This window comes from Sceloporus occidentalis, unplaced genomic scaffold (genome assembly GCF_023333645.1).
Source record: "Sceloporus occidentalis isolate IW3139 unplaced genomic scaffold, rSceOcc1.0.p SCAF_111, whole genome shotgun sequence".
NCBI lineage: Eukaryota > Metazoa > Chordata > Lepidosauria > Squamata > Phrynosomatidae > Sceloporus > Sceloporus occidentalis.
The window spans coordinates 2,916,745-3,060,923 of NW_028317091.1; the positions used below are offsets into that span (position 1 = coordinate 2,916,745).

The window sequence follows — 144,179 nt, forward strand, 5'->3', positions numbered from 1 at the left end:
TCGCTTCCTGGCTAGTGTCATGCCTCAAATGTCCCTTATGGTAAGGGCAGTTTCTCCCCCCTGGTTGCACTTGCTGCGGTGTGGCAACGCCTGCTACCTCCGCCAATGTAGCCAGCTTACGCTAGGGCCTTGTGTCTGAGCTCTGGAAGTCCGCTCCCAAACGCCAAGGACTGACAGTGTTTGGATGCTTTGCTCTGGGGTGAAACAGGTGAGTGGGTCGCCAATTGCCCACTCATTCGCCTTTCCCAATTCTGCTGCTGCTGCTGGTGGTGGTGCCAGTGTCTCTTCTCTGCCAGTTCGCTTCCTGGCTAGTGTCATGCCTCAAATGTCCCTTATGGTAAGGGCAGTTTCTCCCCCCTGGTTGCACTTGCTGCGGTGTGGCAACGCCTGCTACCTCCGCCAATGTAGCCAGCTTACGCTAGGGCCTTGTGTCTGAGCTCTGGAAGTCCGCTCCCAAACGCCAAGGACTGACAGTGTTTGGATGCTTTGCTCTGGGGTGAAACAGGTGAGTGGGTCGCCAATTGCCCACTCATTCGCCTTTCCCAATTCTGCTGCTGCTGCTGGTGGTGGTGCCAGTGTCTCTTCGATGCCAGTTCGCTTCCTGGCTAGTGTCATGAATCAAATGTCCCTAATGGTAAGGGCAGTTTCTCCCCCCTGGCTGCCTCTGTCTGCGGTGTGGCAACGCCTGCTACCTCCGCCGGAGTGGCCAGCTTACGCTAGGGCCTTGTGTCTGAGCTCTGGAAGTCTGCTGCCAAACGTCTAAGACTGACAGTGTTTGGGTGCTTTGCCCTGGGGTGAAACAGGTGAGCGGGTCGCCAATTGCCCACTCATTTGCCTTTCCCATTTCCTTTTCCATTTCATTATTTTCCTTCTGATACACAACCAACCAAACATAACACACACAATAACACATATAACACATATAACACACAGTGACATCACACATAACACACATACACACACACTTACAATGCACAAAACACAAGGACCTTTTCCTTGTTATTTGCCCTGGCCTTCACTCACTAATAGCATTACATTAACACTATAACTCACACTTCACCCTATAACATTTTTCCATCCACATACCTGCCAACAGACCCAACTTTTTCAGGGACAGTCCTGCTTTTTTCCAGTCCTGTCCCATCTAATTTAGCTAAACTAGGTATGCAAAATGCAAATACACATAGGTAGTTATAGCTCGGTAGGTAACGCTACTATAAACATTTAATAAATATAATCAAGTACTAAATAATAAATCTAACTTTAAAATACATTTAAATAAACCCCTATTTTTTTTTAAAAAAAAACATTAAAATTAAATTATTATTATTTAGACATAATCCATCTTTAACCAAACCAGTGCACTGCTACTAATCTTAAACATAACCGTACATTAACCCTAAGCTATTTTTTAGTTCTTGTCCAACATTTTTCCATCAGCATACCTGCCAACACACCCAAGATTTTGGTGGACAGTCCTGCTATTTTCCAGTCCTGTCCAATAAGTAAGTTGGGTTGTTGCAAAGTATGCCATTGTAAATAGGTAGCAAATGTTAGGCATGTAAAGTGGTCCAAAATCAATTTAAAAATGTAAAATATTCCCTATTCTTTTATTAAACATCTATGGACAGTACACCTCGGTATGTGTGTGCAACTCTATTGGTCGTTTCGGCAGGGGGCTCGCCTGCCATCAACGAATGAAGTGCATTCTGCAGTTCTGCAATTCACTCGTTGATGCCAGACCAGCCCCCTGCCGAAACGACCAATAGAGCTGCACACACGTACCTTCACGGCAGCTGCTGCTGCTGTGATGTGTTATTAACCCCGTATTAACCCCTGCTAGGCAACCAGGAGGAAAACGAAGATTAAACGAGCACGAAGAATGTCCACGAATATTCGCCCGAAGAGAAGACAGGAACGGGCGAATATTCGCGGAATACGAAGATTTTTTTTTCCCCGAAGACGAGCACGAAGACGAACACGAAGACGAACACGAAGAGCCCCCTGGTGCCCAAGTCTAGTAAATAATATGATACAATCAAAACAATGTCATCTAAAGAAAAGCCCTTCTTGTCCTGAAAAAAACAATATCTAATGTGTGTGGGTTCAGTAAACGGGAAAGAAGAAAATTACAACTAAACACGAGCAGCGCAGAAATGTTAAAACGGCCATTGCCATTTAAAAAAAAATTAAAAAAAAATTGTTAGGTACATTTAAAAATCATAATCACAATAAAAACAAGGGTAACCATAGCGACGTTTCAACTTACGGTATTTTTCTCAGTCCTTCAAACTCCCATTCGCTGCATGGGATTCTGCATTATTTCAATAAAAATTCTTTATCAAGGACCCGTCCCAAATAAATAAAAATACAATCCCATTTATAATATCTCGCTGACATGTTACGCGAGGATCGGCGGTGACCAAATATACCTAATATTTTTAACCCTTTTCTTACCCTTGCTTAACTATAATTTTACTATAATTTTCCTTTTTCATATTTAGTAAATGCACACAAATAGTCATTTTTTTATAGACAGATCAAGCGTTCTGCTAATGCCATTTTTATCATGTAGTATTAATAAAATATAAAAAATGTATACAGTATATTTATGGACGACCAACCATGTTTTATTATTATTATTATTATTATTATTATTATTATTATTTCTGAGTCTTTTTGGACAGCTAACTTTTTTTTAAATACAGAATTGGGACACATTTTTACACTTTTCATTTTTTTACATTCTTAACTTTTTTTGGTGGGGGGGGTTACTGGAGATGCCTTTAGGGGTCTTTATAAACCTCATGGATCTGTCTTTCAAATCATTCTGAAAATTATTTATTATATTTTTGTGATAAATCATTTTTACATTTTATAAATTTAATTGTAATTTGTTTTATTATATTTTAAAATATATTTGTGTTTATTTATTTTTCACATTGCTCCCTACTGTGATCAGCCAGCAGGGGGCGTGAGACATCAGCAGAGTCTCTACTCACATCCTCCGTGCTGCTGGTGGGATCAGCGCTGACACCGCTGGAAGATGACGCCCCAGCTGGAGTTCCAATTACATTCCGTTAGAATTTAAATATAATATGGAGGCGCTAAAAATGTAGTATCTACTGTTATGCCCTAGTGGTCATTTAGGTCATTTTTGTTCCAAGCAGATTCAGGACTGTTGGCAGCTATGTAGGCATACTGAATATCCAGTTTTTCTAGATGTTAGGACCCATTAAGACTACGTTTTTTTAAAATTTTCTTTTTTTTTTTATTATCATTATACATACAGTTTACATTTTTTGCATTTTTTCCATAAAAAACGAGCCATGCACATTAGTCCCTCTGTTTTATTGCCCTTAAGTAATAACTTCCTGTGGACGGGTACTCCCAGTGAGACGCGCATGCATCGAAATAGCTAAATATGTGAAGCTGATCATGACACATGAAAGAAAACACTTTCTTCAAGCAGCGGCACAGAAAAAAGGCTGCATCTGTCACAGGAGCCTCCATGACTTTGGGGGCACCTGGAGGCTGCATCTCCCCTTATAGACAGCAGACCCCTGGATTGCGTTACATACTTCCAGCAGGCAATACCTGGTGCCTTTGATTCAATTTATAGTGACGATCGCAGGGTGACAACAGTGAGAGCCCCAGAGCTTTCCACATCCTGGTTTTTACCTTCCTCCTACCGCTCTGACCAATATTATCAGGTCTGATGGCAGGATTGTGTAAATTGGTGTGGCTTTCTGTTATAACTAATTTGCATATGATCTGCATATTGTGTTTTGCATATGGTGTGATACATGCTGGTCATAGCTCACCGCCAGTCCATTGAAAGGGTCTTGGAGGCTGGTGGTGATTGTTTCCTCAACTCAGTCAGTTCCAGGTTTATATCGACGTGAGTCCTGTCTTCTTATTTGCGGCAGAGTTCTTTGATCCGAGATCCAGTGAGTGCTGGTGAAAGAGGGACAACGCGAAGCCTTGTGGATGTTTTGGGTCCTCGGTGTCTGGTCCAGGACTGGGTGCTGTGCACAGGGTGGGCGTGTGAGGTTACACGCATGTCCCTTTTTACGTGTCGTATGTGGATAAGCACCTTTTGCACCTTGGACCCCTCCGTGCACGCTTTATTTTTGTATGTGCTAGCCCCAGCCTTTTGGCTAGGTGTGTGGTGCGTACGGGAAACATTTTTAGCATATCAGCCGTAAGGCTGGGGGGTTTCCTAGGGGGAGCACTCTTGTATGTAGTTCTTGTTTCACACGATAATAATTATAATATCTGTGATAATAGCTTTACAGAGGAGCTGGAGAGAACAGGAAGCGGCTTCCAACTTCCTGCTCGGGCTGACCAATGGGATTCCTACGCCGTCTGCACTCATTGGAAATGGAGAAAAATGAGCATGAAATGCCCCGACTGCCTTCTGTGAGCATCAGTGCTGGGAGAAATAAATCTGAATAACAAAAGCTGAAGATGAAATAAAAAAATATAGATTTTTAATTTTTTTTTTTTAACATGCGTGCTCTGAACCCGGAATAACATGCTTTTCTTTTTTTTTTTAACCTGTGTAATAATACACTAGTGTTTGCGTTCCACACATAATTGCATGGTATCAGTTTCTAAGTGTAACACTTGCAAGGTGGGAGCTCTTCTGGTTGCAGTTCCCTCGTCCTCCTGTAGGTGGCGCACAAACTGTTACAATGTATCTTCACATCACAAGACACTAGAGATTGGAAGGAGGCAGCAGAATAAGGGAGGTGGAGGATGCAGCAGTCACAGCAGCAAAGATGGATGTGATATGGTGGAACCAGAAATCCCTGCAAGGTTGTACGCCGAGAAGGGCTCAGGGGCTGTGATACGTCTTTTTTGGGGGGCTTGGATTTTGTCGAGTGCCTGTGTCTCCCCTACCAGAGGTAACAGAAGCAGATAAGAAAAAAAAAAAGGATTTGCTGAAGACAGCTGGAATCATCTGACAGCTTCCCCCTGCTTCTGCTTTGTGTGAATCCCAGAAAGGTACCGCTATCCTAAATACAGCTCCCTTCCTCAATTCCTTCTCCTAATACGGAGGTGGGTACGAACAAAAAAAATGCTATTTTATTTTTTTTGCTATTTTTTTTTTCTAAACAGCGAAACATTGATCACCACTGTGGCTGAACAAGAAAGCTAGAGCATTCGAGCTAAAAAAATTTTTAAAAAAAAAATGAGCTATGCATTTTCCAAATAATGAATCACATTTTTAAATTTCTTTTCTTTTTTTTATCCAGAGGAAGCATTTTTTGAAAATTTTTTGTATTTTTTTGTACATTTTTTTAAAAACATTTTTCTACACGGTCTCTGCTTGGAATACTTATTAAGAGATATTTATACATATGTGTGATGTGGACACGTGTTGGTTTTTTTTTTTTCATTCGTCCCTTCTGTTGGTTTTTTTTCTTTTTTTTCGCGAGTCGTGCCTGATTGGGGATACAGCATCCAGGCTCTAGGATTACATCCTGTGCTTTGATTAAAAACAACAGATTGCACAAGAAAAACAGAGAGGGGGGAAAAAAAAATCTAAATAATCATATCTTTAACCTGTTGAAAGATTTTCGGAGATAGGCACCTGATACCTCGTATTTAGCGCTGGGGGGGACTCTAAATTTTTATTATATTGCAGAAAAATCCGCACATTCACATACGCATTTTTGCTTGAGAAATTATATTGAGGAGAAAGGGCTTTCGAAGCATCATCCTGGTCAAGAAATGGACTGCCTGCTCTGTGTCACCGACACGTTTCTTTGGGGGGGAAAAAATAAATATATATGGGTAAAAATACCCATAATACATTTCAATTTCAGCCTTAAAAAATAAAAAGATTAGGCGATTGAAACAAGCAATGGAATTTTTGGGGGGGATTCGGCGTCGGTGGATAAAGATAATGCTTCTTCGTCATACGCAAGCCATGTTCTTTTGACTTTGGTGGTGGGCTCCAAAATTTGAGAAGAATTTGAAGACCCGCACCAATCTCTGAATTTTTTGGGCCCTGTTTTCTGATTGGACGGAATATAATCATCCGAGAAAAGCAGAAAGCTTCAGCAGAGATGCCTCGTAACAGGGCCTTTTCGGAGCCGGAGTACTCAGCCGAGTACTCGGCGGACTATTCGGTCAGCCTTCCTTCAGATCCCGAGCATGGGGTCGGTCGGACGCACGAGGTCACGGTGCGGAACTCCGGCTGCTGCCTCTGCTTACCCCGTTTCATGCGGCTCACCTTCGCCCCCGAGTCCTTGGAGAACCTATACCAGACTTATTTCCGTAGGCAACGCCACGAGACGCTGCTGGTTTTGGTGGTCTTCGCCGCCCTCTTCGACTGCTACGTCATTGTCATGTGTGCCGTGGTCTACACCCATGACAAGTTGGCTTCTACCTTGGTGGCCGCGGTAGGCTTGCTGGCCCACCTCTTGCTCTTTGTCCTATGCAAGTTCGGCCTCTTGCCCGACCGCATCTCCCGTAAGTTCGTCCCGTACATCCTGTGGATATTGATCGCCGCTCAGATCTTCTCCTACCTGGGCCTCAACTTTGCCCATTTCCACGAGGCGAGCGACACGGTCGGCTGGCAGGCCTTTTTCGTGTTCTCGTTCTTCATCACCCTACCGTTGCGTCTCACCCCCATCGTCCTGATCACCTCCGTGTCCTGCGGGATTCATACCTTGGTACTCGGGGTAACAATCGCCCAACAGCAGCAGGGTTCCATCAACGGCAACGCTTTACTCCGTCAGGTGAGTTCCCGTGTTACTATGTAACCAAAATCTGCGTTAGTTTTATTGTTAATTTTGTGGATTTCGATTTTATTGCCGTTTTTGTGTTTTCCTGTAACAGCGCTACAGAGCCTGCTGGCGCTCTATTAATATAAAGTAATGTAATGTGACATTGCAATGAAACCTAAAGCAGATCAGTCATTTTATTCGCATAAAACGGACGCAGAAATGTTCAGTTTCTGTGGCAACAACCAATCAAAACCTGCTTCTGCGTCACGTGGGAATTGGATGTTCCCGGACATAATTCTGAACGAGGCAAAATGTTACTGGGTGATTATATAAAAGCCCCATACTTTTGGGCCTACCTGCCGAGTTACCGGAGGAGAGGCCTCTTGTGGCACTCCGGCAATCAAAGGCTGGATAAGGATGATGGGAGTTAAAGGCTCCCCAAGGCCCGATTGTGTATTAAATATATCAGGACACAGCCTGAGACACCGCAGATTGAAAGACCAGCTGCTGGCTGAGGATACTGAGAGTTGCAGCTTCCAGATGGCCTGTGGGGGGGGCCTCACTAAAATAACATCGAAATTCTCCGATAATAAATGAAACGTTTCAATTAACTGGTGATTAACGACCACCGACATTATTATTAATGTTCCCACAACAATTTTGTTGAAAAAAAGGTGGAAACCATGAAGACTTCTCATTGCATTAATTGGGCTGCGGTTTCCATACCTCCCAAGTGTCCCTGTTTAGTTTGTCCCTCTCTCCTCCCCTGATGCCCCTCTCTCTTCCGCCGTTGCCCCTCTTTTCTAGGAGGTCGGAATGTTTGCTGGGTATGAGGGTATCGCAGGGTTCTACAGCCATAAAAGCCCAGATAATGTGTATAGAAACAGTAAGGAATGGGTTAATAAATACCCCAATGGGGCACAAATTCATACAAAAAGTCTGATAACTGATTATCTGGTTACTTCGACCAAAATATCCCGGTTATGAAATGTATGTTTGCGGCCTCTGGTAATTTTCCCGTGTTTGCTGTGAATCATCGGGCCGGTGTGGGAGTCTTGGATGTAATGGAAAGCCATTTTTGATGAGGGCGAGTACCTGGAGCGTACAGATCAGCCGCACTGAATCAGCCATCACAAGGTCTGTTCTGTTGTTTGATCGTCACCATGGCCAGCGGGATAAAAGTTCTTTGGGATGCGGGCCAGGAGCTGTGCTCTGTATCTGACCATGGTAGCCCTCAACTATTAAATGGAGCAGCAACTAAGGCTGGAGAGTAAAGCTTTACATGTAATGTAATGGAGTTTTACTTTACTGAGAGGGTGGTAGATAAATGGAACAGCCTCCCAGCAGAAGTTGTAGAGGGTAATACAGTGAGGGTATTAAACACGCATGGGATAGACATACGACTCCTGAATCTAAGACGAGACCAACGACTGATTAAGGTTTGAGTCTTTACAGCAGGAGAAACGGGTGATGGGGGCCGAATGGGGCTGATTTGCCGGCAGGTTCTATGTATCTATATTACTCGTCTTCTTATGGCTTTTATTGATGTAGTTCAGTGAAGATTTGAGCGCCGCGCATGCCTTGCACCCCCTCCGCAGATAATATTTGGATTTTTTGATCTCGAGTGTTTCCTGTTGGCGGATCTGATCTCCAATATTAGTTTCTGAGACTAAACAAAACTTTTTTACTCTACGTTATTGCAACAGATTTCTGCAGAAACGGTTCCTGACAACGAGGTTCACGATTCGACTTAAACGCACGGAAATTGTAGACAAAATATGACTAATTTTTATGTTATTGGGTTGGCAACAGTTCGAAATACACAGAAAAGTTTTTTTCCCTGTGGTTTGTAAGTTTGGGTTTTATCAGTTAATAAATCTCTCCTGTATGGCAAAGCGGGAACCCTGCAACCCTCCTCCCGGGCAGGTAGACTCTCCTCATACCCCCCAACACCTCCCTCTACTGCAGGCATACTCACTCTACTCCCCACCCCATTATAGGACACAGCCCTAGAATCAGGACTCTCTTATGTGAATCAGGACAGTTGTGAGCCGTGATGTAACATGGGGGGGCTGTCCAGTTGGGGTTTTCAACCTCCGCGGGCCTTGCAAACGGATGACAGCATCCGGTCCTGGCACCAGGATATGATGTCATTTCCCAGCGCTGAGGCAAAACAGGGCGCGAGGACTGCATGGGAGCAGAAAACTGTCACCGGCCTACCCCGTCCTGAGCCAACAAAACTAAGTGTGTGTAAATTAGTATGTGTGTGTGTAAGTATGTGTGTGTAAGGATGTTAGTATGTGTGTGTGTAAGAATGTTAGTATGTGCGTGTGTGTAAGAATGTTAGTATGTGCGCGTATGTTACAATGTGTGTGTGTAAGAATGTTAATATGTATGTGTGTGTAATAATGTAGTATGTGTGTGTGTGTAAGAATGTTAGTGTGTGTGTGTAAGAATGTTAGTATGTATTTGTGTGTAAGAATGTTAGTGTGTGTGTAAGAATGTTAGTGTGTGTGCGCGTATGTTACAATGTGTGTGTAAGAATGTTAGTGTGTATGTATTTTTCCGTACGTATGTGTGTGTAAGTATGTTACTGTATGTGCGTGTAAGGTTTCAGGCGGGGTGGCCTGGGGACAGGAGGGCAATTGCGGCTGCATAAAGGGCTCTGAGTAAGGTAAGGATGTCAGGTGGGAAATGTGATAGGTGTGATGTGTGATGGATAGGTGTGATGATATATGATGTGCGAAGGGACTGATGTGGGATATATGATAGGTGTGTGGTCTGATATGTGATTGATATGAGAGAGTGATGTGTGACGGATGTGAGGCAGTATCGTGATCACCATGATTGTTAGGTGTGATGTGAGTGAGTTTTTGATTTAGACGGGGGCCGAATGGGGCCAATTATTCTTAATACTGTCATTATTTACCTTTCCAGTAAAGTTATGTATTTGACTCGCGATGCTGTCATCACCGTCAGGTTAATGATATTTTGGATCTGTGTTTGTGGCACAATAACAAGTGGTAAATGGCCGTGTTTGATGGTACGGTGTGACTAATTAGCCTGAAGACGCCCCCGAGAGACCACTTAGCGAATCTCCCAGCTGGGGCACATGAAGCCTGCGCGGTCACTATGGTGCGCTCAGTCTGCGAGGCGAAGAAACACGACGGGAATTAATAGAGAAACACGTATGGATATGCAATAGCACGTGTGCGCATACCTCCCAACTGTCCCAATTTTCCCAGGACAGTCCTGATTAGGACGCAGGAAAAGTTGGGAGTGTGTCAGTACCGACACTGCTAGTTTAGGGATAAGAGGATGTCTTCAAAAACTGTCAAGGAATACAGAAAATGGGTACGTTTAGGTGGAATTAGAGTCATTATAGCTCCGAGGTTTCAAGACGTCAGAGGTTATTATTTAGGCCATCTGAACAAGAGACCTCCGAGGTCTTTAACGCTACTTCTACGGTATGAAGGCTGGTCCACTAAAAGGTACCACAGACTTAATAACATTAAAATTGACAGTATACAGTTTGGCAAAGCCCAAATAATCGCACATATATGTTTATTTCAGCGCCATGCCAACGTTTCACCCCAACGGGCTTCATCAGGGTTACAAATCAAAAATGCAAGCAGGAGATATAGAGGCGCTCGTTCTTCCGCACACCTTCAATATGTTATTCGATTATTGCCAACTGTCCTGATTTTAAACCTACCAAAACTAATTGTGGCCATTTTGCATATACAATGTGGGGGTCATGTGAGGTCGCGCATGTCACGCCCCTCCCCCGCTCATAATACCATCACCACATTCCATCCCAATTAACCGCGTCGGAATGTTGACGAATTCTTCTATTCATCTACATTTCATTATATGATATTAAGCTTATTTGAGAATGGCCATCCTTGACCCTTTGTCGTATGTGATGCCCTGTCCACCCGTTGTACAGCGCTGCGGAATAGGATGGTGCTTTATAACCTTTACAGGAGGCAGCGGTAACAATCCAGGGAAAGTCCTGGGAAAGAGGAACGGTCCCTGCCGGCATCTAAACCCATTCATTAAATTCCCTATTGTTAATCAAAAGGGTTGGGATTGGTGGCAGTCCGTGGCAGAGCTAGCATTATCGTATCAATTTTCCGTCCTAAAGTTCTCTCCCTTCTCCTCCCTCCACCCTTTACAAAGGCTGCCTGAACCAATCAGCAGCAGTCAGCAACATGGGAGAGAGAACTTTCATTTGGGGGGGAGGTGGCACAGCGGATTTTGGACGTTAAGTACCATTAAGCCACCAACCTTTTACGATTGAAGCTGCAATTCGATGTTACTATGGTTACGCTGTGTCCGCGGAGTGCGTATACCTACACATGTAGTGTCTGAATTACCTTTTTTTTTGGTGAAAAATTAAAAATTAAATAGGTGCCAGCACTGCAAAGGGTTTTTAACACTTCAGGGGTTAATTGTCTTTTGGGCTTCATACTAGCCAGTTTCTTTCAATCTTCATTGGCGGAAAACACATGAAAAGAATTTTATTGCTCAACTTGCAAAAATGTTGCAAAATGAAACAGTTCAATCTTCATTGGTGAATTCAAATGATTGACAGCAGGAGAAGCCATCCATTCTATAAACGTTATTATTTAAAGCTGAAAGGGGAATACGTTTATGCGACAGAAGCAAAGTATGTGCTTATACATATATATCATTATCATTGAGACGGTGGTAGATAAGTGGAGCAGTCTCCCAGCAGAAGTGGTAGATGGTAATACAATGAGGGTATTAAACATGCATGGGATAGACATACGGCTCCTGAATGTAAGACGAGCCCAACAACTGATTAAGGTTTGAGTCTTTAAGATCTAGACGGGCCGAATAGGGGCCAACAGTAATAAGTAATAAGATGGTCGCACTCACTGGAGCTTAAAGGGTTACTGTCACCTTCACAGCCTTTGGTAAAAATAAATTTTATTAAAAATAACTTTAGATTGTGTTTTTTTTGTTTGTTAAAAGTTTACAAAGAGCCAACTAAGAACTTAACAATGGGGTAGAGGGGGAAACAATTCCATGGGGAGGATTAAAGTCCCATGGAGAAAAAAAATCGCTTTGACAAAAACTTGTTTTTATCTCATTTTACCCCGATAAACCCCCTTTATCTGAAGATCTGGAGCCGCCGTTGCTGTCAGTCATGTGATATTTTGGGTGACTTTCCTGGCTCAAACACCACACCGAGCTGATGCTTTATGGCAATGCTAATGAAGTCCGTTCCTCCATAGACTTATATTAGTCAAAGAGTCCGACTCAGTTATTAAGACTGAGTAATTCTATAGTTTCCCACAGACAGTATGATAAGGAGTTGGGGTGTTTGTCTAGTAGGGGTCAGATAACAGAGCGAGAGCTTGCATATATTGTATTTATACGCATCTATGTATCTATGTGATTATTAGATTTGTTTTATTTGTATACATGTTACTCCCGAGACGGCGTTCCAGCGCTCACGCGGCTTCTCGTTGGCTTTAATAATAATAAATAATAAATACAGTCTCTGCGGGGAAACGGATTGTAATCGCACTGCTTACGTTTACGTTTCACTTTTTCTTCCCATCGTGTCAATATTCCCATAAGCAGCTTGGGACACGCGATTGGTCGGGGATAAGAATAGGGAAGATTACATTTATTTTATATGAAGTCATCCAGCTGCCGGATGACTTACTAAACACTCACTATTGGAAATCCGGTATGGCGGAATTCCCTGGGAGAAGATGCCCCACGATGACAATAAGACTATTTGGGAGGATAATGATGTCATCAATAACTTTTGGGTTTCCTGTCATAATGGGAATTGGGGTTAAAAATGAGATTATATGTAGGGAGTTTAATCCGGATCATTATTCTAAACGTAACTTTTTTTTGGTTTAACAATATTTCTAGGAATTATTTCATTTCGTGGAGATTACTGAATCTTTGTTATTGAAAGTTAACAATTTTGTAACTAAATACAGCATTAGAAACATAATTTAAAATTTTGTGGGGAAACGCTTAATTGCCACGTGACACAAACGGACGCACTGATAGGCTGTTGTCATAAACTTTTCTTCCAGGGATCCCCAAAGCAAACCCAGTGCATGTTTTACCATTTAACAGGTAGGTATGGTCCGGCTGGGTGTGTTGGGAGTTATCTTCTATTTGGCATTAGACACAATGGGCAGCAGGTTTGGAGAAATTCTAGTAGCCCCCTGAGGGCAGGACTGGAAGAACGTAATAATCATGCACACAGAAAAAGAAACCCCAGCACTTCACCAGAAAGAGACTTGTGAGGCTTCAGTTTTGTAATGTTTGTCCTTGGAATTGTCCCTCGATCCCTCTAAGTGTAAATCCAATTAAAAAGAGCTTGACATTTTTACTTTAAATGGCATTAAATGTTAGACATTCAGATTTGTACAAATTTTTATCTCAACATTTTTTTTATTTTAATTTAAAAAAAAATTTATTTTATTAAATCCATTAATTCGAACAAATGTCCAAAAATCAAGAGGCAGCCCCACCCAAAAAAACAAACAAAACAATTTCTGAATTTTCATTTGAAATTATTTTTTATACCTGCTAGAGAGAGAGTGAAAGAGAGAGGGAGGGAGAAAAAAAAGAACAAATTTAATTTCCGAATAAAAAAAATGCTGTCCAAACCCAAAGGGCCAGAAACTTAATTTCTAAAAACAAATGGGCCAAAAATGTTATGGAAAATTCATCCGAATCGGTTATTTTTGTTTTTTTTATTTTTTGAAGCAGCCAGTCAGGACTGTCACGTGAAAACTAGGACTGTTGGGAAGTACAATATTATACCATATCACTGATGAGATTCTCAGACCGGATCAAGCCTATAAAATAATTACTCGAGGGCCACATCACACGCAAAGCCTTCCAGGGGCCGGAAAATGCTCTGGAACGACATGTATTTTGAAACAGGGTGGCCCTGGGAACCACAGAGTGTCAGAGAACCGGGGGTATCTTCCAAGCAGGAGCCTCCCGAGGCCTGCCTTTCATCCTTTCCTTTTTTTCTTATCCAGCACGTTCTGGGTGTCTCTTCACATCATTTTTAGAACATTAGTCGTCATGGAAACATAGTGCAGCCATTAACGAGAGCCTTCAATGAGATTTTCTTTCCCGTCTGGGTTTCAAAATAAATGAAATATTTTATTTGTGAGAATTTTTACATCATTAAAAAAAAAAAAAACACATAATTTTCCCGATTCACAGCAAACGGAATCGGTAACGACAGATTTTGTAGTTTCTGTGCAATAAAAACAGTCCTTTAACCCTTTGAGTTCAGTGTCAACACATCGAAGAGACTCTGCTTTGGTTACCAGGAAATGATCATCTGTTTTTACATTGAACTTGTTCAGCTAGTCCCTCGAGAGGGTGGTAGATAAGTGGAACAGTCTCTCAGCAGAAGTGGTTGAGGCTAAGGCAGCAATTTGTTCTTACAAAAGGGACCAATAAACTTTTGTGATTACAACTGCTTTCAGTCAGGACAGTGAGTTTGGCAGACCTGTGGACATGTATGTATATTTATTATATATATATACATAGTGGCAAGAAAAAGTAGGGGAACCCTTTGGAATTACCAACAGTTATGTATTGTCTCTGTTTTAACGAATAATACACATTATTGTATAGTTTTTGTCCATATTGAATACATCGTTCAACCATTCTCTGTGTGGGTTGGAAAAACGATGTGAACCCCCCGGATTAATGACTTCAACAAAAGCTAATTGGAGTCAGGAGTTGGCAAACCTGGAGTCCAATCAATGAATCGGAGGTGAGTTTTAGAGCTACTTTGACACGAAGAAAAATACTCTGAAGACATACAAGACCTAGAATTGTTGATTTGCATAAAACTGGAAAAAGTTACAAAGTTATCTGCGAGAGTTTCCATATTCATCCGTCCGCAGTTACACAAATTGTGTATAAACGGAGATGATTTAGTATTCTGGCTGCTCTCCCTAGAAGTGGGCGCCCGGCCAAGATGACTCCAAGGGCACAACGAAGAATATGCTTAATGACGTAAAAAAAGAATCCTAGAGTGACAGCTAAAGGCTCGAAGGAATCACTGGATCCGGTTAACATCTCTGTTCATGAATCTACCGTACGCAAAACATTAAACAGGCACGGAGTCCATGGCAGGAACCCATGGGGGAAGCCGCTGCTCTCCAATTTAACAACGCTGTTTGCCTGAAGTTTGCCAGAGAGCACCTTGACTTTCCTCAACGCTATTGGGAAAATGCTTTGTCCGGGAAGAACATGCAGCACTAAGTATGGTGTAAAAAGGCCACCGTATTCCAACATGAAATCATCCTAACAGTGATTCACAGTGAGGGAGCATCATGATTTGGGGATGCTTTTCTGCCTCAGAACCTAGACAGATTCCCATCATCAAGGGGGCAATTAATTCCCAAGTGTATCGAGGTGTCATACAGGATAATGTCAGAGCTGCCGTCCGCCAGCAGCAGGATGATGGGTAATGCAGCAGGATGATGACCCTAAACATCAAAGTAAATCTACTACAGAATGGCTTAGAAAATCCGCCTTTTGGAGTCAGAGCCCAGACCCTGACTCATTAGAGATGCTGTGGAATGACCGTTCCCACCAGACACCCAGCGAACGCGGCTGAGCTTTAACAGATCTGTAAGGAAGAACGGTCTAAAATTCCTCCGAAACGTTTAGCGGGTCTGATCCGGAAACGCTTGTTTGAGGTTATTTTCTATTTTCTATCTGTGTCAGCATATCCGCAGACATAACCTGCGGGAACTTTCCACTTTTCCAAAATGGCGGCGCTTCCGGTGATGTTCACTCCACCGATCATCTAATTGGGGGAGAGGCCGTCACCGGAAACACCACCATTTTGGCGGAAGTTCACACTATCTCCGCAGAGATGCTGACGAAGATAAAAGATAAATGAGAGAGGATAAAAAAGACAGAAGGTAGAAGAGAGAAGACAAAGAACAAGAAGATGCTGAGCCCCTAGCACACAAAGGGTTAAAGACACCTGGCTTTACCGATGTCTGTGTTAAAGTGACCGGTCATTCAGGCTTTGGATGATTCCGTAATCATCCATCTTCACAAGATCTTCCCCTTCATGTTGGTCACCAAACCAGATAATGTGTAGCATAACAGAGCATGAAAAATCGCGAGTCTGTGGAGCTACGCGGCACACCCTGCAGCTTCACGCCCTTAAAACCTCCAGAAATAAGCAGAACAAACGCATTTTCCACAAATCTGTCGAGTTCTTAAAGGGAAGACAGAGGTCATTGTGTCCCGTTTGTTTTATTTAAGCAAAAAGCAGGCGTTAAGATTAATTTTCTGTTCTTGCTGCTGGAATTTAGCAGATAAAGCATCTTCTGTGCTTCTATTTCTGGCATCACGGAGACCTCAGTGTCCCCGGTTAGAAAAATGTAGTCCTAAAATTGTTGAGTTGTACGGTATGGGTCTATCACACCTCTGTGATGCTTCCTGTTGGAAATTATCTCCATGCAAAAGGGAGAGCAGAAATCTTAAACAGAAGAGTGTTTGAGGTCTAGCAGATAACGTTCGGGCCGGGTCAAGTTGGCAGTGAATCCTACTGTTGATGTGACCACATTTCAAGCCAACTGGCTATATCCCAGCTTGAGCGGCAATTCGTGCTGAGCCTCAACAAAGAGAATGACAATCTGTTGGGTCATAGAACATCAAGTTGGGGCCAGTCGGTAGTTGAGTTGTACATGGGTCCAACTGCATAAGATCCTTGGGTCAAATGGTCAATAAATTGGAATGGCTAACACAACATCAACTCAACTATTGAGTGAAACATGGCAGCAACTCAACATAACCATGTGTAGGAATTTCCTAGGATAGGATACCTGGAACTCTCACTGTCACCAAATTCCTTTCCCCTTCCCGGACAAAGTTGAAACTGATCCTGAGACCCAAGGAAAGCACGGAGACTCCAGGTCAAACTCAACTTTTCCAGTAGCACTAGACTCACCATTGTTTCTGACACGACCTTTACCTTTACTTGTTTAGTGGTGGAGCTTGTCTTACAAATCGTACTTTGGGGAGAAGTACTTCCCCTCGATAAACTGTAGTAAGAAGTAAGGCAAAAAACCCATAACATTTCACGAGTGTCTAATGGGCCTCCGGCTTCCTTTTACTCTCCAACCTCTTTAAAATCTCTCCGTCCCTGGCGGACATTAACCATTTTCCCAAAGAGAATTTTTTTCTCACCGTGCAATAAATAAATAAATAATGAAATTAGATGTGACAAATATGAACCGTTAATTCTCATGGGATGGGTCCAATCCAAATGTACGTGTTTTATGAAACAAAACAGACGCGGTATTGTGAGAGCGTTGGCCGGCAGCGGCCGGCGGGATCAGGAGCTCTCTCTCTCTTTCCACTAATCTAAGTGCCTGTTTGAAGTGTTAGAAGGAACAGGTGGACGTTTCCATTAAGATGTCACTGTGAATTCTATTCCCCGGAGGGAAATCATACATTAATCAGTCGTGTGAATAACGTGAATCCTGTATACGGAGCTGCTGCTGAGTAATTCTATATTTATATATGCGGTAACTTTCGAGGATTCGCGTTCTTTCCAGTTTGTGACGGCCAACAACTTGTTGAGCTGTTAAGTGTAACTGACCTTCAATTGATCTGCTGTTATTAATGAGGGTAACTCGGCTCACACGATCCAGGGAAGAATAAGGGATCTTCAGGAAAGACTGAGGGATCTCGATGTGTCCGGCTTGGAGGGAGAGAAGAGAGGGGGGGGGGGAGAGACATTTAAATATAAAGGGATTTAATAAAATACAGGAGGGAAGTTTATTTTTAAAGGAGGAGAAATGTTACAACAAGAGACCAGAATCTGAAAGTCAGAGGCTTAGGTGGAATGGAATGAAGTTTTACTTTACTGAGAGGGTGGTAGATACAAGGAACAGCTTCCCAGTAGAAGTGGTAGAGGCTAATCCAGTGAGGGTATTAAACATGCATGGGATAGGCATACGGCTCCTAAATCTAAGACGAGACCAACGACTGATTAAGGTTTGAGTCTTTACAGCAGGAGAAATGGGCGACTAGACAGGGGCCGGATGGGGCCGATCTGCCGGCAGATTCTGAGCTTCTATATCTCGTGCCGGGCGAGTATTTTATTAGCTATTTTGGTCCCATCAGACCTTGACTCTGGTTTTTGGCACTGTGCATTTCACGTGTAAAAATAGAGCGCTATTTTTGGATCCTTAGTGTTACATACACATCCAAATACTTTCTTCGCTAACGCGTGTGATGTGGAAAAACTTATTATGGAAAAAAACAATATTTTGTAACAGATGTGTTCCAGAATAATATCGAAATCTTTTTGTTTTGGCTTTCCACTTCCTACATGACTTGTTCTGCAGTGTAATGCGTGTTTGTATCTGTAATGTAAATATTTAAGAAATAAGGACAATCTTTTTTGCGGGTTGGGGAGGTTGGACCGTTTCCATTTGGCTAAATACGTCTCCTATCCAAACCTAAAGATAACTGCTGCGGTCTGCGGAACGTCCTACACAAATATTTCATGGAGCATTTTAGTGCCCAATATTTTAAGGCTGGTGGCCCCCGGAGGCCGGGCTAATTTTTTTTTATAGTTATATTTAGGTCACAAGCTTATAACATATTACCTTAACCTCTTCACGACCAAAGACGTAGGGGATACGTCACAAAAATCTGGTCCTAGAGGACCAAGGACGTGTCCCCTACGTCACGGACATTTTGCATTAGCAGGGCTAAATCCCTGCCAGCGAACGGGAAATCAAATGACAGCCTGGTCTCCCCTCTGACACGTGGCGCTCTAACTGAGGACCGTTACATTCATGCCCGATTTAAATGCCCGAACGGAAAGTCACATACGTACACACAAGTTTGGCACTAAGTGGTTTCTACAGGTCTCTTGTTGGCTACATTTTGTATTTTTTTAAAAATCTATCCTTTGCAATGAAGGAATACAAAGTCGATTCTTTGAAGTACGCAAAGGAATCTTACTTTTTTCTTTCAGCCATTTATGGGCACATCAGACGTGCAAAGGGTTTACGGCTGAGTGAGACATTTAAAAAAAAAAAAGAGTTTATGTACTTGATACAAATCAACCCGCGCAGGAAAGTAAGGAGTGTTCCTACAACGCGATCAAATCTGCTTTCAATGAACTTTTCTCCATGCAACAAAGTACTAGCTCCCTGACTACCAAAGCCAAGGCTATATTTAATCAGTCATTGGTCTCAGATTCAGGAGTCATATCCCGATCCCATGCATGTTTAAATTCCCTCACTGTATTAGCCTCTACCACTTCTGCTGGGAAGCTGTTCCACTCAACCCTCTCAGTAAAGTAAAACTTCCTTACATTCCATCTAAGCCTCTGACCTTCTAGTAATATATATATATGCACTGACACCCATATTTACACCGTCTCACACACTCTCACACAGGTACATAAAAATCTTTTTCCCTCTCTCTCTTTCCCTATCTAACTCCCGTACTCTCTCCTTCCATCCACTATCACTGCCCTCACCTCCCTACCCTCCCAGAGCCCTCTTTGTAGAGGCATAACAGTGAGGCATAACAGAGTAATTTTCAGATGGTTTTGCTCTAATTTTACCCCTTTTACTTTTCTTCTCGCTTTAGGTTTTATCCAACATCGCTATTTACCTGTGCACGATCACCGTGGGGATTATGTCGTACTACATGGCGGACAGGAAGCATCGGAAAGCCTTTCTGGAGGCTCGGCAATCTCTGGAGGTTAAACTCAATCTAGAAGAACAAAGCCAGCAACAGGTTGGAGACCCTTCTCATTAATATGTAATGATTCATAGCTGATAGCTCTCCCTTTTCTGGGGGAGTGGTTTCATGGAAGGTGCGGGGCTACTTGTGTGTGTAGGTGGGGCTAGCTACGTGTGAGGCAGAGCTAGTTATGCATAAGGCGGGGCTATCTCCAGGCAGCCTTTACTGGGATAGGAAGTTAGCAGGGAGTAGGAGGGGAGTGGGCAGGGAGTAGGAGGGGAGTGGGCAGGGAGTGGGCGTGACCCAACGGCACACCCCTGCTGGAAGACCCATAGAAGCAGCACTTCATTTGAGACTCTGGGTCAAATCAGAAGGGTTCTCAGTGAACCTTCCATGCAATGAACACTCCCAAGTGTCCCTGTTTGGCTGTTTAGGTTGTGCAGTTTTGCTTTGGGTTCCAAATCCACATCCCTCTTTTTTTCTACAGCTCTGAAATTATACAAGAGACCTCTGAGGTCCTGAAAGTTCTTGTGACGCTCCACTTTTGAACAAACCAAAAAAAAAGACGGCGAAGTGTGTGTGTGTGTGGGGGGTGCAGATATGGGAGGGGTTATCATTCAGACACACCCAGAAGTAGGAGTGTCAAGCCCACCCACTGGCCCAGTAATATAGTCATTCAAACCCATTTGGCGGAGTAACGGCATTCATGTAGGATACCGCATAGCTGGTGGATCCCGCTAATGACAGAATGTTTGTGCTGATTGGACCATTCCATTGGTTGCTATGGTGACAAGACCACTTTAAAAACTTTTGGAATAGCTTTTTAGTCTCCAGCCGTTGAGCACCCAGCTGCCTCCAAAGGTATCCCTCTCTCTCTGGAATGGGCATTAAACACCCCCCAGCACTGATAAATACCCAGTGATACTCCCAGGAGCCCTGAAACCCCCTAAGCATGCAGCATGCGTGATGCAGTTGTATCCATGTTGTTTATTATTTATAGTGTAATTGGTGTCTCTGTCTGTCGTGGTGCCTCACAGAGTGTCTCTCACAGCTGCCGAATGTCAGAGTTACTAAGGAAAGAGATTCCCGGCTTATCAGTGCGTGTAACACGGTTACCAGATAAGGCACGCACACGTCTGTAAATACACGTTAAGCAGCCAGCGCCACTTACCCCGGGACTGACTGTTCTGTAGGGGCAGGGGCACATTTATCGAATAAACGACAATAGGTGGCTAGGGGCCGATATGTGGACGGCGCATCATATTTCCCAAGTTCTACATCTTGCAGACTAAATGTCTCCGCATCAGCTCCACGCTGGGGTACCTTAACGCACATGACCCCACCGGGCACCTCCGATACGGGACCCTCGGAGCCATGCACCGGCTCCAATCCCGTTCCCTAAATGAATAGTCTCTCTGGTCCTTCGCATGTTGTAAGGTACGGCGCCTGTCACTATGATCACTGGTGTATTCTGACCTAAGCACATGAGGCCTAGGGTAACAGGGCCAGATGGAGGGTAGCATCCGCAAGGCTCCCTTGGTGTGCGGAGAGCTGGCATATGACCTCCGAGATGGCCCCCTTGGACAATTTCCAACATAAGCACACTGCTGGTTATGATGGGAAATGACGTGGCGCTGTAAGAAAGGGTTAAACACAGACATGGGACCATTTCTAACCGAACAGCTTACCTGTTACATTGTTACATGACGGTGTGTACATAACGTAATGTGATACTGTTTTATGAGTTACCCGGAGACAGACTGATAGTATACACGGTGCTTATACAAGGCAGCATCGTAGGCTTTATGATACGCTCTACTTCCTAATACAATGTTTTGTTTTGGTAATCTGTGCCACGTGTTTCATTCTACTCATCCGTCTGGTTCCCATGCCTTCCACGTGGCTTCTGTTTGCCTATACTTGGCCTTTGCACCTTTTTGTTGAAACCTCGCATAAAAAAGGCAGCGGTTACGCTACGTGTTTTCACTCCGTGTTAAAGGAACATTATACATGCAACAAAGACATAGAAAGTAGAAGATGTCACTTATAGCCATACTGTCACGGATCTTATTCATGCGTGTCCAGGCTGGCTCCCTTTCACACGGCACTGCTGCCCGTGTAATTATAGAAAGCGTTCGTTTAACAGATAATTATACATTCCCTGCCCAAAGGAGAAATGTTACCGATGTAATGTTAGAAGTAAATAATATTGAAAGAAACGGCCACTTTGAAAATCACGATACGGGCAGAAAATTAGTCAACTTGGCTTAGTTTTCTTTATTGATTCCTAAAAAAGTTGACTTTATTGCCCCCTGGATTTCGCATTAAGGTTTATATCATATCGGTATCACCTTGTGACATGTGGCAACATGGGAGAGCACCGTGTGGTTATGTAACATTACTGTTACGCCAGAGAGCGGCTTCTACACATAGGGATTTGCTAAATATGCAAGTGCGAAGATAACACCTAAGGGGGAAAAATAATGTGAGATTAAAGGGACTGGTAGAGATAAGAAATAGGCAATAAACCAACCCATGTTATAGAAAATAAAGTAAGGGGCCACTATATACAATGCATGGTCTACAGGTTGGTTTCGGGCATCGTATATAATGCCTGGTATGCAGGCTGGTTTTCGGGGATCGTATGCAATGCCTGGTTTGCAGGCTGGTTTCGGGCATCGTATGCAATGCCTGGTTTGCAGGCTGGTTTCGGGCATCGCATACAATGCCTGGTTTGCAGGCTGGTTTCGGGCATCGTATGCAATGCCTGGTTTGCAGGCTGGTTTTGGGAACAATAAAATCAATGTCCCAGAGTGACCTGATCCTTATCTTATCAGTAGACGTGTTTTTAACGTCAACGTGTGCCAACCAGTAAAATTTACCGCTGTGATGTAACCTTCTGACGCCATCAACAGAGTCCCATGGCCACGAATACAGAGTCAAGGCAAAGCCGTCTAGTCTGATCGCTCACCCGCAGCCTTGTGTACTTTCAAACAAAACATTTTGGTATCAGAGCAGGCTGTGTCTCCGATCCTCGGCTCTGTTTAATCGCCTGTTCCTTACACGCAACAATTCTGCAAAGGAAACATAGAATCCTGTTACACAAATGTTACTAAACCTGTTAGTTTGTATCCACGTGAACATTTCACAGCAAGGGACTGAACAAAAATAACATTAAAGAGACAGTAATCCTCACGCTGAACATTACTCAATCTAAAATATGATGGGGGTTGAATTTATATAAAGGCGATTCTATATGGGCATAATTTACTTTAAAGAAACGAATTAAAATGCAGCAAGTCGAGGTGTGTGTGAGTATGTACGTGTGTGTGAGTATGTACGTGTGTGTGAGTGAGTGTGTGTGAGTGAGAGTGTGTGTGTCTGTATGTATATGTGTATTTACACAATGGTGCCTCCTTCTTTGGAATATGTGGGTCACTTAGCCCTAGCGCAGTGAAGGGTTAATGGACAGAAGCAGCAGAATATCCTTTTGTCATAAACATCTGCTGCTCTGCTCCTTAAAGAGGAAGGCAAAAGGGAAACAAATGTCTACAGATAACAGAGCGAGAAATCCTACAAATGGTTAATACGCAGCTGCCCGAGAATGTATTTTGGGGCAAAAACTACAACTTGGGTAAAAATGAAAACCACAACGTATTTTAGAAATTGTATTTTTAAAGAGATGCGGGCGCTGGGTGTTCTCCGTTAATACGGATGTCACAATGTCCGGCTCATTGCTCTCCGGTTTTCCTGGGCATTGTGACAGTCCCTGGAGCTATAAATAGAGATCAGTCAGACCTTCCCCAGGGGGAACCCGCATGGCATTCAGCAAAACTCGCTGTCATATATACAAACCTCATGTTTCTACTGCACGTTTTTTATCTTCCCTTCTGAGATCAGATGTAAGCCTTGGGTTGTATGATCCCTCCATCAGACTCTCCATCACTCTCCCCAGCCTCCCACCATCAGACTCTCCCCAGCCTCCCTCCATCAGACTCTCCCCAGCCTCCCACCATCAGACTCCTCCAGCCTTCCTACATCAACTCCCCCCAGCCTCCCACCATCAGACTCCTCCAGCCTTCCTACATCAACTCCCCCCAGCCTCCCACCATCAGACTCCTCCAGCCTTCCTACATCAACTCCCCCCAGCCTCCCTCCATCAGACTCTCCCCATCAAACTCTCCACAGTCTCCTTCTTTCAGGCTCACACCCAGCTTCCGCCATCAGACTCTCCCCCAGCCTCCCACTATCAGACTCCTCCAGCTTTCCTCCATCAATTCTGCCAGTCACCCAGCATCAGACTCTCCTCCAGCCTCCAACCATCAGACTCTCCCCAGCCTCCAACCATCAGACTCTCCCCAGCCTCCCACCATCAGACTCTCCCCAGCCTCCCACCATCAGACTCTCCCCAGCCTCCCACCATCAGACTCTCTCCTCTATGTATCAGATTCACCCCAGTCCCGTCAGAGAACGCATCAGATCATTCTTTCCGGTTTCCCAGCTTCCCTCAATTCGATTCTTCCCAGAACCTTTCCCCCCCTCCACTCTTCTTTATATTTTCCTCTTAACGCTTTCCTAATTAATCTGCTACAATGGAATCAGTCTCTAATTACCAGTTATTTCTTTCCATTTTCAAAAACAAAAGGCCCCTCAGATTGGGACGTCAACTGCTTTTGCACATTTAATAAGGCTTAATGCTGCAGTCCCCGTGGGAACCTCTAGCGGGGTTACAAGAAGGACGCTGTCTTTCAACTACAACCCTTGCCAGGCTATCCCTACGTCGCTTGTCAATGCTGAAAATCATAATGTGTAATATACAGGGTCCCAGAACTAGCCGAGGTTTACCAGACGGGGCAGAAACGTTGTCTCTTTCCTCAGAAATTCTGCTGCTTCATACTGTTCTAGAACCTCACGCACATTCTAAAGCCGTGTTTGGAATCCTAATGTAAAGTTCAGCGCGTGACATCCATTCCGGGGACTCGCTCCTCTTACAGTTACTCTAATGAGCGGATTACCAGGAACGGGCTAAAAATAGAAATATAGAAACATGGATTTTAGCAGAAGACAAAACTAATGAACCCATAAATACAGCCCAAACTCCAACGAGTAGAGCCTTTGTTCTGGAGCTACGGACAGCAAGCAGAATCCCTATCTAATGTATTATTTAACCATCTCACTGTCTGACCTTCTGACTCCTCTGCTGGAAGACCATTCCATGCGTCGGTTTTAAGACATAAAGCTACATTTTATTATATAAAATTTCAGATTTAAAAAAAAAAAGATCTACTGAAATATATTTTTTAAAAAAGATCAAAAAGTTGTTGTTTTTACCCCGGTGCATTGATCGAGAGTTTATCCCCGGAGAAGACTTTCTGCAGATCTGCCGGGCGGCAGGGACATAAGGTCTAGTAGCTGGAGGCCTCGGCGCACCAGAATAGCAACCATAGTACGTCACGTTGCTTCATCGGAGACGTGTCTTTTTTTTTTTTTTAACCCTGCCAGGGCAAGAGGGTAACTCGGTGCAGAGAGCCTTTGTGCAAATATTAGAAATAGTGGGTATAAGTGCAGGAGAAATGGACACACCAGCCGCCTACTGCGCAAGAAAACTTAAACATGGGGCAGACATACGGCTCCCGCCTCTAAGACGAGACCGACGACTGATTAAGGTTTGACTGTAGAGCAGCTGCCTGGTACCGGGAAAGCAGAGGTCGCTGCCGAGTCCCGGAATACCACTAAGCGACTTGAACGCAAAATGCTGATTCTAAGTTGGTAACAAAGTATTCACAAGGATTCCGTCAACTCCAACTTACTCTTAGTCAACGACTAAGCTCAGCAGAGGTTCCTCAAAGCTATCCTTCCAGAGGAACTCGCCGAGATGAGTTCCTCCAGAGTGGAGTCAGCATGAGTTGAAAGGCGCTGCTCCATTTAGTTAAACCATTAAGAGTTAACCGTCTAGAATGTTAAGAAAATAATCCTTTTCAACGTTCTGCCACGTTCAGATTTCACCCGGAGATTCCAATAACCAGAGCTTGTTGCCTGGCTCTGGCATTCAGGCATGATCACTACTCCACCAAGTTGCCCGGTCTCTCCACCCAGGTCCTATCCTCTCTCCACCCAGGTCCAGTCCTCTCCCCACCCAGGTCCAGTACTCTCCCCACCCAGGTCCAGTCCTATCCCCACCCAGGTCCTGTCCTCTCCCCGCCCATTCAAGTCTTTTTCTTGGGCTTTCCTGCCTCCTTTCATGGTTAGCGCTTGCCCCTTGCGGTCGCATCCCGTTCCTGCCCCCTACAAGGAGTGCTTGAGCTCTGGGGGCAGACCTGGGATGTTTCCAGGTATGTTCCTTGGGGACGAGTAACACAAGGAGATCCCACACAGGTGAACTCTGACCCCCGGAGCTGACACTTTATTGTCTCTACATTCTGCGCATAGATTTGCTTTTCTCCATAATTAATTAATACCCTCTAATCATATACCAGGAAGAGGAAACGAGATGTGAGTAGAAGTCATTATGGAATTGTTGGAACGCTTATGTTCCGTTGAACAGCGTTCCTCGCTAACCCCGTAGGATACGCGCAGCAACAAATACATAAAGGACATAAAAAAGGTCATGTGACAGGAATAAACCAATTACCTGTCACCGCCGTAACCAATATCGACTAAACTGCTCCAAGTCGTAGGTATCAGTCATCTGGTGAAATGACGGATATAATGACGAATAATGCGGATATTCTTACTTTAAAACATGGAAAAGAAATTCTTATGGTTGATAAATCAGTTCCATGTATATTTTCCGGCTCTGAACCTAAAACTACTGTATTAGCCTCTGCCACTTCTGCTGGGAGGCTGTTCCATTTATCCGCCACTCTCTATGACTAAACTTTTACATGACGCTCTTGCTGGAGGTAGTAGTAGCGGTGGCAGAGCGTGCCGGCTGCTTCGGCTGGGATAAGAGAGCCTTTTGTGCTCGGTTTGCTTACAAATAGCGCTGGAACGAGCCGGGAGCTCCTCGTGCAATCAAACAGCCTCATTGTTTTCTTTGGCCTTTAATAATAAGCCTTAGGAGGCTCACATGGCTAAGCTGGCCCCGATCGCCCGTGTCGGTGGGGGGTTCAGTTCAGGACAGATTAATGTAAGCGATATATAAACCCGTATGATCTGCGAGTGGCCATCTTGACTTCCCCATCGAGTTCAGTGCGAGCGGCTGTTTTTTGCCCCGTTCCCAGGGTGAAGGGGCAGATTCTGGGGGTCACACATGCCGGCGCTGACTCTTTCCTATTCTCCCCGCTGGGATCATATATAAGACTCCAAGTTTGCGCCCAGTATGTTATGGCTGATCTCCCTACTTGAAGGCAGGTGACTCAACTAAATGTATCTTTAAATAATGACAAGCCAAAGTTTCCATGACGACCGGTATCAGAGCCATTTGGGTGACACATTTGGTCGGTACATAGAATCTTCATGATGGGCTGTTAAGGGGTTAATATTAAGGTCTCTGGGACAGCTCATGTAGAAGGCTGGTTATAACTATGCCAAGGCAGCACATTAAAGGGTTAATATTTGGAAGGAACAGCACAGACCTCCGTTGATGTTACCGCTCCCTGGGGGGGGGTCTGATGGAAATCGGGACTGTTTAGGCACTTGGGAGGTATGGCTGATTCCTCCCCGGCAGGCTTAAAATGCCTGTTTAGAGCGGGTAGCGGTACGCTCGGCACAAAGCCGGCCGCGGGATTATGATTTGTGCCGGAGCAGGGGCCCCGGACGTGCGCAGCTGCTTGAGGCCCATAGTGTGACGCTATTTATAGCCCAGCAGGCTCGCTGAATACCAATGGGAGCGGAAGATGGAGAGCAGGCCTTTATCGAACCTTCCGGTTACCACGGCAACGCAGACCGGCCAAATAGCGGAATCAGCGCCTTTACGTTTGGACGAGATCCTCCAAGGTTCCGGCCGCGGCTCAGACGCCACCTGGTTTATTTTCTGCTAATTTATTACTTTTTCCTCCCCTTTTTTTGATTGCTGAGAGAATTGAGTAAAGGGGGGCGGGAGGATTCTCAAAAAATTTGCCGAGACAGCTCAAACCCATCAAAACGGCTTCTGTTGTCATGGTAACAGCGGAGCCCGGCGCTGAAATGCAAAAATCAGCAATAAATAAGTAAACCGAATAAAGAAATAAATACATTGTGATGTCATAAATAAATAATCTGATACTGAGGGTCCATCGCCATACCTGCTGACCCTGAGACTCCAAATATTAACCCTTTAATAGCCCATCGTGAGGATTCTATGTAGCAAATGTGTTACCCAAATGGCTCTAATACCGGTCGTCATGGAGACCTTGACTTGTCATTATTTAAAGATACACTTAATTGAGTCACCTGCATTCAAGCAGGGAGATCAGCCATAACATACTGGGAGGAAAATCACCAACTGGCAGTCTTATATATGATCCCAGCGGGGGGAATAGGAAGGAGTCGGCTCCGGACTGTGTGATCCCGAGAATCTGCCCCGGAGACCCTGAGACTGGGGCAAAAACCCCAAGCGTCCCCAGATGTGATTACTTGCTCCTCAGAGCACAGGAGATACCAGGAGGCATGAAGTCCGGAGTAAGTTTAGCTCCGGGATATATGAGCAGAGCAGGATCACAGCCGGGTCTCATGCAGGGAGTCCGCCGGGAGCCGTCGGGGGCCGCCGGGAGCGAGGCCGCCGTTACCAGGGCAGGGATCGGTGGGAATATTTTCATCGCTCTGCGAGGTTATTTCAGCTCCTAATGACATTATTGTCTTCATGCTAAGCCTTCCGGATACATTTAGACTGTAATGAGGCGGCTGACAGGCAGCAGCGGAGGCCGGGGGTCGCTGGAGGCCGCGGGCCGCAATAACGCGAATGTTCTTCAAACGAAACCCTTGCCAGGTTAGACGGTCCCTGGATCTAAAAAATAATTACTACGGCCTCGGATAACCCCGCTGGGGCAGAAAGAACCGGAATTCCGACACATGCCCCGCGCGGTCTGACACGCACATTATATTTTACTAAACCCCAAGCTTCTGGTGAAGCACACGCCGGTCATAAAGCTGTTGACGTGTATGCCATATGTATTGTCCACTACCACTTCTGCCGGGAGACCGCCCCACTTATCTACCACCCTTAATTAAGCAGCTCAATGTCATTTTATAAACTTGGGTTTCTTTTAGGGAACTCTTAAAAATTGTGAATAACTCGTGGAACTGTGATGCCAGGGGGTCCCTTTTTCAATTGCAGAACTCTTCAGGTTATTCCCCTTTTCCTCCCCGCCACAGTGACCTGTAAAACTGGGATTAAGTACCGCCAAAATGTGATATTTTGATGCTAAAACTTGATTTCCAAGACATTATTTGTAGCACCTGGTGACAGATAATACATCAGATTTGAAAATTGTGAATTACAACCCATGGCAGTAGAACCTGGGAATATCTGGGCCAGTCCCTCCACTGCAGGGACAGTTGGCAGGTATGCCAACTTAGTATGCCTAGAATCCTTTTACTTTGTAGGTAATTACCACGTATCACTAAAAGAAAGCTACCCCAGCAGTGTTAAAAGTGCCCCAAGGGGCCACTCCAAACCTCGGCAGCCTCTGTTTGATGTAAAATCCCGTATGTTTTATGTATCCGCGGAAATATTTACATTTCTAGACGGCAGGATTTGGCTCTTCTATTTAAAAGCAATCTGCGTCCCAGAAACACATCGCAGATAAGAATCTGGTCGCCGACCGACGCGTCGCTTTTCCAGAATATTCCGTTTTGCCGCTCGCTTCATTAAATTAACCTGCGTAGTGCCGATCACTGATTGACAGCTATGCCGGGTCCTGGACTGTATAGCGAGGGGGGCATTAGTGCCTGCAGGGATCTTGCCTAATCCCGGCTACTAGGGTAACATGAACACCCACACTCCACTGTGCATGCGCGGCCACAATCCACACACAATCCATACACAATCCATACACAATCCATACACAATCCACACACAATCCACACAATCCACACACCAGCCGCGCTGCCCTGTCTGAGGTATAAAGCTTTGTCACCTTCCGAAGGGGTTTATTTGTAAAGAAGCTCATTGGGAATTCTCTGTAACAAAGTCTCAGGCTAGATATTTTGTTACATTCTATTGGTTTTTTGGTCTCCATATTGTTGGCATCAGCACTGCGGAATATGATGGTGATATATTAACCAATTAATAATCATTTAAAGGGATAATAATAATAATACAACAACTACTACCACTACTACTACTACTACTAATAATAATAATAATAAACAATACTACTACTACAAATAATAATAATAACAACAATACTACTACTACAAATAATAATAATAACAACAATACTACTATTACAAATAATAATAATAACAACAATAATACAGGAATAATAATAACAAAAACAATACTACTAAAACTACTAATAATAATAATAATGCCAATACCACTACTATTACTACTACTAATAATAATAATAATAACAATACTACTACTAATAATAATAATAACAATAATAACAGCAAATAATAATAACTACAATACTACTACTATTACTAATAATAATAACAATACTACTACTATTACTAATAATAATTATAACAATACTATTACTAATAATACCAATACTACTACTGCTATTACTACTACTACTAATAATAATAACAATACTACTACTATTACTAATAATAGTAATGATAACAATGCTACTACTTTTACTACTAATAATAATAATAACAGCAACAATAATAACGATAATACTACTACAGCTACTACTAATAATAATAATGACAATACTATTACTATAACTACTACTACTACTACTACTAAAGAAAAAAACAGCAATAATAATAATAACAACAATAAAACTGCAACTACTACTACTACTAATAATAATAACAGCAATAATAATAACAACAACACTACAACTACTACTAATAATAACAATAATAACAGGAATAATAATAATAACAACAATCCTACTACAAATACTACTAATAAAATAACAATAATAACAATACTATTACTACTACTACTGCTAATAATAATACTATTACTACTACTAATAATAATAATAAAATAATAATACTATTACTACTATTACTAATAATAATAATAAGGACAATACTACTACTATTACTACTACTACTAATAATAATAATGACAATACTACTACTATTACTACTACTAATAATAATACTATTACTATGACTAATAATAACAATACTACTATTATTACTACTACTACTAATAATAATAATAATAACAATACTACTACTACAAAATATAATAATAACAATACTACTACTAATAATAATAACAATACTATTACTACTACAAATAATAATAACAATATTACTACTACTACTAATTATAACAATACTATTACTACTACTAATAATAATAAAAATAATACTACTACAAATAATAATAATAACAATAATAATAACAATACTACTACAACTACTACTAATAATAATGACAATACTACTATTACTATTACTACTAATAATAATACTATTACTACAACTAATAATAACAATACTACTACTATTACTAATAATAATAACAATACTACTACTACAAATAATAATAACAATACTACTACTACTAATTATAACAATGCTATTACTACTACTAATAATAATAATAATAATAAAAATAATACTACTACAAATAATAATAATAACAATAATAACAGCAATAATAATAATAACAATACTACTACTACAAATAATAATAATAATAATACTAATAATAACAACAATACTATTACTACTACAAATAATAATAACAATACTACAACTACTAACAATAATAATAATAATAACAATACTACTACTATTACTACTAATAATAATGACAATACTACTACTATTACTACTAATAATAATGACAATACTACTACTATTACTACTAATAATAATGACAATACTACTATTATTACTACTACTACTAATAACAACAATACTATTACTACTACTACTTATAATACTATTACTACTAATAATAACAATACTATTACTACTAATACTATTACTACTAATAATAATAACAATACTACTACTATTACTACTACTACTAATAATACTATTACTACTACTACTAATATAACACAAAGGAATCCTACAACACCTCTCATTTATAATATCATGACATAAATATCTTGGTGTATGTAAGGATCACATCTTAAGTTCAGGGAAACTCATGACAAATTGCACACCAAAAGAAAAAGAGGTCTAGTCTAAACAAGCCCTTATATTATAAAATATATATTGCTTTATTGTACCAAAAAATATAAAAACATTTACAGCATTTCATAAGTTGGACAAAAAAGGTCTCTTGAAAACAAATCGGAGCACATGGAGGGACTATAATTACATATATATAAAGTGACTTATGTGCATATAGACAATGACATAAATAAATAGGAATATTTATCACATCAATCAATCACATCAATTATACCATCAATTACTCACTATGGAGTGCACCCACATCCTCTATAACATGTACCTTTGTAAAATTACAAACATACACAAATAATCTAATGATCGTTGTCGAGCAAAAAAATGTCCATAAAGTGCTCTAGTGCTTACCCATTAGATAAATATGACCTCCACTTCCCCTACGCCGTTTCGGTTCTCTTTTTTCAAGGGGGCGCTGTTATTGCCTTATCGTGTAGATATATATATATACCCCTCCCATAGGAAGTTACGTGTTGAAACCAAATTGGCGCCGGCGCCACGTCTCCGCTACTACTACTAATAATAACAATACTATTACTACTACTAATAATAATAACAATACTACTACTACTAATAATAATTCTAACAATACTATTACTACTATTACTACTACTAATAATAGCAATAATAATAACAATATTACTACAACTACTAATAACAATAATGACAATACTACTACTATTACTACTACTAATAATAATAATAACAATACTATTACTTCTAATAATAATAATGACAATACTACTACTATTACTACTACTAATAATAACAATACTATTACTACTAATAACAATAACCATACTATTACTACTATTACTACTAATAATAATAATAACCATACTATTACTACTATTACTACTACTAATAATAATAACACTACTACTACTACTACTACTAATAATAATAATAATAACAATACTATTACTACTACAAATAATAATAACAATACTACTACTACTAATAATTATAACAATAATAACAGCAATAATAATAATAACAATACTATTACTACTACTACTAATCATAATAATGACAATACTACTACCATTACTACTACTATCAATAACAACAATATTACTACTACTACTACTATTACTAATACTACTAATAATAACAATACTACTATTACTACTACTTATAATAATAAATAGAACAACTAATACTACTACTAATAAAATTAATAATAATAAAAGCAATACTACTACAGCTACTAATAATAATAACAATAACAGCAATAATAATAATAAAATATTACCACTACTAATAATAATAACAATAATAATAATAATACTACGACTAATAAAAATAATAATAACAGCAATAATAATATTAAAAATAACAATACTACTACTAATGATAATAATAATAGCACTTATTTTTCGGATCCATACGAAGGTAAATTGTATTCTTTGATACACGCTGCAGAAGCGTGCCTGTGCCTGTTTTAAATGTAACTCTTGTAGCAGAGATTTTTTTTTTATTTAGAAACGTTAAACCATTGGTCAAATAAAGTAAGAATCTGTATTTTGTTTTTTAATTATTATCTTTGTAGTGGATTTAAAGAGGTTTTGCAGAAATATGTGATACCTAAAGCTGTTTGGGGGCTCCTAATCCCCTCGCAAGAAAAACAGATGGAATCTCTTGCTTTAAGCGTGAGGAGTCACTTTCCTTGGTTGGAATCCTCATGAAGAGGGTCTACATCAGAAACGTGCAGACTCGATGGGCAGAATGTTTCTTATCTGACGTTTGTATATTCCTTATTGTAAACCTGTGATTGTCTTCATTTCTCCAGGAGAGGCTCCTGCTCTCCATCCTCCCCAAACACATCGCCGACGAGATGCTGAATGATATGAAGAAAGATCAGAAACAGAAGGAACTGCAGCAGTTTAACACCATGTACATGTACCGCCACGAGAACGTCAGGTATGTGTCTACGTCCGGGGACTAGAGTCCTAGAACACCAACATGGTGGCCAACCTTTCTGTAAGGGGTATCTAGGGGACATTGTGAGGACCCAGCTCTGGGGTAATGTTAGCTAGAAGAAAAAGGCATTCTCCATGTCTTCAACAACTATGATGATTTCAGGATTACAAATTCTACAGTTAGCAACTTAGCATCAACTAATGGCCTTCTGGCGACATGCCTAGTTGAATGTATGGAGGCATGAATGTACAAAGGGCAGGAAAAGACTTGATGGTGAATGCGCATGTTACTTGTCTTCTAGTTTGTTGACTTTGTTGACATTATTCACATGTATGTTCTTTCCGTGTTCTCTCCTTGGCAGCATACTCTTCGCAGACATTGTGGGGTTCACGCAGCTGTCATCTTACTGCAGCGCCCATGAGCTGGTGAAGTTGCTGAATGAACTTTTTGCCCGGTTTGATAAACTGGCAGCGGTACGTACGCTGAGTGTGAACCATGCACAATAACCACCTCCTGAATTAACATATATATAGAGAGCAAGGTGACAATAATCGCATCCTTTTACCTCCTTATTTTCACTTATATAGAAAAAGCACCATAATAGGCTTTCATAAATAGGGTCTCGAATGTGCCAAAGATTCCAGATTTAGGGAGTAGAGTATGACATGGGTCACGTAGGTCTGAAATGTGTGCCAGGTATCTTCTTCTAGTTTTGAAGAACATCCTGATCTATTCCAGAAATACCACCAACTCCGGATCAAGATCTTGGGGGATTGTTATTACTGTATCTGTGGCCTGCCTGACTACAGAGAGGACCATGCCGTTTGCTCTATAATGATGGGCTTAGCTATGGTCGACGCGATATCGTGAGTACTGGTCTAAATGGTGACACTGGACCTTCCAGTGCCACAACACTTTGTGTCCAGTTAGAATGAATCCAGGGGCATCTTCTACATCCATAAGGGTTACCCTCTAAAATAAGTCTTTCATCCTAGTCTTATATCCAAAATATGGATGCTTTTAACCGCGTCTTCAACCTGAACTTCTCAGCATCTTCTCAAACCTAGCCTAAGACCTCATCTTCAAGCCAAAACCATTCATAGAATTACTTAAAGGACAACATTTTGGGTTTTATATTGTAAAATATTTCTGGAATGTTTCACCAGGAAGACTGTGCAGTTTTTGTGATTATTCACAGGAATTTTTGACCTTCTAGATACGTGAGAGAGAAGACAAAGACCGACGTTGACATGCGCGTCGGTGTCCACACGGGTACTGTCATTGGAGGCGTGCTGGGGCAGAAGCGTTGGCAATACGACGTGTGGTCAACAGATGTCACCCTGGCAAACAAAATGGAGGCTGGTGGAATCCCAGGGTGAGTGAATGTCTGTTAAACTGTTGTTGGCGGTAACGTTTGGCATCTGACATGGTTTGAGGGACACCCCTATGCCTTCTCTAGTTCCATTCTGCCCCATTCGTCCTCTATCTGGAAAAATACAGGCAAGCTATGTCAGAAGACTGAGACCTAAAACACCAACATCACGCAGTGATATTTCGTTGTTGTCCCCCATACAGACGGGTACACATATCACAGAGCACGTTCGACTGCCTGAAAGGAGAGTTCGATGTGGAACCGGGAGAAGGGGGCAGCAGGTGTGACTACCTGAGGGAAAAGGGGATCGTAACCTACCTTGTTGTTGTTCCAAAACAGCCGGTTAACAAGAATGGCATCAATGGGGTGGTGAGTCTTACAGCTTTCTCATACTCTCTTATATTCATTATATTCTTATGACCATGCGAAAAAGGTCCATCCGAGGTATGTTTCCCAACTCGTTTTAATATGTCGGCGGGTCCCATTCCTGCCACCAATATGTCTGGCGGGTGCTCAGCAAAGGAGCAGCTTGAATATTTCAGAAATAGAATATTCTATGGAATACTGATTTGATGTTTCCATAAAATCGATATAAACATTGATACATTTCCCATAACAACCATGTGTGATGAGTGATTTTTTCATTACCCGATTATACATTTATCAGGCTTATATCAATGAACTATATTTTCTATCTCAGCTAGAAGGCCGGTCCTGGTAACTACCACTCTCTATATCATGTAATATGTTTTACCCTATATCTTCTCCATCTCTCTCTCTTGGCTTTTTTCCCCCTTGTTTGGTTCCTTTCAGAAGCTGTCTCTGACATCGTCCCATGGAAATTCCCCCCAACTGATTAACACCAAGGAGTGCAACGGTAGCATCAATACCACATGCACCACGCCAGACGACAACGAAGAGCTGGACACTAGGGTAAGAATGGTGACCAGTCCCTATGGATGCGTGTTAAGGTGCGAGAGTGAACAAATGTGTGTTAGCCCCATGTGGCACCTTCCAGTATTAGCCTAGAAGGCACAATTTTGTACACTTTCCTATTCGCGCTCTAAACTATGAGACACTCAATATTATTTTATATATACATTTTTTATCCATCTGTAGCCCACCGCATGAAATCTGCTTGTCTCTGTCAACGAGGCCAATGCATGCGCCAGGGCGTCAGGAAAGCCCGGCCACTGACTGAGAAGCAGGAAAGCTTTGTTAATAAGGAAACAGACGTGTAATTAAATTTAGATAATTACATTGCTGCGCGACCAACAACGATCCTCCGGACGTTCGCCACCAGAGAAGAAAACTCAGGGGCATTATCACCATTTTAATGCTCCTGTTTAGCAGCGCTTGTTATAAATCTATTCTAATGAGGCCCTTTCCGATCCAGAGTGAAGCCAGACACTTTACTGACAGTGTGCCCTCGGCTGTGCAAAGCTCTGTCTCATCGACATTTATGTATGGACAGAGAAAGGGAGGCCATATCTGCCAAGTGTCCCTGCTTATATAAGGGATAGTCTAATTGTACGGACCTCAATCGATTTAACAGGTCTGTGGGTCAGTGAAGGGCGATCCCTTATCAGTCCATAATCCCCACTGCCCGGCATTGCCTGAAAATCCATACGGTTTATTAGAATGAGTTGGGAAAAAAAAAAAGTTTAACTTAAGGCCTTGGTTGTTGCCATCGGCAAGATGGTCATCATCTATTAGGGACCAACGACATGCAGGGCCATCTTTAATATTTATTGGACCCTCAGCAATTTATTGGACCCTCAGCAATCAGCCTGCCTGTGCCATCTTTTCCCCCAAACAGCCTACATGTGCCATCTTTACGTTACGTGACCCTGCTGCGTTCCTGCTTCCCCTGAGCGGTAAAACTGAGTTTGCTCGCAAAGTGTGTGAGCAACACAACAGGTTGTGGACCCATGAGGATTGGGTCATTGCAGGCTCAAGGGGCGGCTGTTATGGACTCTCCTAGGAATGACTGAGCCTGGGGCAGCTACCCCTTTTGCCCCATCATTAAAGACAGCCCGTACGAGATGGGCAAAAGGTCCTGCTTTCAGTAGAAGAAAAGCTGGAAATATTCCAAGTTGGCTACGGGTTTGGAACAGGTTCAAAATAACGATGTCATTTTCATTATTATTATTTTTACCGCTGCTGGTAAATCTATCTTTTTGAAGGTTCGAAAAAAAATAAATAAATTACTATTTGTCCTTCTGATAATCTTATGAATAATTTTTTTCTTTCTAAACTTCAACCGCAGGTGGTGAATCCTTCATTCCCCAACCCCAGAAGACGTCTTCGTTTGAGGGATTTGGCTGAGAGGGTCATCGACGCCCAACAGAACGAGCAGGAACTGAACAAGTTACTCAACGAAGCCCTGCTCGAGAGGGAAACCGTGCAAGTGTGAGTCCCAAACCTTCTTCAGGGAGGTAGAGGTTCAACTAAAGGAACCCACAACAAAACTGAACGGGTACAGGACTTCCCTGCCGATCAGAAGAGACAGGAGATACGGAGATCGCTCCATCTTACTCTGTGCGCGGTTCCTTCAGTCCACAGCAAAAAAATCTGAAACAGATTTGTCCCTAATGGCGCTCGCAGCCCCTCCTCTTCACCCCAGGGCTCTGGCATTCACCCCCCCATCCCTGTAAATATTTTGGATCAATATTTGTAGGGTTTAAGCTTATTTTATAATAAATAGTTCACCGGTTTCTGATCCTCCTCTTTTTATTTTAAATGTAAGAACTAAAAACCCATCTGTTCAGAGGAGCTTACAATTTATCCACAACCTGCACCCTGGGGAGAAACCATCTCCCCACCTTTGAGATCCCCGGCCACTGACTTCTCCATACCCCCTCCTTGCTACAGATCAAACCACCCTCACCCAAGCAGCCCCTCTCCTTCTGTCTCAACCACCACCCCCCAACCTCCTAATAGATTGCAAGCCCATCACTAGTAGAAAGCTGACAGGTGAGATCGCTAAACATAACCTTTGATCGATATAGTTAAAATAGCCGCTGAAATATATAAAATATAAATACCCAACCCAAAATCGATACACCCTTGAAAAGCTAAGCAGGGAACTAAACTAAAACAGCGCGCCCATAGATTGTAAGCTCACAAGACAAGGACCCTCTCCTCCTTCTGTACCAACATGTTAAAACGTGTGTTCATCTATTGTTATTTCTCATCCTATTGTAATAGCGCTGCGGAATCTGCCGGAGGTCTATAAGTATAATGTAATAGAGTTTGTTCCAGTACATCACAGTCACTATATAACAGATTAATATAGGTAATAATATGTATAATGCAGCCAATTTCATGTATTTAAAGTTCCCAAAATGCCCCAAAGACAATTCATATCCCATTGTACAGCGCTGCAGAATACGATGGCGCTATATAAAACAATCAACAATATTAATATGTGCATTTGTGATATAAAGAGCTTCTATATGTGCGTTTCAGCACACTTTAGAGTCATGGGATGTATTTGATTAATTAATTACAACTAGTATTAGTCAATTAATACTATATGCGGACATGGAGATGAAATACAATCCCTCCATATCGTTAACGAGTCTGTTTTCTGCAGATTAAAAGGGAAATACACCTACCGTCTGTCCATGCGCTTCATCAACCCGGAGATGGAGACGCGTTTCTCGGTGGAAAAGGAGAAACAGAGCGGAGCCGCCTTCAGCTGTTCCTGCGTGGTTCTACTCTTCACGGCCATCGTACAGATGCTCATAGACCCAATGTAAGCGAAACGCGTTGGGCTGCACAGCCTTCTCTCTAAATGACATAGAAACATAGAACCTGCCAACAGATAAGAGCCATTCGGCCCCCGTCTAGTTGCCCGTTCCTCCTGCAGTAAAGACTCAAACCTTAATCAGTCGTTGGTCTCGTCTTAGATTCAGGAGCCGTATGTCTATCCCATGCATGTTTAATACCCTCACTGTATTACCCTCTACCACTTCAGCTGGGAGGCTGTTCCACTTATCTACCATTCTAGGTAAGGCGTGAGACCTTAGGGCAGTTGGAAAAATGCCAGATTAGATGGGCCGAATGGGTCACATGGATTTTACTTGCTGTTCTACAACAGCCAGAAAAGGTCTCCACATTGCCCGACTTTGCCCTGTAGAAAAAACTACTGATTCAAAATAAAATGATAAAATTTACAAATGAAGCACAAAATGTTTATGTTTAAAAAGAGCGTCTATAAAAATATGCATCGTGTTTACGGATATAAATTTATACCAACTTTAAACATGGCAGAAAAACACAGTAATATTTACACAAACTGAGATAGATGTGTAAAGAGAGAGAACATCGATCGTGCTTCGGCTTTCAGGGGCGCCGGTATATTCTGTCCAAGATACACTTAAAGGGGAAGTCCCCAAACCCCAGCGCTGTATACAGTAATATAATCCCCGGCGCTGTATACAGTAATATAACCCCCCAGCGCTGTATACAGTAATATAACCCCCAGCGCTGTATACAGTAATATAACCCCAGCGCTGTATACAGTAATATAACCTCCCAGCGCTGTATATAGTAATATAATCCCCAGCGCTGTATACAGTAATATAACCCCCCAGCGCTGTATATAGTAATATAATCCCCAGCGCTGTATACAGTAATATAACCCCCAGCGCTGTATACAGTAATATTACCCCCCAGCACTGTATACAGTAATATAACCCCCAGCGCTGTATACAGTAATATAACCCCCAGCGCTGTATACAGTAATATAACCCCCCAGCGCTGTATACAGTAATATAACCCCCCAGCGCTGTATACAGTAATATAACCCCCAGCGCTGTATACAGTAATATAACCCCCAGCGCTGTATACAGTAATATAATCCCTGGTGCTGTATACAGTAATATATCCCCCAGCGCTGTATACAGTAATATAACCCCCCAGCGCTGTATACAGTAATATAACCCTCCAGCACTGTATACAGTAATATAACCCCCAGCGCTGTATACAGTAATATAACCCCCAGCGCTGTATACAGTAATATAACCCCCAGCGCTGTATACAGTAATATAACCCCCCAGCGCTGTATACAGTAATATAACCCCCAGCGCTGTATACAGTAATATAACCCCCCAGCGCTGTATACAGTAATATAACCCCCAGCACTGTATACAGTAATATAACCCCAACGCTGTATACAGTAATAACCCCCAGCGCTGTATACAGTAATATAACCCCCAGCGCTGTATACAGTAATATAGCCCCCAGCACTGTATACAGTAATATAACCCCCAACGCTGTATACAGTAATAACCCCCAGCGCTGTATACAGTAATATAACCCCCCAGCGCTGTATACAGTAATAACTAAAAAACGCCTGCACCGACTTCCATGCAGTCATTTCATGCAAAATTCAAAATCCAACATGCATCAAAAATTTAAATTACAATTTTGGGGACTAAACTGCTCCTTTAACGTTAATACTCCCACCTGTAGCATGCCTCCAGTTGTAATCTGTCTCGTCTCCTCCCTCTTTCCATACCCAAGGCTGGTGGCCAACTATGTGACCTTCGTTATTGGTGAGCTCCTTCTCTTGGTCCTGACGATCTGTTCCCTCGCCGCTATTTTTCCAAGGGTAAGAGCAGATAATTGCTACCTTTATATTACGGATGGTATCGGGAGTGCTTTCTGGCAGCTTTTAACTTTTTTTCAAGGGGGTCATTATCATTTGTTAGCATGTGTATGTGTATGGTGTTCAAGAGTGCGTATGTATGTTAGTGTATGGTGTTAGAGTGTGTATATATGTTAGTGTATGGTGTTAGAGAGTGCGTATGTATGTTAGTGTATGGTGTTAGAGTGTGTATGTATGTTAGTGTATGGTGTTAGAGAGTGTGTATGTATGTTAGTGTATGGTGTTAGAGAGTGTGTATGTATGTTAGTGTATGGTGTTAGAGAGTGTGTATGTATGTTAGTGTATGGTGTTAGAGAGTGTGTATGTATGTTAGTGTATGGTGTTAGAGAGTGTGTATGTATGTTAGTGTATGGTGTTAGAGAGTGTGTATGTATGGTAGTGTAGAGAGTGTGTATGTATGTTAGTGTATGGTGTTAGAGAGTGTGTATGTATGGTAGTGTATGGTGTTAGAGAGTGTGTATGTATGTTAGTGTATGGTGTTAGAGAGTGTGTATGTATGTTAGTGTATGGTGTTAGAGAGTGTGTATGTATGGTAGTGTAGAGAGTGTGTATGTATGTTAGTGTATGGTGTTAGAGAGTGTGTATGTATGGTAGTGTAGAGAGTGTGTATGTATGTTAGTGTATGGTGTTCGAGAGTGTGTATTTATGGTAGTGTAGAGAGTGTGTATGTATGGTAGTGTAGAGAGTGTGTATGTATGTTAGTGTATGGTGTTAGAGAGTGGGAGTTTGTATGTGTTAGCATATGGTTTAAAAGCATTTGGGCATTAGAAAAGGTTTGTGTGTTAGTATGTGTGGATGTTAGTTATGGGTTATGGTTGGCCAAGTCCCCAGGGAGCCACCTGGCTTCACCAGGGACCAGAATATACCATCCCCATGTCACCCTGATTTATTTACACAGATGTGCAGGCAAGGTTAGAGTAATGCACGATCAATGTTATAGAGCAGGGGTGTCCAACCTGCGGCCCTCCAGCTGTTGCAGGACTACATCTCCCATAATGCTCTTTCAGCTAAGGAGCTGGCTGAGGAGTATGGGAGATGTAGTCCTGCAGCAGCTGGAGGGCCGCAGGTTGGACACCCCTGTCATAGAGCTTCCCTCCCATGCACCCGGGCACGTGGAGTAAACGTAGCGTCGCCCCTTACCCAAGCGCTACTGATGCTGTTGCTAAAACAGAAAGCCCTGATCCTGTGTTACGGGAGCTCACACCTCTCTTCTATATTTGTATTCCTTATGTCAACAAGAGCTAAAATCTATACATCTATACATTGCTGGAACGTTCTATAGGTGAATTTTTAATCTTCCTTTTTTTTTGCACATTCCGTTATTACTTAAAGGTGAAATATAATAGAAATAGGCTTGTGTTGATTTTTATTACAAGATTGCCTCCAATAAATGCTTCTTAGTCCCAAATACTCATTAAAAATATTTTATTTATGGGGTTTCAGGGGTCAGTTCTGGGGGCAAATATACTCGAGGGATAAAACTCTCGATCAGTGTACCGGCCGCTAAAATAGGGTCACCCTACCCAATAGCCACCCGTCAGCGCAAATTACATCAATAGAGCCTAAACCTTACAAGGAAAAGGGTGAATCCAACCATGATGTCATAGATTGCCCAGGCTTCCGCACTGGGTCAGAATGTGGTGAAGAGACGCAAATTAATGGGACCTATGGATACAGAAGATTTCTGTTACTTTTCAGGTCTTTCCAAAGAAGTTAGTTGCTTTTTCTACTTGGATTGACCGGACCAGATGGGCGCGAAACACGTGGGCCATGTCTGCCATCTTTATACTGACGATGGCGGATATAGTGGACATGGTAAGAGATGATTAGAGAAACCAATCGCTCGCGCTATATTCAACCTGTTAATTTCCTAAAGATAACGCAAAGGTCATTGATTTTGAATAATTTGTAAAAAAAAGTTCTTTTTTTTTAATAAAAACAAAATTTTTAATTAGGTTTTTGTTTCCACAAATTAGGTCCCACTGATAAAAATAAATCCCCTGATTCACATTCAGCAACATCCCCTGAGTAGACTAATAGCATAGGTGTTTTGTTTTTTTTAACTTTTGGGGCAAGAACGGGTTTATTTTTAAAAAATATACATATTTCTACTAGGAGGGACACAAGGTGTTTGGTCACCTATTTTTCAAATTTTTTCTTTCTTATTTTCATTTTATTTATTTTACGTTTTATACTTTTTTGACTCGAGATGCCTTTGATGTCTTTAAAGACCTCATTTTTAATTCTTCTAGTTACTTTAAAAAATAAAGAAATAAAAAAAATATATATATATAAATGTAATATTTTTTTAAGTCAAAGAAACACTGTTTCTCCCTCTTTTCACTTGGAATCCTGTTGCTGCTGGTCAGAGGGGGGTCAGCAAGCAGTGCTCCATTGCCGTGCATTGCTGATCGCAGTACCTGCAAGGATTCACAAGGGTCATGAAGCAGTTAACTGAGCCCCCCCCCCCCCGTGAAAGCAGCATGATGACGGCATAAAAAAATGGCCCCTCCAATGCGAAAATATATGCCAGGATTTTGCACAAAAAAAGGCAACATATTTACTGCCCCATCCAAAATGGCGGCATCACCTCCCCATCACCATGGTGCAAGCACCATAGTCACTAGCCTTTCCTCTCTGCATCCCACAGCTCAGCTGCTTGCAGTACTACACGGTCAACCTCAACGGCACTTCTCTGCCTTCGGAGTCTTGGGGCTGCGTGGAAAACCCCAAATATTACAGTTACATAGCCGTGCTGGCGCTCATCGCCACCATCATGCTGGTGCAGGTCAGCCACATGGTGAAGCTGACGCTGATGCTGATGATTACGGGCGCCGTCGGGGTGGTGAACATTTACGCGTGGAGGCCAATATTCGACGAATACGACAGGAAACGATTCAACGGCTACACGTGAGGCTCTTTTTAACGAGTGATTCCAGTTACTCGGCCGACTAACTAAATGCAACATTAGAAACAGCCTTCCCGGCCCCGACGAACGTCCAGACTCTTCCTGGAGAATCGTTTTTTTAAATCGTGTACAATTTAGTCTCATTCATCATTTTTCTGGGAACACTTAATTGTCATGTGACACAAAAGCAAGCACTGATTGGTTGTTACCATATTAACTGAAAAAAAGCTTCTGTGTTGCTTTTATGCGATTAAAGCTTCATAGGAAATAAATAATTATTTATAATTTATCTCTATGCTGACAGTCAGCAGTTACATAATGGAGAGAGTGTCATATACATGTTTGGGGGTGTTTGGGGGTCATGAGGGTAATTCCACCCCCTGGGTGATCCTAATTTTCCATACAGGGGTGACCCGTTCACAAAGGTGGGGGGTATATAACACAATGTGGCCACTTGGCTTTACATGCCCCCCTGGGCCAGAAGGTGAGAAGTTGGAAGTAGTCTTGGTAATTAGGACTGCAGGATGAAAATGATTATCTTTGAGCTATTTAGAGGTTAATAATAAGCCTTTTTCTCACTATTTGTGCAGGACGCACTTGGTTCCCTCCAAATATTCCATGACGGCCATGATTTTTATCATGATGCTCAGCTTCTACTACTTCGCCCGTCACGTGAGTGTCTTTTTTTATTGATGTCGTCCTGATGGGGTGAGGCTGGGGAGAGTCTGATGGGGTGAGGCTGGGAGAGAGTCTGATGGGGTGATGCTGGGAGAGAGTCTGATGGGGAGGCAGATGGGGTGATGCTGGGAGAGAGTCTGATGGGGTGATGCTGGGAGAGAGTCTGATAGAGTAGGGCTGGGAGAGAGTCTGATGGCGAGGCAGATGGGGTGATGCTGGGAGAGAGTCTGATGGGGTGATGCTGGGAGAGAGTCTGATGGGGTGATGCTGGGAGAGAGTCTGATGGGGTGATGCTGGGAGAGAGTCTGATGGGGTGAGGCTGGGAGAGAGTCTGATGGGGAGGCAGATGGGGTGATGCTGGGAGAGAGTCTGATGGGGTGATGCTGGGAGAGAGTCTGATGGGGTGATGCTGGGAGAGAGTCTGATGGGGTGATTCTGGGAGAGAGTCTGATGGGGTGATGCTGGGAGAGAGTCTGATGGGGAGGCAGATGGGGTGATGCTGGGAGAGAGTCTGATGGGGAGGCAGATGGGGTGATGCTGGGAGAGAGTCTGATGGGGGAGGCAGATGGGGTGAGGCTGTGAGGATTACCAACAATAAGGCCTGGATGGAGTCTGATTGAGAGAGTCTGGGATAGAGTGTGATGGAGTCCGGCTACAAGGTGGTGTGATGGACTGAAACATCTATTTCATGCAAAGGAGAGACATCTCAAGAACAAGAGTGGATATTATTAAAGCAGAGACAGAGTGAAGGGACGTGGTGCGCAATCAGAACCAGAAACAAGGAGCCATTCAAAGATTCCAATCTTGGTTTACAGCGAGAAATGGGGTTACGGGACAGTTAACAATAGCCCCGGGTCCGGTATGTGGGCTTTTCCAGGGCCAGCTTAGACTTCCTCTGAGCCTTAAGGAGCAGCAGATGCTAAGTCACATCACAAGGTCAATGCGGGTGCCACGAGTCCACAGAAACGAAACAAAGAACTCACTGTATAGCAGCTTCATACGATACAAAAATACACTTCTATTTTAAGGCACGGACCCCGCCTGGATCCATGTGATTGAAATATTTCTTTAGAATGTTCTCAGAATAACCTTCACATGTAACATATCATCTTATCCGTGATCATCCTGAGCCAAGATAACATTATTCGTTTTGTATGAAAACATTCCGGCTCTGACTATGTTTTGAGGTTCTTACGAGATTTGTTGGGTCTCCTTTCTTCTCTTTTTAGGTGGAGAAGTTGGCCAGGACCTTGTTTCTGTGGAAGATTGATGTTCATGAGCAGAAGGAGAAGGTGTATGACATGAGACGCTGGAACGAAGCCTTAGTCACAAACATGTTGCCGGAACACGTGGCCAGACACTTCCTGGGCTCCAAGAAGCGAGACGAGGTAAGAGACCAAAAAGATAGCCTTTATTTTAGCGACCAAGCGCCCAATGAACCGACGTACCATGCTCGTGTTCTCACTGAAGTCCGTTCCTGGACCGGATTGAGCGATGGTTAAAAAAATATCGTGGTTTCTAGAAGCAGGTTCTGTGCTCCAAACTTACGGAACATTCCAGATTCTGATACGTTCTTTCCTTCTCCCGCAGGAGCTATACAGCCAGTCCTACGACGAAATCGGGGTGATGTTCGCGTCTATTCCGAACTTCTCAGACTTTTATACCGAGGAGAGCATCAACAATGGAGGAATCGAGTGTCTGAGGTTCCTCAATGAGATTATCTCGGATTTCGACGCGGTACGTCCCGCCTCAGTCTTAATTATGTAGACCTTACGCATTGTATGACGGGCAACCGTTTGTGAACGTCCATGTTCTTTGTATGTGAGATATGCTCCATGTCCTGATGCTGTAAGCGGGGTCTCTGAAGTCTCTCTGTGTTCTTAGCTGCTGGACGAGCCGCAGTTCCGATGCATCACAAAAATCAAGACAATCGGCAGCACCTACATGGCGGCCTCGGGGGTCACTCCGGACCCCAACACAAATGGTTACAACAACACAATAAAAGTGAGTGAGCCTGTGGAGTGCGGTCTTATTGTAAAAGATTTCTAGGGTAACGAATTTGGATGCCGCCATCCTTGTGCTTAATTCATAAAAGGAGTGGGTGAGACTTTACTCGGCCCCTGGCAATGCCCCCGCTTCTTGGTTACTCTTGTGGTTTTATCTGAAATATAAAACCTTTAATAGAATGCACCAACTTTAGAGACACAATGTGTATAAAGGGTTAAGGACCCCCCCAAAAAAATATGTGCATCTCTGTTTTGTGTCCTGTTTCTAATTTCATTTTGAAAACTTTTCACAGAAAGAAGAAATTTCGGACAAAGAGCGCTGGCAGCACCTGGCAGACCTGGCAGACTTTGCGTTGGCTATGAAAGTGACGCTTATGAACATTAATTACCAGTCCTTTAACAACTTCATGCTGAGGATAGGTGAGAATGCACACGGGGGGGGGCAAAAAAGTGTTATATAGAGGGAGAAATGAAAGGGGAAGTCCTATGGAAAAACTGCTGTGTTATATAACCCCCAGCGCTGTATACAGTAATATACCCCCCAGCGCTGTATACAGTAATATAACCCCCAGCGCTGTATACAGTAATATAACCCCCCAGCGCTGTATACAGTAATATACCCCCCAGCGCTGTATACAGTAATATAACCCCCAGCGCTGTATACAGTAATATACCCCCCAGCGCTGTATACAGTAATATACCCCCCAGCGCTATATACAGTAATATAACCCCCAGCGCTGTATACAGTAATATAACCCCCAGCGCTGTATACAGTAATATACCCCTCAGCGCTGTATACAGTAATATACCCCCCAGCGCTATATACAGTAATATAACCCCCAGCGCTGTATACAGTAATATAACCCCCAGCGCTGTATACAGTAATATACCCCCCAGCGCTGTATACAGTAATATAACCCCCCAGCGCTGTATACAGTAATATAACCCCCAGCGCTGTATACAGTAATATAACCCCCAGCGCTGTATACAGTAATATACCCCCCAGCGCTGTATACAGTAATATAACCCCCAGCGCTGTATACAGTAATATACCCCTCAGCGCTGTATACAGTAATATACCCCCCAGCGCTATATACAGTAATATAACCCCCAGCGCTGTATACAGTAATATACCCCCCAGCGCTGTATACAGTAATATAACCCCCAGCGCTGTATACAGTAATATAACCCCCCAGCGCTGTATACAGTAATATAACCCCAAGTGCTGTATACAGTAATATAACCCCCAGCGCTGTATACAGTAATATAACCCCCAGTGCTGTGTACAGTAATATAACCCCCAGCGCTGTATACAGTAATATAACCCCCAGCGCTGTATACAGTAATATAACCCCCAGCGCTGTATACAGTAATATAACCCCCAGCGCTGTATACAGTAATATAACCCCCAGCGCTGTATACAGTAATATAACCCCCCAGCGCTGTATACAGTAATATAACCCCCCAGCGCTGTATACAGTAATATAACCCCCCAGCGCTGTATACAGTAATATAACCCCAGCGCTGTATACAGTAATATAACACCCCAGCGCTGTATACATGTTACAGGGTCACCGTACCCAAGGCTGGGTCCCCTGTTTGAGGGCTGAGGAATCACCAGTCAGTCCCTCATACGGATCGCACTCAGCTATCCACGGATCATCCAGACCACCATTCGTAGTAAACCAAGAAGAACTCTCTTTATTACAAACACACAGAACTTTATACAATCTCAATGCAATGTGTACCGAACCCAACCCCCACTCCCATCAGCCACATCCCATCACAAATCCCATCAGTATACAGGGGATGTATCAGGTGAGGGGATTACAGAATACAATGGGTTCCCCCACCTGTGTTATCCCCCCTGTAGTGCGGGGGCCGTCTGGGCAGACAGGGCTGTGCTGGCTGATTAAGAGCCCCAGCCAGATTATAGGATCGTCTCTTTGAAGGCTGGGGCTGAATCCACATCAGTCTCTGGGCCGGTTACACAATAAACACAATATAATATATTACCGGGTCACAGTATACAGAACCGGACACAAAAGTGCTCCGTGACCCGGCTAAACTTCATATGACACATGAGCCAGCTAGCCTGGCCCTGTCACAGATCTCCCCCTTGACCAACGGTCCGGCAGACCAGGCAGATCCACACGGGTCTGCTGCAGGCTGTCCGAGTGGACAAAGTTCAAAGGTGCAGGCCTTAGTTCATGGCCCCCTTTGTCAGAATCATCCATTGAAGGTGGGCCAGGGCCCTGGTTGCCCAAAAGGATAGTCAGTAGTCCTCTGTGAATTGGAGGACGGTCCCAGCTCAGCCGGGGGCACATGGCTATCCCCCTCACCGGGGTAACAGGGGCACGTGGGGACTCTTGCTCCCTAGTCTTGGGAACTGAGTCTGGGGCAGCTGCCAGGCCAGGGTGGTTGCATGGAAGGAAAACCCTGCTGATCGGGCCGGGGGCACTCGGGGAACCAGGGAAACACGTAGAGGTAGTAAGCGAGGCCTCTACCGGGACACTGGAGTGACCTAGGGGACACTCTGGGACAGGAACAGGTGCCCTTACAGGGTTATTGGGCGAGCTAAGCAGCTCTGCGGGGTACTCAGGGGACCCAGGGGAATACTCCGGGGCAGGGACAGGTGCCAATACTGGACCACCGGGAGGGTTAAGCAGACCCTCGATCTTCCTCTCTGGGACAGATGCCTCTGCCTGGGCACGGGGAGAGTCAGAGGAACACTCTGGGACAGTGACCTGGGCTTCTACCAGGACACTTGGGGAATCAGGGATCACTTCGGAGAACACAGGGATAGGAACCAGGGCCTGCGCCAGGCTACTGAGAGGACCCAGGGAACTCGGCAGCCCCTCTGGTGTCCTCGCTAGTTTAGGGAATGGTGCCTCTACCGGGTCACCGGGGACTTCAGTGGGAACCTCTGGGGCAGTGACCCGGGCTTCTACGGGCATAGATAAGGGTTTGGTGAGGGGGATTGTGCCACTTACTCGGGCGGTGGGGACAGTCATCTCTTCTGCCGTGGTATAGCAGCCAGGGTTGTTGGTGAGGACTTGGGTCGGAGCTTTTGGCTTCCTCCTCCGCTTCTTTTTGCTGGCGAGGACCTCGGTTCTTCTCGCCAGGGCAGGGGCCGAGGAGTAGGTGAAGAGGACCTCGGTCCCACTCCCGCAAGTTGTAGTACCATGCTCCCAGTCTGCTTGTAACTCCTGGAGCTCCACTCTCCGCAGCAATTCTTTATAGTCCCTCTCGAACTGCCATTCCTCTTGGACCAGGCCATCCATAACAGCCTCCAGCTCGGGGGAATAGCATAAACCAGGACTTCTGCACGGTTGTCCCAGATTGTATCCCTGCGGTACTGGCAGGGGCTTCCGAAGGATGAGTCAAATTGGAAGGCATCATATATCAGTCCTGGGTCGACGGGGCTATACAGCATCAGAGGGTCGCTGTGGTCTTCACCTGCTAACTGCTGGGAGAATCCCTGGTAGCGGCTCTGGAGGTCGAGCTCTGCATATATGAGACCCCTCAATTCGTCTTCCCACTCCGGCAACGGGTTCTCCCCCAGGAGTGGAACTCGTATATCCCACATTGTCCAGTACTGTGCCCAGTACGTTTCAAAGTGGGGATGGGAGAAATCATCCCTCCAGTCTGCAGGCGCAGACTCTAACTGCCATTGCTGGTGTTCCAGCTCACACACCTCGGCTGTAACCCGGTCTGTCTCACCCTCTGGTTCTCGGAAGGGTTGGATATCCTGGTATGATATTTTGGGGGTCTGTTCCCCTAGTCTGGGAGATACAGACCCACTCTGGCTCAGTTCCTGGTGACACATTTTAATCACCGCCGTCACTTGCTCCGATGTAGCCCCTCCTGGGTACAGGGATAGGTGCCATAGAATGTTCTTTTGTAGAGCACTCAGTCCGAGGCTCTCCTCTGGGGCATCCTGGTGCCGGTCCATCTCTCTGCAGACCGCAATCAGAGTAGCCTTTCCTTTGCTACAAACCTCCAGGAGCTCTCTCGGTGTCTCTCGTCTGCAATCCCAGTTGGTGGTTTGGATTTCACCCAAGTCGTGGGATTCTTCCCACCGCTGCCACCAATGTTACAGGGTCACCGTACCCAAGGCTGGGTCCCCTGTTTGAGGGCTGAGGAATCACCAGTCAGTCCCTCATACGGATAGCACTCAGCTATCCACGGATCATCCAGACCACCATTCGTAGTAAACCAAGAAGAACTCTCTTTATTACAAACACACAGAACTTTATACAATCTCAATGCAATGTGTACCGAACCCAACCCCCAATCCCATCAGCCACATCCCATCACAAATCCCATCATTATACAGGGGATGTATCAGGTGAGGGGATTACAGAATACAATGGGTTCCCCCACCTGTGTTATCCCCCCTGTAGTGCGGGGGCCGTCTGGGCAGATAGGGCTGTGCTGGCTGATTAAGAGCCCCAGCCAGATTATAGGATCGTCTCTTTGAAGGCTGGGGCTGAATCCACATCAGTCTCTGGGCCGGTTACACAATAAACACAATATAATATATTACCGGGTCACAGTATACAGAACCGGACACAAAAGTGCTCCGTGACCCGGCTAAACTTCATATGACACCTGAGCCAGCTAGCCTGGCCCTGTCACAATACAGTAATATAACCCCCCAGCGCTGTATACAGTAATATAACCCCCCAGCGCTGTATACAGTAATATAACCCCCAGCGCTGTATACAGTAATATAACCCCCAGCGCTGTATACAGTAATATAACCCCCAGCGCTGTATACAGTAATATAACCCCCAGCGCTGTATACAGTAATATAACCCCCAGCGCTGTATACGGTAATATAACCCCCCAGCCCTGTATACGGTAATATAACCCCCCAGCCCTGTATACGGTAATATAACCCCCCAGCGCTGTATACAGTAATATAACCCCCCAGCGCTGTATACGGTAATATAACCCCCCAGTGCTGTATACAGTAATATAACCCCCCCAGCGCTGTATACAATAATATTACCCCCAGCACTGTATACAGTAATATAACCCCCCAGCGCTGTATACGGTAATATAACCCCCCAGTGCTGTATACAGTAATATAACCCCCCAGCGCTGTATACAATAATATAACCCCCAGCACTGTATACAGTAATATTACCCTCCAGCGCTGTATACACTAATATAACCCCCAGCGCTGTATACAGTAATATAACCCCCAGTGCTGTATACAGTAATATAACCCCCCAGCGCTGTATACAGGAATACAACCCCCCAGCGCTGTATACAGTAATATAACCCCCAGCGCTGTATACAGTAATATAACCCCCCAGCGCTGTATACAGTAATGTCTGTTGGTGACAAAAACCTGCTTTTATCTCATTTTGTTCCAATAAACCCCCTTTATCTGCAGACCTGGAGCCGCCGTTGCTGTCAGTCATGTGAAATTTTGGGCGACTTTCCCGGCTCAAACACCACACTGATGCTTTATGGCGATGCTAATGAAGTCCGTTCCTCCATAGACTTTCATTAGTTAGAGTCCGGCTGGGTGGTTTAGGCTGAACCATTCTATTGTCTCCGACAGGCAGTTTGATAAGTAGTCTGGGGGATTAAGTAGATTGAGGGTCAGATAATAGAGCGAGAATCATACAAACGGCTGAGATGCAGCTGCCTGAAAACGTTATATTATTGGGCCAAAACTACATGTGGGGTAAATAAAAAAAAACACAAAATATAGTGGAGAACGTACTTTTAATCAGATACTAGGGATGGAGCGCGTGCCGCGGACGATGGTTCTGGGTTATGAGCTGAAATTCACAGCGTATGTGTTTTCCAGGTCTCAATAAAGGAGGAGTGTTGGCTGGAGTCATAGGAGCTAGAAAGCCGCATTACGACATCTGGGGGAACACGGTGAACGTGGCCAGCAGAATGGAGTCCACCGGGGTCATGGGGAACATTCAGGTAACATATTTTCCATAACGAGGTCTCTTAACCTGCGGGGGGGCTTAGGAAACCGGCCCCAAGATCCTACCAAGTGTAGAAGGAGAAGATTACAGGGAACCTTTGATGCCAAGTGTAGAGGGACTCCACCAGCCGAGTCTCAGCCCCAAGAAATCGTTAAACTTTTCCTGCATAGTGAAATAAAAAGTTGTAAAAGCAACATTTAACTCATATTATCTCCACATTCTCACCTGTTTTCAAGGTCGTTGAGGACACGCACGACATCCTCAAGGAATACGGTTTCCGCTTTGTGAGAAGAGGACCTATTTACGTCAAAGGCAAAGGCGAACTTCTCACTTTCTTCTTGAAAGGACGGGACAAGCAAGGTTCTTTTATCAACGGCTCGTCCGTAACGCTCCCGCACCAAGTCGTGGACAACTCTTGATAGCTGACCGAGCGGCCGTTCACTAGAAAGTACGTGAAATAAAAGTACGATACAAACAGAGTCGACCCGGACCCGACGCCTCAAGCAAAAGAAGTCATGCTTCAGAGAAAAAAAAATCACTGTAGTTACATTAAAAAAAAAAAATCTAAACTGAAAACACAAAAAAAACTTTCACAAACAATATATTTAAACAACGAACTTTCACTATTTTTTTGGAGTTGCCTTTTAAACGTTTCCGCTTGACATCCTACAACACTCGCTTCGTGGGGCAGATACAGCATCTGTCTCCTCCTGAAACAAGCATTAGCATTCAACGTTCTTCGGGGGTAAGAGGAGAGGACGCAGGGTTCTTGGCGTCCCGCACGGGACCAGCAGGCTTAGCGAGGAATACGTGGCTAGTTCGGACATTCCGGAAGCTCGCGGAACGTATACGCCAGACCGGAAACGTAGGAGGAACGCGCAGGTACGACAGTGAAGAAGCCTACAGAGAAGAGGACTCTGGTGGCCAAAGGAGGACATCTCCTCGGTGGGACGAGACTGATCGGAGCTGAGAAGGAAATGCTTGTTTAGGGATAGTTTCTTCTGATAATCTAAGTAGGAGGAATTCAAAAAGTGCAATATATTTCATTATGTTTGGATTAAAACAAAAAGATATATCAATATCTAAAAATATATATATATATATAAAAAAAACGCATACATTTTAAATATTATAGTCCTATTTTTCATGGCGGGCTTGATCGCTAATGCGGCTGTTTCTTTGGCTTTTAAACCCTTTGAGCGCCACCCAGGGGCCAACTCGATGCGCACTCCGCGGGCACCCAAAGCGTTTAATTAGAATTTCCACAGAGAACGAGGATAAAGACTGTTCATTAAAAACGCGCATTTGTGGTCCATTTACAAAAACCAAAAATAAGCAAAAAAAATAAGGATAATTTTTTTAACAGAGCAGAATTTATTCAACGTCTCTGTCCTTTCTATTTTTTTTTCCTAAAACAAATATACACACAAAAAATATATATATATATATACTTTTTTACGTCTGTTTTCTAAGGAACATTAACCCTTTGCTTCCAAGAGTCCACGACGCAGGTAAAAATTTTGGTTAGGCCAAATGTTCCTTTTTTTTTTTTTAATTAATGTCGGAAATTATAAGAGCTATTATAACAAAAATGTTATATTGCACATCGATTTTTTTTTTGGTTTATTTTATTTTTTAGATCTATATTTTTAAATATGCATATACAATGTAATAATCCCGAACATGCGCTGTAATTGAAGCCTTTGGACTCAAATTCCATACATGAATTGGGATTTCCAAATGGAACCGTCTATATTAAGAGAAATGCAAGGGGGGGTGGGGGATAATTAGTCCTGCCAGTTCGCTAAAATCTGATCCCCTCTAGAAAGTTGTTTCCTTTATACAAATAAAAATTCTAAATTTACCAAAAAAGATAAATGTAAAAAAAAGTAACATTTTGTAAAAACTTCTTGTATTTCGCCATCTGGGTCAATCTGACCAGTCACGGTGGGGTGGAGGGGGTTAAACGTGAAAATTCCAGAGAAATACACATTTTTTTTAACAGGTCGTTACATTAATATATATGTGTAAATATTTTGGTAATTTAACAAAAAAAGCTAAGATATTAAATGTTTTTTTGTCTCTTGGGTATCATTGAAGGGAATTGAGCCCAAAGCAGACTTCAAAGAGTCTCAGGAGGAAAAAAAAAACAAGACAATTAACCATTTCAGTACCAAAGACACTGGACTAAATATGGGCATTATCGCTTTCCTTCTCTTTGTCGTTTATCTCTCTCCCCTTTGTCTTTTATGTCTCCTATTTGTCGTTTACGTCTCTCCTTCTCTTTGTCGTTTACGTCTCTCCTTCTCTTTGTCATTTATCTCTCTCCTTCTCTTTGTCGTTTATGTTTCTCCTTCTTTGTCGTTTATCTCTCTCCTTCTCTTTGTCGTTTATGTTTCTCCTTCTCTTTGTCGTTTATCTCTCTCCTTCTCTTTGTCGTTTACGTCTCTCCTTCTCTTTGTCATTTATCTCTCTCCTTCTCTTTGTCGTTTATGTTTCTCCTTCTCTTTGTCGTTTATCTCTCTCCTTCTCTTTGTCGTTTATCTCTCTCCTTCTATTTGTCGCTCCTCATTCTTCTCTCACTGAACTAAGTAATGCACGACCAGCTCAGGCTTCTGTGATCCATACTTTTCTTTTCCTGACCCATAAACTGCCCCGAATGTCTGCCTTGGGATGCTTTCTGTTTAGTATTGCTTTAGACTTGATAACGGGAGGTTGATCTTCTAAGATCATCCTAAAAACAAAATATTAGTCCAACAAAAAAATATATATTTAGATGTATAAAGGCCATTTTTATCTCCTCCAGCTCCTAAGGGGTTTTTAGTCGGGCAACAGCTGAACAGACACATCACCAAAACCAAGTTTAACCCTTTTAGTGCCATTAGAAGGCCAAATGGGGCTCTGGGTAAGTCCGATTTTCTGCGCCCCCCCACAGATTCACAAGCGCTCCCATTTTTCTCCTCCACCAAAACCACCCTCTTAGTGGATACCCCTCCAGCGCAGAAATGCTGCCCCGTCACCTTATTCAGACACAAGGGCCAGTTGCTGTGACCCCCATTTTAAAAAGATTTGGTCCCATCTGTCCATTTGTAATCCTTAGCATTCCAACCACATATAAACAGTTGGCAAAGTGGACCGGATGTGCCAACCCAGGCCCACAAAGGGTTAAGTCCCAAAAATGTGCAGATTAGTGCCTACAGGTGCCCAATTGCCAGAGTTTTATAGCCATTCTCCATCTAGCTTCGCAAATGCCAGGCGCACGGAGGACTTCGACGGCATCGGCACTGCTTATGGGTTTTCTGTATGTTCTCTTCCTATAAATGAGTTTACGTCAGGCTGGTTAGGGCTCATGGGGCATGCGCTCTACCAGGCGCGCTTCGGGCTATTAACGGGGCCACTACGTTGGACAAGAATGTCGCCAGCCCTACCCTGTCAATTACTTGCCCCAAAAACCATCACGGGGAACGCTCTGTACCTGCCCTTAAAAACGCTAGGAATCACAGTCAGGCCAGACTTAAATGTCCAGACGGGCCAGATGTGCTGTGCCCCACCTCTTCTCTGCCTGGACCCCACCCCCTCTCTGCCCTAGCCCCACCCAGTCACAACCCATAAGTTGTCCACTGAGCCGAGCCCCCACCTTCCGACACCGTCTATCCCCGGCCCAAGAACTTAAAGGGTACTCGCCCTCAAAACCTTGATTCTTTTATATCAATACATTGTATCTTTGCGCTCCTGTCACGGCTTTGAAGCCCCGGCTTGCGATACATTAGAGGGTGCGAACATTAAATAAAACCCTCAGCACTGTGACGGATTCAAACGAAGCACGCACACACTAAAGAGCTTGCCCTGTATAATGTATAGTTCAACCAGACTCCCTTCTCTACTAAACCACATTGCATATTAAATTGGGAAGTAGATAAGCGGAACAGCATCCCGGTAAAAGCGGTAGAGGGTAATACAGTGAGGGTATTAAACACGCATGGGATAGACATCCGGCTCCTGAATCTAAGACGAGACCAACGACTGATTAAGGTTTGAGTCTTTACAGCAGAAGCGGGTGACTAGACGGGGGCCGATCTGCTGGCAGGTTCTATGTTTCTATCTTACAAAAATTAACATTGTTCCCCATATGCTTCTTTATTTCATTTTTGTTTATAAAACAGAATTATGGTATTTAATATTTCCTTTTTTTCTATTATGAATGTTCTGCAAAAAAGGTTTTTTAACTCTGGAAAAATCACTGAGAAACATTTGCATAAATACTACAGATTCAGTGTAAAGGCTACTTATTTTCTGAGTGAGAAATCGAGATATTTTGGAGTATATCACAGGAGAGGGAGCGATCGCATAACGAGACTTCATGTTTCGGGGAAGATGTTGAAGACGACGGAAGAACAAAGAAAACATTCATTGAATCCCGGTATCTCCTGCTGTCATATTTTGGTATCCGCTTTTAATAAACTGCACTCTTGTTGCAAACTTACTTGGCTCTGAATGAGACGAAAAAAAATAGTTTAAAGGGGAAGTATCAGAAAATAAAAATGGATATTAAACAACAGACTGAAAGGTTTCCCAGAACTCTAGCTTCTGACCCAAAAGAAGCCAAAAAAAATATTTATAATTTTGCCACTTAAGGGGGAAAAATAAAATTAATTCTTGACTTAAAATGCGATGAGATTTCTCCTCGGATCGGGAAGCTCTAAAATATTAATGTCTATTCTATTATTTGGACCCCTGTGTGTTCTGCTTTTACTCTTTTTGAAGGCACCCCTTATATCTGATAGATCCTCCTCTCTCTGCAGTGGATTCTGTAGCTTTACTGCCCTCACTGTAAAGAATCCCTTCCTTTGTTGTGTATGAAATCTTCGCTCCCCCCCCGTCTCACAGAAAGACCTCTTCTTCTGTGACAGGTCCCTGGAGAGCTATTTATATCGGCCCAATTTAAAACAATGCCATATAATACCCCCCGTAAGACGCCATTTTTTTCTAGCGATCAGCGACAGGATTTGTAATAAATATCTAATATGACTTAAGTGAGGAAAAAAAAAAATTCCTTAAAGGAACACTCCAATTCAAAAAATGATACTTCCCTGTCTGAACTTGCAGAAGCTGAGGATGTACTTAAGTCTGCTGCCCCTACACGAAAGGCATGACATAGAACACCAATGTTCAAATAACCAAAGCCATGAATGGCACGCTGTAAACGGAGGAGTCCTGGGTCACTGCACGACTTCTGTTGATTAAAATAGATGCCACGTTTGTTTGATGATTCCTGATAGAAAGTCACAATATGACCTTTACAATAACATGTAGCGCTTTATTTGAAAAGCTAGAGGTGAAAACCTGGGTGGGTGGGGGTGGGTGGACGGGACCCCCGCCATTCATGCAGCGATTAGAACAATTGTGATCCGATTAAAGAAGCGTCTGTATGGACCAGGCTTTCGTTGGCTGCCTTTAGAAAATCCAGAGCTACATGAAGGGGCCTTTTGGTGAACATCGCAGAGTGAGATGATGTGGTCTCTTGCATGGCTAGCGCGGGATCTGAAGGGAAAAAAATAAATAACATTTTTCAGGGAACGCTTCATTGTCAGGTGACCCCAAAGCAGACACTGATTGGTTACTGTCATTAAGGGCAAAGTTTTGTGGTGTGTGCATGCGAGTGTTGTGTGATATGCTACGGACACAAGGCACATTTGGTAGACGTTAAGTTTTACACTTTCTTGTAAGCCAACAATTCCCAGCATGCACTTCACCTCCCCTCTGTATCTTTTACATCTTAGTACCTTGTACGATAACTGGCACAGGACTCATGGAAAGTGAAGCGAGTGCATCGTGTAGCATAATGTGCCGCATGGCACGGCCAATAAAAATATCCAAGCAATTTTTCCCATATAAATCACTGCCCGCTACGAGAGCCATTTATACGCACGCAGCGACCTCTTAAGCTCGGCAATAAAGCAGTCAAGTTGGATAAAAGGAAAGTGCAGTTAGACAGCAGGTACCTTTGCAAGTGACCGTGGCTTCGGTGGGAAGGGTGCGAGTGATGTCGCCATAAAGTAATTTCGCACAGAAGCAAACCGTCGCCTCCTCCACTTTAACGTTATATTCGAAGGTGATCAAAGTGCATAAAGAATTCCTCTGCATGGTCCCAGGGACAAAAATCTTCTCAAGAGCCTGATATCCAAAACAAAAAGACATTGGTACAGGAGGAAGGTCGGGGTCAACCAGAACAGAGGCATTGGCCCAAGAGCTGATAACCGCCAGAAAATCTGATCATTAGCAGTATGATGGCCCACATAGAGAAACCTTACAGCAAGTCTGCTGGGGTCTCTCACTGCTCTCCATCTCACACATGGACCTATTAGCCACCTTCCCCATCACCCCCAAAACCAGAGGCTCAGTGGGCCATAAAGGGAATGAGCAGTTCCTGCCACATTCAAGATGGTGCTCGTCTCAATCAAAATGGCAATAGCACGTTGTATTTATTAGAAAATGGGATTACAGCAATTCCACCCCTCCTTACAGCCTCCGTGTGAGCGACAGACTCACGAGTGTTTTTGAGGATTTAACTCAGTCTTCTGTGATCTCGTAAACATAATAGAAACTCATCACCCTCGCTGTTTGTATTCGGACGTTACCTGAAGCCGGTCAGCCTGGTATTTTCTGCCAGCATAAGCGTTCAGATGCTCAAACAAGACCGAGAGGAATTTTTTGAGATCTCTTTGTAAATGCGTCTTCGCAACCTGCTGGAGCGGGATAAAGGCGGGAAGCGAATGGCGCTCGATTCTCGGATTCGGCTGCAAGACCAAATCCACGTAATACGAGTCCAGGTAGGTTCCTTCGAAGGCTGTGCTTAAACATACGCAGACACCCCTCTTGGTCAGCTTTCCACTGATACCTTAAAAAATAAAATAAAAAAAATTATATATATATAAATAAAAATAATAAAACAGAAAGTAAGGGTTAGCGCGTAGAAAAGAAGCATTCTCAGGGTAAATATTCATTATAACTGATAACCAGGTGCCAGATGAACCGAGACAGCTCTATTATCTGGGATGATCAGACATCAGGCCGGGAAGCCAGTGCTGCGTTATTCTGACAGATGGCGAAAGTCCATTTAATCTTCCAGGCAACTATCCTGGTATAACGTAATGTATGGATCCTCTACACAAACATTCCCTCTCGCAAGCATCCCCGTTATGTGTATTCTGTGCATGCCTTCCTATAATTAACCTGCTGATCAATACGAGCAGATGTTCTTGTCAAAGTATTGCTTCCCTGCCTGTAAATTTGGGTGCGAAGTCCAACCGTCAATGGCCAGCTTCGCCCCGTTGCTATTAGTTTCTAGATGGCACAGATTCACAGCGTGTTTCTGCGTTAGGAAGCCCGCGCATGGTTACCTGTCAGCCAGTACGCCCCGAGGATGCCTTTCACTTCCTCCAGCCTTATCTCTAAGTCGATGTCCTGCGTGCTTTCTGCTCCAGGGTGGTGCTCCTCCGCTTGCTGCTCCTGCGCGGTGAAGGCACGTATCTGCGTACAGATATTTTCCTTTACAGACCAGGTTTCAAGGCAGGAGATCTATCTTATCTTACGGTATCACCGTCACACATTTCCAGAGATGTATCAAGGGAGGATCTGTGTCTTGGGCTATAGCAGAATGTAATATGTAGAAACTATACATCCATAAAGAAAGAATTGGATATGATAAAAATAAGCCAATCAGGAGCTGAGCAGATAAGATTTCAAAGAGATCTGAAAATAAAAGGACATCTGGGTTCCAAGGCTGGCCAGGTACGCGGGATATTATGGGAGCAGAGAGACGACGCCAAGCTCTGCACTACAATCCAGATGCAGTTTTAGTTTTGGACAATCGATGAGCCGTTATCTTGCAGTCTGAGGGTGTTGATTGCTCTCGAGAAGTTAAAAAACAAAAAACAAACAAAAAAACAAATCAAGTGGAAAATCTATCCTAGCAACTCCTAACCGAGAAAAGTTAGTGGGGAGGGGGGTGTCAGAGTTAAAGTGCCATGCATTCGATCACTTTGTCTCCTAGGTCAGGGCTGGAGCGGCTCTCACCTCCGCTTCCTGCTGCTTCACGTTGGCCCTGATCTCGTCCCTCTCCTTCCTCAGCTGGATGATCTTCTCCTTCATGTTCTCCACCTCCTCGCGATGGCGTCTGCTTTGCTCCTGTTTCACAGACAAGTTACGCGACAGGTTCTCCAGCTCCTCCAGGTGGGACATCACACCTCAAACGACAAGAGACGGCTGCCTTCAGTGCACATTATAGAACATATACAGCTAAGCCTAAACCGCACAAAGACCTTAAACACCAAGACACAACTGGGATGTGAAAACATTATTAAAGGCAAAAAAGTGCTTTTACCCTAGTTATAGTGTTTTGCCCCATAACGTTATCAGGCAGCTGCATATCAGCCGTTTGTATGAGTTCTCGCTCTGTTATCTGAGCCCCAATATACTAAACCCCCCGACTCCTCATCATACTGCCTGCGGGGAACAATAGAATGGCTCAGTCTTATTCACCCAGTTGGACTCTCTGGCTAATGAAAGTCTATGGAGAAGTGAATAAAAACATTCAATCAGTCATTTACCTTCTCTGTATAGCGCCTTTGCTTCCTCCATGTTCTGGTGCGATGACTTATTCCTTTCCAGTTACTTCAATTGCATGTTTGTCTTAAAAATAAAAAAGTGAAAAAAATAAAATGAGGCAAATTCCAAACATATGCAGTTATTTCACAGACCCTTCCGGGATGAGAAGAGTTAAAACGAACAAAACGAAGCGTTAAAGAAAACGGTCACAACTTTTTTTCCCTTAGTGCGAACGTTGGGTGCGAACCCATGCTCTGGTGGCCCATTACGCCCGTTAACGGCTACAGTGGGGTGGAAGGAGAAATGAATCCAGATTCCCGGAAGAGTTTATACCCCGAGCCGGAAATGGGCAGGGAGCGGTGTCAGGACCCCTCGCCGCATCCCGGAGGAATCAGGAGAACCGATGGTTCTTAAAGTTATAACGCTCCGTTTATCTGGCTGTTAAAGGGACAGTCTAGCATATCAGACAGCCCCACCAACAATAGATATAATGTTAGGGAGAAGCTACAGCTCCTCACTTCTCTTGACTGAAGCAGCCAATCAGTGGCATGAAAGCGCTCCCTTTAAAACCAATGGAAGCACTTTCCCCGCCTGAACACAGGGGTCTCCTTATAAGCCCCTGTGACTTTGGCACAAGCAGAGTTAGAGCTGACTGGCAGCACAGAAAATAGTAAGGGGTTAAAGGGGCGAGTGAATATTTGGGTTGGGCCTACATATGACAGCTGGAGTGCCCCTTTAAGGAGAATCTGCAGTGCATCCCCTCCTTCACAGCCCATTCTTAAACCCAATGGGAATTCTTCCTGCGCATGCGTGGAGGATCTGATTATACCCCCTCAGGCGGGCCAACGTCTATTTAACATGCACTAGTAGGGCTGTATACCGAACCAATGCACATTACCCTATTGCCAAAGAAACACCCGACACCTCAGAGGTCCCTTTTTCAGAAGAACCCCAAGAATACTGAGGGTCTACAATTAACAAGCTCCCCCTCACCAGCTGGCGTTATTTACCGCGCTCAGCCTCCGCCCTCAGTTTTTGCCGCCGGGTGTCATCTCAAATTCCCCGCCAGCCCGGCTACTCGGCTCACCCGCGCTGTGTGACAAGGAATACAATCACCCCCCGCAGAATCTGTCCTATGATTGGTTTGCGCTAGGTATTTGTAGCCAATCAGAGGCCCGGAATATTCTTGTCAGCTAAGCATGTATTATGTGAGCGATGATTGGTGATTTCTGTGAAGGTTGGGCGTTTGGCGCGCGGTACCTCAGCGGCTTGACGTCACGCTACGTCAGGACACATACACAGCTAACGCAAATGCAACTTTATTACTAGTGACAGCGGCTTTTGTGAGATGTCCGGGCTGGTGCAGTACATAGTTCTACGCAGGGACCTGCAGGCTGCGCTGGGATGGCCCCTGGGGGCCCTTGTGGCTCAGGCCAGCCATGCAGCTACTGCTGCCATTCACCTGTACTATGAGCACCCGCAGACCCAGGCTTACCTGCAGGATCTGGAGCACATGCATAAAGTAGTGCTGGAGGTGAGGCCTGCAGCCCCAGATACGGAGACTAATGCAAACCTTTACCCCCGAATAACTCCGAGGAGGGGCAGTTTATTCACATAAACAATGTGGGGCACAATGCTCAGCGTGGAGCAATGAGATCGGACATTTCATTGGTTTCCATGGTAACTGCACCAGGTTTAGTACTTTGAACCAGCATCCCTCCAAATATATCCCCTGCATGTTATCCCGATTCGAGCCTCTGTGCCGGTGAGGGGCCCTAAAAGAGGGGATTTTGGAACGATGTTACCGGTAATAGAGTGTGAGAAATTGTTTAAATTCTTCTTTCTATAATAATTTACGCGTATTGTCTGAAATGAAACACAAATGACTATTGTAGCTGGAAACGGCTTTTAATGGAATCTCTTTAGGCGTACAGATGCCTTTATCACTCCCATCACTCCTGTGTTCCAGTGGCCCTTTATCACTCCCATCACTCCTGTGGTCCATTGCCCTTTATCACTCCCATCACTCCTGGTTTCCAATGGCCCTTTGTCACTCCCATCACTCCTGTGGTCCAGTGGCCCTTTATCACTCCCATCACTCCTGTGGTCCATTGCCCTTTATCACTCCCATCACTCCTGTGTTCCAATGGCCCTTTGTCACTCCCATCACTCCTGTGGTCCAGTGGCCCTTTATCACTCCCATCACTCCTGTGGTCCATTGCCCTTTATCACTCCCATCACTCCTGTGTTCCATTGCCCTTTATCACTCCCATCACTCCTGTGGTCCAATGGCCCTTTATCACTCCCATCACTCCTGTGTTCCAATGGCTCTTTATCACTCCCATCACTCCTGTGGTCCAATGGCCCTTTATCACTCCCATCACTCCTGTGGTCCAATGGCCCTTTATCACTCCCATCACTCCTGTGGTCCAATGGCCCTTTATCACTCCCATCACTCCTGTGTTCCATTGCCCATTATCACTCCCATCACTCCTGTGTTCCATTGCCCTTTATCACTCCCATCACTCCTGTGGTCCAATGGCCCTTTATCACTCCCATCACTCCTGTGTTCCAATGGCTCTTTATCACTCCCATCACTCCTGTGTTCCATTGCCCTTTATCACTCCCATCACTCCTGTGTTCCAATGGCACGTTGTGTTTGCTGATCCAAGTTTAAGTTAATTGATGGTTAGAAAACCCTTTTGTAATTATGTTACAGCCAGAAATTCCCATGTTTTCAATGAAAACAGCAAAGTGACCCCAAACTTGTGAGCGGTATATATTGTATATGTGTGTGTAAAATAAAAATAATCTATAAACAGGTTTTTAGCTTTGGCTGGAATTCTTCAGTTTGTTCTGGTTTTTATTCTTCAGATGGCTTCACGCAGATAGTGGGGTCTCAGAGGGGCCTTTCACACTCCTCCTCCTCCTATTGGAGCCACAGCTACAGCCTCCGATCCGGACTATTAACCTTCTAACTTCCACACCAGCTTTAAAATAAATAAAACCTGCCAAAAAAATGCATGGATTTCCCCCAAACCTCTTTTTAAAGGGGCAGCAGTATCCAGATTTTTTCCCCGTATAGAAATGCCAGCTGTGGCACACTGTGGCTGGGAGTGCTGCGCATGCGTACACAGCACTGCTTTCTTCCCAGCGGCGGATCCATCCAACGGGGCGGCGTGCCAGCCGGCTGAATACGGGCGAGAAGCCATCGTGCTAAACGGGTGGCATAAAGTGGCTACAGGGAGACAGTTTGTAAAGCGTTTTTGTTACAATCCAATTTACCCCCAAAGCACTACAGTGGATGGGGGGGGAGGAGGTAATATTTTCTTGACACCCCTCAGTGGGGGAATGTGGGGATCCTGTGTTCCAAGAATCTTGTGACCACAACATGTATTGGTGCTTTGGGCAGGGGGTAACATACCTGGGAAGCCAGCTTGGTAAGTATCCTAATGGATATTCTTATGGGAACCCCGCTTCAGCAAAGAAAATGTGCTTGTAATGTTTTACTTCACTGAGCAGGTGGTAGGTAAATGGAACAGCCTCCCAGCAGAAGCGTTAGAGGCTGAATGGGTCCGATTAGCCGGAAAATGTGTTTGTGTTTCTTTTCCAATCCTTCAAAAAAACTTTGTTGCTGTCCCTGGTGTTAAAGTTGATGCTTTTGTGTCGACATCTGATCGTTTTGATGTTTTATTGTTAAAGACCCCAAACGGTGACCCCTTTTATTTTTTTTTTGATTCCTCCCAGGTACCCGACGAGGTGACTCTAACCAGCCTGGCGGAGACTTTGAAGAAGGAGAACATCGATCACAAAGCGTGGGTGGAACAGCCTGAAAATATCCCCACCTGCATCGCCCTGCGGCCGTACCCCAAGGAGCAGGTGCAGCCGTACCTGCGGAGACTCAAACTGCTCAAGTGACGGTGGAGAAATAATCCGACGGCGAGGACCGGCCCCTTCGCGTCCGCCGCGCTCCGCTTCCGAAATAACGGGACTTCCTTCAAAGAATGTGTTTATTTTATCCACTTTGTCTCTGCTGTAAATCCAGACGAGGCGCTCGCACATCCCTGATTACCGTTTGGAGCTTCTAGAGGGCATGTTTTAGCCAGCCTTGCGCTCAGGTGCTTCTCCCTGCGTGAGGTGAGGTGATGTATGCTGCTGGTGGTCGGTGCGCCTCGTTGCCTGGCAGTAACTACAGAAGTGCCGACTTGGCGTTTAAATAGGCGAAACGTTACTTGGTTACTGGTGAGTGCTCGAACCCCCCCCCCATTACCATCGCCGCCAGGCCATCATGTTGGGGTGTCGTTAAAGGGCAGGATGGAGCTTTGTGCGGACTGGAGGGACTTCAGATCAATATAATAATAAAGACATACCGAAGGGGTTAACACTGGCCTCGTCTTTGATTAACCCCATTGATTGCAGGACCTTTGGTGTAATAAATATAATTACCACGAATCAGTCTTGCAGTTTTCTAGTAACAAAATAATCAGATTTTTTATGGTTGGAAGAGTTTTTTTTAGAGGAATCCATAATAAAACGGCTCCCTCTGGTGGTGGCGCTGAAAACCAGACTGGTTAAAGGTGAGTACCTGTCTGCAGCCTTCACCGTTTTGGCCAATGCTGCACTCTCGTGTGGGTCACATGGTGCATTATTCCGATGATCGTTTTCCACGAGGTCATTATTTCTTTATTGATTTATTTAGCACCGTCAAATTCCGCAGATCCCAGTCCAAAGAGCAAAGAGTCCTGCGCGGCCGGAAACAATCTCTAGCGCTAGAGGCTCGCGCCGCCCGCTAAAACACTGCGGGGAGAGAACAGGAAGCGGCTTCCAACTTCCTGCTCGGGCTGACGGCGGGATTCTGATACACTATGCGGTGAGGGATCATGGGAAACGGAAGAAATATTTGCATGAAATGCCCTGCTGTGAGCCCAGCTATGAATTCAAGGGGCGGGGGGGGGGTAGCACTCATTGATGGTTATTGCTGTGATTGACGGTTCCAACAACCTGTGGGAGTTTTTCCTTTTTTCACTCTGGCCAATCAGCATTTACAAGGAGACAAGGATTAGATATACAAGTGTGTGGATGCTGTAACAGACTGATGGGAGTTGCAGTGTCAGTGACAGCTTAGCAGAGGCTGAGATTTAGTTGATTAAGACAGCTGACCAATTCTGCCGCCGGCCAAACCTGTAATCGGTGGAACAGTTAATCCTTCTATCATCTATTATTCTTCATTGATAAATAAATATTGGTGACAATATAATATGTATAATATATAATGGGGAAATTCAGTCCTGCTCCGTGGGGCTGCATGATGATGTGCCAGTGTCTGCCTGCACAGTGCCCTGCTACTACTACTACTACTGCTGCTAGTATCACTACAACTACTACTGCTGCTGCACCTCTTTGACCGTCCATTTTCTTTTACATTTCTATAATGAAAGGTGAATCCAGAAGGTGTCAGAGACCTCTCCCCTTTTTGGGAAGCCCCCCAAAATGCCATTCCAAATAATAAATAAATTAAAGAAAGGGCCCCCGAATTTTGTCTGAGCTGAATAGCCGCAAAGCGAAATTCGTTGTCCTAAAACAAATGTGGCAAAAACAAAGCGACCGTCTGCAGTTATTGTTCTCACCTTTCACAAGTCTAACGTGTCTGTGTGTATTATATATATATATACATATTAACACAGTATACGCACTCCCTGCCGCTTTGTTAGGTACGCGTTGCTAGTACCGGGTCGGACCCCCTTTTGCCGTCATTCTTCGTGGCAGACTTTCTTCAATGTGCTGGAAACGTCTCAGAGATTCCGCTCCGTATGGATATGATGGCGTCACGCAGTCGCTGCAGATTTGTCGGCTGCACATCCGTGATGCGAATCTCCCGTTCCACCCCATCCCACATCAGACCAGGCAACGTTCTTCCCGTCTTCCATTGTCCAATTTTGGTGATTCTGTGTGAATTGTAGCCTCAGTTTCCTGTTCTTAGCCGACAGGAGCGGCCCCCGGTGGGGTCTTCTGCTTCTGTAGCTCATCTGCTTCCAGGTTGGACGCGTTGTGCGTTCAGAGATGGGATTCTGCATCCCTTGGGTGTAACGAGGGGTTATTTCAGTTACTGTCGCCTTTCTGTCATCTCGAAGCAGTCTGCCCGTTCTCCTCTGACACCAACAAGGCATTTCCGTCACACAGCCGCCGCTCCCTGGATATTTTCTCTTTTTCGGACCGTTCTCTGTAAACCCTAGAGATGGTTTGGGTGAAAATCCCAGCAGATCAGCAGTGTCTGAAATACTCAGACCAGCCCGACCGGCACCAACAGCCACCGCGCCGCGTTCAGAGTCACTGAAATCCCCTTTCTCCCCCATTCTGATGCTCAGTTGTCTTGACCGCGTCTACATCCATAAATGCATTGAGTTGCTGCCGTGTGATTGGCTGATTAGCTATTTGTGTTAACAAGCAATTGAACAGGTGTACCTAACAAAGTGGCCAGTGAGTGTGTATACCAGGGGTTCTCAAACTGCGGCCCTCCAGCTGCTGCAGGACTACATCTCCCATAATGCTCCTTCAGCTAAGGGGCTGGCTGAGGAGTATGGGAGATGTAGTCCTGCAGCAGCTGGAGGGCCGCAGTTTGAGAACCCCTGGTGTATACACACTATTATATATACACTGTATTTGCTCGATTATAAGACGACCTCCCAAAATGTGATTAATTTAGAAAAAAAAAAAGAAAGCCTGAATATAAGACGACCCTAAAGGAAAAAAGTTACCAGTAAAAGTTAATTTACATGTAAACAATTTTTTTTATATTTAATGGAAACTATGATTTTTTTTTGTATTTATTTCCTTTTATTTGCAAACCTGCCCCCAGTTATGCCTTATACCCCCTATATGCCAGTCTGCCTCCCTGATATTTGTAACCCCCTATACACCAGTCTGCCTCCCTGATATTCTTTGTAACCCCCCTATATGCCCCTCTGCCTACAGAAAGCCTTCCCCCCCATATGCCACTCTTACCCTCCCCCGACCTACCAGTGCTTCCCTAAACTTCTCCCCGGGCTTCAGATTTCTTGGTGTGTAGCGGGGGCAGCCGGTGAAGGTCTGCGTGATGAGGTCTGACTAGAAGACAACCTTGAATATGAGACGATGGTATAAAACTCGTCTTATAATTGAGCAAATACGGTATATATTATACACACACAGTATATATTTTAGACTGGAGAGCAAAATCGCGCACACACTCAAACGAAAATGCAGATTTTCCCCATTAAAATAACATGAAATGGATCAGAAATGTTGTAAATGTCTATTGTAGTTGGAAACGGCTGATTTTTAATGGAACCTCTTCATAGGCGTACAGAGGCCCTTTATCACTCCCATCACTCCTGTGTTCCAAAGGCCCTTTATCACTCCCATCACTCCTGTGTTCCAATGGCCCTTTCTCACTCCCATCACTCCTGTGTTCGAATGGCCCTTTCTCACTCCCATCACTCCTGTGTTCCAATGGCCCTTTCTCACTCCCATCACGCCTGTGTTCCAATGGCCCTTTATCACTCCCATCACTCGCTGGGAAACAGAACTTCTACAATTTCTCATCTAATAAGCCAGAAGGGACCAAATTAATCTTAAAGGCTTGCAATTCACTTAGACAACAAAATGTATCTTCTATACAGCAGAAGTGGTAGACGGTAATACATTGAGGGAATTTGAACATGAACGGGATAAGACATAAAGCTATGGGACCGGACCAAGGACCGATTGAGGTTCTTATCTGCTGTCCCATGTTTCTGTATGCTTTCATAGAAGGGGTATCGGGGAGAGTAACCCCCCCCCACCCCACTGTAATAATCCCAGCAATGAAATAAATCAGGATTTTAAATGACTTTATTTACAATAAACAGAATAATTAAACATTGAACAAAGCCAATAATATAACAGCAAAAGCCATATTATTCAGCCACCTCAACCCCCCCCCCCCCTCGCCGCCGGAGGCATCTTCGCGGTACATCTCCGGTAACAAAGAGGGCAAAGCCCCACCTGCACACCTGAGGTCAGGTAAGCAATATGCCCCCCGACATCTCTAAAGGTCAGATGGGTTCATAAATCATTTTACATTCTTTTCTCTTTCTTAAATGTATCATTACCTTAACAAATGAACGTTTTCAGAGCAACTAAAAAAAAAAAATTAAAAAATAAAACAAAATATATCGCTCTTTTAATCACACTGGAAATATTTGTTAGGTGTTAAGGTTTTTTTTTTACATTTTTTGTTTCTTTAATCATTCCGCCATCTTAAAAGTACATTCTTTCCTTTTTCCCCCTACAAAGAAGAAGTAGAGAAAATAGAAGCCAAAAACAAAATGTTTTTTGCTATGCAAGTTTTTCTTAAGAAATTAAAAGCAAGATCAGTTGTCTTTTTACAATAAATTATTTAATCATCCATTTGATCAATAGCCAGCATTTTATGAAAACAAAATATTTTCCCCCAAAGTTTTTGAAGGGCACAAATATTTACCCTAAAACAGCTAAATTACAATTTTTTGTTTCATAATTAGGATGGGGTTATTGAAAAAATCCCAGGATTTGTTTTTGTTTTTCAAATTTTTTTGGAAATAATTAGCTTATAAAATTTTATAACCTATTTTCAGACCTATATATATATATATATATATATATATATATATATATATATATAAAGAAAAGCAGCTGGCTAAAGACTCTCGTTCCAAAATGTAAGAATACATTTGTTTAGCAAGTTACTAAAACGCTAAAAGGGACGGGGCCCAGTATTTTTTTATTTTACTTTACCAGTAGGATTTAGGCACGAGGCCCTTTCTGGAGCAAAATAATAATAAAAAAAAAAATCAGTATTTTTGACATGCTGGTTATTTTACAAGTTTCAGAAGTCAGGTTTTGGATCAAAGCAGGAAAACAGCCACCACGTGAAAAAAAAAAAAAAAAAATCCAAAAAAAAAAAATCTGTATTTTTGATCTTTATATACAGCTAGTTTTATACCTGCAACAGCAGCAAAAAAACAACTAAATTCAGTTACTTAAGCCTGATTCAGAGGCACTGCCTTTTCTACTAAGAGGTGTTTACGCTACGGGTGGCAATACTCCGTGGCTGCGTAAATGTTACTAAAACAGTGAAGACAGCAGTTAAGTATCCCAAAAAATGGATATAGTAGAAAAAAAAAAGTGCAAAAAAACCCCTGAATTTTGCAGAAAATCACCAAAAAGATTTGAAAAATTCTCTGTTCCATAAAAGAGAACATTTAAATGCATTTATTTTGCAACATCCAGTTACATAGAAGGATGTTTTTTGGGGTTTTTTTGCAACAAGTTTGAAAGTATATACTAATATATATCGCTATAATTTTATTTTAGCCGTGCTCTGATATCCGGTCATTAGGAGTCCCAGTTTGTTTCCAGAGACAGAGCAGTACAGTTTTCCTTTTTTTTTTTTAATTTATTTTTATTTATGGGGGACGTGAAACGCGTCGGATGCTCCTTCAGCATTTAAAAAAAAATTGGGTCGAAAGTCGAGGTAATGAAGTTAATGACCTGGAATGAGCAGCAGAAAAAGGAAGATGGGAAGGCAGTGCCTGTGAAGAACCTAAATACAATAAAAACAATGCATATGAAATGACTATAAAAAAAAAAAAAAATTGCCCCTCCCAGAAAAATTTAACTAAAAAAAAAATTAAAAAAAATCCTTCAATGTACATAAAATAATAATAATAAAAAAAGTACAAATTCCTGTTGCATGATACCGCTGCAGGCTACAGGCAGTAGGAAAATCCTGAGTATAAGTTACATTGTTACGGACTTAGTAATGGCGAGTTTGGAGGGTTAGAAGATCCTAGCAGCAGGTGAAAGCGAGTACTTCTCTTAGACTAGACATCTGAAAGCCGCTTGCGATATACTATATACATATATAGTATACATATATATACTATATACCCAGAGTGCTCGGTGGCAGGTACACGGTATGTACGTACACAAAGTTAGTGTTCGGGGTAGATGTTGGACGCCTCGTCTCCTCCGCGGTAACCAAAAAAGGACCTATGTAGGGATTTTTATGGTAGGGGGTCAGTAGGGGGTGTCGTGGACATTAAACTGGCTGGGGTCTGTTGACTTGGGGAATAAAAAATAAAAAAAAATAAGCAATTTTAACTTAATTTTAAAAAATTCATGCCTCAAGGGCAAATTGCATAGCAAGGCATTGGAAATATCAGCTTTCAAAGGGTTAATCAGCCATCCAATAGGTAGAGCTTAATGCAGAAATGCATTTTTTTTTTTAAATGTACTTATTTTTTTTAAAAACTTCCAAAAATGTACGGTAATTTCCACCCAAGTCGACAGAACCCCCCCGATGCCTGTCGATTCCTCATCTTTGAATTGTCCGTGCGTGAGACATGCCCGCGTTTTACCCTGTCGTTATAAGAGCTTGAAATTTAAGGGGTTAATAATTAAAGTGCAATATTTTCTGCAGGGTAAAACAGCGTAGAAACTCGATGCTTCGTACAGAAATGCGTGCGCGCGTTTTTGTTTTTTTTTGATGGGGGCAACATAATCCCCCTTCTGCCATGCATCCAAGGGGGTTAAGCAATCATTCTATACATTAAAATGACAGAGAGCATAGAAAATCTTTACATTGCTGCAGCAGAACGCTTGAAAACACCCCGGAAATAAATAAAAAGTATAACTTTTTGTTGGAATTGCCCCCCCCCCCCTTTAGCGTGATGATGTCACATGACAGCGTTTGCAAATTAACGGCATTGCTAAGAAGACGAATCCCCTGCAAACGCCCGCTTTAGTGAATAAACCCCCGACGTGGCTCTGCGGTTCCGGATCTGCTACAGCTAAATATTAAGGGGGTAAATTAGGAGTCCAAAGCCCGATGAACCCTCGATGTAGAGCCCGAGTATCCAGGGCCGCTGGAAAAAACAAAAGGTGTAGATACCGATGTAGTGTAGTTACCGATGCGGCCCTGAGCGGGCCATGTAGGACACAGGAGTGCGCATGTTTTACATCGTGAAAGGGAGAACCCTATCCTTTGGTATTGTTAGAAAGCCAGACGGATCCCACTGACTCCACGGAAAGGAAAAAAAAATCCAATGATTCGCTTATTTCAATTTTTTTTCCCCCCGTTGTCAAGAAAAATGTTCATTTTTTTTTTTTTGTTTGTTTTTTTCAGAGAAACTCATCAACTTCGTGAAAATATCGCGGGCTGCCCCCACATTCTGCGCCAGCAGCGAAGAGGTTAAAAAAACAGGCCCTAAAATACACGCGTAGCAGGCTTCCCCCCCCCCACAGGAAAAAAAGACCATGATTGTACATACAAGCCAGAAATAGCTCTACAAATGCACTTCAGCTTCAACAAAGATGCGCTTTACCTCGATATTTATATATATATATACTTTAGTCCCCTCCCCCGATCTCCGCCACCCGTAAATCGCCCAGAAACCTCCTCCTCCTCCTCCTCACTCTTCCAGGTTCCGTATCAGTGACAGAACCAGCTGAAACTGAGACCTTCTCCATGGGCGTGAAAAAGACCCCCCCCAAACCCCCCCCTCAGTTCCTTTCAGTGTCATAACAGCGACTGCGTACAAAAATAAGTATCATCTGTCATTTGGCTCGAAAAGGGGACCGGAAGGTCCGATCGTCCAGCCCCGCAGCTCTCTCTCTCTCTCTGAACGTCCGACGCTGTCCAAGCGCGATCCGAAGGGGACGGGTGAAACGCGAAGAAGAAACAAAGTATCCCCGGGGGAAACGTCAAAGAACGGATTTCTCTGAGAGTTCCACAAACCTTATTATTTTTGGGTTTTTTTGCCCCGCGGTATTTCGACCCGAAAAGGATGGCTGCAGTTTGAGATGTCGAAGATCTCAGCAAAGTTGATATAGAATATATATATATATATATATAGGCGAGTATATATAATTCTATAGCTCGGTTCTGTTTTCCATCGCGCCATCATCAGACGGCTGATCACGAGAGGTCATTCGGTGAGCAGCTGCTGCAAGAGGCTCTTCTGCTGAGACTGCGGCGTCTGAGGACCGGTGGTCTTCTGTGACGAGATGGACCCCGCCGGGTTAATGTAAGGGTCTCCTCCCACCAGATTCACCGTGCACTGGACGTCCGCAAACACCTGGACCTGCTGCACCTGCTGAGAAAAGGGAGGAATTGATACGACCATCGGGAAAGGGGCAGCATGCGATATCTAGAACGTCATAGAACTTTAAACTGACATCACCGCGTTTCTAATCGCTTAAAGATTTAGCTTAAGATTTATGTGTCCCAGGGGCAGCTAGAAAGGTCACGAGATCATGCTGGTAGCCCCCCTCAGGATTAACTAACCAACAGGGGGGTCCGTTAGATGCTCTCGGAAAAGATGCATGCGGCCAACCGGTGCTCTTTGGCAGTCTCTAAACAGTCGGCCCCCAGGACCTTCAAGGTGGTCCTTTGTATGGTCCAAGGAACAAGACAAGGAGTACCCCAATGTATTTTAAAAATATTTTAAAGGTTATGAATTGCTCCACGGCCCCTCTGCTCCTAGGGGTGCTCCTTAAAATCCCAGAGAAACGGGGCGGGCGAGAGTGGGTTTCGGAAGGCATGCATGGTCATTAAAAATAAAGAAATCCGGCAGATCCGTTCCTACGCAACGCTATCGCTCAAAAGATGGCTGTAGAGAGGGGCACTTGCCTAGACGGGGGGAAAGAGCGTAGCCGAGGTGTTCCCCTCCAAGCCAAGAGTCTCATTTACCTGGCCCGTCTCTGCCTCCGTTTTCAGCAGGTCTGCGGAGGAGAGCTGGCTGCAGTACAGCGCGGAGGGTCTCAGGGCCGGGTCACTGATCTGCTGAAAAACAAAAAAAATAATAATTTGTGTTTTTAACAATAGTCCATGTTTATACGGTTCCCTTTTAATCAGTATTTTTTTCTGGATAATCAGTAACTTTTGTATTGTACCGCGTGGATCCCCCCCTTTTTTGGGGTATTTGTGCAGTTCTGCCGAGTCGGTGGATTTACTGACCTGGTCCGTGCACAGAGAGTTCATGGTTTGCATGGGCAGGGAGCCCATCTGCATCTGGCCGCCCATTTGGTTGACGTTCTGGACCCCGGGGTTTCCGCCTCCCATGGACACCGTGATGCTCATGTTGTTGTACATTCCCTGCTGGCCGGGAGCGGGCTGCGTCTGAGCCCCCTGCCCGAACGCACTGCGGATGGGACAGAGACGGCTTTAGAGATCTACGGAGTTACATCGTTACCAAAAACACTCCCAAGGAAGCCGGTCCTCTGCTCGGCCGCACCGCTGACTACGGCGGAACTCTCTCTGGAACCCAACAAGGGCTGGATCTTGTAACATCTGACAATATCTGCTCCTTAAGAGATGTTCACCCGATATCTACGTCTCAGAACCAGGAGATATGTATTGGCCCAGAGCGGCCATCAGTCGGCATCAGTGGGCACCAACCCAGGAGCCACCCCTAGGAACATCTCTGTTACTAGTGCTCTACCAACGATAATATATCATTACGCAACGTCTGCGTTACGTCTCCTTATAACCTCTCGTTATTGCACCAGAGCAGTCAACTAAAAATATTCAACCACAATAATAATAATAAAAAAAGGTTCTCTGCAAGAGACAGCCATTGCCATTGGTCATCTTCTCAGAGAGAACCCCCCGTCCGTTCTATTAACACCGTAAGGTCCACGTCTCGGTCGGATGCGCACCTCGAGCTGCCCATGGTGTTTCCCTGCCAGGTCTTGAGGTCCGGAGACTGGTACCCGGGTGTAGACGGTGCCTGCTGGAGCATGGGGCTCTGAGATGGGGTGATGCGAGGGGACATCAGGGGGCTGGTTGGGCTCAAAGATGGTGCAAACGTAGGATCCCCCTGCTGGCCGATACCTGCGGGCGAAAGAAGAAGAGGTGTACAGATCTTTGTTCGGTCCTCTCGTTGTTCCTACCGGATAATATCACAGGTTCCACGGACTAGAACGCTATTGTGTCCGAGAGAATTTATCTGAAAAACTCAGCATTTGGTGAATTAATGCCAGAAATCTTAAATACCTTAAGATTTTAACTATATTTCACGTTATGATACATTGTAATTATTCATAGACATTCATTAATCAGAGAGTCTGACTGGGTGATTAAGACTGAGTCGTTCTATTGTTCCCCACAGGCAGTATGATAAGGAGTCGGGGGGGGGGGGGGGTTAGTAGATCACAGAGCGAGAATCATACAAACGGCTGATATGCAGCTGCCTGAAAACATTATATTATGGGGCAAAAACTACAACTGGGGTAAACAAGAAAAAACAGTGCAATATTTATGCAAACGTATTTTTACCGATACTAGTAATAAAAACGGTGCAAATTCTCCTGCAACGATCGAATTAGCAGAGAGGTTATGTCATTGGCTCCGCATACCTGTCGTTGAATACTGGAAAATGTTTTGCTGCAGCTGAGGATTCATTCCGGAGCCAAACTGTCCTCCGACATTTCCCATCATGCCCCTGTTCACCATGCCGCCACCGCCACCCGTGCTGCTGCGGTTCGGCAACGTAGCTTCAGGGGTCGTCGCCAACTGCGAGAAAGGGCTGGTGGACGGGGGTGGGTTGCCGGGGTTCGTACCGTAGCTGTGGGGATAGGGGAATTGCTGCGGGGGGGCCTGGGGTATCCGGGAGCTCCCCATCGTGACAGGCAGGCCAGCCGAGGGTTGGAGGTTCCCGAAACCCTGCTGCCTCATCAGGAGGGCTCTTTGCTGCATGAGCTGCCTCTGCCGGTGGTGCTGGCTGTACAGCTCACGCTGGCGCTGGGCCAACATCTGAGCGTTGAGCGGCGGCTGCAGGGAGAAACGAGGGAAAATCAGGTGAGTTTGGGCAAAGTGGAAGCCAATGAAATGCCATCTGAAGAAGGCCAACTAGAGGGTTAAATTCTGGCTGCTGGCTGTAATCGAGGGTTAATCCCAGCATTGCGTATCACGCTGCACGCAGCCGATCTGTCACCTCTAGGGATAGTCCTGGTCTCTAGAATCAACGCTAGGGTTAATTACGAACTGGGCTGTTGGCAGACGATCTGTCACCAACGGGGTTAATCCCGGCATTGTGTATCCGACTGCCAGGAGCCGATCTGCCACCGCTAGGGTTAATCCCGGCATTATGAACCGGGCTGTCGGAAGCCGATCTACCACCGCTAGGGATAATCCTGCTCTCTCACATCAGCCTCCCAGCAGCCCATCTATCACCGCCGGGGTTAATCCCGGCACCGTGAATCAGGCTGTCGGCAGCCCATCTGTCGCCCCCGGCCCCTGGCACAGAGTCCCCGGCAGCGTTACCTGAGGAGTGACGGCTTGCGGCACGCCGGGTCTCAGGCCCATCTGCACTCCGTTGCCGACGCCAAACTGGCTGAGGATGGCTTGCCGGTTCTGGTGTAACATCTTCCAGGAGGCCCGAAAAACAAACAAACGAACCCATTATATATCACATGGATGCCGTTAATCACCGATAACCACCGCGCCGCACCGGCTGCCGAGTCAGCAACGTTCACATGAACTTTCAGGACTATCTAGCGTGTTCTCCTGGAGACCCCAGGCGGGGTGTTAAGCTTGGCTGCTGCTTGTGGCCCCCGGGAGTTGGGGCAATTCCACGAGGAAGGTGAAATTGGTGTAAAACGGATATATATATATATATATCAGCATTTCTGCCCAATGGACAATACATTAAGTTTGGTATCTTTTATCCGGCAACAAAAAAAGGTGAAATTATATAAGATTTTGGGACCTCAGAGGACTCTTCTTCAGATATCCTAAAACTGCTCTGCATTGGTCACTCCGCCGGCATCTTACACATAGCCGGCCACCTTCTATTTAGCCAGTTAAACCAGTACCAGCAGGGATCCCCGTGTTTGATCCTTTGCAGGCTCTCGGGGTGATCCTTACCTGCTGCCCCTGTAGCCTTTGCTGCAGCTGCAGACGGAGCTGGTTGGAGGCGGAAGCCGACCGCGCTTGCATCTGCCGAGGCTGCATGTTCATGGCGTTTGGGTACGCTCCCCTCGGCGGAGGAACTTGGACCGGAACAGACCCATAGGCGGTCTTCTGCCTGGCCATGGGGGAGAAAGGGTTGGCGAGGGCCGGGTTGGGGGAGGCATAAGCTTGGGGATACAGGTTGGGCTTCTGATCCATCAGCATCGGTGCCGCCGGAGACTGCTGTGGGAACCGGTCGTTCACCGCATCCAGACCACCACCCTGTGACACAAAAGAAGGGAGTCGCGCGAGTCCAGCACACCAAACGGTTCGCCGAAACCTCCGAGGGTCTCAAACGCCACAACGAAGTAATAGGCGACGGCTGAGATGACCCAGGGGCAATGGTAGAGGTTATGAGGACGGAAAGAATTATGAAATGAAGAAAAACTGGGCAAAACGATATATTTACAGGAAACCATGAATTACGACAAAGAAACAATGATCTGTAGACGGGTAGAGAGAGATCATGGAGGTAAAGAAGTGAGGAGGCCGATAAATACAACCCCATTCAGCCCATCCGTTCATCAATACGACAAAGAACAAGACTTCACTGCACTTAAAGTAGAAAGTAATTATATACAGTAAGAGCACTAAACATGTGGAATTCACTCCCCACAGAGGCTGCAATACCAGATTTAGAAGATGCCTTTAAACATGGGCAGGAGAGTATATAATATATAATATGAGGAATATACAGGATATAACGGGTTATAAGGACGGGATTAGTTATACGGCCGGAGAGTATATAATATATAATATGAGGAATATACAGGGATATAACGGGTTATAAGGACGGGATTAGTTATACAGGCAGGAGAGTATATAATATATAATATGAGGAATATACAGGATATAACGGGTTATAAGGACGGGATTAGTTATACGGCCGGAGAGTATATAATATATAATATGAGGAATATACAGGATATAACGGGTTATAAGGATGGGATTAGTTATGCGGCCGGAGAGTATATAATATATAATATGAGGAATATACAGGGATATAACAGGTTATAAGGACGGGATTAGTTATACGGCCGGAGAGTATATAATATATAATATGAGGAATATACAGGGATATAACAGGTTATAAGGACGGGATTAGTTATACGGGGGGGAGAGTATATAATATATAATATGAGGAAGATACAGGATATAACGGGTTATAAGGACGGGATTAGTTATACAGCCGGAGAGTATATAATATATAATATGAGGAATATACAGGGATATAACGGGTTATAAGGACGGGATTAGTTATACGGCCGGAGAATATATAATATATAATATGAGGAATATACAGGATATAACGGGTTATAAGGACGGGATTAGTTATACGGGGGGGAGAGTATATAATATATAATATGAGGAATATACAGGGATATAACGGGTTATAAGGACGGGATTAGTTATACGGGCTGGAGAATATATAATATATAATATGAGGAATATACAGGGATATAACGGGTTATAAGGACGGGATTAGTTATACGGCCGGAGAGTATATAATATATAATATGAGGGATATAACGGGTTATAAGGATTAGTTATAGTTTGGTGATTTTTGGACACGTTTGGAAATCGCTCTAATGTATTATTTTGCTCCGGTGGTGGCGGGGGGGAGGACTGTTGCTGGATATTTATTACTCCGATGAACCCGCGTGACGTGAATGTTGTGTAAAGCCCGAGGTTCTTTAGCGGGGTAAAGGCTCTGCCAGAGAAGCTACCTGCACCAGCTTGTCAATCCCCAGGGCTCGGTCCAGCTCGGCCAGCTCGGTCTCGTCTTTGTCGCTGAGGAAGGACACCAGCTGCTCGAGCAGAGCCTTCTCGTCGTTGCGTCCCTCCACGGTGGTCGGAGGACACAGAAAGTCGTCGATCCTGCAGAAAAACCAAAGACAAAACAAAACGAGATATGAAGCTCCCGGCGAAGCCAGCGTGACACAGAGCATCGCAGCGACTTCATCCCTATCACCCGGAAACCATACGGTAACTCCTTCAGTGCCAGCGGGATCATAAACGATTTAGCCCGAGGCACTGAAATAGCGTGCCGGCAGATCGGCCCCATCCGGCCCCCGTCTAGTCACCTGTTTTTCTTGCTGTAAAGACTGAAACCTTAATCAGTCGTTGGTCTCGTCTTAGATTCAGGAGCCGTATGCCTATCCCATGCATGTGCTCTACCACTTCTGCTGGGAGGCTGTTCCACATATCTTTCACTTCTGAACTATGTAGCCTACACCCCACCCCTTCCTCTCTCGAGTCTTGCGCCAGTTGATAATCACCCACACTCTTGACACAAACTAGTCCCTAAAATAACTCAAGGGACCTTTGAGGCGTTGAATGTTGATGCACGGGGTTAGCTTAATGAAAGTCACCACCTCTGTGATAAATACTCGATCCCTTCCCTGACGCCGGTCACAGTCTCTGCATTTGCTCTATACATTCGCTTGCTACCCGTGTATGGAAACACTAAAGGCCTTTGATATGCTATAGAGCCGCGCATGCCTGCGAACGGTAACAGAACCCTGCTATGTAACACAAGGCGGCATTGAGTGCGCCGCGTATACCCGGCCCCCGACACCCCCCCCCGGCCCCCGACACCCCCCCCCCCCGGCCCTGAGATGTTTATGCTTTCAGTGACAGATGATTACCAGATGTGAGCGGCCAGCGCCGGGGTGGAAATACATCCAGAAATATGTAGGAGCCGCTCTATGGACAGAACTTAACTTAAAGCAAGTAAACAGCGTCGGCCGCTAACTCCTTCACTGCCACGGGGAGGGGGGGGTAGAGTAGATTGCAAGCTCTTTGGACGAGGGGAGCTATCGGTACCATGTATTCCTTTTATTCCGTGGGGTATTAATAACAAATATTTTACTCCTGATTGCCAGGCACGGGAACAGCACTCCCATCACACTCAGCAAGCAGTAACCAATGCGAGTGCAAAACACCCCGATACAACCCGCTGCTTCTCCGCGTCCCGGCCTATCAGTGACCACAAGGTGTCAGCCTCATTATAATAACGCGCGCCCGAAATAATTCCAGGCCGGCCACCGACTGTTACATCTGGACACCAATAAGAGAATCTGCCGGCAGATACACCCCATCCATAATTTTTATCCTGCAAACCATCCTCCATTTCAGTTGCCCTCCTCTGAACGCTCCAGAACTGTACCCACTACTCTAGGTGTTTCTATCCAAAGAGGTTCAGCAGGAGACAGCCGTGTAATGTCTAAAAACCCACAAAACGGTAACCGGCGTCTATAAATAGCCCGGCAGCCGGTAATGTTTTTGTGATGAGCATCCTCAGGAGACCCCGGTGACAACGGTATACACAGCAGCGATATATGTATACGCAGACACGCGCTATCATAACTCCGCCCCCAACACGGGGGTCCGGAGCGGCCAGAAACTGAATGCTTATAACATCGCTCACATTCACACAGACCCCCCCCCAGCGCTGTATACAGTAATATAACCCCCCAGCGCTGTATACAGTAATATAACCCCCAGCGCTGTATACAGTAATATAACCCTCAGCACTGTATACAGTAATATAACGCCCAGCGCTGTATACAGTAATATAACCCCCAGCGCTGTATACAGTAATATAACCCCCCAGCGCTGTATACAGTAATATAACCCCCCAGCGCTGTATACAGTAATATAACCCCCCAGCGCTGTATACAGTAATATAACCCCCCAGCGCTGTATACAGTAATATAACCCCCCCAGCGCTGTATACAGTAATATAACCGCCAGCGCTGTATACAGTAATATAACCCCCCCAGCGCTGTATACAGTAATATAACCGCCAGCGCTGTATACAGTAATATAACCCCCCCAGCGCTGTATACAGTAATATAACCCCCAGCGCTGTATACAGTAATATAACCCCCAGCGCTGTATACAGTAATATAACCCCCCAGCGCTGTATACAGTAATATAACCCCCAGCGCTGTATACAGTAATATAACCCCCCAGCGCTGTATACAGTAATATAACCCCCCAGCGCTGTATACAGTAATATAACCCCCCAGCGCTGTATACAGTAATATAACCCCCCAGCGCTGTATACAGTAATATAACCCCCCCAGCGCTGTATACAGTAATATAACGCCCAGCGCTGTATACAGTAATATAACGCCCAGCGCTGTATACAGTAATATAACCCCCCCAGCACTGTATACAGTAATATAACCCCCCCAGCGCTGTATACAGTAATATAACCGCCAGCGCTGTATACAGTAATATAACCCCCCCAGCGCTGTATACAGTAATATAACCCCCCCAGCACTGTATACAGTAATATAACCCCCAGCGCTGTATACAGTAATATAACCCCCCCAGCGCTGTATACAGTAATATAACCCCCCAGCGCTGTATACAGTAATATAACCCCCAGCGCTGTATACAGTAATATAACCCTCAGCACTGTATACAGTAATATAACGCCCCCAGCGCTGTATACAGTAATATAACCCCCCCAGCGCTGTATACAGTAATATAACCCCCCCAGTGCTGTATATAGTAATATAACCCCCCCAGTGCTGTATACAGTAATATAACCCCCCCCAGTGCTGTAAACAGTAATATAACCCCCCCAGCGCTGTATACAGTAATATAACCCCCCCCCAGCGCTGTATACAGTAATATAACCCCCCCCGCAGCGCTGTATACAGTAATATAATAGTCACATCTATACTACCCCCAGTTGACAGGGCTCCCAGGCATAAATTAAATGATAAATTGTTTAGTCCTCCCCGATCGTCTCCAGAATTAAAGGGTTATCCACTAAATTATATTCTTAACAATAATACAATGACGCCGGTTATTAATATATAATCACTGGCATTGTGTATGGAATCCCGGTGGAGGGCCCCGGGCCGCTTTGTTTTAAATTGGGATTAGCGGCGGGTCGCAGATAAACTGCTTAAACTACCATGTTTTTCTCAACATTCAGATGGATTTTAACCCATGATTTGCCTCCTGCGAGGATCACTCGCTCTGCAGTCAGAATGGAAAATTAAGTAGAGTTCCATAAGATCTCGGAGGTCTCGTCTTCAGACTTTTATTCTTGGCCATATATACCGTGATTACTGTGGCGCATGTTTGTGTCTGTGGTGGTCCGTGTGCTTTATGGGTTTATACTGGTTGGGGGGGGGCTGCCTACTCATTTCTCATCTGCTTTGCCCCAAAGGCTGGTCTTCCGTCCCATTTTCATTCTAGTTTCCCCAGTTATACCAAGTCTGTGAATGGCGAGATGTACCTGGTTTAATTGAGTGAGCGAGCGAGCGAGCGTGGGGGGGGGGGTGTACTCACTCTTCCTGTGTATTTGGCGTCACGCGGTTCACGGAGGGCATGTTATCGGCCCACAGCATGTGCCCCCCGAGCCCCGTCTGCCCGAACTGCGCGTCTGCAAGCCCCAGATCTGAGTCCGGCAAACCTAGAAGACAAGAGAACACAGAAGAGATGACTGCCGGCCACACGCTGCGCACGCTACATAAATCAGATCGGCCCCATCCGGCCCCCGTCTCGTCGCCCGTTCCTCCTGCTGTAAAGACTGAAACCTTAATCAGTCGTTGGTCTCGTCTTAGATTCAGGAGCCGTATGTCTATTCCATGCATGTTTACTACCCTCACTGTATTACCCTCTACCACTTCTGCTGGAGGCTGTTCCACTCATCTACCACCCTCTCAGTAAACTAAAACCTCCCTCCCTTCCATCTACCGGCAGACTAGACGGGCTGAATGGGTCTTATCTCCATGTTTTTGGAGGAGAAATACATCCAAGGCCCGTTGGGGAGAGATAAAGAGGGAGGGGGAAGCGGAATAACACGCCGGGTCTCTGGATTATCGCGCATGGCCGTGCTGTAACCACGCCGAGCAGCCAAACGAGAATTAGGATATTTTCCGTGGAGTGCCTAAAATAAACCGTCTTCTTTTTATTCGGTGGTTTGTAAAGTGGCGGGTGGGGGAGGGGCGACGGGGCCACAGAGCCCCCCCAGCGAGGGCCCGACGAGGCACACGTTAACCATCACACATGTACAGAAGTCACACTTCAGGTCCCTGCCCGCAAATCATACCAATGAAGCAGGCTTCCCGACGGCACGTTTGGGGCCGGCTCCGTGTTCAGGCTTCTTACACGCATATTACACGGAAGCCACGCAGTGAATCGGGGGGGGGGGGGGCGTTCGCTCGCATCTGAATGACACAATTAGCCGCTAATCACATGGGGACGAGCAAAGCGGCCGCCGGAGCGCAGGGTGCAGAGTATCTGACAGAACACACGCTACACCTCAATCATCACAACACACGGGCTATCCTCGGGATCTTCCATGATTTTATTACACGTGACCTAAGGAATAAATGAAATGGCTTCCCAGCAGAGGTGGTAGAGTGTATTAAACATGCATGGGGTAGGCATACGGCTCCTGAATATAAGACGACTGGTTAAGCTTAGCGTCTCGCTGTGCATGAAGTTTATGTTCTCATTGCTCCGGCTGAAGGTGATGGGAGTGTGATGATTTCCATCGCCCCCCGCCGGTCTCCCCCTCTCTCTCGTTGTTCCTTACCGGGATCCGTGTGAAACGAGGCGGGCCCTGGGAGTGGCCCCCGGCTCTGCTCCGGCGTCAGCCCCGAGCGAGGACTCGTGTCGCTGGGAGCGGGGAAGGGGTTCAGATCCGAGCGGACCGACTCCAGAGCCTCGCAGAACCCAAACGGGGAGCGAGCAGCGCCATTAAAACCTGCGGGGTACAAACAGGGCTTGGTTACCGGTGTTATATATAGCGCCATCATACGCCGCAGCGCTGTACAACGGGAGTCACAGCACGCAGAGGGCAGGCACCGCGGTCTCCGGCTGGCTGAAGGTGATGGTATTTTACGCCCATAACCTTTTAGATTGCAAGCTCACAAGAGCAGGGGCTTCTTCTCCATCTTGGCACATGCTTTCGTTACAGCGCTATGGCATGTGCAGGCGCCATGCGTCGGGTGTGTAACACGGTAACGGGGGGGGGGGGCTGAAGCCCGGTCTCTCTCTCCGGTAGCCTCCAGTGGACGGGGCTGTCACGCAGTCTTATCATCAGGATCCTGGCACAGATCCGCCGCCCTGAGTCAGCAGCGGCCGTTAGAGACACGACGTCTCAGCGAGACTCTCGGGCTTTGGCCGCGGCCCAGGAATCCGTCTTCTCCCGGCGGCGTGCGAGGACCTGCCCGGGATTCCTGACGCATTCCGAGCCGCTTCCAGACCTTTCCGGGGGGGGAATATTACCCCGACCCCCTCCGGCGGCTGCCACCAGGGTACGTGCCGGGCACCCGCCGCCACGCCAGCAGTTACACACGACGCCTTTCCACAACCGGACCGCGCATCAGCTGCCAACTCATGCCTTCGTGTGCCAGAACGCCACAGCCGGGGAGGAAAAATACCTGGAAACCCCACGACACGGCTTCATGCCTCCTCAGTGATGCCGCCGCAGGGGGTCTTTGAGGCGCGTCGGGGTCCGCTGTGTCCCCGGCCCGTGTTCCACGTGTCCCAGACATGTCTCGACATCCCAGGCAAGACAAATCCCTCTCGTGCCCTCCTTCTATACAAATCGTTCTACGGGGAAGCTGCAGCCCCAGCGCTTACAGGCAGCAGCTAAGGCTGGTCCTCTGAGTCCAGCAGCTTTGTTTGTCTTCTTGCAGATACGCTTTCCGCGTGCAAAGGGGTGAAGGCTTATACCTGGGCAGCAAGCCACAGAAGGCTCCCTTTCAATTCAACTCTCCCCTACAGAGCCCTAAGAGCCTCCAGCCGGCCGCGATGGTAAATCTCACACCGTCGGATTAGTGAGGTCACGGAAGATGCAGCTGTCCCCTCTTATTAACATTATTAATCTATTAATTTAATAATAATTTGTTTTATTGATTATTAACCCAGAATTCTATTTAATTGATGTCTATAAAACCGTATTAATTAATATTTTATAATCATTACTAATTATAATTTATACTACAATTGATCTCATTATTATAATTAACGTATTAATAATTATATATATTTTTATTAATATTATTAATCTTTTCTGGCTTCTTCCCTAGGTGGCCATTTGTCTTGTGCCCTTCAGACGGACTACCAACACGCGTGTGTTCTCTTGCAGGTCACGTGTGCCGACAATGGATTTAATTAAACATGTTCCACGTTGGCTGAAATGCCATGAAATTAACTTAAGAAATAGAAATAATAATAAAAAAAAGGCGATTTAAATATTTTATACGTACTGCTGAGGCCAGCCGGTGTCCTGGCCACGGTGCCGGTCTGCAGCGGCGGGGGTAATGTTTCGGTCTTCATCGGGGTGCCGCTGTCTGATACCCCGAAGCCGGGCAGCTGGGCGGCCTTCTCCAGCGCGGGCAGCAACTGGTCAAGCTGGTCAAAGTTATCTGTAAACTGGGGTCAGAAATACAGAATTAATCGGAAAAAGGGGGTTATCACCATGACAACCGGTGCAGAGATAAAAATGATATATCATTTTATTTTAAAAATCTTACAAAACCCTGCCGTGTAAGAGACCCCCCCCCCCGCAGGCATTTAAAAGGTTAAAACCCCAGCCCCCACGGCCTCTCTCGGCAGGCGCCGCGTTCTCTAATCTGCGTCGTGCAAGTTTATAAAGCGTTTCCATGGTGACTGCTCCGGACACGGAGGCTGCCCATAGGACCCTGTGCCGGTCAGTGCAGATACCCAGCGTGCCAGAGGCAGCCGAATGACATCATAACATGTTCGTGATGTAAACATTAGACACGATAATTTAATTCTATCCTCCCGAATCCTGAAAAAGTATCCAGCAGACCAAATCCACCTCCCAGCCGCCGCCAACACGCAGGAGAGCGGTTTCTCCCATGGCTGAAATGGGACGGGCGATTGAGCTCATTAAAGGATCGGCCCATCTCGGAGAGACTGCCAACCGGCTGCCACTGGGGATGGAAGGAACCGGGAAATCCAGGGGGCAACGGCGTAGCGGAACAGCATTCAGGGGTCCGAGGGGTCCCCCAGGGTTAGCGGAATAGAGTTCTGGGGTCCGAAGAGACCTCCAAGGTGAGTGGAACAGAGTTCTGGGGTCGGAAGAGACCTCCAAGGTGAGCGGAGTGAGTTCTGGGGTCCGAAGAGACCCCCAGGGTGAGCGGAGTGAGTTCTGGGGTCTGACCAGACCCCCCAGGGTGAGCGGACAGTGTTCTGGGGTTAGTGGGACGGCTCTGCCATGAAATCATTTTATTATCTTGTGTTTCCTGCGCCGGTAACCAGGGGAATCCACGAGGACACCGATAGGCTTAGAAGCTTCATTGCCATAATTGCAGAAAAAAAAAAAATTCAAATTAAAAAGAGCTACATTTTCAGTCGTTAGCGCATCAGAGCCGTCCGGGGGGCCGCGTCAAATAACCATACAAAAGCCGCAGATTTTCCCACCGATAACAAGAGAGATGCCAAATCCTGGCTGATTTACAAGCCGGCTCGGGGGCCCCCGTCCTCTATTCAGCGGCTCCTATGCGGATTTAATGCAAAAAGGGGGGGCTTTATAAGGGGGGGTAAATTTCCATAAAACCCCTGTAACGGAACACATGTCAGCCGGCGAGGGTCATCTCGTTACAATGTAGCTGAGCACAAAACGGGCCGTAATCCACGAGAAGGTGGGGGCATCAATGCCTGGGGGGGGGGGCGCGGGGTAGACAGACTGGCCCTGAGCCCCGGCATGCTAATTACAGAGAGACAAAAGGGGAAGAGGGAAGGATTCTGCGGCCGGTGAATAAAATATGTATGAGGCTCGCAGCATCGCGTGACGGGCGACATCGGAGGGGCGCGCCATGCGTTTCACCGCACTGATCCTGGCGCATACCCCGCCAAGCGGTCCCTTGTCTGGACAAGCAGTCCCTCTATGGGTCTCAGATGCAATAATGTGCCCATCACGTTATGTTATATTAATGCCCAGGAAACGAGTTTCTCTTATAGGACGGTCGCCGTAACGGACGAGCAGTGAGAGAAAGCAGGCGGCTTTCACTAATGATGTCATCAAGATGATGTCATTCATTCACCTGATCCGGGATCTGCATAATTATCCCTCCCCATTTTCTCTCTCTCTCTGCCAAGAAGCTGGTTCTTGTTGCTTTAAAAAATGCAGCCTTGGGAACGTTCCCCCGGCCTTATTACTTTATATAGCGGCGTCATAGTCCGCAGCGCTGTACAACCGGGTTATCAGGGATTGAAATCGACCTTTTTTTCGGTGTACCCCAAGCGGTATGTGAGGGGGAAGAAGCCCCGGAGAGAGGACTTGGCCCCCGAGGAAATAGGAGTGATACACACACACACACCTGGCACATGCGCAGCAGCACTTCCAATGAAATCAGCAGTACTAGCAACAGCCAATCACGTTTATCAGCAGAACACCAATGTCCAGACAGCATGCATGTGATTTGCTGCTCCCGAAGATGTCAGAGAACACCCATCTCCCTATAGCTAGGAGTTCTGCTGAGCACGTGCAGGAAGTGTACCGACGAATGCTTCCGGCTTTCAGTAGGCAGAGCTGGGGGCGGAGTTAAACGAGACCGACGTGTTGTTTTCTAACAGATTACTAAAGAATGCGCCGGAGTCCACGCAACACGCGCTTCCAATGTGCATTTAACACGAAAACACGCCAGGAAAGCATCTTCCACCTAAAACTAACCGACAAATACCGCTGCGGAGCAGCAAAGACCCGGCCACACCTTATCCCACGCCACCCGAAATACACTAAATCCCTGGAGAGCGGCTGGGCGGCCGGCGGCACACACCGCTACCCGGCCGGTTATCCCTGCTTTAACTGCGTGCCGCGGGGGCTCTGCCAAAGTCAAGCGATACCGAGAAACGCGAGAGAGAGACGGAGAATCCATGAACTTTATAAAACCTCCCTGCCGGGGCTTCAGGACTCTGCGCCAAATCCCCGCGAGCTGCTAAACAGGACCCCGTTAGACTGTCCTACTTCCTCTGGTCCTAGAGGTTCCGAGTAAGAACCTGGGTATGGGGCCAGCAATGTCCTCTATCTCGCCCCACCCTGCCATCCCCCACAAGTTCTAAAAGTTACCCCCCCGAACGAATGTATCACATGCCATACTTTCTACAGAGGAGGCCAACCAATCACCACCCTCCAGAAAACACAGAAATGGCAAGTATTGTCCAAAAACCACTTTCCTTGCCTCAGGATTAAAGCACGAAGCGCCCCGACGGCTACACGGAGCACACCCACCTCGCGGGTGACACTTGCCTGGTTCCGCGGGCTCCAGCTTGATTTCGTCTTGCTTGGCCGAGCCGCACTCATCCGCCTGCTCAGTTTTCTCCACTTTTACTTTGACGTCCTCCAGGCTCAGACCAGGCGCCGCTCTCCCTTCCTTCTCGTCCTTGTCTAGCAAGTGGCGCAGGAGCTGATGATCTTTGGAGTCCTTCTTCTTATCGCCGAAAGGCTCCACTTTGACCTCCGCCGCGGACCCCGCGCTTTTTTTGTCATGTTCCAAAGACAGGGTGCTGATGTCGGAGGGGCTTCCTTCCTGGAGGAGCCGGTGTAAAATCTTGTGTCGTTCCGTCAGGGAACTGTGAGATGAGGGGCAGGTTCCGCCGGTGGGATTTCCGCAGCCGGAGTTAGACACGACAGGACAGGTTAGGGGGTCTCGACAACTCGTGTCCACGTCTCGTAACTGCTGCTCGGCCGTGGTGGCCAGAAGCTGTACCAGTTTGTTACTAGAAGAGGACAGGGGGTTTTTGGTTTCCCCCTCCGTTACCCTGTCATTGGGCTCCATTTTTATGGGCTGCATGTTAAGACGTCCGGGAGAATTCTGCGAACTCATCTGCCGCAGGACGGGAGAAGCCGTGGGGTACCCCAGCGGGGCGGCGGATCCGTCGCCAACTCCCTGGGCGGCGTTCATCGGGCTGCCTGAAAACAGCCTGCCGTTGTTGTTGTTCCCGCACGGACTGCCCGTCAAACCCGGAGACTGGGCAGAAAACCCCACGGAGGTCGCCGGCCCGTCGCTCAAAATCGGCATGGAGTTGAGGGGTAAATTCGGAAAGGACCTGTTGTTGGTGGTGCAGCCGCTGCTTGAAATGCCCACCGGGGAATGTATGGTGGGCATCGGCGGAGAAAAGGGATTACCTGAAACTCTGGAACGTGAAAGCAATCCCGGGCTTCCCCGTGGCCTAGGGGACATGAAGTGAGGGGGACTGATTCCGGGGCTGCTCATGGGGGAGTTGTTGAGGTTAGGATTGTTACTGTTTTGGGGACCAGCCTGCCCCGGATTTAAGGCAACATTGGTTCCGATCTGACTTCCAGGAGAACACCCATAGTTTGCTTGGCTGGTGTTGGAGCTGCTGATGTTATGGAGGCCAGAGACTGGCTGCTGGTTTAACGCGGAGGTCAGCATGTTGCCGCCGGACGGGGAGGAAGAGAAGGGCGTCCCTTGAGGAGGGGTCATGATGGAGTTGACGGAGGGGCTTAGTCGTGGCAGCGACATTCCTGAGTTAGTGTTTTCTTGAGGACAGTGAGAGCCCTGATCCCTAGGAAGACAAAACATGCAAAGCCATTCATTAAAAGCTCCACGTAGTCGACAGAACAAGGAACTAAATCATACCAAGGGGCTAACACTCCACTGCTTGAGCACAGGTGAACCAATTAAAACAGCTTATGCTCAAGGTGGAATCTATTTACCAGTTTACATCACTTAGTTAACCTGTCCCTATTCTGCCGGGGTGTCACTGTCTGTTACAGGTTGTACATTCAAACCACGTCCTTGGATTTGCTTTGAGAATAAATCTAAATTACAAATCCATTGACAGGTTGTATTTGGAGGGGGGGGGGGGAATTCATTTTCTGTCGCACGCTTCACTTCCTGTCCTTTCTTACTCGGATTTCCTGCTCAGGGAAGGTATGGAACCTTTGTAAGCGCAGAAAATCCCGACAAAGCATAAGGAGGCTCACCTTTCGATGATGTGAATTCCCATGACGAAGGGCTGCATGTCCGGGCTTTGAGGGTAGCAAAGCTTGCACTTGGTGTGGGCGCGAAGCGCGGGTCCCGTCGCTCAGGGTGAACTTGTAGGATGGGCTGCATGCGGTTCCTCGCGTCATCACTGAGGGGGCAAAGAGACATTGTGAAGAAGAAAAAAAAACCCCCGACGTACTCAAGAACATTGAGATCGCGCGCTCTCCATGCATTGCGTCAACGGGAAGATCGATCTCACGGGCTCCAGTTCTCATAAATTAAGGATAAATCGACTTTATGCTTTTTTTTTTTTTATAAAAAAAAAATTAAAGAACATTTAAATAAAAAAAATTTAATTTAAATAAAAGAAAATGAAAATTGGTATTTTATTATTTGAATCTGTGGGTTTTGATCCCATTGCGTTACGGATAACCGTAACCGCCTTTCCTAAGGCGAGGTTTCAAGCGCAGTAATAAAGTACCTATCCGAAAAGCCAGGCGCATGCTCCCCGTGGCCCTCCGAAGGGTGTGTGCGATCTCTAGGTATTTTAAATGTACGTGTTAAAAATGTATTATTGCATTTTATTTTTTTTTTATTATTTTTATTTTATATTTTTTGCTTTTTAGGGGCGCCGGACTACTTGCCTTCTTGAAAAAGCTGTTTGGCGTAAGATGGCTCTGTGCCCTGAGCTTGGAAAAAAGCGTATATACATTTTCTGACGAGGTCCTCCCAACCGGAGCTGCCCGACGCTCTCAGGGAACTGGTGTCGATGGAGATGATTTTTCCTGGGGGGGGGGGGGGGAATAAAAATTTAATAAATAATAAAAAAATATTTTACATTTCCAAAGGAAGGAAGCATTTTTTTTTTTTAAATTTATTTTATTGATTATAATTCTGTAAATCAGACTAGGATTTGGTTCTTTTGGCCTCTCCCAGGGATCGAGCGCAGTCTCTGAACGAGGCTCTCTAACTGACTATTTACACAACCTTCCGCACACCTCTGTCAGCCGGCCAATGACAATACAAAGAGCGCGTCGCCGCCAGACCTTGTCAACGATCGCAGAGTGCTTGTTTTTATCGAGCTGGCGTGTGCCGCGGGATACTGGGTCCGATACGGGCACAAGGTGACGAATGAGCGCATGCGCGGCCTCTGGGATAGCAGCTGGTGATCTAGGGACAGGCTGAAGCTAGTGGTGGACAAGGATCATGGGAGTTGTAGTCCCATCGCAATTCAGGAGCCACGGGTGAAGAACCCCTGTCCTGTCGTTTGTATTCAGGGAGCCCCCCCCTACGCGTTTCGCGCTCGGCCAGATTGTCCTTAAGTAGCAGTAAGGGCAGAATGTCACCGTTTTGGGGGGTTTTATAGGTTTGTTTGTTTTTTTTTTTTTTTTTTTTATCATGATTACTTTTAAATGTGCCAGTCAGGCTTTAACCCTGAGGATTTCTCTTAAAATATCTCTGATTTCAGGCATCTTGGATCGGGTCCCAGCGGCCTCTAATCAGCCTTCCTTCCTCCTGAAGTAGATTAACGTCGTGTCAATTAAAGCCGACTAAAAATAACCGCGGGAACGAGTCCGTTTAGAAGCCATTAGTCTGTGATAGTCGGTCATAATTGCCATTAAATGCAATTATTAATATTTTTTTTTGAAGATCACAGCGGTCTCTTCTTCAAAATGAAAACTCTACTCCCAAAATCCCCAGGAGTTATCGCCAGCTCAGGAACTGCAATTACTGCCACTTCTGGTAGGGGGCGGAAGTCCTGATCCGCAGGCGTGGGTGTGGGGGGGGGGGGCTTCCTGGCAGCCTTAGGGTTAAACACGGCAGGAAGCCGACACGTGGCACGGAACGGCTATCATGTTGCCGGCAGATTCCCTGGCAGGTGGTTAACTCGCGTTAACCATTTGAGTGCCAGGTCCGTGACAGACGCGTTCTAACAATAGCCCCCGGCCGGGGCCATTAACGCGGTCTGTAACGAAAGGCAAACAAAGAGACAACAAATAATCCGGGGAGTTAAAAAATAAATATTTCCTTCCCAGTGCTGCTGAACCTCTATACCAACGCCAGCTGTAATAGTCCCGAAAACACGGGGTTAATACACCAACTGGAATTACAGATAGAGTGCAAGCTCCCAGGCGCAGAGCCCTCTTCTCAATCTCACTGACAGTTTTAATGTTTCCTTTCATTACTGCGCCCCGGCGCCTGCTGGCGCTCTCTCTATATATCATATAGGTAACGGATGTATTTCTCTCTCTCTATATATATATATATTCTATAGGTAACGGATGTATTTCTCTCTCTATATATATATTCTATAGGTAACGGATGTATTTTTCTCTCTCTCTATATATATATTCTATAGGTAACGGATGTATTTCTCTCTCTCTATATATATATACATATATATTCTATAGGTAACGGATGTATCTCTCTCTCTATATATATATATTCTATAGGTAACGGATGTATTTCTCTCTCTCTCTATATATATATTCTATAGGTAACGGATGTATTTCTCTCTCTATATATATATATTATATACATTCTATAGGTAACGGATGTATTTCTCTCTCTCTCTATATATATATTCTATAGGTAACGGATGTATTTCTCTCTCTATATATATATATTATATACATTCTATAGGTAACGGATGTTATTTCTCTCTATATATATATATTATATAGGTAACGGATGTATTTCTCTCTCTATATATATATACATATATATTCTATAGGTACGGATGTATCTCTCTCTCTCTATATATATATTCTATAGGTAACGGATGTATTTCTCTCTCTCTCTCTCTATATATATATATATTCTATGGGTAACGGATGTATTTCTCTCTATATATATTATATATATTCTATAGGTAACGGATGTATTTCTCTCTATATATATATATAATATACATTCTATAGGTAATGGATGTATTTCTCTCTCTATATATATTCTATAGGTAACGGATGTATTTCTCTCTCTCTCTATATATATATATTCTATAGGTAACGGATGTACCGTATTTCTCTCTATATATATATATTCTATAGGTAACGGATGTATTTTTCTCTCTATATATATATATATATTCTATAGGTAACGGATGTATTTCTCTCTCTCTCTCTATATATATACATATATATTCTATAGGTAACGGATGTATCTCTCTCTCTATATATATATATATTCTATAGGTAACGGATGTATTTCTCTCTCTCTATATATATATATTCTATAGGTAACGGATGTATTTCTCTCTCTCTATATATATATTATATACATTCTATAGGTAACGGATGTATTTCTCTCTATATATATATATTATATAGGTAACGGATGTATTTCTCTCTCTCTCTATATATACATATATATTCTATAGGTAACGGATGTATCTCTCTCTCTCTATATATATATTCTATAGGTAACGGATGTATTTCTCTCTCTCTCTCTATATATATATTCTATGGGTAACGGATGTATTTCTCTCTCTCTCTCTATATATATATTCTATGGGTCACGGATGTATTTCTCTCTCTATATATTATATATATTCTATAGGTAACGGATGTATTTCTCTCTCTCTCTATATATATATAATATACATTCTATAGGTAACGGATGTATTTCTCTCTCTATATATATTCTATAGGTAACGGATGTATTTCTCTCTCTATATATTATATATATTCTATAGGTAACGGATGTATTTCTCTCTCTCTATATATATATATATTCTATGGGTAACGGATGTATTTCTCTCTATATATATATATTTTATAGGTAACGGATGTATTTCTCTCTATATATTATATATATTCTATAGGTAACGGATGTATTTCTCTATATATATATATTATATACATTCTATAGGTAACGGATGTATTTCTCTCTATATATATATATTATATAGGTAACGGATGTATTTCTCTCTCTATATATATATACATATATATTCTATAGGTAACGGATGTATCTCTCTCTCTCTCTATATATATATTCTATAGGTAACGGATGTATTTCTCTCTCTCTCTCTCTATATATATATATATATTCTATGGGTAACGGATGTATTTCTCTCTATTATATATATTATATAGGTAACGGATGTATTTCTCTCTATATATTATATATATTCTATAGGTAACGGATGTATTTCTCTCTCTCTATATATATATAATATACATTCTATAGGTAACGGATGTATTTCTCTATATATATTCTATAGGTAACGGATGTATTTCTCTCTCTATATATATTCTATAGGTAACGGATGTATTTCTCTCTATATATATATATTCTATGGGTAACGGATGTATTTCTCTCTCTCTATATATATATATTCTATAGGTAACGGATGTATTTCTCTCTCTCTATATATATATATTCTATAGGTAACGGATGTATTTCTCTCTCTATATATTATATATATTCTATAGGTAACGGATGTATTTCTCTCTCTATATATATATATTATATACATTCTATAGGTAACGGATGTATTTCTCTCTATATATATATATTATATAGGTAACGGATGTATTTCTCTCTATATATATATACATATATATTCTATAGGTAACGGATGTATCTCTCTCTCTCTATATATATATTCTATAGGTAACGGATGTATTTCTCTCTCTCTCTCTCTCTATATATATATATTCTATGGGTAACGGATGTATTTCTCTCTATATATTATATATATTCTATAGGTAACGGATGTATTTCTCTCTCTCTATATATATAATATACATTCTATAGGTAACGGATGTATTTCTCTATATATATTCTATAGGTAACGGATGTATTTCTCTCTCTATATATATTCTATAGGTAACGGATGTATTTCTCTCTATATATATATATTCTATGGGTAACGGATGTATTTCTCTCTCTCTATATATATATATTCTATAGGTAACGGATGTATTTCTCTCTCTCTCTATATATATTCTATAGGTAACGGATGTATTTCTCTCTATATATATTATATATATTCTATAGGTAACGGATGTATTTCTCTCTATATATATTCTATAGGTAACGGATGTATTTCTCTCTCTATATATTATATATATTCTATAGGCAACGGATGTATTTCTCTCTATATATATTCTATAGGTAACGGATGTATTTCTCTCTATATGTTATATATATTCTATAGGTAACGGACGTATTTCTCTATATGTTATATATATTCTATAGGTAACGGACGTATTTCTCTCTCTATATATATATATTCTATAGGTAACGGATGTATTTCTCTCTCTCTCGCAATATTCTATAGGTAACGGATGCGTTTCTCGCTCGTGAAGTACAGCGCCGTGCGTCGCGGGGTTTACCTCGCGGCTCACCTGTAGCATCTTGTTTCGTCATGAATGACTCTATTGAGGGTATAGGTGCGGGTCGAGGGTAATCTCCGGGCAATGCATATCAGACAGGACTGGAAATCTACAGCGAGAGAAGCACAAAGGGTTAAAGGGAGCAGCGGGGTAATAACACGGCTTAACGAGTCTTAAAAAGGGCCCATAACGCAGAAGCCTAGACCCTGCCGTCAGATCGGCCCGTCCGGCCCCACGTCCAGTCTGCCCTGCGGTAGAGAGTCCAGGTGCATCAGGATGTGATGTCATATTCCCGCACCCACCAGAAGATCTCTGCTCTGAGCCCGCATGCGTTGAGCCAGACCATAAGCATCTCTCCGCTGGGAACAGAATCTTGCATTTTCAAAAGTAACCAATCCCAAAAGTATCAATAAAATATTACGCAGCACAACGGTTTGTTTCAGAGTCTCGTAGAGTTTTTGGGTTTAAAAACTATTTTACTATTTTTGCAATTGCTTTTTTGTGCTATTTTTACAAATCCTGCTAAATGATCCTTGAAAGAAAAGCCTCATGGCGGGGGGGGGGGCTTTGTTTCCTCCCTGTCGTGTTAATCAGAGCCCCCGCTGATGTGTTACCCGCTCTGCTGAGACAAGGCGCCGGGCGCTTTCACTTTCCAGAGACGGAACGTGTCGGTGAGCGTTACACAAAAGCGGGTCTTCTCGGAATCTCCCACAAGCTCTCTAAATCTGATTTAATGCCCCCCCCCAACCCCCGGACTCCGATAAATCGCCTCATCTGCAGCGACAGATTGAGAGAAAACGGGATGAGCCAATAATCTCTGCTCTCAAGCAAAAGAACAAAACGGGGAGGAAAAACACTCCTGCACAACACAATCCCCCCCCCCCCCCCATTACCGGTCACTGAATCTTCGTTAAGCTGCGGGTTTATTGCCCTGCTTTATGCCAGCCGCCGGCGTCCCACCCAAAATATTTACCCCAAGGCCGCCTAACGGAGAACCTGCCTTCCTGCCTCTAGTAAGATGTCCGCCTGGCCGGCTCGGTGAACTCTTTACTACAGGCAGCCTTGGGGTAAATATTATTGGGCACAGCCTTGGGGTAAACCCACAGGGAGGGTTATTTGCAGAAAGTGAACGAATGCGGAAAGATATTTACCCCGGCGGGGTCGATCCCACGGAGCTGGAAGGGCAGATATTCGCGCGAGAGAGAGACTCGTGTACACGGGGAGCGCCGGCCGTCTTACCTTCTCCTTCCTCTTTGAAGGATTTGGGCTGCGACACGGTGAAGCACTGCATCACTTCGTACCGCTGGCGCGCCTCTTGGTTCTCGGCCCCCGCGTCGTCTGGGGGCCGGATCAGCATTCTGCAGTTTAACGTATGGCTGTTCCGCTGGTTGGCTTCCTGGGTCCAGGGACCCCCGTTAACTGCGAGGAACAAAACACAGGATTCGTTATCGCCATATACCACAGCGCTGCACAAATCAACTGCGGAGCTACAAGCGCTGCACAAATCAACTGCGAGCTACAAGATCATTAACCAACCACCATTATATTCTCTTGCTGTATTACCCTTTACCACCTCTGCTGGGAGGCTGTCCCACTTATCTACCTCCCCTCTAAGTAAAAAACTTCCTTCTATTCCATCTCAGCCTCTGTCCCTCTCTCCCCCAAAGCCGGACACATCGAGACCCCTCATTCTTTGCGGAGCCTCCAGCTATTGGGGTAAATGTTAGACGAATTCTTCATTTTAAGATTCACCTTAAATCCTCAGAATGGCTGTAATTAGAGGATTTGGGCACTTTTTTAACCCCTTAAGGACAATGCAATCGTTTAAATAAAGATTATTGATGACGCTCCACGTTCTCTGACCTGCAGACCCTCCAGCCATCGCGGGGACTCTAATGTGCCTTGAAATTTTTCGGTGTACCGCAGAAATCCCCCCACACGCATGAATTTGCCCCTCATTTAAAAGCCCTGCTGAAGATGTATTTGGTGGGGCACACCTCCTTGCACGTGATATACCGTATTTGCTCGATTATAAGACGACCCTGATTATAAGACGACCCCCCAAAATCTGAATATTAACTTAGGAAACAAAGGAAAAGCCTGAATATAAGACAACCCCAAAGGAAAAAAGTTTTACCAGTAAATGTTAATTCATGTAAACTATTTTTTTTAATAAAAGCTATGATTGAGAAAAAGATTTTTTTTGTTTTTATTTCTTGTATTTTCCAACCTGTCCCCCAGTTACGCACATCTGCCCCCAGGCTTGCCACTCCAATATGGCACTGTGGCCCATGATATGCCTTTTAACCCTCTATATGCCACTGTGCCCCATGGTATGCCTTTTGACCCCCTATGTGCCACTCTGCGTCCAGAAATGCCTTATACCCCTATATCCCATTCTGGCATTTAGGGGGTTAAAATGCATATTATGGGGCAGAGTGGCATATAGGGAGGTATAAGGCATTTCAGGAGGCAGAGTGGCATTAAGGGAGTTAAAAGGCATTGTATAGAGCACTCTGCCTCCAGAAATGCCTTATACCACTATATGCCACTCTGGCATTTAGGGGGTTAAAAGGCATATTATGGGGCAGAGTGGCATATAGGGAGGTATAAGGCATTTCAGGAGGCAGAGTGCTCTATTAAATGCCCCCTTAACGCCACTCCAGAAATGCCCTATGCCCCCATTTAACACACACACCCTATACCCCCATTTAACTAACTAACTAACACACACACACACACTCTCTCCCCCCCTCTCTCACCCCCCTTCCCCCGCTCTCCCCCCTCTCTTCCCCCTCTCTTACCGGTGCTTCCAGCCGGGGCAGCGGGTTGACGTCGCCTTCTGCTGCAGCCAGAAGGAGGTGTGGCTAGCAGCGGGGGGTTGTCTGCGTCCGTCGCGTATACTTTCCCCGGCTGTCAGAGATCAGAGTTCCCCGCACCGGGGATGATGGGGGGGGATGGGGGGGGGGGGAGTCGGGTGAGACAGGAGGATCCAGGTCCCCTGCAGCGGTGCGGGGGATCTGGATCTTAGTCTCCTAATCAGACCTCTATTTGAGGTCTGATTAGAAGACGACCCCGATTAGAAGACGAGGGGTATTTTTCAGAGCATTTGCTCTGAAAAAAACCTCGTCTTATAATCGAGCAAATACGGTACTCGCCTCCCTGCAGATGGGGGTGTGAAAAATGCCCCCATCAGCTTCAACAGGATCACTTTCCTGCGGCTGACCGACTATTTCAAGTAGCTAATCAGTGGGCCAAGAGGAGGAGGAGGGCAACTGCAGCAGCAGGGCTGCAGTTTCATTCTTGAAGATTGCATATTAACGTCCTCACAAAGGGTTAGGGTTACTCGCTGGGTACTTAATATGCATTCTTCTATAGCGGGGGGTGTCCAAGGGCATTAACCTGTCCCTTTAAGGCGGAACCCCGACTATCAGATCTGAAGAGTGCAGACAGATCCTGCCCTCGGGACGCGCAGCCGGGGTATATCGAGAGCAGTTGGATCTAACGCTGCAACTAATGTTTATTTTTACAATCGATTAGTTGCCCGATAATTTTTCGATTAATCTGATAAAAAATTTAAATCTTTCGTTTATTTAAAATAGGATGTTAAAAACAGGAGAATAAAAAAACTGAGGAAAATACATTTCTTGTTTTTATTTCCAAACCTGCCCCCCCCAGTTATGCGCATCTGAGCCCAGGCTTGCCAAACTGCCTCCCAGATATGCCTTATACCCCGATATACCCCTCTGCACCCCACAGATATGCCTTATACCCCCAGATATACCCCTGGCCCCCCATATGCCATATACCCCTCTGCACCCCCCAGATATGCCTTATACCCCCAGATATACCCCTGCCCCCCATATGCCATATACCCTCTGCACCCCCCAGATATGCCTTATACCCCCCTATATGCCATTTGATATGCCTTATACCCAGATATGCCACTCTGCTCCCACAAATATGCCTTATACCCCCTGGTATGCCACTGTGCCCTCTGATATGCCTTATAACCGCCTGATATGCCACTCTGCCCCACAGATATGCCTTATACCCCCTATAAGCTATAGTGCCCTCTGCTATGCCCTATACCCCAGAGATGTCATTATGCCCCCCAAATATGTCATACCCCCTATATTCCACCGTGCCCCCAATATGCCTTATAATCCCCTATGTCACTCTGCCCCATAATATGCCTTATAACCCCCTATATGCCTCTCTGCCGGTGAACATCCGCGCGATGCACGTAGACAAACCTCTGCTGCTGGCCGGCATTTTTGCTGGAGCTTCTTTGACTGAGCACCGGAAACTCATGTGACGCCAGTGCTCCATCATAGAAGCCCCAGTGGAAATGCCGGCAATAACGGAGGTTGTCTGCTCGCATCTCACAAACGCCCACCGGCTGCCACCGGCAGGGTCCCCTGCAGCGCTGCGAGTGATCCACCTCTCTGGCAGCCGGTGAACGTTGCACAGACAACCTCTGCCTCCTCTGCTGCTGGCCGGTACTTCTGCTGGGGCTTCTATGGTGGAGCCCCGAAAGGAAAAGGTTCAAATACCAGCATCTGATATACCTTGGGGTATCTAGTTTTTAAAAAAAATATATGTAGATTGAATTATCCAGCTTCAAGTATGCCCCAAATATGGCAGAATGGCAAGATTTGGGAAAAAACATAGCAATAAGCTACTTGTACTTGCCATATAACTTGCAAAAATCAGAAAAACATTGGGTATTTATAAACTCAAGACAAACAATAGAATGTATTTTTTTTTCATTGGATTTTGAAGAGTAAAATATTTTTCAAATAAAAGTCAGAAAAAGTGTTGTTGTTCTTTATGAAATTAGATGACAAGATCAAAAAAATTATTGTCCTGAAGAAAAAATACATATATATAAAACTTGCGTGGGTTCACTAAATGGGAGAGGAGAAAATTACAGCTAAACACGAGCAGCGCCAAAGTGTCAAAACATCCTCGGTCACAAAGGGTAACAAATAATAAAAAATAGTCTGGTCCTTCATGGGTTAATTGGCTTTTAAGTGTAAACAGGGTTTCTTCTCCTGTCCAAGTATCCTCAACATTGTCATCTATTAACAATCTACGAGTATTTCTGTGAAGCATGCGCAACGTCAGAAGAAGCCCTCACTTCTCAACACTGCAGAAAGTCTCCTTGGAACAAACCACTTCGTGTAAGGAGGGGGGGGGGGGGGGGGGGAGTCATGTGGAATAAAACATTTGTGAAAGAGGCAGCTGTGTATTGGCCCTGAGGATATTTGGAACCAGGGCAGAACACCCCTATGGCCCTTGCACTGTGGTACAGCCTGCCCTGACTGTGATGTCATAGTGCTGTGATGTCACAATGCTGTGATGTTCTGTAAAAGCACATCCAGACACTGTGGTTGTTTCAGATTGTGAGCAGTAGCAGTACTGAGCATAACCGTTACCTGTCCACGACAGGGAGCCAAATCGCGATTTCTATTGACTTTGAAAACACAAAATAGGCAGAGATTAAAAGGCCTTCATTCGTGTGACGCAACACCCGGCACATAGGCGCGAGTCTCTGCCCCTGAACATCTTTGACTGACACCCGACAGGTACACGTTTCAGCCGTCATGGAGCGCACTTGCTTCGGCACTCCTGGCCCTCGCACAAGCAGCAGAATAACATTCACGCTGGTTGTGTTTGGCTGGATGCTCTTATGCGGCGGATCTCTACTTTCTGTCTATGGGTTCGCGTCATGCCAGTCCGACAGCTGTATCGCCTACAAGGTGACGGGCCCGGTACTTGCCGGGGTAGGGCTGGCATGTTTAATGATGGCAGAGTTTACTGCCCAACGAGAGAGGAGAAGGAGGGAATTAGAAGGAGACCCGACGGATCCAGATAGCAGCTTCCTCTGCGGCAAAAGCCGGCAGTTTGCGCAGTTCCTGATACTCGGGGTGCTGTTACTGGTTTGCGGGGTAATAGTTTGTATCCCAGGACTTGTGGTACCAGCCTGCAAACCGGCATCCAACACAGACAAACCCACTAAAGTCTGTGCAGCTCACTTAATGCAGATAATCGCACTCACAGTAATGGGCTTGTGTTACTGGCTGGCTGTCTGTGTGAGTAGAAGCCGTCGGGACGGCGACTCTGAGGAGGACCCAGAAGCCTTCAGATATCAGTCGGTTCCAGGACCTGATTGGTCAATGAGCAGGGACCCTCCTTCCTACGACAGCATCGTTTTCGAAAGGGGCGACCATGATTCCGGCGGACGCGGCGGGGAAAATGAACACAACGTTCCAAGACCGTGGGGGCCGATCGTACAAAACAACGACGAGCGTTACCCTTCTGAGCCGCCTCCAAGATACGAGGACATATTCCCTACTCAGCCGGATCCTGAAGAGAGTTCATCATCAGCATCGTATCACTCGGTTTCACAATCATCGGAGTCGAGTGACTATGAGCTCGCACCAGGACCCTAAACGTGGAAAGTCTGAACTATTGGGGGGGGGGTTTTTCTAACATTTCGACTCAGTACAGAGTTTGAGCCGGAAGCGTCACCCAAAACATCGCATCTGACAACATCCAGGTCTGCAGATAAAGGACTGAAATCAGACCGGGTTTTCTGTCAGTGCCGGCACCGTACAGAACGCCTGTCGAAATGTTTTTTTCCCCCCCGTGAGACTTCCACCTTAAATAACGGATAAATAAAATGACATCTTTCCATGGTTGCCCCTCAAACAGTATCTGTGTGTGTTTGTGTGTGTGTGTGCGTTTGTGTGCGTGTTGGATGTACCGCGTGTACGAGGTCACATTACCGTATGGAATCTGTAACATAAATCTCTTACATGTGAAATCAATGAGTTATCTCTGGCTTGGAATCACCTCCAAGATACGAGATATATCCCACCCAGCGCGATCCTCTTCATATTACTCGAGCGACTACGAGCTCGCACCCGGACCGGAAATGCGGGAAGTCAGCGGTTTTAGGTCGGTTTGTAGGAGGATAGATTAGATTTCTGCACTGGGTTTTTCGTTCTCAAAAATAGTTTTCCCCTCCAACATTTCTAGCTCAGTGTTGTCTGTCAGCCGTTCTTCTCCAGGCCGTTTAACTCAACAATGTTGCGTCTTCATTAAAATGCGCCGTGTTTATATATATTTTGCTGCCAAATAGGCGTTACTGCGCAAGCAAGTCCTGGAAACCAAAAAGATGGCGTCTCACCGCGACGCTTGTAGACGTGCTGCGGGGGGGCAATTAGCTCCCTTTCCGTGAATGACCCGCGGCTGCATTACTTACAGGGGGTTGGAGGGGGCGCCCTGCGGCTTCCGTCTCCCGCAGGTAGGCTGTCCATATACCTGGATGGATAAGGCAGCCGCCATGTTTACAGGAGACGCGTTTATCTGTGCTGGTTAGGGACATGTGAAAGTGCTGCCTTCATGTATGTTGTGTGCGTGACTGCGCCATTTAGTGGATACAGCCTGCATACTCCAGGGCACGGTCTGTAACGTATGACATCGATGCGTTAACACGGATGTCGCTCTAGTAGGGCAGCAACTAACGATTATTTTCATTCATTTTCGGATAAAAAGTAAATGTACATTTTTCGTTTATTTAAAATAACTGGATGTTAAAAACAAACGGAAGAATAAATGCATTTCTTGGTTTCTTTCCCAATATTCCCCTCAGTTATGCGCATCTGAGCCCAGGCTTGCCACATTGCCTCCCAGATATGCCTTATACCCCCTGATATACCCTCTGCACCCCACAGATATGCCTTATACCCCCCCTCTGATATGTTTTATACCCCAGATATGCCACTCTGCCCCCCCAAATATGCCCTATACCGCCAGATATGCAACTGTGCCCTCTGATATGCCTTATACCCATATATGCCTTATAACCCTCTATGCCACTCTGCCCCCCAGATATGCCCATCTGCCCCCAAATATGCCTTATACCCCCCTATATGCCACTCTGCACTCCCGCCCAGACTTACCCCCCCCCCCATGCTCCAGACTCCTTGGTGTCTAGTAGGGGGAGCCTGTGAACGTCTGCGTGCTGCACATAGACGGATGCTTCAAGAACCAGATTAAAAACACTCCAGTTGTAGTTTTTTGCCCCCATAACATATCAGCCATTTGTATGATTCTCGCTCTGTTATACGATCTACTAACCCCCCCCCCCCGACTCCTTATCATACGGCCTGTGGGGAACAATAGAATGGCTCAGTCCTTAATCACCCAGCTGGACTCGCTGACTAATGGAAGTCTATGGAGGGAGGGACTTCATTAGTTGTTGCCAGCTTACCGAGAGATTTGGGCAGCAGGTTCTTGACGAACTCCTCGTGGTCTCCCACGTGTAGGATGCTGTAGATGCTGTCCTTCATGAGCTCCTCCTGCTTGTACCCCAGGTAGTTGGTGACGTTCTCCGACACGAAGACGATGCGGCCCTCTTGGTTGACGACGAAGAAGAATCCATCGAGAGCCTGGAAGAGGGGGAGAAACCAGCGATGTCATTAATAGGCCGGGAATCGTGTATCTACTGGATCCCACCGGATCACAAAATGAATTTTTAACACTGAAATAATTAGTCAAGGGCAAACGATCAAACGGACCACCACACACAGAAAGCCTATCACTCCCAGCCGTGGTATAACCACTGCACTCGCTTTAAAAGGGTCCATTGTAACCGTGGGCAACCTGTGGCAGAGCCAGCATTATCCAATCAATTTCCTGTCCTGAGGTTCTCTTCCTTCCCCCTCCCTCAGCCCTTACTAAAGACCCGCCTCAACCAATCAGCAGAGAGAGCTTCTTCTGTCTGCGCGGATATAGGGGATCCCTATGTGGCCTTGAAGAATGGAGGCTGGATTTACCCCGCCGGGGGCACACAGGATGTCACAGCTCTTTGGCCCTACTGGTGGGTGGCTCATATTTAATGGCAGGCACTAGACAAGGCCAGCAACTCCATAAAAAAACAAGAATATTAGCCAAGTGTCTCTGTTTAGTTTGGCCAGTGTCTCTTTTTCCTCCCTGATGCCCCTCTTTTCTAGGAGGTCAGAATGTTTGCGGGGTATGAGGGTATCACAGGGTTCTACGGCCCTAAAAGCCCCGATGTGTATAGAAACAGCAGGGAATGGGTTTATAAATTAAACGGGGTAAATAAAACTCATTCTTCTTCTAAATGCCCCGACCAGTTACACAAATACCCCGCAACGGAGAACAAAGTCACAGAGAGTCTGCGTAAACCCCGCCCCCAGCCACACCCCTTTTATTTAAAGGGACTCCTCTTTGGTGTGCAGCGGCCAGAGGGGAGACAGCGGACATTTCTTAATAAGATTCATTGATTTACAATTCGTTTAGTGCCAAATCAATTTCCCTTTATTAGCGGTTTGCGCGGTAACTATGGCAGCAGCCTATACGGGGGGGGGGCACACACCGTGCTGGTGGTTAATAAATTAACCCCCGGGGGTCCGGCCTTCTCTTTCCTTGGTAAGAAATAAAAATATAAACCAGCTGCAAAATCCCGAGTTCATATTCACATTCCAGCGATGGGAACCGGAACGCTGGATTTACAAAACAGATGGAAAGATCCCGGCCAATCTGCCGTGTCACACGTATCACGAGCCTCCGAGGGGGCCGCGGCCTGAGGGGGTCTATCGCATTAATACAGGGGAACGGACCCCCTGAGAGCACCCCGTGTAATAAACACCTGAGATAAAAACCAGCAGAAGCCAGATAATCGCCCTATTATTTTTATAGAACGATACATTTTTTATTATTCTGTCCTTCAAGGTGTTTTATGCAAATTCGCCTCCGTTTCCCATGATCCCTCAGTGCAGGCGGTATCAGAATCCTTCCGTCAGTCCTAGCAGGAAGTTGGAAGCTGCTTCCTGTTTTCTCCCTCCAGTCAGCCCGAGCAGGAAGTTGTCAGCCGCTTCCTGTTCTCCCCCCCCCCCGCATTGACACAGCGCCAACATATACCACGTAGCAGTGCTGTATGGCGGGTGGTCCACAGGGTTAGCGAGGGGTTAATGTGTGGTGAACATGCCTGTTGTGGTGCTAGAGATCTCCAGAAATACTTACCGGTAATTATTACTAATTATTATGACTCCAGCACCGGGGGATGTCCATCATGGGCCGGATCCCACCGGACACGCAGAATTATTTATTAAATGCGTAGCTCCTGTCAGACACTACCTCTGCCACTTCATCCGGGAGCTCCCTCCATTCATACACTACCCTCTCCGCCTTACGCAAACCTTAAAACCCCGTTGAAGTTGTTGCCGATCCACAAACACCCCCCTCGAGGGGCAGGTCCCGTCTGTTTACAATATGAGAGCCGTGCCGCAAGGTGCTCTTGGCTGGAAAGCCGCACATGTTCCCCCCCAGGCCTCCGATCGGCTATGCTTGCTCTGTGTCTGGCTGGACGCCTAATACAACAGCATGTCATGTACCGCGGTGATTAACAGGCACCGCAGCCGGAACCGCAGCCGGAACCGCAGCCGGAACCGCAGCCGGAACCGCAGCCGGAACCGCAGCCGGAACCGCGAATCTGAACGCCGCTGGAACCGTCAAACAAAATCTCCGACGTCCACGGGAATTAGGGCCTGGTCAGCTTAACCCTGCGACTCCCAACACAGCCCTCCCTTCAGAACATTCCGGACCCAGACATCAAAGCGAAGCGCGAGTGGAACCCCCCCCCCCCCGAGGTGCAGTCATAACGCGGAGAACGCGCACGGTATTTAGTTTAATGAATGGGATATCAGCGGATAGAACGCTGCGGCGCATCAACGAGACAATTTATATATATTTTATTATTATTATTATATGTTATAATTAATATATATTATATATATAACATTCTCTATAAAATAACCATTTTGTGCTCATTTGCCATTATATGCAGCCAACTGCAATGCCGATCCCTGCATTTATAGTTATTCTTATTTTATCCCTCCAAAAACAAACAAAAATTCTCTACAACTTTACTTGGAAACACAGAAATCACGTGACAGAAGTCTGTGCTTTGCTCGTCTGGTCTAAGAGAGTAGTAGATAAGTGGAACAGTCTCCCAGCGGAAGATGGTATTAAACATGCATGGGATAGACATACGGCTCCTGAATCAACGACTGAAATCAATGACTGATTAAGGTTTGAGTCTTTACAGCAGGAGAGACGGGCAACTAGACGGGGGCCGGATGGGGCCGACTGAATCTACGCATCGTATGAGAGGGACCAATGTGGCATGATAGTAACGCGGCACCTGCGTGCACATTAACCCTTAATAATCTGGGAACAAACAAAGGCTGAGCACGTATTTATGTATTATATGAAGGTGTCGCCGTCCCGTTAACGGGCTCCCGGGGGCCGGAACGGATCTCATCGTTTGTAAAGGACAGCCAACGTTTCACTAAGCACCATCTGCGCGTCTCTGTCCGCCTTCCCGGTGAATCACACGCACTCTACGGTTGCTAGGCAACCGTTTCCGGAGCGGTCTCTACGCAACCGTCTCCCACCCGCGGACACATCATGTTATACGGGGCGAAACCCCCCCCCCCCCCAAAACAAAAAGGGGCATAACATAAAAGCCCCAAACACGGACTGCAAACGCTGGGCGAGAAGAGTCGCCCCGCGCCACGTTTACCGGAGCCTTGAACACAATCCTGGTTGCTAAGCAACGGATTATCCAATCCAACGCAAAGACCCGACGCCAACAGCGGCAACCGTTAAGACCGTCCCGCGATAGTATTTCCCATCGCTGGCCGCTTATCCTACGCAACGGATAGAAAGCAGCTTTCTCACGCAACAAAAAAACAAACCTAAAAATAAGAACACCTGTGCGCAAGCAGGTCACCGTGGCTGCGCATCTCACGTGCCAACAATGAGCGTACAGTGAAATACAACACGCCGGCTACACACGCCACTGAAACTTAGCGTGAGTGTGAGTGTGAGAAGCGTCGCGGGGACTTCATCTGTCCCAAATAAAAATAATTTATAAAAAATCTATATATCTGTCATGGAAGCCGGTCCTAAAGAGAAAGCCAAGTGCATGCTGGGAAACGGGATCAGTGATGCGCTTAAACGGTGAAAGTGTTTTTTTTTTTTCCCCCCCAAAACATTTGCAAACTGTATGTCAACTGCCGTGCCGCCGCTGCCCCCAAAACAGCCTTCCCGTGCCGCCGCTGCCCCCAAAACAGCCTCCCCGTGCCGCCGCTGCCCCCAAAACAGCCTCCCCGTGCCGCCGCTGCCCCATTTCCGCCCTTACCTTTCTTGAAGATTTCCCTGGTCCGGGGGCCGGCCAATCACCCCTGGGGCCAACTGCTGCCCCGGCGTGGGGAAAGAGTTTCCTCATACAGGGCTCAGGGGCCACAGCAGTGAGCTGGAGGCCCGCGTTAGGCGGCACCCCCCTGAGTGACACCCGGGGGGACCCCCCCTTTAGGTACGCCTCTGGATGTCAGTGTTATGAAGAAAGATTGATTCTGGTGTACAATGGGCAATCACCATGGCAACAGGACTGCCTCTTATACTTACCCCCCTTGATATAGGGTGGAGGGGGTGCAGAATTTGTTGGGGGTGGGTTGAGCTCTGATTGGCTGAGATGTCGACAGCCTGTAGAAACAATCAGGATCCCAACTGGCTACTCAGGAGTCTCTGTACCAGCCAAATGCTGCCTACCCGTGGGCAGCCTGGAAGTGATAGGAGTTGTTCATAAACCAGTTTTAAGGCCGCGCCCCGCAGCGATCCGCTAGGTTCCAACATACAAACCTCCGTCAGCATCGCCCTCCCAAACCCTGCAACGCCCAGTGTGTGTTTGCCCCAACCACTTCATCTGGACGGCTGCCACAGGTATGTACTACCTATTCCACAGAGGAGAACTGTCAATTTGATGCACTACGTAGAGTCCTGGCAGGCCCCAAATTGGCTGACTAATTAACCCTTTGTGTGCCAAGCACAGCTCACAGACGTCATTGATCCCTTTCCGTCACGCCCCCCCCCCCCCCCCACAATTCATTTCTAGCCAAATTACACGGATGGGAGTCTAAAAAGCAATATGGCCGCCCCAGTGACCAATCCGCTCTCTGCATATATATCATAAAATTAGAAATACACCCCCCTATACATTTACACCCACACCCTCCCCTCTATCACCCCCCCCCCACCCCCTCACACCCCCTAGCACTACGCGCTCCACACACGTGTTTCTATGTATAAGACGTAATCCGCGTACCTCCAGAAGCAGCGGGCCGAGCGACTCCTTCTCGATGACTCCCCCGCTGCTGGACGAGATGTCCGACTTCTGAACGTCGTCGTCCGCTCCGGGAGCCTTCTCTGCAACGAATCAAGAAACCACCGCGGGTCACACGGGGATCGCACGGCACAAAGCGCCCACCAGAAATCATTAATGCGTGGATCTCCAAATACCCCGCGGGGGGGGGGGATAAGACATTTAATAACAGTACAGGAGAGACGTTTATTCCAAAGGAGGAGTTACAACAAGAGACCCGACTCTAACACTAGAGGATCAGAGGCTGAGATGGAATGGAAGTTTACCTTTACTGAGGGGGTGGTGGATAAGTGGAACAGCTTCTCAGCAGAAGGGTAATACAGTGAGGGTATTAAACATGCATGGGGTAGACATACGGCTCCTGAATCTAAGACGAGACCAACGACTGATTAAGGTCTTTACAGAAACGGGCAACGAGACGGGCCAACGGGGGCCGAATGTGTTCTGTGTTTCTGTCACTGCAGGCAGTAATGCTCTTAGTAGCCGGGTCGGGGGATCAGAAGTCCGTCTGAACGGGAAATAAGGGGCCGGAGTGACAGATGTCACGAGATTCCCCAAAAAGCTGCTAAACAAACAAAACTTAAAAAACGCTGAGCTATTTGGTTGTAAATATATCCATCATCCAACCATATGTCAATCAAACTGATATATATATATATTTACTCACAGAGTCCATTGCACACCATTCCAAATATTCCAAGCCCGGTGCTAGTAACCAGCAGTTTCCATACAAAACACTTTCAACGACTGATTAAGGTTTGAGTCTTTACAGCAGGAGAAACGGGCGACGGGGGCCGGATGGGGCCGATCTGCTGGCAAATTCTGTGTTTCTATAAATATAGACCCAAAGCGCTGAAACTACTATCTCCAGAATAACAACTTCCTAATGTATTTAATCCGCTTGGCGACGTAGGAGCGCTGAACCCCGCGGAGCGAGACATGCCCGGCACCCCGAGCCTCGTGACTGCGCATAATTGGGTTTAGCTCCCCGGGCTGCGCAGGCATCAGACAGTACGCAGCATCGCCTGCGGAGGTGAAAGCGTTTAAACCTTGCAGATGGGCGCTTAGCGTAACGGGCGTAAACGCGAAATTTCATTTACGCGACACTCCTTAACCTGCCGTCTCTGAAAGCACTCCATCCAACGCCTCGGAGACAGTCGGGGGGTGCATCACAGAGCGGCCGCCGCTCCGCAGGAGATCCTACCCAACGGATCACGAGAGTAAACCCGAAGATATGCGGTGAGCGCGCTGCAAGGTTAATTTACTAAAGACTGTGTTTGCAGGAGAGCTGCAGTTTCATCTCCCTCAAATGTGAAGCACCGACCCCCTAAAAGGCAGGATTCCGACCCGAAATCAGATTAGAAGTAATGGAAAATAAAGGAACCCCGGCTTGTTACATTATTATTATTATTATCATCCTTTATTTATATAGCGCCAACAGTTTACGCAGCGCTTAATACAAAACATAAAGTCAAGGGGTCTGACAGGACGAGAACCGACAGACTGAGGCAAACCGATGCATTAGGTGGAGAGAGCTCAACTATGAGACTAAGATCCAGATCCCCCGCAGCGCTGCAGGGGACCCGGATCCTCCTGTCTGGTAACCTCCTCTGCTGCCAGGCACTTCCCCCGGGGCTTCTATGACTGAGCACCGGCGTCATAGGAAATAAAAAGAATAAAGATTTTTCTCAATCACAGTTTTTATTAAATATGAAAAAATAGTTTACATGAATTACTATTTACTGGTAAAACTTTTTTCCTATAGGGTCGTCTTATATTCAGGTGAGCTCTGAGCCCAGAATTCCGTTTTAGAACCTTTTGAGAAGACTTTTAAAATCCAATGACTCCTCTGTCTGAAATCAGAAGGATCCGCCACCCGGGGGGAGGTGGGAAGCAGGCTGAATGATTCGGCGGATGCCTGGGGATGATGGGAGTTGCAGGACGTCTCGGCGTGCGGTAAGTAGGCCATCGACGGCGTGCGGTAACGATTATTGACGGCGCGGCCTCTGGTGTTTAACCTTAATGAGCTTTTTCATTGCGAGAAAAAAACGAGACGAGGGAGAGAAAGAAACCCGAGGAGAGCAAAACCTCGCCGATTAGCAATTAGCGCACCCGGGGAGCGCGTAACGCAAGAGCCCCGACGCCGTTACATCATGCCGGGCACGGGGGGGGGGGGGCGGCATTACCAATCTATGTTTAGCCACATAAATCAGCCGCTCTTTCATTCCTGAGCGGCGGGGGTCCGGCTCGGCGGCTTTTAAATGGAGCGATTCAGCTTTCTGAATACCTGAAATTAGCGCAATGCTACACGGATACGGAAGACTGGAGGGTGGGGGGGGGATTGGGGTTGGGGGCCATGACACGCGTGTCGGGGACTCTGCTCAGTACGGCGACACGTCTGAGATCAGCATACACGGCGACGCTTGCTTCGGGTTATGGGGCACAGCGTTACAGAAAGGGTACCCGGGGGAGGGGGCACGATCGGAGGGGTAGGACGGCATTACAGAAAGGGTACTGGGGAGGGGGGGGGGAATCCTGAGAAATGCCCCAATAAAACATAACCTATGGGGACTGTCAGCTGGCTACCTGCTCTTCTAGATTGTTAGCTCCTTTGACCAGGGCCGTCCTCACCTTGTTTCTGTAAGTCCAAAGCATTATATAGTGCGTGCGGCATCATATATATCGGTAATAAACATTCCCTATTTACCCGTAACGAATAAAAGGACGGATCTGCTTAACGGAGCGTACAGCGGATGAACGGCTCTCCTTCACCTGACTGCTCTCCACATACACGAGGAGCGAGGCGGTGACCGAAGGGTTACGGGAGAGCCCTCTGTTATGCGTATTAATTGGGAAATGGTAATTAGCCGAAGCGGTGTTGGACGGACGCCCAGGTGAGTGCAACTCGGCAAAACCACAAACCAGCATACGGCCTCCTGTATACATATTACTCGGGGAGCCGGGCGCCACGCATACTATAGATGTCCGAATAGATTGCAAGCTCACACGAGCAAGCCCTTCCTTGCTCATCTCCTGGCATCGGCCGTAGTATTTACTGCGGGGAAATCACACGGGAAGCCGGGGGTTAAAGGGGCAACCCAGCAATACTTTGAGTTTCATGCACTTCTGCTTCAAGCAGCCTCATGGCCAGCGACCCGCGCCGACAATATACATCCGACACCTACAGAAACGGCTGATGGGAGTGATAAAGGGCCGCTGGAACCCAGGAGTGATGGGAGTGATAAAGGGCCGCTGGAACCCAGGAGTGATGGGAGTGATAAAGGGCCGTTGGAACCCAGGAGTGATGGGAGCGATAAAGGGCCGTTGGAACCCAGGAGTGATGGGAGTGATAGAGAGCCATTTATTTGTCGCCGTACCGGCAGGGGTTAATTCCCCTCCACGGCTAGGAGCAGCTTATTCTGAATACATTCATGGTGGGAGGATGAATAAACGGAGACTCCTGTGACATTTGCTGATTATTGGCGGGGTCCGGAGGAATTAGTCTGTCACCGTATTTACATGTTAAAGGGCTGATTAGTTTAACATGAAAAGAGAACGCGCGGCCCTTGGACCCTCGGCCCTGCGTGACTCCGGCTGAACCCGTGTGTTAAAAAGGTCATCCCCCATTTGCTTAATCCGTGCGTCCGAACACCTGGCGGATGCCGCGTTTCACCTACGGATGAGGCTTCATCTCAGCCGAGCCCCAAACAGAGAGCTTTTCCCACCGAAACACGGACAGCGGCCCCCGCCACGTGCATTACCCGACGACGCGGACTTCCGGCAAATTTAGGATTTAGGCTCAAAAGCAAAGAAGTTCCCCCAAACTCAAAATGAGTTGGGGTCACTCGGGGCGTCTTGGGTTTGTCCTGGGTTATTATTGACCGCTTAGGCTTTTTTCCCAGTTCTTCTGCAGATCGAGCCTATGGTGGGAAACGGCCCCATCGACCTTTCTTGGACTACCCGTTCATCGGTCTCCTCCATAATCATCAAGCTTCCAGCAACGTCCTCAATGGCGTCCAACTCCGAAACGTCAACGCAGGAGGAGCTCGCGCTCGTTTAGGTCGGTCCTCATTCACCTTTCACGGTATGGATGGGGCAGGAGAGAGGGGGCTCCCCCACCAAAGGAACCGCCAACGCCCCAAGGAGACGGCTGTGACGTTCATGGCCGCCATGGGTCCAAAAGGAGACAATAAGGAGTCGGTGAAGCCGACACAGGCATCAGTTGCTCCGAGAACCCCAAAACGCCTTCGAGGTGGCACTGAAGGAGCTTCTCTATCTGTCCGATGTGGGGGGCCACCTGGTTCTTCTGAAGGGCACGGCGTGAACGCGTCACATCGAATAATCCGGCTCAGATTACACCTTTTCAATGAAAACATCGATTCCGGAGGAGGAACGGCCGCCGAATCCTTATATTCATGCCTTCCCATAATAGTAAATAGTCATAAAAATACAGCCGGATCCACCTGCCGGCTGAAGCTCATCACGCCGAGGCAGAAGCTCACTGTCTCTGTAACATCACACGACCCGGGGAACATTCCTCGTTCGAAGTAACGCGGCCCTTTATTCCCCCAGAGACCAAAAACGGTGGATTTCAGAAAATTCTCGTAACTGGACAGTTTAGGTTCTCCTGGGAAGAAGAGGAGCAGAAAGCCCCCCCCCCCACACCCCCGGCTCCTCCGCCAAAGAGATGGGGACATGATGGTCCCAGATTCCGTGGACGAGATTAAAGACACACAGAACAGATTGCAAGCTCTTTTACGAGGAGTCGAAGGACTATTAGAGCCGGCAGCGCCCCCGGGATTACTACAGACATCTATAGGGTAACGTACAGGCTCGGCCGGAAGCTACGGCACATGTGACGTATGTTCCAAGACACGCCTGTCACATGTGTACGGATTATAGGAATGCACTTATGACCGGGAAGGAATGTTTCCCGCTAGTCCGGAGGGAGGAATGCCGATTCGCTTCCACCATGCGGACCGGCCGAGCCGATTGGACGGACAGCCCGCAAGGACGTGTGTCCTTGGCAGATTGTGACATGTGTCACATGACAGATTACACGCGGTTTCATACGGGGACATACGCGACACCCCAGAGCGACGATCTAATCCTATTAACACTTTCAGCAGCGCGATCGTTAATGTAAAGAAGAAAGTAACAAAGGAGTTCATTGGATCTTCCTTAAGGGGCACTCCGGGCACTTTAATGCATACGGCGCCCCCCCCCCCACTGCAAACGCATGGAGAGATCATCGCAGCACAGAAAGGGTTAAGAGAACGTGGAACGGCCGTCCAAAGGCCAGGCGACACGTTACATGTGACTTCACACGTGACGGAACGCACGCTCCGTGCAGCCACTAGCCGGACAGGGGAGGAAAAAACGGCGCGGCCTCAAAACCGGAGCCGTGTACCCCACGTCACCCCCGATATTAATATTAACCCTTTAACCGACAGCTTCAAAGATCTTTGGAGGTCATCAAGGCTTGGCTCGCGCACCCCACACCGACACCAAATCAGACCTAAACTCCCATCAATCTCAGTCACGTTACGACACAAGACCGCATACAGCCGGCAATGGCTTTAACTAAATCGCCCCTTTCTTTAGATAAATGTATGAATCCGCCGCCCGGCAGAGGCACCCAAACTCAGCTAGTGTTTTTATAATCAAAACTTATTCTAAATTACAAAGAAAAAAAAACAAACAAACAAAAAAAAAGCCTTTTCCCCTGAATCTGCATTTTATTCCCGGGGAAGTTTCGGTGGAAGTTCTGGCAGCAGGTGAAGTCCTTATAATTTATAGATGACGGAGCGGAAATAAACCCAATTTACAGGATCCGCTCCCCGAGCGCCAGCCCTACTTCTAGCGGAAAGCTCAGCGGTCCTCACGCTGCAGAACAGTAACCCCTTCAACACGAGGCGCGGGCAACGCTCTGCAGGCAGAGAATGAGGAAAAAGGACGGCCAAGAAGCTTTATTTTAACGGAAAACAAAAGCTAGGATTTTCCAAGAATAAACGCATTAGAGTTTATTCCGCCCCAATCGTGCCCCGCGCAGACCCTGATCCTGTTTAACAGGCTTTCAGAAGAGTTGAGAGTCACAATTTCTCCCCCCCCCCCCCCAGTTTTTAAAGCATTTGCTTCGGTGAATACAGAAGCGCAATAAAAAGGGCCGATCCCTTTAATAACCCTATATTATATATTTGATATTTAATCACCTTAAATATCCCTTTAACCCGATCCCTACACAATGATATAAAAAATCCCTATATTTATTTAATTTTAATATTTTAGATAATATTTTATTAAATATTAATATTTAAACGTTCCCTTTAATATATTAATACCGCTCTAATTTCATGTTATTATATAATATTTGATATTTGAATATATTGTATATTTAAATGTCCCTTTAATCCGATCCCTGTAATCCCTTTTCACAGCGCGACGATTTATTGGGCTCTGGAACCGGATAGCGCTGAAGCGGGGCCAGCTCGGGCGAGTGGCCGGGGTTTATTAATATACCCGCCGGCGGGGTGTTATGTAATAGAACGTGGCGTTATGTTCACAGCGGCACCCACGTGCGCTTCTGATTTATGGAAAGAGCCTATTACCAGCTCGGCGGGGCGGCTGACTGTTTAAACGCAGACCTGTTGGCGGAGGGCCTGTGGCTGCTGGAATCGGGGAAAACATCCACTGACAATTCGCTTTTGCTTTAGAGCTGCAGTCCCACTGCCGCTGTGGGATTAACTAACTAAACGCAGCATTAGAAACAAACCCCCCCAGTCCGGTCCGATTCACAACCCCTTCCTCAGGAGCTCTTTTTTTTTTTTTTTTTTTTTATCAAGCAAGATTTTACCCCCTTTGTTATTTTTTGCCGGGAACACCTAAATTGTCTTGTGACGTTGAACACAGAACACCAATAGGCTGTTGCCATAGAAACTTAAGAGGCTTGTTTTGCCTCAGAAGCCACCCCCGACTAATAGTTATCGGCCCGCGCCGACCGCTGCCTCCCCCAAGCATTAATTGCACGCAGCCCTGATTGGTATTGATTGATATAGCGCCGCCATAATCCACAGCGCAGTACAACAGGGGACACGCAACCAGATTCCTTGCCATCTCCCCGAGGCGGCCGTCTCTCTGCCCCGGCGGATGTTTGGTGGGACCTGCGCAGACTCTCAGGGCCAACGGGCAGATTCTTAGGGTGTTGGGGGAAAGAGAGACCCCTGGGATTAAACGGGGAGACTCTGGGGGTCTTGTGGAGAATGAAGATTTTCCTGTGAAATACTGGACAGATCCCAAGGGTCCCGAACTCTAGCAGGCCCATCGCACAGCGCTATGGAATATGCGGGTGCTATACAGAACAAGAAGAAGCAGCTTGCGTTCTTCCAACGGAAGGGACATGAAATGGTTAAAATGATACACACGCCGCGCACGTTCTAACGGGTTCCATTTTACCTGAGTCAGGAAAGAAACAGAGATGGCCACCGCAGCCAGTGCGGTCCACACGGGGAGGAAAAATACTCGCGTAGCAGATTCTCGCTGCCTGCGGCTCCCGTTTCTTTATTTGTAGTTCTCGTGAAGACCCGGGGCAGTTAAGATCTACCCCCCCCTTATTTATCACACGGTGCCGGAGGTTGCTCGAAAAGCTCATCCTCATCACTGCGAGCCAGACACGGGAGGCCTGGGAACGAGCGGCCCGGCCCGGCCCTTCCCGCTGGCTCCCGTCCCCTGCCTTGGCAAGAGAAAGCGAGGATCCTGCCACATCCACGAGCGCGGCCCCCGCCTGCCAACTGTACATTACGGCAGCTGGAAGCCCACCAAAGCCGTCCGGCTTCACACAGAGCCCGGCCCATCCCCGGCCCCCACTACCCTACCCGCAGATAAACACGAAACACGCGGGCCGCACAGAAGCCGGAACCAGAGACGGAGAGGAGGAAAAACCCCTCGACGGAGCCAAAAAAAAATGTGAAAAAAGCTCTCCGGTGTTTGAAGTCTAAAAATACAGATTCCAGCCACAAAAACACGAAAATAACAGCGAGAAGCCCCCCCCGCGCTTCGCAGAGACGGGATACGGAAACCCCCGCGCGCTTCACAGCCATCTACATAAACTCCACGGCCGCTACACAAAGCGGAGAAGCTAATTTTATGTGTTTTTCAGGGTACTAAAACTGAACAGCCTCCCAGCAGAAGTGGTAGAGGGGTAATACAGATGAGGGTATTAAAACATGCATGGGATAGACATACGGCTCCTGAATCTAAGACGAGACCGACGACTGATTAAGGTTTTGAGTCCTTACAGCAGGAGAAACGGGGCGACTAGACCGGGGGCCGGATGGGGCCGGCATATCCAGCATTTTTTATTTAATTAGTGAATCATTTATTGCTAACATGAAATCACCTCGAAGCAAACAAATCTGGCATAACGGTCTGACTCAACGCGGACAGCCTCAGGTTATTATAAGTGAGTGTATACATGAACCGTTCAAAAGTTTGGGGTCTGTTTTTGAAAGAAAAGCTAATTTTCACCATTAAAATAACATGAGATGGATCAGGAATCCAGCGCAGACGGGGTTAATGCTGTAAATGACTATTGTAGCTGGAAACGGCAGTTTTTTAATGGAATCTCTTCATAGGCGTACAGAGACCCTTTATCACTCCCATCACTCCTGTGTTCCAATGGCCCTTTATCACTCCCATCACTCCTGTGTTCCAATGGCCCTTTATCACTCCCATCACTCCTGTGTTCCAATGGCCCTTTATCACTCCCATCACTCCTGTGTTCCAATGGCCCTTTATCACACCAATCACTCTGTGCTCCAATGGCCCTTTATCACTCCCATCACTCCCATGCCACAGTGCTGTGCAATTTAAAGCTGCTGTCCCATATACTCTGTTGACGTTAACACTTTTGTAACTTAGTATTTGATTTGTATAGCGCCATCATATTCCGTAGGGCTGTACAAAGGGGGTACCCAGGACATAACGTATTAAAAAGGTAAGCAGGGGTCCGGCTCTTCCCATCTTTAATGAACTAAATACGGCACCCCTCCTCCCGCCCAGCGCCCAGAGCCTTCTCGTAAAGAATGATTTAATCACTTATTGCATCACACGAGAGGCGGAACATTAACGGCAAAAAACCTTTTTCGGATCCATCGTTTTATTCCTCCCGCTGAAGATTTAAATCACACAGAAGCAGACCCCCCCCCCCCCCCAAGGAGTTTATACTGTATCAGCCCACCAGTGTCTGCTTTGGTGTCACATGACAGTTAAGCGTTCCCGGCAAAATTAAAAAAGAGAATGTTCTTTATACAACGAAACCATTATTTCGGGGGGGGGGGGGGGGGGGTCGGGCGTTCGGCGGGACCACGAATGGTGGCTGTGATTCTGGAATTTAAACGGCCCGTTACTTGGCATTATTGTTTTTAAGGGAGGTTAAACCCACCGAGGTCACGGATCTCCCGGGGGGCCGCCGGCCGGCACCCGGACCTTCCTCGAGCCGCACTCCCCCCTCTCTACTCGCCCCTGCGCGGGCTCACTCACCTTGCTGCTTCTTCCTCAGCTGCTGGATCTGGTCCATCCTCTTGATGAGGATCTTGCATTTGTCCGGCTTCACGCTCAGGCTGTCGATGTCCGCGATGTTGGCCGACAGCAGCTCGGCGAGCTCCTCCAGGTATTTGTTCTCCTGCTCCCGCCTGCGCTTCTCGGTGCTGAAACCACAAAAAGGAGAGCGGTGAGCATACTGCCGGCGGCACCGACCAGCGCCGAGCCCCTGTGAGCCGGCGGTATCCCCCAGTGATATCACAGACGTGCGAACCCTAAACACAGCCTGATCCCCGCACGACTCCTGCGGTTCACAGCCGACGTTGGCATCACTGGAAGACCACCCACGCTGTGAGGCGCATCACAGCGTCTTCCCCGCTCCACGGAGAGCTGAGCGGTTTCTGGAAGAACGCTCGCGGGTCTGGTTTAGTGAACGCGGCCCTCGGGGATTAAAGATACGGAACCTGTGCCTCGGAACGGCCTCCTCGGGCCGCCTATGTCAGAGGTCCCCCTGTATGCGTCGCGCTGTAACGAGTATCCCCCATTATTATTGTTTTATTTTATTGTATTTTTTTTATTCACCTGATTTTGCTAATTATTACTATGATGTTTTTCTTTTATCGTATTTTTATTTGTTGTTCCATCAGATTATTGTAGTAATCATGTTTCCATCTTCATTTTTGTTTAGTATTTCTTTCTATTTGTATTTGACTTTTATTTCACCCGATTCTTGTATTAATTAATTATTATTATTTATTATTATTATTTATTATTATTATGGGTATCTGAACCCCCTTTAATGAGCACATGGGGGGGTATAACGATATGGCACAAGGGTAAGTGGTACAGATCCTGGACGGACACGGTGGCTGAGGAGTACGCAGGGGGATGGAGTGCAAGCTCCTGGGGTTTCAGATTTCAGTGAAATGAAAGCTGCAGGACTCACCGTGGCCAATGACCTACTTCCACGGAGGACTTTACACAACCCCGGAGTCTTATTAAACAGGGCACGGCGTGGAGGGGCAGATAGATCAGTCTGTAACAGGGATGAGCACCTTCTGTCACTACTATAGCCATCGTGCTACTGGAGACTACAACACCCATCATGCTCTGCCAAAGGGCTCCGGCTACCAGGAGCTACGAAGCCCATCATATTACAGCCACAGGTATTCACTGCAATTCCCACTATGCTTTCCTGCTGCTGTGGATCACCACTCCTATCACACTGGCATAGAGCCTGCGTTATAGGAAAGTTTTACATGCCATGCCAGCTGGCGCCAGTCACGCAGTGCTCCCCGGCAGCGGGCGCCAGTCACGCAGTGCTCCCCGGCAGCGGGCGCCAGTCACGCAGTGCTCCCCGGCAGCGGGCGCCAGTCACGCAGTGCTCCCCGGCAGCGGGGCGCCAGTCACGCAGTGCTCCCCGGCAGCGGGCGCCAGTCACGCAGTGCTCCCCGGCAGCGGGCGCCAGTCACGCAGTGCTCCCCGGCAGCGGGCGCCAGTCACGCAGTGCTCCCCGGCAGCGGGCGCCAGTCACGCAGTGCTCCCCGGGCAGCGGGCGCCAGTCACGCAGTCCTCCCCGGCAGCGGGCGCCAGTCACGCAGTCCTCCCCGGCAGCGGGCGCCAGTCACGCAGTCCTCCCCGGCAGCGGGGCGCCAGTCACGCAGTCCTCCCCGGCAGCGGGCGCCAGTCACGCAGTGCTCCCCGGCAGCGGGCGCCAGTCACGCAGTGCTCCCCGGCAGCGGGCGCCCAGTCACGCAGTGCTCCCCGGCAGCGGGCGCCAGTCACGCAGTCCTCCCCGGCAGCGGGCGCCAGTCACGCAGTGCTCCCCGGCAGCGGGCGCCAGTCACGCAGTGCTCCCCGGCAGCGGGGCGCCAGTCACGCAGTCCTCCCCGGCAGCGGGCGCCAGTCACGCAGTCCTCCCCGGCAGCGGGCGCCAGTCACGCAGTCCTCCCCGGCAGCGGGGCGCCAGTCACGCAGTCCTCCCCGGCAGCGGGCGCCAGTCACGCAGTCCTCCCCCGGCAGCGGGCGCCAGTCACGCAGTCCTCCCCGGCAGCGGGCGCCAGTCACGCAGTCCTCCCCGGCAGCGGGCGCCAGTCACGCAGTCCTCCCCGGCAGCGGGCGCCAGTCACGCAGTCCTCCCCGGCAGCGGGCGCCAGTCACGCAGTGCTCCCCGGCAGCGGGCGCCAGTCACGCAGTGCTCCCCGGCAGCGGGCGCCAGTCACGCAGTGCTCCCCGGCAGCGGGCGCCAGTCACGCAGTGCTCCCCGGCAGCGGGCGCCAGTCACGCAGTCCTCCCCGGCAGCGGGCGCCAGTCACGCAGTCCTCCCCGGCAGCGGGCGCCAGTCACGCAGTCCTCCCCGGCAGCGGGCGCCAGTCACGCAGTCCTCCCCGGCAGCGGGGCGCCAGTCACGCAGTCCTCCCCGGCAGCGGGCGCCAGTCACGCAGTCCTCCCCGGCAGCGGGCGCCAGTCACCCAGTGCTCCCCGGCAGCGGGGCGCCAGTCACCCAGTGCTCCCCGGCAGCGGGCGCCAGTCACACAGTGCTCCCCCGGCAGCGGGCGCCAGTCACACAGTCCTCCCCGGCAGCGGGCGGGGGCGCCAGTCACACAGAGGTGTGTTGTACTGCACTAAGGAATATGATGGTGCCATATCAATAAGAAATCAAAGGAAAGGAAGCCACCTGATCCCAGCCAAGCCTCAAAACCTGGCAGGGGCAACATTCCCGGAGATGAAGGGCTAGCCAATTCCCGGCCATTACTGTGGAAAGGAGGAAGAATGCATCCCAGTCATTTATTAAAGGCCTGTCCGCAGGGGCCGGCAAGAAGGGAACTGCAAGCACGCTAATGCAAGTTACACAATCCCATCAGGAATCCGCTCACAGAGGAGACCTGTTGCCGTGACAACTCACAAGCGAAGCGAGGAACGGATCAATTTTCCTTACATAAACAGTCGTCTACGGGGTCGGGGGAGAGAGCTGCGCATGGACAAGGAAAAAGAACTCCCATCACGCTGTACACTTAACCCACAGGGCAGGAGCGCATTTATTCCAAAGGAGGAGAAATGTTTCAAGAGGCCAGAAGGCAACACTAGAGGAACGTAAGGAGGACTTACTTTACCGAGAGAGTGGTAGATAAGTGGAGCAGCCTGCCATTAGAAGTGCTGAAACAAACCTTAGTCGTTGGTCTCGCCTTAGATTCAGGAGCCGTATGTCTATCCCATGCATGTTTAATCCCCTCGCTGTATTACCCTCTACCACATCTGCTGGGAGGCTGCTCCGCTTATCTACCCACCCTCTCGGTAAAGTAAAAAGCAACACAACACGCTCCTGGAAGAGACTTGCGTGGCGCGGCCGGCAGGAGACACTCACTTCTGGAGGACGTCACATGGCGGGGCTTTCCTCTTGCGCTCCTGGCTCGCAGGGTCGGCGGAGCTGTCCCCGAGGCTACTCATTTTTGATCTCTTTCACACCTGTTGGCGGAAGAGGAGAAGAGTTAGGAAAGCGGATAACGAGGCCGCCGTCAGCCCGCTATTACCATCACCGCTACAGCTTAACACATACACTCTCCCTCGACAACGTTCTGTGGCTGGGAGGCTTTTCCATTTATCCACTACTCTCTCACTACAGTACAGCTTCCTTCCATTGCATCTATTAACACCACACTGCTTCTCTCTGGCCTCTGTCACCCAGACTCCCCGCCGCGCATACACTGGGTAAATATAGAATAAAATGATTAATAAAAATACACACAATACTTTATTTTTTTTATATTAATTTTACTTGTAAGATTTTTTTTTTAAACCTACAAGTTGCTAAATGCGCTGATTTTAGTTTACATTTTTTACTTTTAAAATAAACGTGAATAAAAAAAAAAAAAAAGGTAAAAAGTGAGAATTTAACCCACGACAGGCGCCGGCCGCTCATCAGTTTTACCAATTGCCTGCCTGTTTACTGATATCTTAATTCATCAAAGTAGTATGTTTCTCAGTGCCACAATCACAATATGATTCGAGGAGTAGTGTACAGCGGGGCCAGACTACCAGCATCCGGCTCCGGGAACACACAACACGAAACGTCCAGCTAAACGTTATTTCCCCAAAACAGCCTGAAATCGCTGACGGATCTCTAAAAACTGACGTTGTCGACGCATGCTGCTCTTTAACTATTAGAATCCCGGAGGGCCGTAAGATTCTATTTCCCCGTTGCATTTACAAACACCCCTTTTGTATTGGAGATCGGGGGGGGCTTCTAGGATCGCTGCGTCAGGAGAGTCACTTTGGGACCTGACCCCCTTCTCATCTGCTCGGAGAGGCAGAGCGGAGCGGCGTCACGCGGGTTTCCGGGTAACCGAGTTCTTTATGGCTCCCGGCTCTGTCTGCAGCCTGTCGGGGGAACGGGATTTTTTGCCTTGCATTTTCCTCTTGACCGAGTTCCTAGTTATTGGCGTTACCTCCACGGGGTTTCACCCGCTAACGACGCTCATTTACTCTACCGGCAACTGCCTCCAAATTTCATGCTCTCCGCATGCACTGCTGGTAGTAGATAAGTGGAACAGCCTCCCAGCAGAAGTGGTAGAGGGTAATACAGTGAGGGGATTAAACATGCATGGGGTAGACATACGGCTCCTGAATCTAAGACGAGACCAACGACTGATTAAGGTCTTTACAGAAACGGGCAACGAGACGGGCCAACGGGGGCCGAATGTGTTCTGTGTTTCTGTCACTGCAGGCAGTAATGCTCTTAGTAGCCGGGTCGGGGGATCAGAAGTCCGTCTGAACGGGAAATAAGGGGCCGGAGTGACAGATGTCACGAGATTCCCCAAAAAGCTGCTAAACAAACAAAACTTAAAAAACGCTGAGCTATTTGGTTGTAAATATATCCATCATCCAACCATATGTCAATCAAACTGATTATATATATATATATATATATATATTTACTCACAGAGTCCATTGCACACCATTCCAAATATTCCAAGCCCGGTGCTAGTAACCAGCAGTTTCCATATAAAACACTTTCAAAAAGATGGTCAGCACTCCAGGTCTTTAAATAGACAATTTCATTTTATTCAAAGTCAACGTTTCAGTCATTACTGACTTTCATCAGGACTTCTTTTAAAGACCTGGAGTGCTGACCATCTTTTTGAAAGTGTTTTATATATATACATATATACATATATAGATACACACACACACACACACATACACGCCAGTGTTCAAAAGTTTGGGGTCGCTCAACTCTTTTCATGGAAAACAAGGACATTTCTAAGTGACCCCAAACCTTTGAGATATATTTATATAGAATATTATGAAGCATTATGTGAAGCGCGGTTAGCGGGAGGACGATAAATCCTCCTGTTTCCCCGCATGGTTTGTAATCCGAGGGGATGTACGGATATTTCGGGGTTCCGATGTATTCTCCGGGTTACGATTGGAGACCCAAAAACTCACCGCGGTTATTAATCAGCCGCTTAAAAAGGTGAAACGCGGCGATCGAAGGAAACGTTAGCGGATCGAGTAAAACCGCTGGCCGTCTGAAACTTAAACCTTTTCCGCTCCGGAGCGGGGTCTGCACGCAGAGAGCTACTTCGTAGCATAGAAGGAAGGGGGTCTCGTGTAATAAAAGTTATTACCCAGCAAGAACAACAAGAATAAAAAAAAAAAAAAACATTTAGAGGGGGAAGTAAAAAAAAACCCCAAAAACACGAAAACAGATATATTAGGAGGGCGGATGTGTGAGAATTTAACAAAATTATAATTTTTTTTGTTCATTTAATGCAATTTCATCTGTCCATACGAGAAACGCATACATGTTTGAACTAGGATCATGCCCCTAATTTAACCCTCCGCGTTACGATTCCGCTAGAGAACCGCGTCGCACCTACCTGTCCACAATCACATTCCCTTCAGTGTTACTACCTTCTCAAAAGCAATGCTCCAAAAATCAGGACTGTTGGGAGGTATGAATATTCCCTGCTGCAAATGGATTGTAGTTATATAACAAAAAAAGGTGTTTTTTTTTGGGGGGGGGGGGGGAATCAGATACCGAGAACCTGGCTAGCTTTACACCTCATTATCCTCCAGCACTGAAATGGTTACATTTAATATTACAGGGACAGTTTAATGCCCACAACAGCCCCACTATAGAAGAGTTTACGGCATCTAGCTGAGGGAGCACATAAAGGATTGCAAAAGAGACAACTCAAACATTTAAAGGGACCACAGAGCCCATTAATAGGTGTGTATATACAGTGTGTAATTATATATATATATATATATACATACACACACACACACACACACACACATACATACACGCACACTTCTAAACAGGCGGTCTTAACACACACCCCCCACCTCGGCTGTGACGGCGGTCCCTGTACCCCTGAGGCCGACACTCTCTCGGCCCCGTCTTCAGGTGAGATCACCTGAGTTCACGTATCACCTGCCGCCCGCTCTCCGTGTTTGCATAGCATTACCGGGGATTACCCGGCGACAGCCGCAGCGTTACGGACGTGATTTCCGCGGCGACAGATTTGCAACCTGGCGATAAATATTAAAAAACAAAGCAAACGCCAGAAAAACGCGAGACGCAGCAAATTCCTGACGAGGAAGAATGCAGGGGCACGAAAATAATGGCGCGTTACACGAGACGATCCCGCGCTACAGGACAAATCACATGCTGGTGGGTACGTGGAACAGCCTTCCAGCACAAGTGGTAGGGGTTAATCCAGTGAGCAGTGGTGTATTTTGGTTGTGGGCTTAGCTAGACCTGCCCCAGGACCCGGTCCCCAGGCGCCCCTCACCAGTTACCCCCCGCAGCCACCGACCGGCTCTGCCCGAAGCTGGGATGGATGCATCTGCCTCTGGTGCCTGCATGGCGCCGGGTAACGATATTAAGGAGGCGCCGCGCCGACCTTCATAACGTAACAAGGGGGTTAAAGCCGCGACTAAAAAATTACAATTATAGACTTGGCACAGACCTGAAATCTGTGGATTTATAATAAAAATGCCATTTCTATCGTTTGGAAGTCATTTTATAAAAGCTTGTGTTTTATATTTTGATTCTCCGCTTTAGTCGCCTGCGCTGCAGTTTTGAGGGCCGGGGGATTTATTAAATAAAATCTGAATAATAAAAAATATTAAAAAAACGTCTCTGCGGCCCGGCTTTCTACGCACTCTGAAAAAAATACCATAAATAAAGCGGGTTACATCTCAGCGCTTTACACCGAATTAGAAGCCCAGAATTTTTTTTATTTTTTTATTTTAAATAAGCCAAAAAAATTAAAAAAAACAAAACACAACAATGGACAGACTAATGGGTTGCTATGGTGATCATCTTTCAAACATTCCACCAGCATTGCAGTCTCTACATTGTGTTTGGTTTCCGGTTACATAATATCTACATTTTTTACAGAACTAAAGAAGACTCAAAATCGTGCTTTGAGGTCCTAATTCCCCCCCAGCACACAAGTAAAAAATAAATTAAAAACGCTAGAGCCGTCACACTATCACCTGGGGGGGGTGAGGAGCTTGAGGAAGTTTTGCTTTATTGAAAGGGTGGTAGATGAGTGGAACAGCCTCCCAGCAGAGGTGGTAGAGGGTAATACAGCGAGGGTATTAAACATGCATGGGATAGGCATACGGCTCCTGAATCTAAGACGAGACCAACGACCGATTAAGGTGTCAGTCTTTACAGCAGGAGAAGCGGGTGACTAGACGGGGGCCGGATGGGGCCGACCTGCTGGCAGATTCTATGTTTCTATGGGGAAATGTATCCTCATAGGTTGTTCCATGAAGAGAGCCAATAGGAAAACAGCAGCACTGATCCTATTGGCTGCAGAGTAAGAGTCATCGTATCGGGTAATCCGGTCTAATTCTGCCCGTTACTCTGAATGAATAACAACAACAACGTATCCGATAACGCGTCGGGTTCATCGTCTCGTCTGATTATCCAGAACATTCTGCAGCTTTTTATTCAATATTCCAACGTATTTACATTTCTTTAAATTTCTCAATTTCTAGGATAATCGACGCGAGGGAAAGAGACGCCCGGAAACAATTATTACAAGAAAAACCCCCACGAGCAGCCCCCACGCCCCGATCCGTTTATACAAACACCTTTTATTACATTTTAGGGGAAAAAAAACTCATTATCAGCAAAAAAAACCAACAACATATTTCATAAGTGATGCCAAAGATATTTAAAACCCTACTCATATTCTTGGGAATATATATATTATTATTATTATTATTATTAATATATTTTATTGAGAAAAAAAAAATGAAAACCCGCTTCCTACCCGACGGTTGTACAAAAATGCAAAAAATGTTACGATAAAATAAGCAGAAGAATTTTATTTCTCACAGAAAAATGGGACGTTTGCCGTTTTTCTTCCTCCTGCATAATATTGAAAAACTGCCAGATCCGCAGAATTCCTGGAGAGACGGCGTTTCCTTCCCCTTCTGAAAACTATTTCGAAAGCGTTTTTATTTTAGGCGAGCGATCTGGTAATATCCGCGGTAATATGCTAATTTATGATGTAATATGTTAACGTGTGCGCCGCGGCTCGCTCGGCAACACGCAGAGAGTCTTGGGATTCTGGCTACGATCCCAAGACTACAGCAAGGGTTAAAACGTTTCATCGATCATACGTTCCGTCCGAACCCATTTGCCCCTTTAACCCCCGACGTGCCACGCGGGAAGCAGCTGTGCCAAGAATTGCTTTATGGCAATGCTAATGAAGTCTGTCCCTCCATAGACTTTTACTAGCAAGAGAGTCCAGCTGGGTGATTAGGACCGAGCCATTCTATTGTTTCCTCACAGGCAGTGTGAGAAAAAAGTTGGAGTGTTTAGTAGTAATTAAAACAGCAAGAACTTGTTATTCACCAATGTGTAGGGTCATTAATGGTACCATTTGATCTATACAATGGGCTAGTGAACGCAGAAGAGTTCAGACGCAGCTAGCGAATCAGTTACAGACCCGCGCAGCTAGGACCCTCTCGTACCACTCAGATTGGATGTTATTACATTCAATCGCTTTTCACGGCAGGAGCAGGAATGAAAAGTGTTTTTTTTTTTTCTTCTATATTTACAGATGAAGAGACATTAAATATAAATGTAATTGAATAAGAGTTTGCTGCATCCTATATATAACCCGAGCCGCCGGCCAGGAGAGGGCGAACAACACCGCCGCAGAGAGACGCGCTCCGTGGCGACAAGGACACGATCTGTACGCTCAGCGGGAATACTCCGAGCCTCGGCTTCTACGGCGGCTATTAGAACACGGCTGTAAAGGCCTATTATATTATATCATATTATACCCCCCCCCCCCCCCGACAGCGCGCTCGGCCTTCTCGGGGCTTATCTAATCGAGTGGGAACGACACAATGAGACGGCTGCATCAAGCGCCTCAATCAGAGTGTCTTCTAAACCACAAACACTCTAAAGTTCATCCTGCCAAGAAATAAATAAATAATATATATATATGTTTTTATATTCTTTTTTATGTCACTTTTTTTTTTAACCCGTTATTTTTTGCCAATATTTTTTTTCCCTTTTCTTTAACCAATTCATACCCTGCCAGTAGGCAAAACGCTTATAAATAAGTGAATTATGTATAAATGTTCCCTTACACTGTGATGTCACAACCCCCCCCCCACAACCTCCGATGCTGTTGGATGAAGGCACCAATTTGAATCTGCATACAGAAATAAGGAGCCTTCTAGAAAAAAAATATTTTTATTTAAGTCCCTGCGTTTTTGCAGCTCCTTCACATTTTTAATAATAAATAATCAGCATTTTGGACGTTATTTGGGGATTTCATTCTAAAAATTGCAATCAAAAACCAACATAACAGCTTGGGGGGCAACTCTGCTCGAAAAATCCTTTAAAAGAACGCGGGGCGAAGGGAATCACGAGAACGCCGTGCGACAAAAACGACGATTGTAAAGCAGTGGAAATTTCGTAAATTGCCTGATTTTGCGACTTTCCTTAGAAGATCAGAGGGTCTCGCGAGGTCGCCGCCGCCTCTCTGGCTGATTAGAGATTGATTTTAAAAGCGAAGGATAATGATGGCGGGATGCAGGAAAGCGCTTTCATCCCACGCGACGCGTCCCTTTCTGGGTCACGGCGGTCCTGTCCCTCCATCGGCCCCCCGAGACAGCAGCGACATAATTCAATAATATATATATTATAATATATAACACACAGCAAACTCAGGATTCTGAAGACCCCAGAACTCCACGTCTCCCAGGGGCCGGCGGCGTCTGGGCGAAAGATCTTTACATTTCAGGAGGATCGGAGTTCTGGGAGTTGCTCCCCCCTCAGAAGGGAGGCAAAAACTCAGCCATGCATCAGCACTTTACGAGTCCGATAAGCAGATAGGAAGGGCCATGTCTTCTACAGGTGTTACAATTCACCACCGCTGCTGACGGACTGTATTCGGCCACCACTGCCTTTATATCAAGCGGTGCTGAGGGTGATGGGAATTGTGCAAGAAAAACCAGCTGGCTACAACCCTGTCACTACCGGATTTTTCCCCCAATACCGTATAACGGGAGCCGCGGCCCACAACACGGGGTCATCAGGACTACCCCCCAGGAACAAGTAAACCCCTCACATCACCCCGACGACCGCAGCGACTGCAATACGCCGGCCCGACGAACCGTAAACTAAATAACTTTATTATTCCATTTATTAGCTTAATGGTTGCCAAGGCAATCGATCGAAGCAGACCGGTCACTTTAAAATATACAAATATATCGTTTTTAATAAAGAATAAATTCTCATACTGGCTGCTCGTGGATAACGGGAACCGGGATGCGAGCGCCCAAAATAATAAAAAAAACAAAACACCGATTTAAATAAACTACGAACATTTTAAATTCTACCAAACGAAGGGTTAAATGTTACCATATACGCCGTTTACATTTATTTTTTGGTGAAAGGGTCTGTTTTGATCGATACGATACGCCCACCAGGGGAATTTTTTTTTGGGGGGGGGTAGATCTGATTATTATGGATCACATGATTTTCTGTATCCTGTATAATTCAAATTAACCCTTCAAACACCTACATAAGAGTCACGTGCAGTTTCACAATACATAAATATGTATAAAGGAAGGAGGCCACGGCGGGTCACGCACAAACGTTGCATATTTAGAAGATAAGACAGGGTGATCATTTTTTGGGTGAGTGAAAACCTTTTTACCACCCAAAATCAATACCAAGGCAACCAGAAGAAAAAACGTATATAACCAGATTCAGGAGCCGTATGTCTATCCCGCGCATGTTTAAATCCCCTCACTGTATTACCCTCTACCACCTCTGCTGGAAGGCTGTTCCACTTACCTACCCCTGCAAGTATGGGGTTAATGCTGGGCCCAACTGCTTTGGATTAAGAAAGGGGTAATTCTTCATGAGGGTGGGGGGTATCTGGTAAGACAGACAGGGGCAAAAGGGACAAAAACATGCAGTTAGCGGAAGGTGACACCGAGGACAATGTCCTTTTTTGTGCACACGTTATACACGGAAAGATAGTGAGCCCCCCCCCCCCCCTCCCGATCCCTGTATATAGTAAATGAGAAAGTAACTAGGGGGCAACCGTGGAAATGGAAGGGTTAAAGCCTATTTCTTACTAGTTACCCCAATAACCTGCAGCCCGTTTTCCCACAGTCTTAATACCCAGGACCCCCACGTCCCACAGCGAGAGTCCAGACGCCGGCCCTGCAGGAAAATCCTCCGCTACGGAGCTAAGAGGGACGGACGCGGCACTTTGTGATAGAAAAGGTCCTCCGTACCTCTCTACGGCCCTCTGGGCCGCTCGCGGCAACACCACGGCGTGTGTGGCAGGCATACGATGCCGGGTACGGAGGTGAAATGTGCTGGGGGTGACTAAAGTACTGCCCGGGCTCTCGTTTATTTAAAAAATAAAAAAGTATATAAATAATAAAATATATACAATAAGCAGCAGTATTTAGGTCAGGACCGGCATCGGAGTGCTTTGGCGGAGTGCTGGGCTTAGCAGAATAGGGCCATAGAATGTGACTAAAACTCCAATTTTGTCATCTTAGAAAGGTGTTTTTAAGTAGTTTTAACTGCAGTCATGAGCGTTTATAACCTACTTGATGTGTGTGCGCTGATTTAGAGATTGTGTATGATTTTGGTGTTCAGCAGCACCACCTTATAATTAATGCTAGTTCAGGCGAGTGCTTCCTTTTTGTATTTGTTAATAATATATATATATTTTATTTATTTTTCCGCCCCAAAATGAAATGTTTCTTGGCAGCTGCTTATTTGTATTATTTGAGTTCTCGCTCTGTTATCTGATCCCCGATCTACTAAAGACCCCGACTCCTTATCATACTGCCTGTGGGGAACAATAGAACGGCTCGGCCTCAATCACCCAGCCGGACTCTCTGACTAACGAAAGTCTATGGAGGAACGGACTTCATTAGCACCGCAGGAACCCAGCCCGATATTTCCCCGTACGAACAGGGGCTCGGTATTCACGGCGAGTAACGAGAACCCGCGCCACATTGTGAATGAATGTTACACGACACAAAGGGAAGCCGGAACGAAGCTTCTCCTCCGCTGAACACAAGCTTTCTGGCAACAATTAACTGCGATCCGGCTGCTGGGGGGTCACCCCTAATAACACAGCACTCCCTTAAAGGCGCAGTACACCCGATATGTAGCGCAAATGGGCCCTTATACCACCCAACTGTCCCAATACTTATTGGCAGACTGTCCTGCTGTCTAGCGGGAAGCGGTCATCATGCGCAGTCGGGGGAATCACAGACAGGGCCATTGTGCCCCCCTCCCCCCGCACACCTCTAACCCTGATGCCAAAGCAACAAATCATACTTTGGCCAATCTTCTGCTACGAAGTTATCAATGTGCAGCAATCACCATGGAAACGAAGGGAACGCTGCAGCTGATGGAATTGCTCTTTCTGGAGAGAATCCGCGACGTCTTCATCAGGGAGCAGCGCTTCACCCCCCCCCCCCCCAACACAGCAGGGAGACCCCCCGAGCTTCACCCCACCCCCAACACAACAGGGATACCCCCCCCGAGCTTCACCCCTCCCCCCAACACAACAGGGAGACCCCCCCGAGCTTCACCCCCCCCCCAACACAACAGGGAGACCCCATGCTTCACCCCGGCTGTCACACGTTTAAATCAAATAGCAGGGGCTGACCTCTGACCCCGAGCAGTCACCCAGAAATGTGGGCGCAGGAGACGCTCCCCTCCATACAGCAACATCTCCCCGCATGTTTTCTGCACCCAAGATGTTCGCTTGGCCCCCAAACTTGACCAATCTTTCAGGATATTGCGGCTTCTCACCCTTCTGCGCTAATATTATTATTATAATAATACTAATAATAATAATAATAATCCTGTTTATAAGTGACCCGCCTGGGGCTTTTTTTTTTTGCAGATCCTGACTTTATTGATGTTATTGTTAATTTTTTTTATTTATTTTTTTTCCATTATAAATGCGGATGTCGGCCCTCCTGCCCGCCGCGCAGCGATCCCCGTCGGATATTTTCTTGTATTTATTTATTTTTCGCGTTACGATGATGTTAACACGACCCGGCTCATTTATCTTTCATCCCCCTGCAGGAGAAACAAACGGCGCCGGTAACGTTCTGCCGCGTGAAAGCCGCGAGCCTCATCTACCAGCGATTAATTTGTTCGTTTTATTTTTAATAATTCCAGTTAATTTTTTTTTATTTTTTAAAGTGCTACAGAAGAGATGAACATTTTTATTCCCCCTCCTAACGTATCGTAAGCTCCCAAAAACAGGGGCTTCTACTAGTTGTGTACCGTATGTTGATGGCGTTTTATATTATATATATATATACACATATATTTTATTTTTTTTTATTTTAATATATTGTTACTTGTATTCTCCCCCATTGTAATAGCAGAATCTGCTCTATAAATAAAATGTAATAATAATAAAAATATCATTATGAATAAAATAAGTGGTAAATAAATAAATATATATATATTCTTTTAAGAATTAGCTCTTTACTGTACCGGCCCTTTAAATAGTTTTAAAGCTTATTATCGATTCCTAAATGTTTCTCGCTCCAAAAGCGAATACACAAAAAAAAACAAAAAACTGAAATTTAAAAAGAAAAATAAATTTAAATATCCCAACTAGTTTTATAAACAAACAAGGCCAGGATTTTTTTATTTTTTGTTTAGATCTTATTTGGCCCCCCCCCTGATTCCTGAACGACACAGGGGCTCGCGGCTTTCACGCGGCAGAACGTTACCGGCGCCGTTTGTTTCTCCTGCAGGGGGATGAAAGATAAATGAGCCGGGTCGTGTTAACATCATCGTAACGCGGGAAAAAAAAAAAAATACAAGAAAATATCCGACGGGGATCGCTGCGCGGCGGGCAGGAGGGCCGACATCCGCATTTATAATGGAAAAAAAATAAATAAAAAAAATTAACAATAACATCAATAAAGTCAGGATCTGCAAAAAAAGCCCCAGGCGGGTCACTTATAATTGGGATTATTACTATTATTATTTAACCTGAAGGATTGGTCAAGTTTGGGGGCCAAGTGAACATTTAGGGCGCAGAAAACATGCGGCATGAAGCGGCTTCTGTGCAAAGGTCAATAGATAAAGTGCAACGTGTTCCAACGCACAGCTGCACGGCTCCCACGTAATGTACATGTAACACGTGTACATCATACATACATATACACGTACTGTACCCTCGCACGCTCCTGCAGGAGCAGAAAGAGATTACTTTAGTAGATAGAACTGAAGGGACTGTTCAAGTAAATCCAGGACAGGTGGCAGGTGTACCCAGCTCCTTTACGGTATATATACACAGAGTTGCAGCAACGCTGGAAACCAAAAGAAGCTCTCCTTATATAAAGGAGGCGCGTTGTGAAATAATGGCTGAGAGTTATGAGAGTTACAGAGCCTGAGTATGATAGTGCGGTGCAGGGCATTCGGGGTTATAGACCCCCCCCCCCCAAGCGATTCCCACACCCCGAGCGGCGGATCTGTCATTACCGGAGGGACGGCAGGCAGCGTAACCGACGGCAATTGCCGCCCGGCAACTATAATTAAAGCACTCGGCCGCGTAACATTCAATGCGTCGGCAGACAGACGGAAAAAGTCTGCAGCAACAGAGAAAGCGGCCATGCTTTATTAAAAGCGGTCTTTTCACCATAGCAACCAGTGGAATATTCCTGCTCGCTGCACCAGTTGCTATGGTGATAAGGCCACGATTAAAAAACAAACAAAAAAAAAACTGCACGGATCTCACTACAACTTATTTATACATATTCAGGACTTTAAGGGTTATTCCAAACTGGAAGGAGAACGATATATCAAGGAGCCGCGGCTGAGGGTCATGAGAGTGATACATCCCGAACAGCAACTCACTAACACCGTTAACTAGGAAAAAGGGGGGGGGGGGGGGGAGTCTCATTTAGGGATTGGTGCCTCTAAGAGAACATGGACTGGTGCGCACACGCATTTAACACGCCAATGGAACCGGAATATTCCAAATCTCGTTTATTTTATACAGTATAGAAAGGTTTCGGTTTGTCCCGGAAACACACGCTTTCCATTACAGCACGCAAGCCGTCCGCGGAACAGGATCACATTTACACGGCGGCACGAGGTTATTATATATATTATATAACTTCTATATATATCTATTATATAACTATTATATATAATGTCTTAAAGGGGCAGCAGTGTGTATGAATTAATGTGTACGGCAGCTGGGCTGCGCATGCTGGGAATTGTAGTCAGCAAGCGCTTTAATAATAGCGGGTATTTTCTATGAAGCAGTATTATAAATATATATATTGAATGGCACATATCTTGTGCCCGAGTGTGATGTGATTTGTATTACACAGCAGCTATGTACAGATCGGTTGGGGTTAAAACAGCGGAGCCGGATTAAGAGATTAGGAACGTCGCTGGCTGCAGGTATCAGAATGTGTCAACGTCAGCAGCCAAGCACAGACTGCGTCTCCCTCACCTGCTGCGAACTACAACTCCTACGATGCTCAGCCAGCCACGGCCCCATACCTGGAGCAGATCCCAGGATTCCAGGGCAATCGCACGACTGAAAACTGAAACCGCACGCTGGAAGCACGCAGAATGTCACCACAAACGGGTCACGTGACACAACCTGCGCACTTTAACCCCGTCTAGTCGCATGTCCCTCCTGCTGTAAAGACTCAAACCTTAATCAGTCGTTGGTCTCGTCTTAGATTCAGGAACCGTATGTCTATCCAAGTCATGTTTAATACCCTCACTGTATTACCCTCTACCACCTCTGCTGGGAGGCTGTTCCACTTATCTACCACCCTCTCAGTAAACTCTCTTACATCTACGCCTCTATTACACACCATAGTTTGCGTCATCCAGAGAGAAGAAGGTAGTAATTAATTATATATATATATATATATATATATATATATATATATATATATATATATATATATATATATATATATATATATATATATATATATATATACACACATATATATACATACACATACATATACACACACACACCACGCATAAAAAGGGTTAAGCCTTTGATGGAAGAAGGAATATTATTACTAAAAATAAAAACTAGTTGCAGGGAGCAGCCGCCCCGCAGAGAGGCAAGCTACAGAACCCAGGTCTATCTGCAGGGTCTGGACAACAAGGCATGGTTTTTCGTTAACCCTTCTAGTGTGCCCCAGAGTCAAGATGCTGCTCACGTGGGGCTTCAAGGGTTAAAGTAACCCGCGGAGCTTACAGTCTAACAGCAGAAGTGATATCAGCCGGCCAGGGTGGATTTCAATAAATTATATATATTATTCCTCCCTGAATCGTTTAATGGGAAACTTTATGTTAAAAGTTACAATAAATATACAGCAGCCAATCACAGAAGCAAATTCTGCATAAAACAGTTAACAAAAAAAAAACCACAGCAGCGTCAGACTCAAAGGGTTAACAGAGGCCACTTCAAGCTCCTTATTGAATTGGGTGACAGCGACTAAGTGGTGTAACAATGACAGGACGAAACTTTCACGGTCGGGGCCAGAATGCACTCAGATTCACGCTTTTTATTATTTGCAACCAAATGCAACCCCCCCCCCAACAAACAAAAATAGAAAATATTTATTTCTGACAAGCGGCGGAGCCCGCCGAGTCCTGCAGTAGTACCGTATTTGCTCGATTATAAGACGAGGTTTTTTCCAGAGCAAATGCTCTGAAAAATACCCCTCGTCTTATAATCAGGGTCGTCTTATAATCAGACCTCAAATAGGTCTGATTATGAGACTAAGATCCAGATCCCCCGCAGCGATGCAGAGGACCTGGATCCTCCTGTGTTAATCCCCCCCCCCCCGATTTACCGGTGCTTCTGAGTCCCCGGTGCTTAGTCCGGGCTGCGTGTAGAGCTCTACGCGATACAATCGCGTAGAGCTCTACACGCTTCCCGGACTAAGCACTGGGGACCCAGATGCAGGGGACCTGGATCCTCCTGTGTTAACCCCCGACCCAACTTACCGGTGCATCTGAGTCCCCGGTGCTTAGTCCGGGCTGCGTGTAGAGCTCTACGCGATTGTATCGTGTAGAGCTCTACGCTCTACACGATACAATCGCGTAGAGCTCTAAACGCTGCCCGGACTAAGCACCGGGGACTCAGAAGCACCGGTAAGTTGGGGGGGGGGGGGGGATTAACACAGGAGGATGCAGGGGACCTGCATCCTCCTGTGTTATGCCCCCTCCAACGTACCGGTGCTTCTGAGTCCCCGGTGCTTAGAGCTCTACGCGATTCGCGTGGAGCTCTACATGCTGCCCGGACTAAGCACCTGGGGCTCAGATGCAGGGGACCTGGACCCTCCTGTGTTATGCGCCCCCCCCAACTCAGAAGCACCGGTAAGTTTGGAGGAGGGAGGGGGAGTGTTAAATGTGGGTTTGAGGCATTTCTGGAGGCAGAGTGCTCTGTGAAATGCCTTTTAACCCATTTAATGCCACTCTGCCTCCTGAAATGCCTTAAACCTCCCTATATGCCACTCTTCCCCATAATATGCCTTTTAACCCTCTAAGTGCCAGAGTGGCATATAGGGTTAAAAGGCATATCATGGGGCACAGTGGCATATAGGGTTAAAAGGCATATTATGGGGCATTGTGGCATTTAGAGGGTTAAAAGGCATATCATGGGGCACAGTGGCATATAGGGGGTATAAGGCACTTCTGGGGCAGATGTGCATAACTGGGGGACAGGTTGGAAAATAGAAGGAAATAAAACCAAAATATTTTTCTCAAGCATAGCTTTTATTAAAAAAAGTGTTTAAATGAATTAACATTTACTGGTAAAACTTTTTTCCTATAGGGTCGTCTTATATTCAGGCTTTTTCTTTTTTTCCTAAATTAATATTAAGATTTGGGGGGTCGTCTTATAATCGAGCAAATACGGTATATAGGGATGGGTGGGAAGCCCTGGAGTTTTTGTTTGTTTTTTTAAGGCAGCCATGTTTATTTATAATCCAGGGGTAAACGTAAAACAGACAACAAGGCATTGTTTAGATCTAGCGGAGGTTCGGACGCGACGGGATGTGCACAACCGACGACGACGACGGAACGGGGGTTAAAATACACTAAAAATACATAAATAAAGTGCTCGGTGGATTTACACACCAGCAATGACAGGGTTAATACACGCGCAAAGCCGCTTCTGCTACCAAACCACAAACACTCTGACTGGCACCGAAGGGGTTACTTACAGTACTTACAGTATCAGACAGCGCACAGCGCCAGCTGCCAGCCCTGCGGGGACCAGGGGTGAAAAAAATAAAACAATCCACCCCTGCCTGCCCAGGACAGAGACCCTCACATCAGAAGGCTGGACAGACCCCTCCGAGACATTAACCCCTGGCATCCCACACGCTTCCGACAAGAAAGGGGTTAAATCTTCGCCCCGGAGGGAGGACTGGCCTACTTCTGCTGCCAATGCCATTGTAACCGGTCTCTCTGGCATCAAGGGGGTTAAAAGCAGAGTCACACTCCTCCAAGCATGAGGAGGATTAACCAGCAGCGTGAGCCTGGCCTTATGGCGCGTTAACCCTTTGTGGAGGTTGGAGAGCTTTACAACCCCTGCTCTCCACACACAGTTACCCTATTAAAAGACGCCTGTCGGTGGGCACCTCATCGACTAACCCCTTCACCGCCAGGGAGGGCACCTCATCATAAACAAACCCCTTCACCGCCAGGGAGGGCACCTCATCATAAACAAACCCCTTCACTGCCAGGATGGGCATCTCTTGCCACCACCCCCTCTATGGCCAGAGGGGGGTTATTTTCCCACACGCTCGACTGGTGGGAGGGGTGTATTTATTTACAAAACCATAAAAGGGTTTAACACCTTCTGGACGCAAAAAGCCTATTTCCCTAGCACTACCACGTCTGGCACGCAACGAGTTAACCAAAGGCACCAACTAACCCCCTGCCCGCCCTTAAAGCCACTAGAGGGGGCAATTGCTTCTTCACCCCCGCTATTGAAGCTGGAGCTGCCAGTGTGGGGCAATACCCTGCTTGTGCGTGCATGCCTCCTGTCACCTCCCACATGACCCTCTATAGGGCATCTCATACACAGCAACAACCCCCGTTGCCCCCTTGTCCCGGGGTACCTGGCTCTGCTGCAGCTCTGTGGCTTTGCCAGGCCGTGCGCTCCCCGTGGCCCTCTCCATCCGCCCGTCCGCTGCAGGCGAGTGCTCCTGGTGCGGGGCCCGGCTCCTCGGACTGTCCGTCAGGGTCCGGCCGGGGCTCGGGGCTTGCTGCTGCAGGCTGCCCGCTGTGTCATTGAGCCTGCGCTGGGTGCGCTCCCTCCGCCTCGCTGACTGGCTGGGACTTTTTTTCTCTCCAGGTGCATTGTGGGTAAAAATCAAACTCGCACTACAAGTTCTTGCTGCCAGTGCATGCAGAGCCCCTCCCCGCCCCGCCTTTTAAAGGGACAGACCCTCTGCACATGGCGGCACACGCAGCCCCGAGCGGTGGGCAGAACTCCCAATCATCCTTACTGTACGGGAGACAGTCCCTCGCTGAACCCCCAAAACCCCTGATGCCCCTCTTTTCTAGGAGCTCGGAATGTTTGCTGGGTATGAGGGTATCGCAAGGTTCTACAGCCCTAAAAGCCCCGATAATGTGTATTAAAAAATGGCTTTATAAATTAAAGTCTGGGACCCCCGAGAATGCATACTGCGCAGAATGACGACCCCCTTCCCCGCTAGCCCAGGTGTAGAAGTTGGCCGGCACGTATCATGAAGCCCAAGGGTTGTCATGGTGTCCCCCGGGGCATTTGGCGCCAGGGGTACACTTTTTGTTCCCCTGGGTGGCCTCTTACGCTTTACAACACATCGACTGAGAAGCGCGAGACCCCCGGACATAAAGAAGGGGCTACATAACCCTTTAGAGAGCGTGGCCCCAAAAGAAGAAGATTGGGCCCTGTAAACACGCACCCCTCCCCCAAAACAAGTAATGAAGAGACACCCCAGCCATGCATGCGTATGATAGCCGTGATGTCAAAGCCGCAGTCCCCGTTTCGATTATTGTATATAGCGCCATCATATTCTGTAGCGATGTACAATGAGTAGACAGGACATAGGTAGTAGAGTGGGTGCGCAGGATGGCTGGAGCGTCCCTTTCATTTAACCACTTACTCTGCTACGCTATATGATGGCGCTATATAAATCTATAATAATGGGGGAGGGTCATTTTTAGATAATTGGGGGGGGGATAAAATATATATTTGTGAAAACAATGTGTGTGTGGTCTCCGCGGTTACCGGATCCGGTGCCGAGTGCCTCACGCATTGTAAATTCAGTTCAGATTAAAAGCCTCTGACCCCGGGATTCCTCTCCCTGTCAGATTGAAGACGGACTCCACCTGATCTCTGGCCTCACGACCGTTTATATTAACAGCCGACAGTTCATCTCCGTCCTGCAGAACTAACGAAGGGAAGGGTTAATATCCGCTAGTAATATGACTACGCTTTAAAAAATAATTATTTTATTCCTTTTTCATTTTTTGAAAAAATTTTTTTTTTTCGTTTATTTAGAAAAAGTAACAGCCACAAAATTAAGAAATTTCCGTAATCCTAAATAAAAATTCTGCTTAAAATTTGATATATATATTTTTTCTTATTTCCAGCTTCACAGGGGGAAAAACTAAATTCCGCTGCCTGAGGGTGGTGGGATTCAGAGTCCGTGCCTGCTACGCCCCGGTGGATTGAACAGAGGCAAAGATTTTCCGAGTAAATTCACCTTTATTCAAGCAGGGATTCCACCTGCCATATAGCAGATAGAATGAAATCACGTTAGCTCCAGACACCATACCTCCCGAAAGTCCTGATTTTTGCAGGGCAGTCCTGATTTCAGGGATCTCCCCTGAATGGCACTGGGAGCTGTAAAATCAACAGAGGTCTTGTGCCACACCGCAGACCTCCATCGCAGATGACCCATCGACACAGGCGCCCCGAGACAGACAGGGCTGGGGGGGGGTAAGATCCCGAGTATCTTCCCATCCCCCCTGATAGCTTTAAAGATGAGCAAAATGTGTTGCATTTAAAGTACTTACCTAAAGTAGAAGCTGCAGCTCCCCTCTCCTCCTCCGTGGTCCGTCAATTCTTGCGGCTGATTGGCTGCAGAGTCACCCCATGTTTATGCGGGTAGCGGTGGGATGTCCTAGAGCGGACGTTTCCAGGACGGCCGACACAGCCAACACGTAAAAACAGTTGCCGGGACGGTCACGGGACAGTTGGCAGCTATGCCCCCCCCACCTCTTTGAATGTGAAAGAGCCCCTGAGCGGGTAGGAGCGCGGCTGCTAAGTGCAGCAACCAGGTTCACGGCGGCCTGAGAAACATATTATCCGGATCCCATTAATATGGACCGCGTCCTCTGGATTTAATGAGGATTTAATGAGTCCTCCGTGACGGCCGCGCGGAGGGGATTTCCAGCCGACGCACAAAACCAACCAATAAAACGAATCGAATTCAGATATCAGGAGACGTGAGAAAGGCTGCCTTTTATTTATTTATATTTTTGGAAATTCATTACTTTATGATTTCTGCGTTTATCTGGATTGAAAATATATATTTTCTATTTTTTATTATTTTGCCCTTTTGTGGATAATTCGCACCCAGAATACACTTTGCCAATTTCCGCACCTGCTTCGTACCTAATTTTGAACAGATTTTTTTTTTCTAACGGCCGACGCAGGAATAACAATAAAAATAAATAACAATAAATAAATAAATAACAATAAATAAATAATAAATAAATAACAATAAATAAATAATAAATAACAATAAATAAATAATAAATAAATAACAATAAATAAATAATAAATAAATAACAATAAATAAATAACAATAAATAATAAAAGGATCCCTGCGTCCGGGGAGCATAGAGAACTTCTTGAAATTTGCCCCAGAGACCTTAATATTAACCCTTTAATAGCCTGTAGTGTAGCAATTTGCCAAATTTGGTACCCAAATGGCTCTGATACCGGTCGTCATGGAAACCTTGACTTGTCATTTCAAGACACCGTTTATTGAGTCACCTGCATTCAAGCAGGGAAATCAACCATAAGATACTGGGAGCAGAAGCACCAACTGGGAGTCTTATATATGATCCCAGTGGGGAGAATAGGAAGGAGTCGGCTCCGGACTGTGTGACCCGGAGATCTGCCCCGGAGACCCTGAGACTGGGGCAAAACTGTCCAGCTTTGGAGTATCTCTAGGCTTTGGTGGGGCGGGGGGGGACGCGGGGTTCCTGTCTTTAGGTTTGCAGTTGGCCCCAAGACACCTGAAAGCAGCCCTGGACACAAAGCCTTCTTAACTTCATTTCTTAGTGAGACATTATCATCATAGACTCTGCTGGCAGATCGGCCCCATCCGGCCCCCGTCTAGTCTCCCTGTTTCTCCTGCTGTAAAGACTCCAACCTTAATCAGTCGTCGGTCTCGTCTTAGATTCAGGAGCCGTATGTCTATCCCATGCATGTTTAATACCCTCACTGTATTACCCTCTACCACTTCTGCTGGGAGGCTGTTCCTCGTATCTACCACTCAGTAAATGAAAAGACTTGCATGGAGAGATGGAGTGCACGTGTTTTGCAGAGAAGAGACTTAGAGGGCTCCCGATGTTAAGCAGGCCTGTTTATACGGCGCTGTCTCTGGCCGCGTGAAATGTTCTTGTTCTGTTTGTGTTCTGTACCCGGCGTTACATCTGACAGGGGTCAGCGCTCTGTTTATTGGTCTGGAATCCTTGCCATCTCTCTCTCCCAACTTAGGTTCTGAGACCCACCTGGCCCAACTGAGGTTTACTGTCATACCTGCAAACTGTCTCGCTAAAGTGGAGCAGAAACTAGCTCCAGCCATAACAATACAGGTGAAGGGAATAACACGGATAATCTTATTATCATGGCGGATATATGAGGGGGTCGGATATATGAGGGGGGGTCCTGGTCTGGAGGGGTCGGTATTATCAAAAGGGGTCCATGGAGGGAAAAGTGGGGAACCGCGGACAGGGTGATGGGCTCATTGATGCAGGTGTGGGGGGTGGGGGGGCAACCCGTGTGACCAAATCCAACAGACCACCAACTGGAGCAGCTGAAAAACTGAATGCTGTCCGTTCCTCCACAGACTTTCATTAGTCAGAGAGTCTGACTGGGTGATTAAGACTGAGCCATTCTATTGTATACCACAAGCAGTATGATGAGGAGTCGGAGTGTTCAAAGCCAGAGGCCGGTTGGGGCACGCCGGAACATGACTCCGCATAGACAGGCACCTCGTCGCGGGGGGCCGCGCGGGAGCAGCGACGGATTCAAGACTTTACCTTCGGGGACCTTATTGTAGAACGTGTGACGATATCAGCGCTTAATCGCCCGAATCTACATTTCCAGAAAAAAAAAAACGAAATATTTTTTTAACCTTCAGATCGGCTCCGGTCCGTGTTTACCCCGGTCAGAGATAAGCATCTCCCGATAGCGCGTGGAAAGGTCACGTCTTTAGCATGTAAGCACCTACGAGACAAAGAGCCCTAATCCCCCGCTACACGCTACTCCTGCCGCAAGCACAAAAAACAACGTTTACGTCAAAGGCACAGATTGCCGGATTTGCTCTCGTTTGGAAGTCGGGACCGAGCTCGGAGACGACTTCTTTCCACTCTAATTCCTGCGAGGATTTCTTAAACAACCAAAAAAAAATCCTATTTCTTTTTATTTAATTGTTTAACTTTATTTTAATTCTTTTTTTTTTATTTTTTATTTATTTTAGGTATTACCTTGAAGAATCTTATCCTCAGTAACCCTGACGTAGCGCAATATTTAGGTTTTTAAATATATATTATCTTATCGTAATACCCCCCTCTCCTCCCCTGATGCCCCTCTTTTCTAGGCGCTCAGAATGTTTGCTGGGTATGATTTAAGCATGCTGTTAACGGGGCAGGGCAGGGTATATTCCAGGAATGGACGCACGCGGAGCAGACATGGCGGCACCAATCAGGAAAGTGAAATCGATACAGACAGCGGGTTTTATTTCTTTATCTGAAGTGGACGGGCCAGGAGGGCCAGATGATTCGTATCTACTGATGATGATGATATCAAGACAGCAAATCGCAACATGAGACCAGGACAGTTGGCAGGTATAAAACAATTGCTCCCGCATGCTATTATCCTTATCCCTGAATGGACCGGAAGAGGGTAAGGATCCCAGGGCTAACACGGGGTTAAACTTGTTCCGATCTCGCAGGTCCGTCTCCGGGACGGAAAAAGCTTTGGAGGAGATTTTCACCGCGTCCCCTCTGGTCGCGGCCAAAGACTTCTCTCACCACGATTTAATCCCCGGGGCGAGCATACGGCCCGTCCGCCTTAACTATGGAAGTCGAGGCGGCGGGTACGCCCGGGAGGAAAGAAAAGAGGGCTTGTTGCCCCCATCTTAGGTGATTGGCGTCTCCGTTATTAAGACGCAATTACAGGGACATTATTCCGAGACCCGAAGGGACCGGGCGGCTCAGCTATGTAACCTTTTCAGCAAAAAATAATCTAGCAGGTACGAGCCATTATTCTCTCATTATCAGGCAATTTCCTGACATTTAACTGTTTAAAAGCCAGTGGATGAGTGGAGCAGCCCACCAGCAGAGGTGGTGGAGGTCACACCAGCGAGGGAGAGAAATAGTTCTTAACTGTGTTTCATATTCTACGAGGCTGGCCACAAAGGGTTACGCGTTACGTGCGGATTGTTGCCATAATTCCGCGTTGCTATACATGACCTTCCATGACCTTCGTTGTCCCCTTTAGTCAAACATTTTTTGTGGTTTTTTTTTTTTTTTATCTTTAAGAAAGTTGCAGTTCTGCTGACACAATATCGCAAAATTATAGATAAAAACAGAGCCGCATGTTGCCGCACTCCTCGAGGACCGCGCTCTCTCTCTCTCTTTAAGGAATAGTCTGGTCCTCGAAATGTTATTTTTCATTTGGACTCCAACGCATTTTACGGCATGCAAATCGGGGCAGGCATTCTTCAGTTATCAGAGTTAGAAAATTCATCTTCTGTCTAGCTTAACTCCGCCCCCGGCTCCACCTACTGCAAACAGGAAGCGTTCGCCAGTACACTTCCTGCACATGCTCAGTAGCGCTCGTGCTGAACTCAGTGGGCTTTGTGTGCGATATACACGTCTACCCCGCTACAAACGATACATTTACTAAGGGTGGTGCCAGTTTTTAAGAAAGTTATTTAGATTTATAATCTGTCTAAAAACAGCAGGAAACGGGTTTATAAAATCAACCGTGTAAATAAAAGCCAATATTCTTCCTCCAAAATACAGTTCCAGAAATAATTATGACATACCCCCCCCAAAAAAAATTTCCAAGTGTCAGAATTGGGACACCTGTGTTAGTGTGTGTGTGGCAAGAGACAGAATCAGGACTGTCCCATGAAAACCGGGGTCTTTTTGGGAGGGGGAGATCCACCGCTCCTCTGGCCAGCGGCTGAGACCCCCGGGGTTCCATGAGGCCCAAGGGGGGGGGGGGGGAGTATCTGAACCTCTCATGGGGCTTCTGGCAGAGGAGGGGCATAAATGCTCTGCACTCCCAGAGTACCCGTAGTGCCCACATGCGCAGCTTGGA

The 144,179-nt window shown here is 46.0% G+C and overlaps 3 protein-coding genes and 1 pseudogene across 3 annotated transcripts; 2 read left to right on the top strand and 2 right to left on the bottom strand.

The window, feature by feature from the left end:
* Positions 1-6,077: 6,077 nt before the first annotated feature.
* LOC149283151 (adenylate cyclase type 3-like) lies at positions 6,078-52,712 on the top strand. The gene is made up of 20 exons (XM_089497924.1): positions 6,078-6,752; positions 19,413-19,562; positions 33,562-33,692; positions 34,054-34,165; positions 34,431-34,558; positions 34,909-35,067; positions 35,268-35,433; positions 35,878-35,997; positions 37,334-37,476; positions 38,663-38,824; positions 40,597-40,684; positions 42,440-42,556; positions 43,392-43,651; positions 44,240-44,321; positions 45,557-45,715; positions 45,918-46,064; positions 46,212-46,331; positions 46,627-46,753; positions 52,164-52,288; positions 52,530-52,712. Exons 1-20 carry the CDS (start codon positions 6,078-6,080, stop codon positions 52,710-52,712), a joined length of 3,354 nt encoding a protein of 1,117 aa, XP_089354050.1.
* A 4,973-nt stretch (positions 52,713-57,685) lies between these two features.
* LOC149283152 (centromere protein O-like) lies at positions 57,686-60,933 on the bottom strand. Its single transcript, XM_089497990.1, has 6 exons — positions 60,903-60,933; positions 60,370-60,539; positions 59,694-59,823; positions 58,932-59,191; positions 58,296-58,467; positions 57,686-57,834 (listed from the first exon to the last, which is right to left on the bottom strand). The coding sequence occupies exons 1-6, from the start codon at positions 60,931-60,933 to the stop codon at positions 57,686-57,688; spliced, it is 912 nt and encodes a 303-aa protein (XP_089354116.1).
* Positions 60,934-62,248: 1,315 nt separating this feature from the next.
* Positions 62,249-64,818, top strand: PTRHD1 (peptidyl-tRNA hydrolase domain containing 1). The gene is made up of 2 exons (XM_089497989.1): positions 62,249-62,434; positions 64,648-64,818. Exons 1-2 carry the CDS (start codon positions 62,249-62,251, stop codon positions 64,816-64,818), a joined length of 357 nt encoding a protein of 118 aa, XP_089354115.1.
* An 8,069-nt stretch (positions 64,819-72,887) lies between these two features.
* Positions 72,888-121,458, bottom strand: LOC149283154 (nuclear receptor coactivator 1-like; annotated as a pseudogene).
* Between the last annotated feature and the right edge of the window lie 22,721 nt (positions 121,459-144,179).

What these genes read in the sequence shown, in the direction of transcription:
- PTRHD1 (XM_089497989.1), top strand. Translation starts at nt 62,249, where the DNA reads ATGTCCGGGCTGGTGCAGTACATAGTTCTACGCAGGGACCTGCAGGCT. An exon ending in TGCATAAAGTAGTGCTGGAG is followed by an intron (nt 62,435 to 64,647) that starts GTGAGGCCTGCA and finishes GATTCCTCCCAG; the next exon opens with GTACCCGACGAGGTGACTCT.
- LOC149283152 (XM_089497990.1), bottom strand. Translation starts at nt 60,933, where the DNA reads ATGGAGGAAGCAAAGGCGCTATACAGAGAAG. An exon ending in AAAGGCGCTATACAGAGAAG is followed by an intron (nt 60,540 to 60,902) that starts GTAAATGACTGA and finishes TTGTCGTTTGAG; the next exon opens with GTGTGATGTCCCACCTGGAG. An exon ending in AGCCACGGTCACTTGCAAAG is followed by an intron (nt 57,835 to 58,295) that starts GTACCTGCTGTC and finishes TTTTCCCTTCAG; the next exon opens with ATCCCGCGCTAGCCATGCAA.
- LOC149283151 (XM_089497924.1), top strand. Translation starts at nt 6,078, where the DNA reads ATGCCTCGTAACAGGGCCTTTTCGGAGCCGGAGTACTCAGCCGAGTAC. An exon ending in ACGAAGAGCTGGACACTAGG is followed by an intron (nt 35,998 to 37,333) that starts GTAAGAATGGTG and finishes CTTCAACCGCAG; the next exon opens with GTGGTGAATCCTTCATTCCC. An exon ending in TCGCCGCTATTTTTCCAAGG is followed by an intron (nt 40,685 to 42,439) that starts GTAAGAGCAGAT and finishes GTTACTTTTCAG; the next exon opens with GTCTTTCCAAAGAAGTTAGT.